This window comes from Homalodisca vitripennis, chromosome 1 (genome assembly GCF_021130785.1).
Source record: "Homalodisca vitripennis isolate AUS2020 chromosome 1, UT_GWSS_2.1, whole genome shotgun sequence".
NCBI lineage: Eukaryota > Metazoa > Arthropoda > Insecta > Hemiptera > Cicadellidae > Homalodisca > Homalodisca vitripennis.
The window spans coordinates 73,892,932-74,037,110 of NC_060207.1; the positions used below are offsets into that span (position 1 = coordinate 73,892,932).

General features: G+C 33.4%; 4 protein-coding genes and 1 non-coding gene across 11 annotated transcripts; 2 read left to right on the plus strand and 3 right to left on the minus strand.

Moving 5' to 3' along the window:
* The first annotated feature begins 422 nt into the window (after window positions 1–422).
* Window positions 423–36,080, plus strand: LOC124364683 (40-kDa huntingtin-associated protein). Of its 3 annotated transcripts, none has more exons than XM_046820360.1 (7): window positions 423–723; window positions 15,398–15,444; window positions 19,189–19,307; window positions 20,230–20,449; window positions 21,875–21,974; window positions 30,556–30,677; window positions 33,066–36,080. In XM_046820360.1, exons 1-7 carry the CDS (start codon window positions 659–661, stop codon window positions 33,242–33,244), a joined length of 852 nt encoding a protein of 283 aa, XP_046676316.1. In that variant the 5' UTR covers window positions 423–658; the 3' UTR covers window positions 33,245–36,080. The 3 variants fall into 3 exon arrangements, with proteins under 3 accessions (XP_046676316.1, XP_046676309.1, XP_046676327.1); XM_046820353.1 differs by having other exon boundaries at window positions 523–723; window positions 19,189–19,391; XM_046820371.1 differs by lacking the exon at window positions 15,398–15,444 and having other exon boundaries at window positions 572–723; window positions 19,189–19,391.
* Window positions 36,081–39,596: 3,516 nt separating this feature from the next.
* LOC124364699 lies at window positions 39,597–68,098 on the minus strand. Of its 4 annotated transcripts, XR_006922642.1 has the most exons (8): window positions 67,956–68,098; window positions 65,402–65,503; window positions 63,993–64,103; window positions 59,356–59,454; window positions 50,544–50,634; window positions 49,080–49,179; window positions 44,029–46,620; window positions 39,597–39,815 (listed from the first exon to the last, which is right to left on the minus strand). XR_006922642.1 is itself a non-coding variant. In XM_046820397.1 (7 exons), the coding sequence occupies exons 2-7, from the start codon at window positions 65,483–65,485 to the stop codon at window positions 39,719–39,721; spliced, it is 582 nt and encodes a 193-aa protein (XP_046676353.1). In that variant the 5' UTR covers window positions 65,486–65,503; window positions 67,956–68,098; the 3' UTR covers window positions 39,597–39,718. The 4 variants fall into 4 exon arrangements, 1 of the variants encoding a protein (XP_046676353.1); XR_006922643.1 differs by lacking the exon at window positions 63,993–64,103; XM_046820397.1 differs by lacking the exon at window positions 44,029–46,620.
* Window positions 68,099–73,068: 4,970 nt separating this feature from the next.
* Window positions 73,069–80,732, plus strand: LOC124364712 (protein LLP homolog). Its single transcript, XM_046820405.1, has 3 exons — window positions 73,069–73,249; window positions 75,331–75,489; window positions 80,464–80,732. The coding sequence occupies exons 2-3, from the start codon at window positions 75,333–75,335 to the stop codon at window positions 80,712–80,714; spliced, it is 408 nt and encodes a 135-aa protein (XP_046676361.1). The 5' UTR covers window positions 73,069–73,249; window positions 75,331–75,332; the 3' UTR covers window positions 80,715–80,732.
* On the minus strand, window positions 74,295–74,366 carry Trnas-gcu. The gene has a single exon. It is a non-coding gene; the product is annotated as a tRNA-Ser (tRNA).
* A 7,002-nt stretch (window positions 80,733–87,734) lies between the features above and the next one.
* On the minus strand, window positions 87,735–138,385 carry LOC124364719 (epidermal growth factor-like protein 8). Of its 2 annotated transcripts, none has more exons than XM_046820416.1 (10): window positions 138,263–138,385; window positions 132,064–132,188; window positions 100,307–100,432; window positions 99,460–99,578; window positions 98,129–98,224; window positions 94,882–95,007; window positions 93,623–93,693; window positions 93,117–93,227; window positions 91,294–91,402; window positions 87,735–87,951 (listed from the first exon to the last, which is right to left on the minus strand). In XM_046820416.1, the coding sequence occupies exons 1-10, from the start codon at window positions 138,368–138,370 to the stop codon at window positions 87,911–87,913; spliced, it is 1,032 nt and encodes a 343-aa protein (XP_046676372.1). In that variant the 5' UTR covers window positions 138,371–138,385; the 3' UTR covers window positions 87,735–87,910. The 2 variants fall into 2 exon arrangements, with proteins under 2 accessions (XP_046676372.1, XP_046676380.1); XM_046820424.1 differs by having other exon boundaries at window positions 132,064–132,186; window positions 138,256–138,363.
* Window positions 138,386–144,179: the final 5,794 nt, after the last annotated feature.

A 144,179-nucleotide genomic window follows, 5' to 3' on the forward strand; every position in this document is an offset into this window, starting at 1 on the left:
GTGTTTACTCACTTTGTATTCTATGTTTAACTAAACTATTAATATTGGAGCAATTACAAGTATAATGATTGCATTGAACTTTTTTTCTCATTATAATATATTTTCTTTAATACTTACAGTACTTTTTTATTAAGATATTGTTTGTAATAATGTAATATTAATATTATTTTTTCAACCACATTTGTATTTATATTTTATGTTTTGTTTAACCCATCATATGTAACTAATAAATAAAACATAAAAAATTTCATATAATTTTTGCATATAGTTTTAAATTACTCTCAACTTAAATAGTTCCGTTTTCATTTCTATCGGCAGTCCCACGACTGCTACTGTTTTTTTTTTATATAATTAAACGAAAGTGCCAAATACGTTTTTTAATAGAATTTAGTAGAAAATTAGCAGTTACGAATTAAAATTTCTAATGTGCAGAAATAATTCTTTGGTATTGGCACATTACGATATTTGACAGTAATTGCACACATTAATATTATTGCTGACCAAACCGCAGTCTTCGATTTACAGCAGACAGACCCAACAGTAGACTTTTACTCTGGTTGGCTTTTGGCTAAATAAAGGGTCAGGTGTTCTTGTGGCTTACGTAGTGTCGTCTGTCGACGAGTATCGACTGTTCCGTAGGCATTAGTGAATCAATGAAATGGTTGATTCTAGTGTGAATGACTTTTTGTCACAATATAAATCGATCTCAAATAAACTAAAAAAGTAAGTAAATGGATATCCTTAGTTGTTATAACCTGAGAATTCGTTCTGTACTACTTGGGAACCCTTCTGGTTACTTTTAGGTTATGTTTATTTTGGGGTTATCTTTATTTAATTACATATTTATTCCAAAAGTGGTGTTATGTTTGGAATCTAGAAGTTTAGATGTAACAATTGAAACATCATGATTATAAAATTTTCTTGCAATTGCATTGTTTATTATCATAATGGTTAATTCTGAAATACTAGGCTAGGACAAATTTTTTGTTCACTAATAATAAAAGATTATAGCAAGTGTTAACAAGTCACATTTAATATAAAGGTTCCTTCTGTTTTATATATTTATGGACACCATAACATTTGAAGTTGTAATTTTTATGGAGGACACTAAACACTTCATTTGACATTTCGTGAATTGGTCCAATTTTCAAAATCCGGGTTGGGTACAACTATTCAGATCCGGTTTTTATATTCATATCAACCGATAATATTTTTAATCAGACTTCATTAGCATCAACTGATGTTCATTTATTAATTTGAACAAATTTACTAAATCATCTGTAGCAATTGTAAACACAATTTCAAACTGTCGATAATATTTGGTCTAAGGTGATTTGGGCAGAGTTCGATAAGCGGACCAGGTTTTTATTTCGCTTATTGCAATCATTGATACTTCATATAACGTAGGGTAGGGTACTATAAGCGGACCCAGTTTTTTATATCGAAGAATGTAATCATCGATACCTAATATTCGCATCTCAAATCCTAGACTATCAATCGATATAAAAGTATCTATAGTCCTCAATAACAATCATATATTTTTAATTAAAATATAAATTTAATATTTACAGTGATCAAACAAATTATTATAACCAAAATTAGGAAAACTGAAGCCGACCATACTTGCTCCTCTCTCAGTTACAGTTGTTTCTTTCCCACAAATTTCACATAATGGGTTGTTCGGTACGAGTCCCACATGTTGAAGTCAAGAAAAAAATGTCTTATCATCTTTGAAAGCAATGTCGTGTAGTTTTATAAAATTGACTGCCATTTTTAATAATCAAATGTTAATTAATCAGTATCAATTGATTATATCAATGGTTATGATTAAGTAATATCGTTTGCCAATTTCGATATAAAAAACCGGGTCCGCTTATCGTACCCTACCCTATAACGTATAACAGAACTATCATTCAATATCAACGTATCTAAAATACTAAATTAAAGTCACAAGTTTCAAATTAATAGAAATAGTAGTTTAAACAATTACATAATGCCGTAAATACTAAAGGAACCATAACCATTAAGACTTAAGGAAATGATAAAATTAAGACAGGTGGAAGGAAATATTTTGTTTAAATAATAAAGAAAATGTAACCAAACAAACATCTTGAAATCGAGAAAGACACAGTAAATCATCTTTAAATGTTATTTTGTTTAATTTTCTAAAGTGAACTATCTTTTTTTATTTGAAAGAAGTTAATAATAGATAAAAATTGTGTTTAAAATATGAAAACGTGTATACAGTTGGTACAGATGCTTTTATTTATTGTTCAGATTAATTACTAGTGGTTGATTACATCAGTGTGTATAATAATTAAATATCATTTGATAATTTCAGTATAAAAACTGAGTCCACTTATCGTGCTCTATCCGGTGATTTTTTTCTTAATGTACGACAACTAACCCTTGTAATGTTAATTGACAAAATGTTGTCTATCAAACAATCTCTCACATAATCATATATTATAATATAATCTGGAAACATGTCGATTTGATTCATGCACCATTGGATTCGGGAAGAAAAATGTTACTTAAAACGAAAGTAGTAATTATTCCCTCTTTGTTATTATGGTTGTAACGTAGCAAGTTTATTATTTCCAACGTAAAATAAAACGTCGTCTGTTTTTTGTGAACCCTTTCTTGAAGGAAACAGGAATTATCCGGAAATTTTCCATCGTTCAGTGAAACAAAAAAATCAGTAACACTACGTTTCGAGATTTGCAATCTGATCTCTTCTTCAGGTAAATCTAACACATAATTTAAAACTAGGTAAAAAAAAATCATACCAGAGCTTTGTGACACGCCTAAGTCAGGAATCACAACCACCATGTTGTGTGTCAAGTTCACTAACTCTAAAACATGTACTTAATAAAAAACTAAACACAACACTAATTATTAAAACTGAACTACAGAATACAGATCCCAATACGTCAGCATTTGTCGACCAAACACCTACGACTGACCAGAGCCCAATAGTATTTCACCAAAACTAATTTATTATCTAGTATTAAATTTTTTAATTTTAAATCTATTATTATAGAGCAAAAGTACACAAAGTTTACAAATTTAGCAAATGATAATGATCCTATAGATTTTTCAACAAAGCATGTCTGCAGACGAACTTGTGCTCACTCAGCTAGCTGGGAATGAACATCTCAAAGTCAAAGTCAAGTCAAAGCAAACTTTATTCGTGAACATAGAGTACAGAATATGTGTCAATAGATAAAAGTAATTATAAATTAGGTTGACAAATCTCTCCAATTTGAAAATTCTTCAACGGAGTAGAATGTCTTGTCGGCCAGCCAGGTGGTGAGACGTGTTCTGAATGGGAATAGTCTCTTGTCTTCTTTGAGATGTCTTGGCAGTAGATTGAAAAATTTTGCTCCTGCATAGGAAGGTTTTTTGGCAAACATTGCAAGTCTGTGAGATTGAAGGTTGAAATTTACTGCGTTTCTGGTGTTGTGGGTATGGATGTCAATGAATCTTTCAGCATTACTTGTGAGAATGTGATTGATGGACTGAAAGATAAACAAGGCAGTAACAGTTTGGATACCAAGGTCTTTAAAGGCACTTCTACAAGTGTCTCTTGGTCCCAAGCTTGCTAGCACTCTCACAGCCTTTTTCTGCATTATTAGGACTCTATTCAGATTTCCTGCAGTTGATCCACCCCAAACAAGCAGTCCATATCTTATGTGGGATTCAAATAGTGAGAAATAAGCAACTTTAGCTGTTGCGAGGTCTGTGACAGCTCTAACTCTTTTGAGCACATACAGGGCAGTACTCAATTTGTTGCAGACCAAATCAACATGAGGTGTCCAAGATAGAGCACTGTCTACAATAATTCCCAAGTACTTAGTTTCTTCCTCCACCTCTAACATCGGGAGTCCAGCATTTTCATTTTGTGCTCTACTAAACAGTACTTGCTTTGTTTTTCCTTCGTTTAGTGCCAAGTTGTTAACATGACAGTATTGTTTGGCTACATTTAAAGCAATGAAGGCCTTACAGTCTAAATTATCAGGTTGCTTTTCTGCCAACATCAAAGCAGTATCATCTGCATACATTGTAGAAGAGGCATACTCACTGAGATGATTGGGTAAGTCATTAGTGAACAGTATATAGAGTACTGGTCCAAGGACGGATCCTTGAGGAACCCCTCTACTGATAGGAAGTTGATCAGATCTTGCATGGTAAGTTGTGTTGTTCACTGTATATTTGATCTCAACCAATTGAGTTCTATTCTTCAAGTAGCTTGAAAACCACCTTTCTTCTGTATTGTGAATTCCCAATGTTTTAAGCTTTTTAATGAGCAAGTTATGTCCCAGACTGTCAAATGCTTTAGAAAAATCTAAGAACAAAGCTGTGGTCAAGTTTCCTTCTTCCAACTGGTCTATTACACCTTCAACAAAACTTATGATGGCTGTAGTGGTGGATCTTCCAGGTAGGAAGCCGTGTTGGTGTTCAGATAAGAGATTGTTAGAAGAGAGGTGTCTCATCAATCTTGTTAAAACAATTTTTTCAATTATTTTAGAAATCGTAGGAATAAGAGATATCGGTCTATAATCACTTGCAACTTTGCATGTCTTTTGTTTATTTATCGGGATAACCTTAGCTACTTTAAGATCGTCTGGAAAAATGCCTTGTAAGAGAGACTTGTTAATTATGTTTGTCAATGGAAGCCTGATTTCTTCGACTATATATTTCAATACAGTGGTCGGTTAATACCAATTTGTTATCTTTTACACATTACGTCTCCTCGGGTTTGGATTTGATGACTCAGACGGATGCTGTCTTCCTTGACCTGGCCAAGGCCTTTGATAGAGTAGATCATTTAATTTTGTTAAAGAAAATGCACTATTATGGGGTCTCTGATAGTCTAATACGCTTTTTTGTTTCTTACTTAATTAATAGAAATCAATATGTGTTGTATAAAGGTCATGTATCGTCATCTTTTAAGGTTCAGTCAGGGATACCACAAGGGTCAAATTTAGGCCCATGTTTGTTCACTATTATGATTAATGATTTGTGTAATTGTGTGACTTTTTCCAAACCGTTATTATTTGCTGATGATTTAAAATTACTAAAAATAATATCAAATCAATCTGATGCCAATGAACTACAAGGGGATTTGGATAATGTTTATCAGTGGGGAGTGGATAATAAAATGGAATTTAATATTTCTAAATGCCATGTTATGACATTCAGTAGGTCAAAAAATTGTATTAATAAAGATTATTATTTAAATGGGAAATTGATTTCAAGGGTTGATTCAATAAAGGATTTGGGTGTTTACATTGATTGCAATTTGTCTTTTAGCGAACATGTTTTTAGATGTATTTCTTCTGCAAATCGAATGATGGGGTTTATAATTCGGCAAGGAATAAATTTTACTAATATTAGAACATTGATTGCATTATATAGGGCCTTGGTCAGGTCCAGGTTGGAGGCGGCTTGTATTATATGGAATCCCATTCATGTTATACACAAAGATGCCATAGAAAGGGTTCAAAAAAGATTTTTACGCTACCTCTATTATAAATGTTTTAATATTTATACATATTTGATTCCTTATGAAGAGCTGATGAGTCTGTTTGGGTTTGAGAGTCTGAGCCTGAGGAGGGATGTGATGGAGCAGATGTTTTTGAGGGGCCTGGTTCAGGGACGGGTGGACAGCGCTGAGGGTCTGGGGGTTATAAGTTTTTAGGGTCCCTAGCTTTAACAGTAGAGGCAGGCTACTGTTTGAACTGCCACACGTGCGGACGGTGGCGCACGCGTCCTCGCCTCTGCTCCGGATGGTGAGATCACATAATATGATGCTTTCAGGTGGAGGTGATATAGATATATTTTTCGAAACGGATTCTACTTTTAAAAACAAGTGTCTAATGCTTCTTAAACTGAGATCTTAATAATTATGTATAACATTGTTATTTATTAATTTATTTATGAAATTGTTAAATTTTTAGAATAGATATATTACACAACATATTGTTTTGCTTTTTTTTTCTGCATGTTGAAATGTACAACTTAAAATATGTTGCTTGTTTGTTGATTATTAACTAAAGTACAATTGATTCATTTGTGAATTCCAAATGCATGTTATACTCACATATTGTTGTTGTTTATATATTGTTATTGTTATTTTTTTTCTGGCCATTTATTTATTGTTGTTATTTACTTATTGTTGTTATTTATTTGTTGTTGTATTTATATATTATTTGAGTGAGTTATGTCTATTTACATAAAGGATATATATGCGTGTGTATTCCTTAAAATTAAGGTGTAGGTATAATTATTATTAAGTAGTAGTTTCAATTATTATTGCTTTTAAAATTTATTGCTTGTTGCATGTGGTTGGGGACTTTAACCCACAATATATTGTATTGTAATAAGAGAACTGCCCCAATGTAATTGGGTTGTTACCTGTTTTGGAGCATGTAAAATAAAAATAAATAAATAAATAAATAATAAATAAATATATCGTCAATTCCAGCTGAGGGTTTTGATTTCAGTGAAAGAATTGTTTTTTCAACCTTGGTTAGATTTGTCATTTCGAACTTAAAATCAGAAACATTGTTGATTATGTCCATTTGGTTGTCAGTGAGGTCAAGATTTTGACCGGCTTCTTTCAGTGTTTTCTCCGCTACAGTTGTGAAATAAGTATTTAGGTGTTCTGCTATTTGGAGTGGATTCTGAGTTTTCTTTCCGTCAACTTCCAGTTCAATTGCTGATTCCGTGCATTTTTTTTGTCGTTCACTGTTTATGGTGTCCCAGATCGCTTTAGGCTTGTTATCAGCATTGTTAATAAAGTCGGCAGTTGCTTGTCTTCTACAAAATTTCAATCTCAAATCATATGCTTTTTTCCTTTCTGCTGTTAATCTTTTTGCCTCAACCCCAGGTCTTAATTTTTCTTGCTCAAGAGCCTCAAGAAAGTCTTTTTGAAGTCTGTTAGCAACAGGGTCTGACATGCTTCTAAAGTTATGCCTTTTTTTTGATCTAGATTTTTTGTAAGGGCAGGCTGTGTTCATTGCTGAGGTGAGGATGCCACTAAGTTTTTTGTATGCTGTGCATTTTCTGTATTTATGATTTCATCCCATTCCTGATCGCGGAGAATTTCTTTTAGGTGGTCCAAATTTTTCTTGTTTAAGTGCCTTCTTTCTGAATTTACAATGGGCAGAGGAGCTGAACACTTGTAGATTGAGCTTAGCTGTGCTTTATGATCAGAAATCCCAGTAGTGAATGTAGAGACATTGATTTCTTGAGGAGTGATATTACTACATACACAGTCTATGGATGAAGATGTAGTATTTGTCTCTCTGGTAGGTGGGAGTTGTAAACGGTGAATATTGTATGCTGCCAAAGTATTAGTTAGCTTTGCGTTGTCCCTATCTTGTTTTAGACAATCGTAGGGTCTCTAAAACACTTTAGACTTGTGTGAGGTCTCTAACAAAGAGATAAACTAAAAGCTTCACTAGCCAATCACAAGGCCTTTTTTTGCACAAAAAATATGATTATAATCAGTGAAGCTTCGGAGACGAACTTTATGGCAACAAACAATAAAAAAATGTGATTACGTCATTATATTAACTATATTTAGTTGGCTGGATTTTTCTGTGTAGGTATTGATCGACTATATATAGGGCGGTATTTTTTCATGTAATTATCTAGCAGAAATGTATAGTTGACTGGTCTTATAAGGGTTAAGATATATTACAAAGTAAATGTTTTTAATAACATTTGAAGAGATTAGTTTTTGGTGTACAGGAAATGAATTGAAAATAGTCATCCTCTGTCCCCATCTACTATTTGAATTACACAATATTACATGCTTACAAATATGTTGGTAGGTATTATAGATGGATAAACATGTAAATTTAATCTTATCTTATTTGGAATGCTTACATGGGACACATAATAAAATAATAGTTGTAGAAGAGTTTAAATTAGCTCTCTGCACTTTTACAATACATTTATTTCTTTGATTATATGTAAATAATTGTTTCTCTCTGTCAATAATGGTGAAAAAAGTGTGGATCAAGCCTATTTCACATTATGCGTTTTGTATTGCCTGTTTAATTTGTGTTAATAGTGCTTGAATCCTGTAGGTTTCCTTGAGATCCAGATTTGCTGAGCAAATTAATTTTAGATACTAAATCCACACATTTTTCCTACTTCAAACCATCCAGATCAATACAAAATATGAACTAATTGTAAACTTTACTAGAAAGCTGTAGGTGAATAGAAAATATGAATTACAGATTTGCAGTGGTTAATATTATATATTACACTGTATTACATTATTAATGGATTTATAGCAAAAACAATATGTTCTTAAATTAAGAGGAATGTTGCTTAATTTACATATGGATGAGACTAGCTACACTAGACCTCAGCTCTTGCACTAATTATACTGATTATATTTCTAGAGTGCAATTTAATTTAAGACTACAACTCTGATGTTATAAAAAGTAAAATTATAGACAATTGTAATGACATGTATTGACAAAAAAATTAAACTAAAATATGACAATTTTAGCTTGTTGAATTCAGGTTGTATGGTGAATGTATTTAAACACCACTCATTATAATGATCATAGTGAGGACAGTCTTGAAATAATATTATTCAAATTAATAACATATTTATTTTTCATTTAAATAAATAGAAATCTTCTGAAGCTGATTTTTCCGGTCTTGTAATCAGAAGAATAGTTAACTTCTGATAACTATAATATAAATATAATTAGTTTTATTTAGAAAATGTAAAATATTTTCAATAAAATAGATAGTAAAGTATATAGTTTATTATGTTCAGAAGAAATAATATTTCACACCACTGTGTTACTGTACTTCACATCATGTGTTGGAATTTCTGATTGAATGTTATAACTTCTGTTTGAAAATGAATGAAATGTCTTACCATGTTGTTCTTGTATTTGTATCCTTATTAATATAATAAAAATACAAAGAGAAGCATTTTTATTGGTGTTCAATAATTACTTAAGTTAAGTTTCTGAAAGTAAAACAAAGTTTATAATTAGAAAAATGCATAATTCAGACAGTGTACATCAAATTACGTGCTGCGGGGAAATCGGGTTCTGTGCCTATTGGAAGTGGAGAGAACATCAGAATAATCAAACCATTTCTACAGTTCACAGCGCCTTACTCAGTTATGTTTGAAATTGATCGATAAAACATGGTATAACTGGGGTAGATTAACTTCTCTATTAAGTACTAGGAGACTGAGTGAAGCTCTGTAACTAAGTTTTAGTAACGCTAATTAAGAATACTATTGTGTAACAAAACAGTTATTCAACAAATAACTTATTGAGGGCAAATTATAAAAAAAACAGGTATTTTTGTATTTTGTAGGTACAGTTAATAAAATAAAACAAAATAGATGATAACTGAGATATATTATTATATCAAGACTTACTCATCCCTGATTGATTAAATTTGGCAGGCTACGCTTTTGGAATACAATATTGTTGATGTATTCTGTGGCTCTGTTTTCTTCTCGTGTTGTGATTATGCCCTGGGTTTATGCCTAGGGTGTGAAGTCCCTGGGTGAACTGGCAAAAGTTATGAATTGTTTCCAAAATATATAGCGACAATAAGGGAAGGAAAAACCAACCATTAAATGCCTGTCTGCATGATTGATCCCTCTTTAATCCTCAAATTATTCTTGTGGTACTTTTTAAAATTTTTAAGCACGTCCTCATTGGAGCCTGACCAGATTTTCCTCAAATGACGATGATGTATCTCAATCTTGTTTCTATAAAGGATGTGTAACACAATAAAAGGGTTTTGTACTGTGATAATCGTCTTATTAGAAAAGCAAGAATGAAATTTTCCCAAAAACTCTACTAACATGGTCAGCATTTTAAGTTTTAGTCAATTATAATTCCAAATTATTAAGTATGTGTTTTAGTTTTGAGAGATTGTTCATGATTTTAATAGAAATAGACCTTTTTTGTAAAAAATGGTATGTAGTATGATTTTTCAATATTCATTTTAAGGTTTAAATTTTGAAATTGGTAAAATTGAGATAGTGCAACATATGTCATCACCTCCAGGGTGTCATATGATAAACTACCAAAACTTAAAGCAATATTGTCCACATAAAGAGTTAAATGACACTTCTCTACACTGCCCCCATAAGAATAAAAACCCTAACTCCAAGAAAACTGTTCAGGAAATGAGGATTACTAATTTTTTTTACCTGCATTAACATTTTTGCACTTTAAAAAAAAAGGTTTATGCTAAAATGTTATTGATATAGACCTACAAAATATTTATGTTGATGTGAAATTTCATTGATTAATTTTTTTTAATAGAAAAAGTGGAGTTAGGGCTTTTTATGTCACAGTTTGTTTGGCCTGAAGCGCACCCTTGAAAAGCCCTAACTCCTTCTGGTGGGAGTTAGGGCTTTTCATCGTCAAAATGGACTTGTTTAGTTGTGACACCTAATTGGCATAATCATATTTTTTAAATGTTCCTTAGTGTTAAAACTGCAGTTTAAGAAAAACAAACCAACATGTAATGTTATTTTATTAGATTTTACTCAAATTAAAACATATTGAACAAGTACAAACAAAATATTTTATCAAGTAAAAGTTTATTTTTAAATTTAAAAGCTTGTAAAATGCCCTTGTAAAAAAACCAATATATTCCTTTAATCAAGGATCAATTTTAATTTGTAAGCTTATTACTAGAAATAAGAAACCTATCTTGTTATATTTGTTTGACATTCATAAATTTAAAACAGTAAAGTTAACAAGTACATACAAATATTTCAATAATTTACAAACTTGTAAAAATAAGTTACTTAAAATGAGAAAAGTGTTAAATTGTAGGCTGCCTACTACTAGAAAAAACTAAATATACATTGTGTGTTTTAGACATGACTTAAATAAAAAATAATTAGAAGTAATCTATGCACAAACAAAGTTTGTTCTGGCACAAAGTCATTAGAATAGTTTTAACTTGTAGACCTATTACACAGTTAAGAGATGCTGATGATAAATAAGTCCCCACTTACCTTAACTTTAAAACAGTAATAATAATAAGATTAGCTGAAAAACCAAAAACACTTCTGCCATTTATAGAATTGATCACTATCTACTTTAACTTTTGGCATTAACTTTTGGAAATTAGTTTTTACTCATCACAGTCAATCAAGTCTCGTTCTCCTGACTCTGGAAGACTTGTCCAAAACCCCCGACGGTTTGGATGGCATAAGGGGACACAGTTTTCAACAATGTTTTTCTTTTTGGTTTTATTGAAACCCCGAACTTTATTTATTTTTTTTCTGGCATAGGAAACTTCTTGATATACTTGGATTGAATGAAGTTCAAACTCTTTTGATGGAAATTCTTCATATTTCGTAGAGTACAAAAGCGTAGTTTTACCTCTGTCAGCAGTTACTTTCACAACATCTTTGATATGGTACATTTTCTCGACACTTAAGCTTTTGTTTAGAAGAACAGTCTTTTCATTCATACAAGTCACTTTCACCAAGTTTCTTTGATGTCTACCTTTCCTAAATTAGCTTTTTCACACACATTTAACAAAAGTCCTGGAAATCATAGAACCTTTCTACTGTGTTTCATGTTCCATTTTTTGCAAATCAACAATTACAAACTTAAAAAATAAATTACCTGAAGTGCAGTAGAAAAAAAATCAGGCTATCTGACACAATATAATTTAAAACCACTGTAACCTAATAAACTAATTATAACCAAAACACACGTTTCATGACACATTAACTTGATAGGTTGTTGTTGTTACTAAGTGAGAACAGCTGCAACAACAAAAACTCTAGCCTAGTCATGCTGTTATGTTTGATGAAAGAAGGCCCTAATTCCAGGAAATCTCCTACTTAGTCTTATGAGAGAAGGCCCCAAGTTCCTTGATGCTCTTGGGTGGGACTATTGAACCATAAGTCTAAAGGCCCTAATTGCAACTGCCTATGCACTTAGGGTGTTTTAAACATTTAATTGTTACATAGGGCCATCTTATGTCAAAAAACCACGGCATTTCGGAGTTAGGGCCAATATAAATTGTAGTAATAGTAACCATGGAGTTGAATTTAGGGCCTTTTTATGTCATAAAAAGACGTATTTTATCCCAGGAAATCGAAAACAACAAAAAAAGTCAATTTAAAAAATTTTGGAGTTAGGGCCTTTTAACTTATGGGGGCAGTACAGGTATCTAAATTTTTTATGTATATATTATAGAGAGCAGGTCTCAGTACGGATCCCTGAGGGACTCCTGATAAAACAGACAGGCACCCAGACCTCACCTCTCTAATCCCGACACACCAATTTTTACCGGCTAATTGTACCCGTTTTAGTGGCAGACCTCGAACTCCTATATTCTCAAGTGCAGAATGGAGTTTTAGATGACTAATATTGTCAAAGGACTTAAGATCTGTGAAACCCCCACAGTTTTTTTGCCAGCACCCATATTGTAAGCCACAGCTGTTACTACTGATGCAATGACATCCACTGTTAACTTGCTTTTAGTAAAACCACATTTTCTGTTTGATCAAATATTTTAAGCTTTAAAAAAAATTATCTTAAAAAAGATATTGCTGAAAGGGGACATATAGAAATAGGCAAAAATTTTAAACATTGTTTTTATAATTTTTTGGTATTGGCTACAAAGCGATTTTTAATTTTGTATGTCATAAAATGCTTTTAGGTAATGTTAGCAACACCATCAAAGTCTTGTTCTCAGTTTTTCAGTGAAACAACAGCCTGCAACACCTCCATGTCATCTGTAGGACTCAGAACCATGCTGCGAAATTGTATGTGTCTAGTAAGAGGGCAATAGTTAGGCCCAGACCCATGCCGCTGGGTGTAATGGTCTGCCAGTGGCAACTACTTCAAAACAAACATGTTTAGGGTAGCTGAGGTCACACCGCAGTCACACGAGTTGGCGATTTGTCTAATTGTCTCATATTGTAACCAGCAAACAGATCACTGGTTTCTAGTGACTCTTCTCAAGCCAACATTCACATTACCCAATATATATATATATATATATATATATATATATTTCTTTTTTTCTTTTTTTGGGTTCATCATACAGGTAGGGGTCAGGAAGTTGCTCAAAACTACTTAAAAATATATTAAATTTCAAATTTAGAAAATTATACAATCCAGCTATTTTTATCCCAGTACTTCCATGACTAAAAATAATTCATTGCATCAGAGGAACATTGAGCTGAGTGTAGAAAGCCATTTGAAAACGGTTATGCAATAGTTGGAAATGAACTGCGTTAATAATGTGTCCTGAGTAATTAGCAATCCAATAAAAACCAATATCCAATCCAATATCCAAACGTGAAGTGTCTATTATAAGTTTCAACCAGTTCTAACATAAATAAATGATTATCGTTAGTCCACAGTGTAACTTGAGTCCTTTGGTTATTTCATCCAACATATACGATAATTATTAACATGAATTTATTATCTTAATAAATAACACTCTGTATAATTAATAACAACAAAATGTATTAGTTATTTGTAAACATGGACGTGGACTAGCATTGACAACAGACAGTACCAACCCTGCGTCCTCAACATTTTTAGTGCCCCATCATGTTAATCTAACAGATCTTGACAGTAGGATAACCTTTCTCCAATGGTTGCACCTTTTTCCTTGACCAAATTGTTAAGCATTGTGTCGATCCCTTTATACACCTGGGCCTTCAACTTCTCTTGTTTGATGTTGATTATCGGTGATGTTCGGTCTTATTCCACACCAATAAAAATATAAACTAAGTACAGTTGGAATAGGCAGCCTCCAAAGTGGAGCGCATCAAATTTGAAGTCAAAATTCTGTATTCATCTAATATATTGTACAGTTGAATAGTGTCAACATAGCCTTACTCTAAGTTGATCTAATTTGTCTTAAAATTATATACATTTTATCACTAGTACTCATTTACACTGCTGTTTATTTACAGTCAACTGTGTATTTCAGTAAATTCAGATTCTTTCCATGATTTCTCACAATGTGATGTAGTCCAGATAGGTCTGAAATGTGATATCAGCTGCTACTTTGTTAGCTGTGGAACGTTGCAGAGGGTAGGGTCAAAACCAATGTTTGGTGTGAATATCAGATTGATAAAAGTTGGCAACTGTATTCCTAGAGCAGCTGAAGTCATTCTCTTTATTGACTTCACACATCATTATAAATGGCTGGGATGTTCAGCAAAATATTGAAGGTAGAGGGATGTTAACTTATTTAATTCAAACACATAAACCAATATTTAAAACTTTTATTTTTGTGAGGCCTTTCGATAGCAAGGCTATCTTCATCAGACACATCACAAATGTGTTTGATTGATGTCTATTTCTTTTGTATTAATTTATTTTTTGGAGTTGATTTTGCGTCATGTTTCAGAGTTCTTTCAGCAGGTATATTGATTAAACTCCTGGGGGACACAACAAATTTATATATCGTTTTTCAAAGATCTATCTGACACACAAACACTGTGAGACAAACACCATGTGATATGTCAATTGATTGTTTATATTTACATATGCAGCTAAATAATTAAAACTATAGAGGGTCTGAAATTCATTAATGTTGGTCATAAAATTGGGTTAAACCTGATATATGTTGAATTTTCTCATTTTGTCAGCAATACCAATCGATTTCTCAAAAAACCCTCGGGAAACACAAAAAAATAAAAGTTGTAGGTGTTATTTCATAGATCGATTGGGCATACAAACATTGCTTATTTTATAAATTTATTTATTAGACCAAAAGCAATGCATTTTTGTTCAAAGTGATATGGAATGATATAAATAAACTTAAACTAAGTAAATGTAAACAAGTACAAGACAAGCAACCGAGTTTTGTATAATAAGATAAATATGTAGTAGATCTGTGAGGATAAATAAGTAATAAAAAGTCAAACACTAATTTTTATTCAATTTTGTCGTCATGTAAACTGCCAATATAGAAAGATTAATATATTGGTTTTGCCCATCTTTTAACCAAATTAGTTTTACATTGTTCAAATGTAAACAGTTCAAGATATACACACACACACACACACACACACACACGCACGCACGCACACACACACACACACACACACGACATTAAACTTTTCATTATGGTTTCTTCTCTTTTTTTATTCATTGACTGAAATTCATAAACCTTAAAATGTGGTCAAACCAGAGATATCTAGAATTTTTCACTGTTGGGACCAATACCAATCGTTTTCTCATGGTAAAAAACTTTCAAAGAAATTTTATTTCAAAACTTTAATGGTTTTGGTTCAAAGAATCAAACTGTTTTCTTTCAAAATGTAATTGACAAGTTTTGAACATGTCATAAGTACAATAGTTTGACTAAACCAGTCCTTGTTATGTTTTCGTAGGAGGTTTCTTCGAAAACCAAATGTTGCTGAGCCAAGCGATCAGTTTGGTAAGTTTGACAACTTTTCCATTGTCAGTGCTTTTTCAATATTTCTCTTTACTAAGAACTGATTTTAAATACGTGTAATAGTTTACTTAATAATCAATTCAAAAAATGTTAATTAAAACATTTACTTAATATCTAATATAACAAATCTGTGTTTTGAAATCAAACATGTACCTGGTACATGGTATAATCCTTGATCTGGTACATGGTATAATCCTTGATCTGCTCTCTATAATCTCTTAATAGGAAAGTGAAATCAAGTGATAATCAAAGATAATACAGAAGAAGAGTTTTATTCATATTGCAAAAGGTCTGTATTGCACAAATGTTTACAGGTTTACAAACAGTGTAAATAAGACCAATGTAAAAGTGTTTCATCAATGCTTAGCCAAATGCCATGGAGTGGAATTTACCATTATCAAACTCAATGTTGCCTATATAGAAATGAAGTGTCATGCAAGATTTTTAATCTATAGGTCAGGGTTCTTCTCTAGAAATATCCATTAGAACTTATAGACAGACAAATGAAATTTTTCCTACCCCTCGATTAGGGTAGTCACCCAGAACTTGACAGTTTTAAAGACATGAATATTAATCAAAAGCCTATATCTTCATTGTTTTGAGATAATGGGTTCAAATTGGGAAAAAAGATCTCTTGGCTTTTAAAGTTTATGAATATATATTTACATTTAGAATGTTTCTACTATAAATTTACAACAATTAATTAATTTCATTATGTTACATTAAACCCAGTACATGACATGAAAATCCAGTAGTTGACAGCAATGATAACCAATAATTGACAGCATCAAAAACTTAACTCCAAGCTTTTACACTTACTGATTAAACTTGTAAGTTTGGTACAGTTACTCAAAGGATTCATCTTTGCTAATATCACTCAGGACTAAAGGGCCATCATCTCTACACAAGTCATGTTTGGTCAAATATGGCATATGAAATCAAGTTCATCCTCATCACTATCACTTTCTTCTAGGCCAAAAGTCTCTAAATGGGTCTTTGGAATACATTTATAGTAAACAGTTTTTTTTACATGTATCGTACTTAATCCATCTCCTGCGTAACTTAATTATTAATTTTGATGAGTATCTCTTGTGACATGCTGCACAGGCCCAATCTTCATCCTCATCAAATACCAATTGTTTTTATGCTTTCTTACTAGCTTAATTTTTTTTTATTCTTTTGCCTTTTTCTTCTCGGCCTTTTCTTTGTCTATTTTTATCTTTTCTTCTTTTCTCTTTAGCTCATATTTCAACCATGGACCACTTGATACAACTGCAGGTAGTTTCACAGCTTGTTTTCTCAACTGTTTCTTTTTAGACTTTTCTGGGGTTCCTGGCCGGAATAAATTCTTTTTAAAGGTGAAGGTACATTTTTACCATTAGTTCCTGGTGAAAGCACTTTAGCTAATTTTTCTTGTGAAGTTACAGTCCTCATTTCTACGCAGTTTGAAGAACATGCAGGTTTAACGATGACTGAAGAATCTGGAAATCCAAAAAAAGAGTTGTCAATGGGATGATGTAGATTGTTGAAAACGCTGTTGCTCCTGGGCAGAGATAGGTTGCACCTCATCTGGGTCATTACTTCCTGATCCCATTTCTATTAATTCACTTCTATGTTCACTGCTAACTACAGCTGAAGGATCACCACTGACCAAAGAATATTTGGCCTTCTTGAGCAAAGGAGCAAAATTAAATTTGTTGAGGTGTTCACCATCTTTTGACATGCGCCATTCATGTGTAACCGTGGCCCAACCTTGCTTTTCAAGCCTGAATACTGCTACATCTAGTGGCTGAATTATATGTGAGCATTTAGGGGGTTACGATATTAATACAGTCGCATTTTGTGAGCATAAAAAATGGTAGTTAAGATGAGATTTATATGCATCTAAGAAAACAATGATTGGAAAAGTAATGTTGTCTTTGAGCCACTTGAAAAAATATTCACAAAGTATTAAAAAAATACTTCTTTATCTATCCAGTCAGACTTGGATCTTGCCACTTTGTATTCATCTGGAGCATTGAGCTTTAGAGCTTATGGAAGGTGCTGTCCTGAAAATACGATCAAAGGGGGAGGTACTTCTCCTGAAGCACTTGCATTGCTTAGAACAGTTAAATTTCGCTTGTCACTTCCAGAGTTAATTTCATACATATTTTTCTGCCCCCTCATCCCAAGCACTTTTTCACCCTTAGGACACAAAAAAGGGGTTTCATCCATATTGAAAACTTAAACTTAACTTGAACTTAAAATATTATTTATTTCCCGGATATCCATTTGGAAACAAATAACATAATTTTAGGTCCTTTGAAATCTGTTTAACAAATATTACAAGGATTTTGTTATTGGAAACCTCTTTGCAGCAAGCCGTGGGTGCTAGTTTTTAATCATTTCTTCACCATCCACACCCAATTTAGGAGCATGTTCCTTCTTACATTCCACAGGCAGTTTACTTTTGGACTTATAAATAAGTGTTGTTCTTGGTATGCCATATTTTTTTCTTATAGAAAAAGCATTTTCTCCTTTCTTCATATCCTCAAGTGCTTTTAGGAGTACCTCATGAGGATTTGCCAATTCAGCTCTCTTCTTTGGTTTTTTCTTAGGTGGCATCTGAAACAAAATCATTTGATAAAGTTAGGTAAGAAAAGTTATAGCAGTTACTAACAAAATTGGAATAGTCTATAAGCTACTTGGTTGCTTGATAGAACAAATGTTTTATATCTAAAATAGGTTAGTTCTTTTATATAAAAGGAGTAAATTATTTACGATTTATATAGCAAAGTAAAATAAAATCCAATCCAGAAGTGTAAACAATCAGGCTTATTTTATTTTTTACTTTTACCAATAATGAAATTGGACAAAAATTCAATAAAAGGTATAGTTTTTAATTGAAATTTTGTATTAGGTCAAGTACGTACTAGTTTATGCAAATTCCAATAGCTCACAGAAAGTGTCATGTACTAGGCAGAAACAAATTGCCATGTTCCAGTAGTTGACACTGCAACTAAATTCTTGTTTTTGAGGTTAAGTTTGAGTTTTTTTTACATAAGACTGTTGTAAATTTGGAATTCCACTGATGTATTACTTTAACCTATCAATTACAATACACATTTATAAACAAAAAACGATCACTTACCTCTTATTTTTTTGTTATATCTTGATAGAAAACTAGACAAGTAAACTTTGTAACTGTTCCCTCTAAAACCTAAAGAATTTCAATAAAGAATTAATAAGGATGATGTGAAGAAGAAGGTAAAAATGATAGTTGCCAAATCAGCTTATTTCACAAAAAACCTTATACCTGTCAAAAACATACTGAACTGTCATGTACTAGGGTAGTGTCACAAGTACTGGGTGACTTACTATAGGCTTTGTTAACTCGCTCAGCCAATGTATTAGTTTTTAATTCAAAAAGCAATATTTTGTTATTTTTATGTAGTTATGGGTAATACAAAAATACAAATATATACTGTAATTTGTTTGTTTGTAAAAAATAAAATAAATATTTAAAATAGAAAAGATTAAATAAGTTTGTTGTAAACTAAAAAAATTAAAACTTAAATTTAAAATTTGTTTTAACATTTATTTTATATTTGGCTGTAACAATTAACAGCAATAAAAACAAGTCAGTGTTGTCTTTTCCACTTGTGTGAAGGATTGAATATCTTTTTTTGGAGTAGCAGAAATGCATTAGGCAGTAGTTGCTTGATCTATGCTTATGTTGTGGCACAGGAGCTCTGGGAGTACAGTGTGAGCGGGATGAGATGCCTCAATATGCAGGCTTGTGCTACTTGGCTGTGTCGAGGTGCGAGGCTGCCCTTAACAACCCGACAGGCGAGGCCTGGGCACAGGTGAGGGCTGGCAGACAGTTCCTGCAGGCCCACTCCCAGCAGGAGGTCGGGGGTTTGGTCTCTCCAGGAGGGGAGCTTTTGGAGGTTATGTTTCAGATCAAAAGCTTTAATTTTAGTCTCATTTTGAATTGATTATAACTTATAACAAAATGTTTTCCAAAGCAAGTTATTGGTATTATAAAATGGAACAACATTAGTTCTGCAAGTCTGAATGTGTGTGTAAATATATGTTTCTGTTAATACAAGACACATCTTGACAATATAATGATATACAAAGACATTTATATGTTGCACAGTACTTATCTCAATATTTTATTTTCTTTGTAACTGAAGAGATGGAGCATTAATTTTTCTCTTAGTTATTGTTGCCTGACTGTTTTTACTTACCTTTGTTGTGGCCGTTCAAGTTTCTTTGAAGAGGTACTCGTACACACACTTAACTGTTTGGCTTATATATTGAAGCAGATTTTAGCGTAGACAATAAATCATATTCCTTGTTCAAATATATTTTGGAAATAATTCTAAGAATTAATAATTCTAAAATTAAGAATTAAAAAGTTGTATAAAGTTACTCTGAGCATATGTTAGCACATTCAAATTCAAATAATCTTTATTTGTATTTGTACATTGAGGTACATTAAATAGTGTCACAATTTCAACACACTAGACAAAAATTTAAAACATACATTGATATCTAGGTAAGTCATAAATCCGAGTTTTCAATCTACAGAATCATCCAAAAGTCAGTGGCCTCTCCTGTCATTTCTAGATGGTTTGACTAATAGAAATTAAAATTTGGGGTCAAGAAACATGTACATGGTATCAGTTTTACAAATTACCCTCTTTCCCTAGAAGACAACAGGGAAGGAAACAAAGTGATTTTATGTGGTTAATTGTTTAATATAATTTAAAATACGTGCAGGCAGCAATTAGTAGCCTGGGACGAGCAGGGTTGCTGTGGCCCTCAGAGCCAGAGAGGTTCCTTGCAGCAGGGCTGGCATTGGAGACTGGCACTGTGTTGCGAACGGACCGCCCACACCAGTCCGCCGCTAGTCTGGTGACTGCTGTCAACCTACTAACTGACCATCCACCCCTACAGTTGCATGCTCTACTAGACCTAGCTAGTTGCCGTATCCGAATGGGTAAAGATTGGCTTTATTCACAACCCCTTCCATTTAATTTAAAATACAAATTATTCTTTGTCTAATTAATTCAACAGATTATGTACATTAATGGATGAATTTATTTATGATTTTTAAGAAAATCTTAACACATTGACTGCGGCAGAAGCTATAGGATACTATCTCCAATCTCCTAAAATTGGTACATGATCTGTATTGCAGTGAAGGTGTCCATAAAACTTATAACTTTTGTACTTAGGCCCATGTCAAAATAACATAAGTATTTCCATTTACACTGTATCAAAACATTGCTTATACAATACAGTTCTTAACCTGTTCAGTCCCGGGTTGTTGCAGTACAAGTACCTCTGCTGACCCAGGTTTTTCCTTGCACTTGATTATTATTGTGCGTTATAGTCATTATTTGCTCCTGGAATATCATATGCCTATAACATTTATTTAGATTATTATTTATTTTATTTTATTAATGTTTCTGCATTTATATATAAATAATTGTATGTATATTGGTTCATCGAGATAGCCTAGATCATAGTTGAGTCTGTATCACGAAATAGCTTGTTAAAAATAAAAATCATAACATCTGTCACAACTGAAAATATCCACTTCACTTTCTTTGTCACTAATAAATAACTCATTAAAATTTTGACGCAATAATTCATTGATATCTTTATTGAATAACTCACGCTTACACAAAGCCATATTTGTGTTTAAAAACAATAGCTGCTAAGAATTGTAGTGCAAAACGAAATAGACCTCAAGAGAAAGCCAGTATTCTGCTGTGAATCCCAGTATATTGAACGTCATTTAATGTGGCGAGTTGTGCCCAACGAAATGCGAAATTAAAAGGCTGGCAAGCGGCCGCAACCCTGCGCCGACGGGCCACGACTGTACACTTGTCTCGGCCGCAACTGTGCAGCAGCGGGAACCAACAGGTTAAATATCTTCACCTCGTTGTGAAGACTCACCTTCAATCAATTGATGTTGAACCATTACTGCCAATAATATGCACCCATCTGTTCAGGTGAGTTGAAAGGAGCAAATCTTTCTCATGGCTAAAGCTTAATCAAACAACAACTAATATGAACGATCATAATCAACATGGCGTCTTTTTCACAGGGTGCCAGATTTTCAATAATTCACCACTAATTTTTGTTGTTGATGTTATTTTCTTTCTTGATTGTTTCTCTTACTATCCTTGGAAAATAATACTTTTATTTTATTGAATTCTATTATGTGTGTGTTTTTTTTTAGAAATTTTGTAAGGTGAAATGATTAAAAAAATCATCATACAAAAAAAATTAATATAAAAAATTAATATAAAATGTTCACAACTAATGGTTACTCAACTTCAACCACTCCATCACTTGGTAACCAAAGTGATAAGTAAGGAGAGTTGAATATTGTAACGTCATGTTTGTGTTTCAGGCGATCTAGATGGAGCACTTTCAGTTCTCAGTCAGACAGTGTCTGTTGTTGAGATGATAGCAGATCCACCTTTTGGTATCTATGCAGATATTTTACTGAGGTATGAAATAGTGTACTAGTCCGGTCAATTTAGCCAAAAAATAGGGGTAACTTTGCATTAATTCCCAGAAAGCTGAAAATTTGCATAGATGTTAGGGACACCATTGTTATGAAATTGTGAAAAGTCCCCATCGATCCCATATCTGCAAAATTTTTTATTCAAGGTCAAATTTCACAAATTAGGTTTTTTGAATTTTTCAGCGAAACGGTTAGTTTTATGAAAAAATATTTCAAATGAAAATTTTAGATCATGCAATTATCTAAAAAAAAATTATTCTTATACTTTTTTTTCATAACAATAACCGTTTTTTATAAAAAACAATTACAACATTTCTTACGCTGTATTGTCTATAATAAGCACGACTAAGCTGCCTATGATATCATTGGGCGTGTAATATAAATAAAACTATAAGTCTGCATGACTAATACATTCAAATTTACCGATAATTCTGTGAATATGATATTAAAAAAACGGAGACCCTAATTTCAAGGGACCATGTGCCCTTTGAACAATATCTGCCTGTCATTCCATTGTTCGAGTGGCCGTTCCGTCCACCTGCTTTTCTGAGGTCGCACCTAAATCACCGTTAGTCTTAAAAATTCCTTCGTAGTGAAAACACGTAGTTATTTCAAATATTCTCTGCTAAAGTTTGTGCTGTATTCACTTTTTGTTGAAAATATGTCGCAATAGTGTTTTATTTGCACTAAACTTTTATCTTCAAGTGAATGTGTTATTATTGATCGCGGCATGAAGACGTTACTTAACCCTATGCACTCGAAAGCAATATTTATAGTTTGTCCTCGGTGCTCGAATGGCCAGCTGTACTGCCCACTGACATTTCCGCCTCAGCTTGGTTTTAATTTAGTATGCTATGTCCTGGCTGCTCGAATGGCCACCTGTACTGGCCAGTACAGAATACGACTATTGCTCGTATGGCCAGTACTACTGGACACTACGTAAACACTTTATTATTATTATTTTAATTTATACTTATATGTCCGGCGAGTGCTGTAACCTATCGAAGAACTCTTAAACTAAATTTGACATCTGCTGACAATGGTTTCCCGCCAATTCCATTTCTGCGTAGAAGATTCAGACAACTGATGTTTCGAAGGTCAGTCACCCTCGCCCATTACTACTTGTTGTGTGTTCATTTGACTTGTGTTTCGTACTGTTTGATGTTATTTAGCTGTGGATTTTTATTAATGTGTAAATATTTGTAAATAATAGTTGAATATCTTTATAACACATCTTTCATAATAAAATGGCAGCTGTGCAATTGATTATTTTGTAAATATTTGTAAATAGTTAGTGTTTACATTTGGAACAGTTCTTTTGTAGTAGGCTTTGTGATCAATACAATTTGTTAAGTTTATTATTTTGTAAATATTGTATATTTTTAGTACATTTTTTTAATAAATGAACAATGGATGACTGTTTACGTTCTGATGAAGTTAGAAATATATTGGCCGATGAAAGTGACATTGATGAAGACAGTGGTTCTGAACACAATAGTGATTTGGATTCCAATTTCAATGAACAATTTGAAGATGAACTCCGTGAAGAATTGGGTGAAGACGCCGATTATAGTATAATGGAACAAAACATAAATGATGAAGATGATATTCAAAATATAACAAATGAACACAATGTGGGAGAGGACAGTGGTGAGTTGTCAGTACGTGGTACAGATAGCAGTGAAGACGAAGTGAGTCCAGACGGATGGCAAAAATGGAAAACAGGTAATGCTAAATTTAGAAGGTTTAACTGGGCAGGTAACAGTGGCTATAAACCTCCACTAACACACACACCAAAGACTCCCCTAGATTTTTTTCAGCTGTTTTTTAATGATACTTTGTTATCAGAAATCGTCAATGAGACTAACCGTTACGCTGGTGAAAAAATTCAGATGAAAACACCACTCCAAAAAAGGTCAATGTGGCGGTCCTGGCATGACATGTCATTATCAGAATTAAAAGCTTTCTTGGGTGTAGTTCTTAACATGGGGATGAACGAGAAACCAGAACTGGACGATTATTTTTCTACTGAATGGGTAGATTACCAGCCGTTCTTTAAGGACGTATTCAGCAAAGAGAGATTCCTACAATTATTTTGGAATCTTCATGTCAGTCCACCCCCCTCTGGACCTGTACGAGGTAGGCTAACACGCTCAGGTAAGATACGAAATGTGGTGGCATACATGGATCAGAATTTTAGAGAATTCTATGTACCAGAGAATAAAGTGAGTGTTGATGAAAGCACCGTCGGATACAAAGGTAGAGTTGTTTTTAAGGTGTACAATAAGGACAAACCAATAAAATGGGGTATTAAAATATTTGTTCTTTCCGAATCAAGCACAGGCTATATATGTGCAATGGAGCCATATTTTGGCAAATGTACCACTGATAGAATGCCACGGCAAGACTTGGGCGTTACCAGCCGTATAGTTATCCATCTGGTTGACAAACTAAAACAGACTTATGGGAACATAGAAGGACTTCATGTCTTTACTGATAGGTATTACACGAACCTAGATCTTGCTCAAGTACTTTTTGAAATGAAAATTCATATCACAGGAACTGTTATGATGAACCGAAAAGGCCTACCAGCGCAAATAAGGAGTCAACAGAAGAACAAAGCAGGCAAAATCAAACTAAAAAAAGGTGACATTATTTGTTATAGAAAAGAAGACAAGTTTGCAGTGCTCCTGTGGCAAGACACAAAGTTGGTAGCTATGTTGAGTACCCTGTATGATAACTCAACCCAAACTGTTCACCGCACAAAGAAAAACGGACAAGAAGAAGACGTTGAAAAACCGACTGTGGTTTGTAAATATAACCAATCAATGGGCGGGGTAGATCTCGCAGATCAATACATCTCTAGTTATTGTTTTACAAGAAAATCCATTAAGTGGTGGAGGAAGGTTTTCTTCTGGCTTCTTGAAACGGCAGTTGTAAATGCTTTTATACTTTACAATCTGAACCAAGGACAAAATAAGATACGGCAAAGAAAATTCAGAAAAATTTTGATTAAACAATTAGTGGGAGATGTAAGAAATTCAAGGAAAAGAGGAAGGCCTTCCACTTCAGATGAAGAAGAAAGACTAAACGGAAAATTGCACATCCCCTATCCACTTGATGGTGGCAAGACTAAGGACTGCATAGTTTGTAGTGATAGGAGACCTGGCAAGGACAGAAAACGCAGCAAATTTTACTGCAAAACATGTCCTAACAACCCAGGACTTCACATGGGATTATGTTTTGAAAAATTCCACTCCGCCAAAAAGTTCAAAGACTAAAAATGTTGGAAAACGTTTTATGACTGTGTCATATGTAAATATCAAATTGTAATTTCAGCAATTTATTTTAATTATTAAATTTAAAAATGTATGTATAAAAATAACATTAACAAACAGTTTGTTTATCTTAGAATAAGTTAGTTTCATTAAAGTTGTTCTTTAACTATCTATAAATGGTGTTTACGTCATTTTTAAATACCTATTCTCCTAATACAAAGGTCATTTAAAAAGAATTACGAGCTGGCTGGGAAAGTATACAAACATGGCGACTAGCTGGGAGTGGAACTAGCGCGGCCAGTACTACTGGCCATTCGAGCAGCGAGGACAAGCAATGACGAAACTAATAACGGGCTGTCTGAAGACGTTGCATGGCCAGTACTACTGACCATTCGAGCGCAAGGGGTTAACGCGAGTATTCAAGGGGGGAATCAACTTACTGATGAAGAATCTAAATTCAGCGACAAATCATGTGCAGTATCGCAAACAATACAATAGAAAGAGTACAATTGCAACAGCAAAACGGCAACATGAGGAATAAGCTAGTACCTCTCAAAAAGTCCTCCTCATACTAGAGCACATGTAAGTGAGTCATTTCTTTTTATTGTTGTTTATTTTGCGGTGACGAGTTGAGTGAGGAATACAAAAAGAAACAAGCACAGAAATCTCGTCGTAATATTTGTAACGTTAGAACTCTTTCATTTAAAGACTCAGTTATGAACGCAGCTCAGTCTTGTTCTGATGACACCGCAAAAACTATTGTTGCTCGCATCGGGTTTGAACACGATTTAGTTACTGCTGAAGCTAAGTACCATAATGATTGCTTTGTATCAGTTTTAAAGCCGACCACTGAAGGCTAAGTCGGCCGTCCTCAAGATGAAGCATTGTATCTCGCCATGGGGGAAATATTTTCATATATTGAAAGTAGTGATGACTGCCAGTTTACGTTAGAAGAATTAGAAAATATTTGTAAAAACGTAAGTTTTGATAACAGAAAAATTAAATTACGATTGAAGTTAAATTATAGTAATAGGGTCATTATTACTCAGAAACTAGGACAATTAATATTGTATGTTTTCTTGTTAATTATCATGATATTATCAATCAAGCTTAGAGTGAAAAAACCTAAAGGCCAAAAAGAGCAATTGAAGGTCCTATCAACTGCGGCAGCAATTATTCGGGAAGATTATCAATCGGTTCAATCTTATACAGTTTTTACATGCTCTTACTGGCTGTGATACAACGTCAGCAATGTTTTGAAGGGGTAAAACCACAATTTTTTATTTGTTTGAAAAAGAAAATTTTATTACTTGTGCACAAGCTTTCCAAGATATCAACTCTTCACCAGAAACTCGCTTTCTTCTGTCTGTATATGGAGCTCCAAAAAATTACTTCGATAGACAAATTATGTTATTTATCTTTTGCAAAACAAACACGTAATAAAAAACGTGTGCAATTAGCTTGCCTTCCTCCAACCGCAGCTTCCGCTGACCAACAGTTTTATCGTGTATATTACTAGGTTCAGGTGTGGCTTGGTAATCAACTAGACCCAGAACAATGGGGTTGTAAGCATGTCAATAATGCATTGCAACCAACCCACACGCTTCTTCCACCTGCACCAGAAAATCTCCTTAATTATGTTTCTTGCAACTGCAAAGTAACTTAAGACGCGGCTGCAAAAAAGTAGAATTATTTTGTTCACTAGCATGCACCACTTGTCAAGGCCAATCTTGTTCAAATGTTGAATCTCCAACAGAAGAGAGAGAGAAGAAGATGAAGGGGAAGAAGAGGAAATAATTGGTGAAGATGATGATGAATAAAATATGTTTACAATCAAGTATAACGGGACTTTTCACTCGAGCTGTACCTGATCGACAACGACCACACTAACAAGAGTGCAACTACTGAAAAGAAGAATAACCAAACATTCATTTAATTTTACTTCAATAGACTGTGGAATAGGCCTACTGGGGAAACCACATTAAAAAAGACACGCTAGGTACACTACCTCATAGGTGGCATGGAAACGTGTACATATTATAGACGATACAGCGTAAGAAAATGTTGTATTGTTTTTCCTCAAAAATGGTTAGTGTTATGAAAAAAAAGCATAAGGAGGGTTTTTGTAGATAATTGCATGATCTACAATTTATGTTTGAAATACTTTTTCACAAAACTAACCATTTTGCTGAAAAAATAAAAAAAACCCTATTGTTGTGAAATTTGACCTTGAATAAAAACTTTTGCAGACATGGGATCGATGGGGACTTTTCACAATTTCATAACAATGGTTTCCCTAACATCTATGCAAATTTTCAGCTTTCTGGGAATTTTGGCAAGGGTCAATGTCTAAATTGACTGGACTATACATAAAATATTACAATTTGTAGTTATAGAATGATACAGACATGAACCCACAACAATTATGATTTATCCTATTCTTAAACACGAGATTTCATAATTAATTTTAAAAAAGCCAAATAAAAGTGATATTATTTAAACAGATCGATTTACTATAGCTTAGTTAATTCCTGTTTCTGGAAACCAGTTCTTGATTTATTTATTCCAAATCTCATTGAGAAATTGTTGATTCTGTAGTATTTGAATAAATATGTTTGTAAGAGAGGCAATAAAGTTTTGACATCATCAGTTGTTATCTTCTAACAGTTAGTGTAGTCTGTATTAGTTATCCAATAAACACTTTTATTGAGTATCTCAACCTTTAACCTATTGGCCTACTCTCATGATTGTTACTTGTGCAATGGTAGCGTTGATCGGAGCTGAATTCTTGTTTTGACTCGAAACAAGAACAAAACAATTCTTGTTTTGGTTTTATTTTATGTACTATGTTTTTAAGTAGTAATTAATTGTCTTTACTTCTCTTGATACTTGCACTGTGTAAAGTCTAACATTAAGAATAACAATAAATCTATTGCCATTCATCTTATATAGATATTTTGGGATAAACTGACCAAAATGACATTTAATCTTTTTACATGTTTGCTGAGGTAAAGGCCCCCATTATGTACTCAATATGTGGCAAAATTCAGACTTACAATTTTCTTCATTTTGTACTATTTTGATTTATTATGCTGTAAAATCACCATATTAGATATCATTACATAGTTACATGTAATTAATCAAAGATACTGTCTGGATAATAACCAACATGTTTGGCAAAGGCAATGTTTTTTAAAAGTAAATATAAAATCATAATAACTTACTAGTATTGATGAGTGATATCCAAAAAAGGCCAGAAATTCTCCAGGTGATCTTAAATTTCACACAGCTGTTTCGAAATAACGTAACTGCTCAGATGTTGTGATCTGTTTTATTGTTTTCTTGTGTGTCCTTTCTTGTTTTCAATACTGAACTTGAACCCTTAGTGCGCCGCCGCTCCCGCGCACCGTCGTTCGCTAGACCGCCCGACGTTTGAGCACCGCACGGATCCAATACCGCCACGGCAAAATCACCCGTTTTTGCATGGTCACATATTAAATTACATAACTTTCGTAAATTTTGAGCTAGCCTTTTAGTTTTGGTTTTGTTTTTGAGGGGAAGAGATGTAATTTCAGTTGATGTAATAAATTACAGTTTTATTATTTTTTTTACATTTGTTTAGTAGTATGTATGCCTGTCGTAATTAAAAAAAAAAAATCTTAAGTTTGAGGTCCAAAAACACACTGAATAAGTAAGCAGAGCAATACAATTCAAAGTTGATATAAATATATTTTATATATATTATGTTTAAACTATAAGGACAAAGGCGTAAAGTTCACAGAGCCACTATAGTGGCCCGCGGCGCTCAAGGTACTGCATACTGTGAGCCACTACAGTGGCCCATGGCGGTCAAGGTACCGTACATCTCGAGCCACTATAGTGGCTCACGGCGGTCAAAGGGGTTAATGCAAAGTAAACAACAATTAGATTAATTATTAATTTAATGAAATTAGTGTTTTAGTTTGTTGCTACTGATTTTTAAATATATTTTATTATATCTTGAATTAAAACTTGCATCTGTATTTTAAGATTTATAAAATAATTCTATGCTTTCTTCACATAAAATATATCATCAAGTTAAGACACTATGTACTGAAAAAGTTTCCTTATTTTATTTAAAAAATATCTTTATTTTCTTATTTATAATTAAAAACTTTTACCTTTCAATTGAATAAGAGGAGAAAGTCTTATGATTGTTTAAAATGTCGAATTTTGGTTTCAGTAAAAAATATTTGGTTATAGTATAGTCTCATAAAAGTAGTGTTTGTTGACAATGTTCTTTTGATGTTTGTATGCACCGCTTTTAATTAAATGGCTAAAATAAAATTAGAGATTTTAACTAAAAGTAGCATGCAGGTGTAACTAGTAATAAGTGAAAGTTTTTATTTTCTTATAATGTTAATATAGTAAAAAATTATTATTTAATCTAGAAAACTAAAACCGCTCCAATGTTTTTGATGGAATCATTTGTTATTGATAGCCATTTAGATGCTTAGAAAAATAACACACATAAAGTTATATTTTGTATAGTTCTATTTAAAAATTATAAAATATATTTTGGGTAAAATTTAATTGACACTATAATAGAGACTAGTCTTTTACAGATTGCCTGTATAAAATTTTAGCGTGTTAGTCTAATTTGCAATTATCTCTAAGCCATTCATTGTTACAGAAAATATTATAGTTTTGTTATAGAAAGCCAAATTAATAAAAATAATTTGCTGAATTTTATTAGATCTTCATCTCTAAAAGCCAAGTAAATGCTTAAAAACTACATGAACCACTTACATGTAAAATCTTATTTAGATTAGGTTTTATTTTAATTGAGACCCAACGTTTGAACAAGACCTTCCAGGGCTAGCGCCCTGGGGGTTTAAAAAGGAAGGAGTGTTGTGCTCTAAATATTGGCCCTGTTATTTTTCAAGTTATGTTAAACTAGTGAGTAAAGTTGTGAGATAACTTACACAACTGCTACCACAAAATGTGAACATAGATAAGCAATTTTGGTGGCAAGAACTATCGCTAGAGTTTCGTAAGTACTTGCAACAGTTGCATTGCTGGTTATTTGGAATTCAATACAAAATCACTACACATAACAGTGATACCTCGGCAATGTTTAGTATTTAAATTTTAATGTCCAACACTGCTCTGTAATTCTCACGGACAATAATTGTGAGTATAGAGATCTGTTTAGACTTGATAGTTTTTTTAGTCTGACACTGCTCTACTATCGGGTATGGAACTTGCTTAATTTCTTGCCAGTGTAAGATGTTGCGTTGTTGCCAGTTGTGAAGTAAGTCGAGTGCTACTACTGTTGCTGTTGAGGCCTCCACCACAGCTGTTACCTGCTCACCTGACAGCTGTCCTGGAGAGGTATAGTTGGCTGGGAGACACAACAGAATGCCCTGGTAAGTTTATAGTTCAGATACTTATGGAATCCACATTTCAAGGTTGTTCACATTGTTTGCAATTTGTCTTATATAATCATACAATTAAATGTATTTCCTCCATTAATCATATATTGGCATTTATAATTAGTTAAGAAATAAAATATCAAAATATTACAACATTGATCAGATTGTATATAACGGTCAGGAGATTGTGTGTATTGTTTGGAATCCAATTTATGCCATTTGTATAAAGATGCTATTGAAAGAGTTCACAAAAGATTTTTTAAGGTATCTTTATTTTAGGTGTTTTAATATTTATATGCGCTTAATCACTTAAGAGTTATTAAATCTGTTTGGGTTTTAGAGTCTAGTGTGAGGAGGACTGTGGTTGAGCAGATGTTTTGCAATGGCTTAGTGCAGGGACAGGTGGATGACTGTGTCAGCTTGGAGGCTCTTTGTTTTATTGTTCCATGCTTTAACAGTAAGAGCGAACTTCTGTTAGATCTGCTCGCTTCCGGACGGTGGCACATGTGTCCTTGTCTGTTCTCTGGATGATGAGATCCCATAACCTGATGCTTTTAAGTGAAAGTAAATCAGACGTATTTTCGGCATCAGTTGACATTTTAAAAAGAGATAAAATATTGAGTTTTAGCAGTTGGTTTCTTTTTGTGTGTAAGCATATATAATATTATAAATGGGAAAGTAACTTTGTTTGGTTTGCTTTCACGTATAAACTATTCAAGCAATTATACATGGACATTTTTAGTGTCCCTGTTATAAATATAGGCCTACTATTATTTCAAAAATCTCCCTAGGCTACGCCCCACTGGTCTATAAAGTAGTGAAAAATCCCATCTTGGTGTCAAAAGTTGTGAAATATTAATTGAAAGAGCCTATCAAATGTAATCAACTGTTCTGTGTAAACATTGTTTTATGCAACACAACCATATGTCTAATTAATATATCACCTATTATCAATTTGTTTACAATTATAGTATGAAAGCATAGTGTAAGGTTGATAACAACAACACTGAGCACAGAGTAAGAAAATATAATGATAAAATAAATTTAGAGTTTTAGTAAACATATACTTTTAACAGTACATTTTTAGCAAATATTAAGTATTGGCTGTAAAAAACAAAGTTACTACCTAACTTTTACTATACATTTAAAGACTATTAAAAACCCATCTAAGTTATCTTTTGACAGAAGTAGACTTTTCAGACCTGTGTATGTACATATATTTTCGTAATTGGGAAACAAGGCAAACCCAACTATGGAATGAGAAATACCAAGATCAGAGTAAATTAAAATATAAACATAAATATACAATTTTTAGCATATTTTCTTGATCGTGGTTACATGGCAAACTCAACATTTTCTGGACATTTGCCATCATTAAGTGAAACAAAAAATCAGTAACACTACGTTTCGAGATCTGCAATCTGATCTCTTCCTCAGGTAAATAACTAACCTAACACATAATTACAAACTATGTTAAAATAAACAAATCATACCACAGCGTTGTAACATGCCTATGTCAAGAATGACAACCACCATGTTGTGTGTCAACTTCACTAAGTCTAAAACATTCACTTAATAGAAATACTAAACACCGCACTAATTATTAAAACTGAACTACAGAAATCAGGTCACAATACATTTGCATTCGTTGACCAACCACGTCGTCTGACCAGAGGCCAAATGAACTAAAAAGAAAACCAAAAGTATTAAACAGATTAGATATTTGTAGTAAACCAATGCGGAGTCACAGTATGGTTTTAAGAAGTTCATCTATCATGAACCAATAATAAAAAAAGGGCCCATTCCTGTCCCCCTTCCTTTCTATTGCCGCCATCTTGTTTCCTGCCGTGAAGGTCGCCATTTACTATGGCCTCTGACATAGTAAATGACAGACATAGGCTCATTTTTGACACAGGTCGTGCCAGGCTCTGGTATGATTTTTGTTTATTTTAACCTAGTTTGTAATTATGTGTTAGGTTAGTTATTTACCTGAAGAAGAGATCAGATTGCAGATCTCGAAACGTAGTGTTACTGATTTTTTGTTTCACTTAACAATGGCAAATGTCTGGAAAAATCCTAATTCCTTCACAATCCTTCCATCGTCAAAAATAAACTTCAAACAAAGAATCAACATTGACGTCGGAAATAAACATATTATTTTCCTGCTCACCTGTTATTAAGAGAAACACTGTGATTCCCATTACTAAGCATTATTACTCTTTATGCAGGAAACCTATAAAATGGAATATGTTGTGGTGTAATGACACATCAAAACTATTCTTAACAACAGATGATATTGTTTATATTGTTACTCCATGAAAGATATTGATTTTGAAACATTGTTAAGGGACAAAATATAACATAACTACTTTATACTAACAGTGGCGTGGATGTGTGAGGACCTGTACATGACGCTGCAGTCACTGGTGATGGCCTGCCAGTCACAGGACAGTCACAGCCTCATCAGTGTTGAAGGAGAACTGTGGAAACACCTTGACAGTCTGCAGCGGACACTACTGCGATGTCTGGTGGACACTGTCACATCGGCCTCTGACAATTAACATCACAGAGGGCAGCACTCAAGAAAAGTTGGTTACTATATTTTATTACTTATAATGACAGGGTGTTGTTTTTGATGTGTATTAACAAAGTTAGAAATGTGAGAAAATTTGAATGACTGTCTCTTATTGTGAGGTATGTTAAATATTAACTCAATGTAATTTTTTCTCAAAGGACAGAGTCAGCAAAAAATGAAAAATACAGATGCCTTGATGATATATTTTGAAAATCTGAGTGTAGTACTAAAAAATGAAGCATAGAAAAACCATGCACTGTACAAACAGTATTCATGATAGATCACCGGAGGTTAAAGTGACCTGTGTTGGTCTTACTTCTTTTGCTGCCTATTTTATGGTCTTAAAGAAGGAAAACACTGAACACTGAGGATTATTACTTATTAAATAGCCAGTAGAAAATTAACTTTAGTTAAGTAACATAAAGAAATTTAAATAAATGAGGATGAGAATAGAGGTAGTAGTAACTTGCCAAAGAACACAAGGGACTAAAATTATACCATTTGTTGCATATTCATGTTCGTATTCAATCTTTTCTCTTTTGAATAGTATTATTTTAAAAATTGGAGATAGTTCAGTGTGCAAAAATTAGTTTTTTCTATTAGTTTTTAATCTTTAAGAAAGTTTTTGAATACAATAATATCGCATTGACAAGAATTTTTACACAACAAACATGGATTATTAGTCGGATGAGTCACTATCTTGATTCATTTGAATTATATTTTACTCCTTTCATGAATTTTGTTAAGCTGGACTTGTGTTGACATATAATTTGTGATGTAAACCATGACTACAGAAAGTGTCAGCAAAGAAGTCCAATGAAGGAGGAGCCTGTCAGTGGCGTGTTCTTCAACTAGCCAATAAGATCATGCGGTGTTGCCAAGTTATTCCCTTGCTTTGAGGCATGGTCAATACCAACTAGAATACGAGATCTGAGTGTCTGAGTATAGTAGATTATAAGCATAGAGTATAAAAGAAAATATAAGTGGTTAAACAATATTCTTACATTAAATTTGGCAGTTCGACAGAAGTTGTTAAAAATAGTGTGTGGTTGTCACGTTTAACAGCTGTTCAATGTCTTTAATAAATACTTTAAAACAGTCCCTAATAAATGAAAACACAATATAACAACCATGTAGTATTGACATTGAAAAACAGATAGTTTCTGAGTACATATGTGTGCATGACAAAGAGGAATTAATATGTAAGTAGCTTTAGCAAATTGTATTCATACAAGTCACATCTAACCATGATGATGAAGACAAAATACTCTGTAACTATTATGAAAAGTCAATGCATAGAGAATGTCCCTGGACATTTTTAATTACTCAATATCCCTTTATTTACTGTACTAGACACAAAATCATGTTATAAACTATTTTTAAGGATAGGCATAATGATTAACAAGGAGCATAATGTACGGAAGACAATAATGAAAATAGTCACAAGTTTATGTGACTTTTTTAAAGTAAAAATAGAAAGCTCAATAACTCTTGAGATAGTAATCTGATCAATTCCTAAATAGGTCAAGATCTGTTAATGCGCACAACTCGTAACATTTTTTTCAATACAGCTGTTTAACACTAAAACAATTTTATACATTACTCTGCATTATTGATGACTACTGTGAATGAGGTTTACAGTGTTATCATGAAATGTCAAATGTCTTTTCGCTATAAAGAAAACAAACCTGGAACTGGCCAGCCTGGCTTTTGAACTTTACGTGATATGCACTATTTTGAGGGATATTTGTTATGTAATTATTAAATAATTAATAATTGCATGCATTTTATGAGTATAATTTGATTATTTTTATTATTGCAGTTTTACGAAATGGCCTAATTTGGTGATATTATATAAAATCTTAATGACTATGAAACTGCAACTTAGGGAATTGTCAAACTTCACTAAACTTTGAGTGGCATCCACGATCTCAAGCTCACAGACTGTTGTCATAATTAATTATCATGTAATTTTGTCTGGTTCATACCAGATGGGCAGATAGCTAACACAATAAAAATATATCAAGATTTGATTTGAGTTAGTAATGCTTTAATACCGTGTAAACTGGAAAACTTACTTGATGCTCATTAGCGTAATGTATTTTATTGAATTTATTATTACCTGAAGTTTATTATTATTGAACAAGATCAAATTATAACAGTTGCAACACTGCATTGGGCTCAAGTGGTGCAACAAAATACTGCTTTAGTTTAGCCGAGACTTTATATTCAGATTGGTATTTTTATTTATTTATTTTTTAAAAATCTAATTTAAGCCTCAGCGACAGCTATGCCAGCTTTGAAGTGCACTGGTTTTTTTTTTTTTATTACATGATTGGACCTCCCCGGGATTTTAACCCATGATCTCTCGGTTAGAGAGACAAGACTATAACCATTAGTCTACGGAGGAGAACTAAAAGATAGGTATTGGTCCAAATATTTATTTTAACATATTTTGACAGTAGCCATCAGCTGTTTGATGTGGCAACCATATGCTACTTTGTGATTGGCTATCTCTCAAAAAGACTTCTTTTGTGGCACTTGATATAAGAGATTCATTTTGCATCTCATGTTCATGTTGTTGGTTTGAAATTAATTTCAACTAAAGGTGTTTGTATAATTTTTAGTAAAATAAATTCTTTTCAGTATTAACAATTTAAAAAGAGTGAGTTACAATATTTTGTTATTTTATCCATTATTGTTTCAATGTTTCTTTTTTAGTTTATTTTTTACAATATTATTATTAAAGTATCCTGTTATACTGTATCGTAGTGTTTCATAAGTTTTGTTTTACTCATAACAAATAAATATTTATTTTTTTATGGAGTTATTTTTTTATTCCTTTTATAAATTGTGTGAAAATGTATTATTATATTAAGTTCTAGATAAATGTAAAGCAGTGTATGTGTTGTTTTAATTATTTTTAATAAACTGATCAATATTGCAAGTACAGTAGAACCTCTCATATCCGACCATGACAACCGAGCCATGGTCAGATATCAGGAGGAGTAAAAAACGCCGTTCCCAGGTAGAAAAAAAACTACATATATGCAGTGTGCTACAATAAGTGAACTACTTTATTGTACTTGTAAATACCAGCATTCCTATGTTGCTGAATACATTTAAAACATTTACAGTTTTTAAATTAAATGAAAACGTGAATAAAATCTAAGCGTTTGTACAGTACCATTATTTAAAGAATTCAGTAATGGATTTTTATTTCAATTTTGTCAGTCTTGACATTGCGGAAATATCTTTCCATATACATCAATCGGGGTTACATTTGGATGTTGCTAGATGTATTTCAGCACAACATCGGTGGCTCTTTAGCAACAGAATGGCTCACTACGTTGTCATTTGTAGTTTCCTCTTCATCCCAGTCAATTTCTTCTTCCTCAGCTTCGTTCTGCACAATAGCAATGATTTGGTTGTCACTGAGATTTTCACTGGCTGTAAATTCTGAAACATCACCTTCAACAAGACACTCTTCTACATCTGTCATCTGGAGATTGTGCTGAAACATCTGTAGATTTTGTAATGTTTCTGTTTTGTCTGTCTCAACATCTGCTTCTGTCGAAGTTGGCTCATGGTCATTCTCAGGTTCTTCTTGTTTCAGTGATGGCCAAATCTTTTTCCAAGCCTTCTGAAGGGTTCTTTTATATTTAAACTTTTCATTGCATCAAAAAGGTTATGACACCCTGAGCCATAGGCTGTATTTTAAAGGTGTAATGTGGAGCGGTAAAAATGAAGCCTTGATGTTTCCTTTTTTTAGTTCAGATTCAGAGGGAAGACTGGGAGTGTTATCTAAGAGCAAAACAGCACGAGCAGGTAAGTCCTTAGAGTTTAAATGTTGCTTACCGAGGGGACAAATTCATCAAAAAACCACCCCTTAAACAAATGACTCTCCATCCAAGTAGATGATTGATTACAATAGAAAACTGCCAAAGTGTTGCCATGTTTAGCTTTTTAAACGCTCTTGACTTCTTAGATTTCCCTATGATGAACATCATTTTGTGGCTTCCTACAAGTTGTACTTGTGAGTCTGTCTTTAGAAAGCTTTGTTCTTAAGATAGTAAGAGTGGTTTTTGGAAGCATTTTGTAATTTAGGCCCATTTCATCTACATTGTAGACTTGTTCAGATACAAGTACCGCAATATTAAAAAGTAGAGGGATAAGCTGTCTTCTTGTCTCATTCCTGACTTAACTTCAAAGGTTGTAGACAAATTGTCAAGAACTTTCAACTTGACAATTATTATTTTTGCAATGTAAATTTGATTAAAATAACATGTACTCATTTTCAGGTGGAATGTGCCGATACCTATGTTTGACAAAAATAAGAAACTTTATGTAGCACTTCAGAAGTGTAAAAAAGCCCTGCTTGCTGCAACTTCATATTTTCAAAATTTTCCTGGACCTCTTGTCAAGTCTTCCATATGCATAGACCAATGGGAGACAAAGTTTTGTTATTTCTAGGTCTGAAAATTGAGCACTGCATATTATATAAGCATATGTACATATAAAATGATTTCTATAGCAGTGCGTGCTCAAAGGTAATATTCAAGTTTGAAAATTTTTTTAGAGAATTAGTGCAGGATATATTAACCCTAGAGCTGGCATGAAATGAATTTTCGTCGCCAAAGGCCCGTCCGATTTGGCAACGACGAATATTCGTCACCAAAGTAGACATGTACAGTTATTGAAATTGTAGGCAATTAAGGTCATATAAATGATTTTTATTTTATATATTCTGGAAAAGCAATAACTATAGTACCGATTTACTGTTCTTACTTCGATTATTGTCTTCTTTGTTTACAGTAAAACGGTCGTTCTGTATGGACAGCTGACGTGAACGTAGTACGGGTCAACCACATTGTTGTGAAACTGTAAACAAGTGCCGGGTTTTGTGTTTGAGTTTACGAATCCAATAGTATTTGGTGTTGTTATTATTGTTTTTTTAGCTTTCTTAGGTTATAGTTTTAGTTGTTCAGTATGGGCGAAAACTTTAGAGACCAATCAAATGATCTTAGAGAGCTCGCAGGGCGGGATCTAGTGACGCTGAGTGAAAAACGAAACTTTGTATATATTGTACATGTGTAAATAAGGTAAGATTAAAATTTATTATTTTATTTTATATTTGTTTTAACTGTCATACTTATATATAAATATAAGTGCAGTCAAGAGATTATGTTTACCCACGAACAATAATATGTATTTAGAAAGGTACGCATTTTTGAAAATAAGTAAATATGGGTGCTTTTTCATACAAAGCCCTGTAACACATACGTTTTGAGGTAAAAGTTATAATAATTATATATTTTTGGAATCAGGATAAACTTTCGAATAAGTTATAAATTTACGGATTTGATGTAAAGCTTATTGCTAAGCAGTTACACAACGGAATATTAAAAAAAAAATTTCCAAAAAACATTTTTCTTACATTTTGTAAAAAAAATAAAAATATGTTTCCATGGAAACAATAAGATATTGTTATTATAATGCTCTCCATATAGTTGTGAATACATTGACATAATATGTATTCACTATTATTATATTATAATAGTTTATATTTGGACTAACAGTTATGAAATGTGATACATTATAAGAAACGTCTGCGAGGCTGTTAAAATAGAGCCGCCAGTACAGAGTGACACCATTGCCAGCTCTAGGGTTAAAGCTTGTTATATTTCAAACTTTACAATCAAATTACCAATTGAACAATCTTCTGAGAATTTTAAAATTAATATTAATTGATAAAACAAGTTTGGTTGCAACAAGTTCTTGTAATAAGTGTAATAATTGGGGAACAAATTTTTAAAACATTTACCACAAAACAAAAACAGAAAATGGTCTAAAGTTTAAAAACATGCTCAAAGATAATTTACTCAACAATGCACTTTACTCTATTGAGGAACTATCCACCTCTCTGTAATTTTAAATTGTATTTTATGAATTACGGTTGTAAATATTTAATATTATTTTTTAAATTATAAAATATTTATTTCAAATCCAATTATTTTTAGTTTAGTAGTCTATAGAAATTTGATGCTATTCAATGTACATATGTACATAAAATTGAATATAGTCAAAGTATTGTATTCAGATACTCTCTTCTGTTCTTTTAACTTTTAAAATACAATGTAATTTATTTTTAAGTCACTGATTTTTATTATTAAAGAGTTCAGCTTGAACCATTCATCCATTTAATATTTAGTTTCTTGGCTGGTACGTATCCCAAGGAAATGAAGAATCTTCAATGCCTACAAAATTTGCTTTTTGTTCTATAAATTAGTATATAAACTCTTAAACTTACTCTATTAAAACTTATTACATCATTCCAGTATGTTACAGACACTGTATATTAAAATTGAATCCATAGTGGCTTTGTTCGGTTTATGTTATGTTAGGATGAAAACAAAAAGTTTACACTGATGATAAGAAAACTGATTAAATTAAAGACAGGTTATTGCTTAGCATTTACACAGATACTAACTCGACATACATAAAGTTGTTTTTCTCTTTTTGGTCGATCGCGTCTTGCTGATGTCAACGTGGACCTTCTGAAACATTAGCACCAGATTGATTACAAAGTCTTTTCATTTAAGCAAATCCTAATAGAACATCAATTTAAAATAGCCATTTTACTACATTTACTAGCTCTAATTTGAAATTTACTAGAAAAAAATGTATTGGTCACATGTAATATTGAGTTATTAAAGTTTCTACAACACTACAATAAATAAATAATAAAAAGGTGCACCATAAATTAAACTTTTGTTATAATATATTTGAATCAATTTCTTATTTCTTGTACCCATTGCAAATGCATTTTCCATGAATCCTCCTTCTGCCGTTTAAACAATATAAACGTTGTGTTTGTTTTGTTTCAGCTCAATATCAATTATAATAATTGTTATTACTATTCATATTTCTGGTTAAGTCTTCAAATAAAATTATAAATTAACTATACTACTGTAAAGTAGGGATTATTGTATGTACTTTTTTATGAATACTCATATAAATTTTGAAACTATTATGGTATTTTTCATTTTAAATTAGAAAAGAAGTGTTCACGGTTAGAAATAATATTATGGTTAGGATTATATTGAATAATGAAATTAGAATATATAATCAGTTTTGAAGTCAATCAGCAACTCGGCTAAGGCATAGCTGTTCTGTAAAATTTAGTGTGGTATAAATAAATTGTTATTGTAAGCTCTGAAAGGCTATAATTTTGTTTCATCGGTGTACACCACCCTGTGCCTTGGTAAACTTCTCCTGTGCCTTTTACTTGTATAATATATCGAAGTAGTCCCATTCTGATATCACACACTTCACATTGTGCCATTACTCAAAGTATCTTCTGTAGTAAGTTTTTAAACTGTGAAAAAGACACAGCAAAGAAATAGGCTAAAGTGTATGGCACAAATAATTTACTGCATTAGCTACAAAACATAGTGACATAGCCTTAAATAAAATGGCTGGAAACAGTGACATAATAATATAGGTTGATGATCATCTCCTGAAAGTAAAAAAAATATTTAAACTTAATATGTGTGTAAGAAATATGTACTGTTTTGTACAACTGAATGTCAAATAGCCTAAATTAGGTATTTCTGGTAGTATATGTTCCCCAAAAAATGCCAAGCAGTATACAATGAATCATAAACCTCCCCCTGACAAAATTTATCAACAAGTATGCTAGTATAGATGAGCCGCTTTGGAAACGACCTGTGAACCGTGCGGAGGGGGGAGTGAGAGAGAGAGAGAGATATGTGGACATTCATTACCAAACACTCCTCAGTCACCACCTTACCACTCGTAGGGTATGTGTTACATAACAGCTATTTTACAAACCCAATAATAATAAAAACAGCTGTTAACAATACATATTTGTTAAAATACTTCTTAGTTATACTAACACATTAAATAGATGGAATAGACTATTCTTAACATAAATAATAATATTTGTTATTCCATAACAACGAGAATAACGAAACATAGCGTGATACTCCAAAACAGCAACGCAGGGAAGCAAAGTACTCGGTTCCCACTTGTGTCTTGTAAAGGAAATAGATTGAGCAGTGAAAGAGGGGATGGCAGTAGGCGTGGTTGAGCTCCTGCTCCTCCCAACGAACTATACTACTGGAACGCGCACTGCCCATAAGCAGCATGTTGTGTTTTCCGGTCGCACACAGCTGTGCGTTACTGGTGTATCCATGGATTTGCAGGTGCTTAAAGTGGGCAAGAACTCACCAAGTTCTGTACTCCATGCCAATGATGCTGATCTTAGAACACATTAACTTTTTATTGATTTTAAATCTAAGGGTAAATTAAGTAGATCAAGTGATGATGTACGGTATTGAAAATTGTAAAATATTATTATTTACTCTAGTTATCTCAAACAAATGCGACCACTTCTAAATTGACAGGAAGCCACGAGTTACTTTGAATTAAAACTGTGACTAAACTATTTTTTTTAAATAATATCTCATCACATCGAAAAAACAAAAACTTTTGACATTAAAAAAGAAACCAACTTAGAAATAAGGCAAAAATATTGGTCAAAATAATTTTATTTTCTAACACGTAGATTAAGTGTGTCATGTTTGTAAATTTTTTGTAGTTTATTTTGAAATAAAATACTGTCAATAAAAAGTTGTTTTTTTTTCATCTGGGTAATATTTTAATGCCTGTAATATTTGTTTCCGACTTTGTAAGAAAAATAAAAGTCAAAATCTCAGTTATTTTGATATTGCACAAAAATCAGTTTTTTTAACAGAAAATAAAAATCCACGGTAAAAAGCAGCTACTAACATTTGTAATAATAAATAAATTGTAGTATCTAACAATTGTATTAAGTCTACAAGGCGTTTTAAAGTGATATTAGATCATTACTATAATGCCTGCCATATGGGCGGAGTTAGTTCTTGCCCATTTCCAGCGCCTGCAGACTCGGAACGCAGCCCAGGATTTCGGCTCGGTTTCTCCGGCCCAGAGCGCGTTCCATTATTATAATTCGTTGGCTCCTCCCTACCCCTATGCGCAAGAACTCTTTGTGTAGGTTGCTTTCAAAGCAGCTCATCTACATCTGGAAACCTTAGTAGGAAGGAAATATGGATATAAATTATGTTAACTGAAGGGGTTTGTAGCATACGCCATCTCAATCATTAAATGACTGATTTTTTAATATATCCTAAGTTTACTTTTACTTGTTTATTTATTTGGTACATGTTCTGTCTGTACTCAACAGGTACTTGTATGTATATGGATAAAGCCTTCTAGTTCTGAAGTTTGTCAATGTAGTGGCAAAGGAGAATATTGAGAATTTCAGTTTTCTTTTTAGTAATTTTGAAAGATTGGTTTTTATTGGATTACATTTGAGTACAAATGAACTTTATAATTGGCCAAAAATATTTATTTAACTAGTAATTTTCATAATTAATGTCAGTAACTAAATTATTTAATAGTAATTACTACAGCATTTACATATTAAAAACCTGCAGTTGTTAACTGTTAAAAGTTATTAAAAACTTTGTCTAAACTACTGGAAAATCTGCTGAGCAGGATGAAGTTAATTCTTTGCTTAAAACCCATAGTTGATAAAGAATGATGTGAAAATTTAACAGGATTTCTGACATTTGCCATTGCTACAGCCATTTGCTGATAAAAATTTAATTCGACATCTGAAATCTTCAGGTGTCAAAACCAAAAAAAGGTTATGTGTTATGAAAATTAACACATCAAAAAGTTATGATAATGGACATACCAAAATTAGGCTTATCACCATGGTATGTTGATTTGTTAACCTTTTGTGGGTGCATAACCTCACCACATCTTAGTACGTATCCTGTATTTACTTACAGTGTGTACAAACTGACATAATATGACGATCATTTAGTTTCATTAAGTTAATTAATAACCATGTGGCAATACTAACATTTGATCAATTTTTATAAAACAGTAATAGAATATATATTTTCCTCATACAAACTAATTTGGTGTCAATTGTTAAATAAATTATGTTCAAATTTTTTTAGCTTTTCATTTTTTTGTTGCCATTGAGTAGAAAATTACTATTTGTTATTTCTAAATTATATTATATACCTGCTTCAAAGAAAAGATGAAAACTATTATTATTATTACTTTTTATTCTACTCTTTGTGCCCTCGGAAAGAATGTCAAATATGAGAATATTTGGGCAATAAATATGTATTGTGTAAAATTCTGAAAATTAGCTTTGAAATGGTCTGAAACAAGGTTAGTGCTACATAAACAGGCAGAGTGTTACACAAACCTACACTAATAAATAATAATTTTTAGTTAATGTATTATGTTTCCAAATAGTTAAATTAAAACTGGTAAAACATCATGATTGGCGGTTTTTTTAGTGGTGTCTTTAAATGAGATGTTGCACCTTACTTTGAGGTTACTTTCTAAATATACCTTACATTTTGTGTAACTGATAATGAGAGTTGGTTTTAATATAAAATAATTTCTTGAGACATGGTAAGAGGTAGCCTTGTGTGTAGTTTTAATTTGTTTCGAAAGTTGTGGTCCCAATGCAAGGGCTGATACGGTTTAAGGTTTAGACAAACTATACTAGAGGTAATTCGATATCCGTTAGAAAATATAACTTCAAGAACTTAAATAGTAAAAGTGATTGAGAAGTGCGATTGAATGATTACTCTTAAAGACATGTATAAGTATATTACTTAATTTGTTACTAACAAAATTATATAGAGTTTGGCAACAAGTGTTTGTATAAATTACCTATGTTTTAATGAAGAAATACTGGATGTTTGTTCCATGTAAATAATTGAGGATAATATTTATAATTTGTACAAAATGTTTTATAGAATTTGTAACAATCCAATCTTAGTTTGACTTTTAGATTTTTTGTAAAAGTGCTAATGACTAAACATCAAATTTGAATTGATTTATTTCTTCAGTTTTGAATTCTAATGTAAGTTCCCACTGTAAGTCAGCCACACGCTGTGTGCAAAACACTCATTGTCAATACATCTGAACTGAGCTAACGTGTCACACCAGATATAGTTCTCAACATTGTCTGAACCAAACGAAGTGGACTCCATTAAAACTGTACTGTTTGACGTGCGTTGGAAGTCAAGTTGGATTTCAGAGTTTTCTGAATAGTTGTCAATCTCGTTTCCATCTAGCATGTCCTCATTTGGGACCCCATCTACAATTTCAGTGGAAGTCAGTATTATCTCCTTAGTAAATGTAAGAAAGTTTGTTTGATTACATTCAGTGTTATAAACACCAGTATGCTCAGAATCCTGACCTTGAACTGTTGGCTCGTCAGGCCACTCTTGTCTCCTGTTTACTAAATCCTTTGATAAACCCATTAACATTGTTTTCATACAATTGTTGATCTCATCATCTGGGAAATAACTGGGTATATTAATACACATGGTTTCATCAAAACTCTTCAAATCCAAATTACTGCTTAATGTATCTTGGTTTTCTTGGTGTTTTTCAGAGCCATGTATAAAACCTTTTTCAGATTCAAGTGTCAATCCTGTTTTAGATCTAAGTTTGAACTCTTCCACAGATTTAACTGTTGACTCTTTGTCAGAGTCAAATACAAATTCTTTTCCAGTGGTAAGTGTCGGATCTTTTTCATAGTTAAATATTGACCCTTTTTTAGAATCAAATACTAGCACTTTTTTAGAATCAAGTGTCAATATGTTTTCAGATTCTAGTGTGACACCTTTTTCAAAGTCAAGTGTTTCTTTTCCTGAGTTAAGTGGAAACACTTTAGCAATCTTTTCTGAGCAAATGGTTGTAATAATTTTTGGAAAATGCTCATCTATACTAATTCCATTTCCTATATCACTTGATGAAACAGTTGTACTTTCACTCAGAACTTTACTGGTATTGTCTAGAATCTCTGTGGCATTTCCATTTAATACATCTATTGATAGCTTTGTTTCGGTTTTAGTATATTCCTGGGACCCTACTTCTTGATTGTCATTTAAACAATTTTCCTTCATGTAATCTGATAATTCACTGTCAGATTCTTCCTGTATGGTTTCCAAGTTTGGCTCATAATAAGCCAAGTAATTTATTAATTCTGGCTGATAATCGTAATTTATTTCAGAGCAGTCCATAAAATGTTTTCCCAGGCCAGTATGTTCCTTCAATGTTACTTTTTCAATAATATTTTTAATCTCATGTTCTGAAAAATAACCTGGCAGTCTTTTGTAACCTAGGTACAGCTGGTTTACGTAATTGAAAGCTGAATCCATACTTGACAATTGGTTGTCTCCATGAGCAAGTGGTGTATACTCGCTTGACTCATGAACAGTTCTATTTTTTAATAAATTTGTTGAGCAAATACTAGAGTTTGTATATAAACTGTGGCTCTTCAGCTGTGTAGTACAGGCATTAGGTTCTACTGGAATAATTGTGTTGGTTACATTCTTGGTAATTGCCTTGTATTTTTGTTTCATTTGAGTCATACAGCTATGCAGATTTCTTGCTCTTCTTCTTGAAATTGACTGAGCATTTTTCTGTTTATACTTCACAGACAAACAAATAACAAACTTTAAAATTATGTTCTTTTTGTTAATTTTGATAGGAACTTTAAAAACATGGCTTTTTAGATTTTGTGAATTTTTGTCATGAAACAAATACAAACAATGAGCTTTGGGTACCAAAGTTTTAATTACTTTACTAAATTCATCTTCAATGTGCACAGTATTGGTCCTTTTGTTTTTTATTACTATTTTAGTTGAAGTGTTATTGTCACTACTTTTGAACAATTCTTTAACAATTATTTTATATTCACAATTTTTATCACATACAGTCTTATTATTTTTTAAATTTGTATTACCAGATGAAACTTTTTCAACATTACATTTTTTGTCTTCATGTTCAAAATTTGTTTGTAGATAGTTGTGTCGGGTTCTATTCTTAGTTTGTAACTTTCTGTCTTGATTTTCTTGTTCCAAATTATAGTTAATTTTGCTCCAAGGTTTGGATTTGTTTATATTGTAAGGAGGAGGTTTTAGGGATACGTGAATACCTTTATGATAATTTCTCTCTAAAGATGAAGTCTTCACAAAAGGATTGGTTGGAAACATTATTGTGCTAAATTGTTTTCTCACCACACTTAAATCCTTATTGACATATGTTCCTTTTTTCTTTTTCTCAACGTACACATTACAATAAGCAGCATTGGTAGTAGATACAATAGAAGAGCATGCTTTGCAATCTGAACAATTGTGTTGTTTGAGTGGTCTGTCTATTTCTATATTCACTGAAGTAGTATTACACTGTGTTCTTGTTTTTTTATTTCTGTCACAATTAATTTGTTCTCCACCTGTACATGCCTGGCACCTGCCAACATACCAACAAATTCTTTTATAAATAATGTTTGGTTAATGTTTGACAAAGAAACTAAATATACAAGATTTTAAAAATGTTTGCTTGTATTTTGATTGGTTATATTTGAGGTGCAAGACATGAGAAAGGATATTATATTTTTGAGTAATATAGAAGTTTTCAGATATCAATTAGCGTTTTTTTCAAACCTCTATATTGTGCAGCTTCTGTATTCAAAAAGTGGTTATACTTCATTAGTTAGATGTACTCTCAGTCTGTAATTGCAGTGTTACCTTTGAACTATTCTGAATGTGTATATTGTTTGTAACTTCCTTACAGGTCATATTATTTCTATGACTTATATATTTTATTTAATGTGATAAAGTTTTGGTGACCCATTTTTACATAATATGTTGTCGTAATTGGGAAAATCCATATTTTAAAGTTCTTCCCACTTCTTATTAGTGCAGATGAAGCACTGAATTCTGAAAGACACTATACAAGAGATTTTCAGCCATTTGTGAACCAATTATAAGTTACTTTTCCAACCCAAATTCAAATGGACACTTATGTTTGTTTAAATGCATTCTCAAAATCAACCCAGCTTCAAGGAAAGTATATATACGCACATGTGTATATACATGAGACAAGCATGTATTGGTGAACTATTTTTCGATAACATTATTTAGTGGTCACATTAATCATCACAAGATAATTGACAACAAACTTTGTTACTCCTTGAATCAAATTGTTGGGCTGCTGATGAATCTTTGGAAGAAGTTGGGCCATCAGCAGTTATTCATGTGTATAAGTGTCATTTTATTTTAAGGATAATAGGCAGCAGTTGAATAACTGAAATTTTGGAGTATAGGAACTTCCATGTATTGGAGTATAGGAATAATAAAGATAATGTAATTATATTTATTATTGAGTAGCATCTCAGCTTTTTTCCAGTGATCTGGAAACCTGTTTCAGGCATGGAATTGTTACATATTTCAACTAATCATCTGACCAATACTTGCTTTCAGGCTAGAGCATTAAGTTTTTTCTATTATCTAGAATATTTTGTTATCTACTAGAAAGAAATTTTATGGTATGTGGGGTGGGTGTTTTGAAGGAAATATCCATCCTGTAAAAAAAAGATGTTTTTTCTTCAGGACTTCAGGAAAAAATCACTTTTATTTTGAGCAAGCAACGATTTGTAATCACAGCATTGCTTGAAGATTTTCTCTCTCTCTCTCTCTCTCTCTTTATTACATGCATGTTCTTGATAAACAAATCATTATAGGTGACTTGATCATTGTATGCTTCATTTCTGTGATGGCTGCAGCTGTCAAAGAAAGTTCTCTAGAGATGTTTCCAAATTACATTGCATGGGCGTACAGGTCATAATATGTCATATGACGAGGACATATCCTCATTTACTGCAGTTGTGCCCAGTCTGAATGGGTTGAGAAATTAATTTCTTGAAATACTCTTTTTTCATGACAGTGGATAACCACTATTTAGAAATTATGTATGGAAGAAGTGCTAGATCAGAGCAATTCACGGTTCAAAGGATAGTTTTGAACACCCTTGAGCCTAAATTGCCTTCTCTTGAAATTCATGGTTGGAACCATGTTCCCTTGAAATGCCACATTGGGTTTAGGTTAAATTATTTAATATCTTCTAATCGACTACCTCCTAACAAGAGTAGACATGACTATAAAAAAGTAAAATTTAGACTGTAAGTGAATTTGCTACTATTTGTTACCCTTTGGAGAATGCAGTTCACGTGATTAAAAAATTGCCACATAATTGTTAGATAATGAGGTCCAGCATGTGATAAGCTTGTTACCAAAGTTGGACTTTGTATAGCCGCTGAGTAAATAATTTAATCTCCAACCGTAAACAATTATTTGCTATTGTTATCAATTGAGGCTGGTGGAAAACAGTACTATGGGTAATGTGGGATTAGTGGAATCTGAAAGCTAACACAGTAACATGTGTTTTCTTGTTAATACTGTGTTTAAACACTACTTAAATAATTAAATTTTTGCAATATACCTTGTATGTGTGCCATATCATCATTTTACAAATGCCTTTCAAAAAGTGTAACTTTAACCATATAAATTATTAATTTGCCTATTCTATAAACCTGCTGAAATAATGTTCGTAATTCAAAGTGAATTAATTTTGATTCAGTATTATAAAGGAGAGAAAACTGCTTTCCTTGTGTATCTTCCTGTAACCACCATAATATTTACAGATGCAGTATCCAAAATTCCCTGCAATCTAAAGTACTATTTAATTTTGCAAAAAGAACATAAAAACAATATTTAGAACCAAAAATATCTGACTTAGAAATATATTCGTTCAAAATGTCCTCAATAAACCCTCTATGAATCCACGAAACTAATAAGCATTCAGTTATTAATTGATTTTGTATCAACCACACAAGTCAGTAAGAGAACAAATTCAGCATAGAAACTTACGTTCTTGTCTGTAACAGCTTGAACTGCACTGGTTTCAACTCTCCTTTACTTTCCAGTTTCTTTTCTAAGTCCTCTACATGGTTTCTTGATGGCACAGAGACTGTAATACAAATCTTGGTAATACTATATAATCAGGTGCTATCAAAATATGAGATCATGATACTTACTCATATAAAACAAAACAGCATGATCTGTTTTGCTTGTGTTACAAGTTATTAAAATTTGCAATTGGTATAAGTTAGACAAAGTTCTTTACAATTTTTTTGCTGGACTCAGAACTGAACCAAGTTTAGAAGAAAAGTGAACTCAAAATAATATAAGCAAGAATTTTATCTCCAACAGTTGCCACAGGATTTACAATCATACAGAGTGCATGATTCTATTTGAAGCCTCTTGTTATTGAAGATGCTCTGGCATTTCAATATTCTTGATTAGCATGTAGATGTAGGCAGGTGAGATGAATGTGAACAATGTGTTACTCGGCTGCATATAACTAAATAAATATTAAATATTGTATACATTTTTCACATGTAGTGCTTTTGACTTTTTAAACTACAGTATTGCATCAGAGTTTTTGTAAATAAACTCGTTTTAAATTTGAAGCTATCAAAAATATTTTAAAAGACCTTTGAAGCAGATGCTGAGATTGTTACATGAATAAAGGATTGCAACAAAAGCTGTAAAAATGGTCACTCTTCATTATATACCGAATAAGCTCAGGAAGCCTCAGTAAATCAAAATGATGAATTTAGTGATCAACTTCCAGTAACAAAATCCATGAACTAGTAAAATAGGTAAACATCAGTATTGTTTCAGTTTATTAAATAATTTTGATCAAAGATTTACCATCAAGATAAATTTGGATATTTCAGTATGCCTAGGAAACACATACACTCATGAGCATGCATACATACCCACAAAATTGGATTAAACATATTATTTTTATTCGAAAATACACTATTTTGATTAAAGACCTTCCTTTGAAATGGAACACTAATTACGATACCTAATAACACACACACATAACAAATCAATAAATGGATCTATTTTCACAAATCTCTAAATTGGGTATGGTTGTTATGAGTTCATGCATAGTTATTGTTAATAAAATAAATATTAAGTTTTTATTTTGGATGTATAATAGCCGTATTTCTGGAGAAATAAATTATATTCTCTCTAAAAAAATGGCAATCTTTCAAAAAAGAAGCTTATAATCAATTTTTGAAGCTTGTTTAAGTAGTTCCTATGTTTGTGATCATTTAAAAAGATAAGATAATCATGAATAAAGAGATTTCCCATATTGATTTATAAAATGTCAAAAGAATATTATAATTGTCTAAGATCTTTAACCACAATTTTGACACCATTCTTGTTTAGCCTTGCTTGAATTCATCTTACATTAATAATATTTTTTTATTTAAACTTTGATAAGCTAGTTAGAAATTATTATTGCTAAATAATTACCTGGAATATCGACTTTTGGCAAGAAATTTTGTGAACTCAAACACTGCAAGTCTTGCAAGAAAGTAGGCAACTGAACACGTTTGATGGTGTCCTAAAAAATGAGAGTAAATAAAATTAATGTTCTACTTTAATATGATTATCATCTGTATCATTCATGAATTTCAACATGGCTCTTTATTGCATACACTTTGTAATTTAGCTCCTGTAATTTACTTAACAGATGAAACTCCTATAAACTAAACTAGTTAGAAATTAAAGTTCAAATAAGCAATACAAGATATTATCATTGTACAAATTTTTGTGTTGGTAGTTTAAACATAATATATTTTAAAGATTAGTTAGAAGCATCAAATAAAAAATCCAAATGTAACTTTTATTTTTATAAAGTAATTTGTTTGTATTTTTTATGTAGCTTATTCTGTAAATTACATTTTCTAGTTTAAATTGCCTTTTTGAAATGTATCCTTCATGGTCAGTTAGAGCTTTCCAACCGCCAAATTTTCTACTTGTGATATGTAGAGGGATCTATAGCTTGGCTTCATAATGGCTTAGCATTGAAGAAAAAGCTTAATTAGACAAATTTAAACCCTTCCCATAAGGGTGAGTTACATAAATTTATATTAGAAGTTTGGTTCAGTCCTTTGTTGTCAGTGGGATCAATTTAAATAAATGCTAGTAATTTTACTTGATTCCTGAATTTCTATGAATTTAACTACACACATTCTGAAATACTGTTGGTAATTAATTTTATGGCATGAAATAAAATTGATGATATTTTAGTTGTAAGAATAGATTTAGGTGTTATGCAATAGTTAATTATTTCCAACCTGAAAGAAACTCTTAATCGCTTTAGTGGCGCTGTGACATGGTATACGAGCTCAAGCTTTGTGTGGTGGTACTTAGAAGCTCAATTTGGTCAGTGGTTATTTGGAGCCTTAAGTTTAATTTTTTAATTAAAATCCAGTTTATTTTCATTAGAAATTTGTTTGCAAATATCATAGGATTAAAAAAAAATAAAATTAGACATCAATTTAACTTTGGAATTATTTATCACGTGATTGGTTCATGTAGCTTGCTTGTGTTAAGCTTAGGAATTTCATTATGGCTTATGGAGCCAATTCAGCCATTTCCACAGCTGACAGTCACTGTCTTAAAAAAACGATTAGGGAAATTGAATATAGTGTTCAGTTAATATTATAATCTATAGTTCACATTTTAAAATGCTACATGGTAGATAGGAAAATAAATGCACTCTATTAAGTAGGTGATGAGTATATACATAATCATGAAGAGTATATACATAATCATGAAGAGGCTGTTTTGTTCTATACAGTTTCTGGGTAATACAATCTGTTTACCTATTTCTATAAGTTTTGGTCCTCGCTTTCTGAAAATCCTGTATATTTATTACAAAATATTAAAAAGTTAATGTTAAACTCCCTCATTGTACAATTGAGCCAGCAGGATACTCTCTCAAACTCAAATACAGAAATGTGTATGGGATTAAAGATATAGAACAAAATTCACTTCCTCCTGTAAATGTTTAATAGCCACACAACCTTAGTATTAATGATCATTAATGTACATGTAGATATTTTTAACGCTTTATATACAAATTTTAAATAATTATCCACTAAAGAAATTTGTATTGTTTGTCAATTTTAATTAAACTAGATTACAGAGAATGATCTATTAATTAATGTAACAAAGAAAATACATATTTTTAAAGATCTAAAATTTAGATTCTGAGTGAATGAATATTGAGTTAAAAAAAACTGTGAACAAATGCCAGGTAGCATATATGATCTTGAAGGGTTGGAGAGATGGAGAGAATATAGTTAGGGTTTGTTATTAATATAGTAATAATAATAGTAATACAGTTAGAAATAATTTATACAAACTTTGGATTGAGCTCAGTATTTTATATTTCAAGCAGTTTTTCTTCAGCTTATAGGTTAGACAGGTGTTACCAAACATTTAGATGATTTCTGGGCCATAATAGGTGTGAATGTCCTCCTTCCCGGAAGCCAGCTTATCTGTGTGTCCTTGCAATTCCTGGTCTGTCTGCTGTTTGCTTGTATTCTATTTCATTCTGCCCTTCTTCATTAAGGAAGTACTTCAATTCCCTACATAAACTGGTCCGTGGTGTTGTGCACAAATGTGTTATAAATATTTAAAAAACTCATGAGAATCTTGTGCCTTTTGTGCCATAAAAAATAGGTCTGGGGCTTAATAATTATTTTTGCGTCTGATATATTTTCACCCAACAGTTTTTAAGCAACTTGTAAACTTGATTTGAAACATATTCTTGTAACTTACTTATGACACCTTTTAAAATTCCTAATTCTACCTTAAGGATAGGCCTAATCTAAACAGTTTCGGACATGTTGGATAATTACTAACCCTGTGTTCATGACCGAAGAGAAAGTTTTTGAAATCGTAATCATTACTGATGATACGTTACATTCAGCATGAATTGTATATAAACTTACATACATATATGTTTACACACAATTTATGCTAAATGTAATGTATCATCAGTAATAATTATATATATATATATATATATATATATATATATATATATATATATATATATATATATATATATATATATATATATTGTTGTAAGATGTTTTGTTACCTTGTCCAGCTCTAGCAGAGTAGTAGCTGTGTCTCTATAACTATGTAATACCTCTGTAATTAAATTTAATTATTATATCATCAAATATCATTTGCTTAAACCGCATTTACTACATCCTTGTATATAGTACTGTCATAGTAGGCTGACGATAAAATTTGGAAAATTATATCAATTCCATCTGTGTTAGTGGTAACATAAAACGCATTATTCATTTTTACAGGCTGAAGAATAGTAAAGATTCCATTTTTATAACACCTAGAGGAACATACATTTTCATTGTTCAAATCAAGGTGAAGCCATAAGCTGTTCATTTCTAGACATGATTCTTTTTTTGATATTATTGATCCTAATCCTCTCCAATTTTTGAATTTATGAAAATGAAGCTTCATGCAAAATTTCAAGTCTGTAGGTAAGTTTATTCTGTTGAAAATGTATACATCCATTCCCATTGCCATATAGAGGTAATTGTTTTAAAGAATCTCCATCTCAATTCTGGTTAAAATCATTGGGTCCTTAAATCACCCAGAATTGTTGTGAAGAAATGTTGAGTTGGCCCTGAAACTCTGTGGTTCAACATTTGGACCATGTCAATTTTGGTTTTAGTCTTAGGGATTTACTGTGTTTGAAATAAAATATAGGCTTATGATATCATATATAAATATCATTATTTCAATGTTTATATTTCCACGAATTTTATGTTACAGTGGTATTTATACAACAAAAATTGTTGCTATATATGGAGTAATGTTGTTTTTGTTCTTTAGGCTGTGAATTAATTGTTAGACTTCCGCAAAAATGTTCCGTATTCTAAAATTATTGGTTTATTAAAACATTAGGATAACAGTACCAAGCAATATAGTAAACAACTTCATTTCATCAAAGGGCGCGATGTTAGACTTCAAAAGGGCCGGCTCAGATTAATCTGGAGCCCTATTCAAATACTCTATTGACGCACCCCACCACCAACTCGATCGTGCACTCCATACCAGAACAAAAACACAACTTTTCCATAGTATAACGAGGCTTTAATTACTCATACAACAGGTTATTTCATGTAAGTGTATTTTATTCTGAATATAAATTCAATAAATAAAACAAAATACTGCTATTTTGCAACTCTGTAGAAGAAACTTTATAAAAAAAATGTACATAATAAAAATATCTATCGTTTAATTTTTCATAGTTTTATTGTCGTGAAAGATGACATGAGTTCACTTAAGTGTAGCAAATTATATATTTTTTGTAATGCCAAGCTTTTAAGAGAGTGCGCTAGTTTGTTGCCGGCCACACATCTGAGACTTTGGTTTTAACATGGGCATAAGGGTTAAAAGTGCTATACATATTGACTCAAACCCATAAATTTTGAACCTCTAAAATTTGTACTAAAAATAGAGTTCCTTATGGGAAACATGTACTTAATATAAGTTATAAATAACTAGTATTAACATATCAATGTAATTTTCTCAATCCATTACCATTGAAACACTAGAGCCTGTTTCTGGAGAAAGATTTATGGAATTGAAACAAGTGCATATTTCCCATCTAATTTTAGCCCCATGTCAGAAACTGAGTCTCAGATAAGCGGATAGCAGCTTAATAGCGTGCCCTTTAATGTACGAGATGCTCGTAAATCAAGCTACATTATATATGTACACGTTATAAAAAACTACACAGTGCCGATAGAAAACTCCCAAAACTAGTCTGATGAGTGAGTGATCTATTAACTTGAGTAAATGATTGGGTTATCGCAGCGACGCGGCTATATGAACCTTCAAGGCCACACCACAGTATTACCAAAGCCACCCCCCGCACAAGGCCAGCTCTGTTGCTATCTTCACTGTTACATAGAGGGGGTAGCTACAAAACCTTCTTTCATGATGTAGTTAACTTATGCGTAACTACCAAAAGTTTATGCTGACACTCCACGTAATGTTTGATCTGATTAAAGTCTAGTTTTAAAGTAACACGAGCCTGTTTTATTAACTTTTGGCTCGGTTTCTATAAGTTTTCTTAATTTTGCCGCCCTCAAAGTTGCCGTCCTCGGTGGCCGCCTAGTTTGCCTAATTGCACGATTGAATCACCGTCTATACAGGTCCACCGTTTCACTATCTGCGTCATAGTGGGTAACGATATAAGTTAGAGTAAATGTAAATAATGCACACAAACTTAAAAGTTTTTAAATGTCACAGAATACTTCTTGGTTGTAACTAATACAATTATAATAACCTAAAATACTTAAAAACGATATTTATATTGCCAAATATCTTGCTGTGGGGAACTATCTTCAGTCATCAGATTTTAAATCGGAACAATATTTTGACTGAGGGTAGTTTTCCATGGTTTGTCCGAAGGAAATCAAGAATTTCATTGTGTAAGCATTATATTTTCTGCGGTGTAAATTGGTAAAGTTAGATTTTGGTTATGACGCTGGACGTGTAAGCCGAGTTACTAACATTTTTACTGTGTATTTTGATGTAAATCAATTTTAAGAAAAACCATCAGGCTTAATGAGAACAGAATACAATCATATTACTTTGTTGTCTGTGACTGTATGTTGCAGTCGATAGTTGTCACTATTCTCGCTAGGCATCACCGTGTATAAAGCTACAGAGAAGGTGTAAAAAACCACTTAACACTATTAGTAATTATAACAGAGTTTGTCACAGGGACAACAATTCAAGTTTACATTTTTGAACTTGGAAGGAAGCTGAGGAAAATACCACTAAACGAATAATCGTGGACTTACGAGAAATTAACACTCTAGTAGCGTTTAATTGTGTGTAATAGTTTAATTCTTCTTGCAACACCAAACATGTTTACTTAGGTATTCCATGACTGATAAAAAATAATTCATTGCTTGTGGTCTTATAAGAATTAAAAACAAAACAATCATTATATACTTTTTACTTAAAACTGTATTCAAAAACAGTACCACAAATTACACTATCCTACTTATAATTAACAGCCTAACAAATCATTAATCCGTTTTCAGATTAACCTCGTATAAGATTACCATTTCCCTTTTCTCACATCACATTAACAATCCGCATTATTTCTTCAGCGGCTTCTATTTTAAAGTTGGAAAAATACTATCAATTTAGTTTTTGCAGTAACAATTGCACCCATTACCTTTATATGATTTATATAGTTTTCTTTAATATTTATTGTAAATATATTTTATGTCTATCTGAAAAGTGTACCAGATTCAAGAAAAATAAATCAGAACATTATACATTGATCATTAAGTCACGCACATCAAAAGGAACAGTTCTACAAATAGGAGTTTTGTTGAATTAATTATGTTGACTACCGCAAGATATCATCACATGTACAACCAAAAACAAATCTAGACACCTTTGAAATGGACAGCAGTCACATTAAGTCTGTAGTATTGTTGAGTTTACTGCTTTGTAAACACGACGTTTTTTCAAGAGCAGCCAGTTTTTATTGCTGAACGGTATTTACAAAGCCGAATATATGCGCACGTTGTTAACGAATTTCGTAAGAAATATCCATACGCTGCAGTGCCTCATAATTAAAAAACAACGAGACTAATCGCTCGTTTTCGTGAATGTGGATTAGTTGCAGACAGGAAGAGAACCAGAAGGCCGACCATTATTTTGACGGATGCTAAACTGGATTAGGGTAAAAATGTGATGCTCCGCTCGCCATCAAAAAGTTTAAGGATACTATCAACACAATTTAAGATTTCACACGGTAGTGCTCATAAAGCGATGAAAAATTTAAAATTTCGTGCGTAGCAACTGTAGTTTCGTGCGTACTTTCGTGTTGAGGAACTGAAAGAGCCGGATAGAGAAAAGCGCCTACAGTACTGTAGATGGTTTCGATCATTCGTCTATACCAATGGAGTTGTACAGAATTACAGTGTTTTCTTCACTAATGAGACTGAGGCTTGATTTCATCTCAGTGGTTATGTCAATAGCCAAACACAAGAATTTGATCGACCAAAATCCTCGTATCTTCCACAAACTCCCTTGCATTGTCAGAAAATTGGGGAGTGGTGTGCCGTATCACGTCGTCCAATAGTGGGCCCTAATTTGTACGAAGGTATTGTAAATAGTATTGTATACCAAGGCATCATTACACAGTTTATTTCGATGCTTGAAAACAATGAACGTGATTGTTGGTTGCAGTAGGGCAATGACACGTCACACGTTTCTTACACACGCACAATGCGATTCTTACGTGGGTTTTTTGTCGAACTTATCATATTTAAAGAGTTATGGCCCCCAATACCCCTGGTTTGACGTCTCCAGATTTTTTACTGTGGGATACCCTAAAGAAAAAGTTTATATAAACCGGCCACACACACTGGATGAATTTAAGATGGACATAACAATTTAAATCAACAACCTCGCTATATAAGTGCTGAAAAGTGTCATCAAACATGACAAAAACAGTTCATGAATGCATTAATGAACTTAGTTAGTTAGATACTTATGTAGTTTAAAATTGAATCACAAAACTTACTTACTCCACCAGTACTTATTTATTTATTTATTTATTTATTTATTTATTTTCCAACGGCAGCAGCCAATTTACAAATACAAACATAGATAGTAGATACTGTTTGTGATTCAATTTTTATTAATATTATTACAGTTTATACCAATTTAATGGATGTAGATTGGTTTAGTTACATCAATTATTTATAAGAATATGTTTTATTCAGTAAAGTGGAATAAATCGGAATATATTAAAATATATTAAGTTTATATTAACCGATGTAGTTTGCTCTTTACCGACACACAATTAATTATATACAAGTTACCTCATACATGCATTTTATTAAATTAATATATTTGCGTCAAATGTATTCAAAATCATAATGTTAGAAAACGCTTATTAATACAGTGCAATAGGACCGAATAACGCCGGCGCTCGCCCTTGACCGCGTAGGGGGACTTCACTGGACTAAACGGTCAGTGAAGTAATCGACCCGTTTCACTTAGAATTCAAAGTTTTATTTGATCAGGTAGTTGGCCAACGACCCAGTGGACCAATCGAACCTCTATAATTTCTAAAACGGATCGTTGGCCCAAAGAACAGTGGTGCAATCGAACCTGGATTTTAAAAGTTTACTTCTTATGGAAATGTATTCGTTGGCCCAACAAACCATACAAGCTAATAGTACTTGTAAGTAAATTTTGAGCCCGTTGGACTAACGACTCTTCAGTGTACATTTACTTTTTAAATTGCAAATATGGTTCGTTGGGCCAACGACCCGTTTATGTTATGTTTTTAAACAAATCGGTCCGATTACATCACCGATAGTTGGGCCAACAACCCTCTTTTTAAGACTAAACTAATGTCTGGGTTGTTGAGCCAACGATCAGTGGAGTAATCGAACCAGACCCACAGAGGTACTATGTTATACTTTGTTTAGACTCTAACAGCGAATGTTTTGATTAGATCTTTATAATAGTAAAGTGGTTTAAATGCCATATAATCAGTCTTCTGTTATTCTTTAGTCCTTCTTAGTGGATTAACACGGTTTCCAACCTTTCTGTTTGTTCATCGTTACCCCTTGGGCAATTTTATATTTCCTTCATTGGATTTTATAAAAATTTTTAATTGTTGATAATGTGTGTGTGTGTGTGTGTGTGTGTGTGTGTGTGTGTGTGTGTGTGTGTGTGTGTGTGTGTGTGTGTGTGTGTGTGTGTGTGTGTGTGTGCGTGCGTGCGTGCGTGCGTGCGTGCGTGCGTGCGTGTGTGTGTGTGTGTGTGTGTGTGTGTGTGTGTGTGTGTGTGTGTGTGTGTGTGTGTGTGTGTGTGTGTGTGATGAATATGGAAAAGTAAATAAACAACATTTTACATGAGTAACACATAAGCCCATGGGATTTACACCGAAAACGGACAGATTACGTAGTCACCATCCAATTCTGTACAGGAATGTCTCCGTGTCTCCACACGTGACTGATACATGCTATGTAATTTATTTTACTAATATATTATCATTCCGTTTTGAAGGTTTACCACAAAATGAATAACCCTATATTTATTTTTGTAATTATAAGGCATGAATTTAAAAACATCATCTAAAAGGATTATTTTTTAAAAGTTAGGAAATCAAGTCAAGCTTTGAGGACTAAATTTTAATTCACAAACTTTATTTGCCCAATATATTGAAGTGATACGAGTAACTTACCGTTATTTGTTGAAGCTTCTCAAGTTCTTCCTCACAAGTCTGAAGGAAGGATGCAGCGACGATGCTTCGATGGTGGCGGTTGCTGGTTACAAGAAGAGCCTGTTACCAACAATGTTAGCAAGGTTTACGTACATATTTCCTGAACTATTTTGCTTCAAGAGGTTGAAAAATCATAAATGGCTGACTGACTACAGTCAATAGTGAAGTGTCTATGGGGTAATACTCCAACAAATTATTATTATTTTGCACATTTAACTTATTTTGGAGCACTAGTAAGTAATGAACGAATCTGCCGCGATCACGGCCCAAAGAGGCTGCCCCCAGGGGGGAGTTTTGTCTCCTCTCCTGTGGGTGATGGTAGTGGATGATCTCCTAAGCAAAGCAGAGAAGAGGGGAATTAGGCTACTATGTTATGCGGACGACCTAGTGCTTATGATTAAAGGAAAAAACAAAGGCATGCTGGAACGCCTAATACAAACAGAACTTAACTTCATAAGTAACTGGTGTCATGGGGAAGGTATACGGATCAACCCATCAAAAACAAATATGATTACCTTTACCAGGAAAAGAAAACTCCAGCTATCACAACCTGTTCTGGAGGGAATCAGCATTAACCAAACAAAGGAAGTGAAGTACCTGGGTTTAATCCTGGATGGAAAGCTCACTTGGAACTCCCATATTAGAAACAGGATATCCAAAGCAATAATGGCCCTTGGGGCCTGTAAGAGACTTTTTGGATTTAAATGGGGACTTAAACCCAAAATGATATATTGGATTTACGAAACCATAATAAAACCAATGGTCACATATGCTGCCTTAGTGTGGTGGCCGAAAGTAGAACAAACAACAGCACTGCTGCAAAAAGGCTACAGAGTCTTCAAAGGTTAGCTTGCTTAAGCATCACGGGAGCGATGAGCTCCTGCCCAACACTAGCAATTGAAGCAGTCCTGGGTTACACTCCTCTTGGCCAGGAGGTGATGAGAACAGCCGCTATAAGCGCAATGAAGCTTCTAGGAACAAAGGTAATAAATTCTACCTCCTTAGAAGGCCACATGAAAATATTGCAAACATTTCCTGAGGCTGAAATGCTAACTAAAGTATCAGATGCTATGGTTAAGAAATACTCCTTTGAAAAACCATATACGGCCTCTATCGGAAATAAGGAGAAATGGATTAAAAAGGAGGCCTACCCTACAAAAGGAGTCCTGAAGTTTTTCACTGATGGTTCACTCCTAGACTCTAGGGCAGGATACGGAATACATGGACCTGGAGTTGACATGGCTGTGCCCCTAGGAAGACATGCCACGGGTTTTCAGGCGGAGGTCATGGCAATAGACTCATGTTCCAGAAGACTCATACAATTGAGGACAAAAGGATTATCATACCTAATACTTTCTGATAGTCAGGCTGCACTGAAGGTACTTGATACCTGTTCGTTTGATTCGAAAGCGGTCTGGGAATGCAGGAATGCTCTAGCAGAGCTGACAATGAATAACAGAGTAACACTCGGTTGGGTGCCGGGTCATGAAGATATTCATGGGAATGAAAAAGCGGACATCCTTGCCAAAAAGGGAGCAGAATCCACATTGGTGGGGCCTGAGCCAGGTTGTGGGATAGCCTTCTCCAACATTAAAGCTCTGGTCAAAGATTGGGAATAGAGGACAAGAAACAACAATTGGAGTAGTGCCTCAGGATTAACACTATCCAAATTGTTTATCTCTCCTTACGCTAAAGGGTGGACAGCTCTCCTAGACCAGAATAAGGAGGATATAAGACTGATATTAGGAATGTTGACAGGACATGGCCCTCTGAGGAAGCACCTTATGAAGGTAGGCCTTAGTCAGAGTAACGAATGTAGACTCTGTGGAGAGGAGGAGGAGTCAGCGGAGCACATTTGGTTAGATTGTCCTGCCATAGTAGAGACTCGAAAAAGACACCTGGGAGCATATCTCCTCAGCCCCAAGAACATTAGAGAACAGGAGCCCTTAAATCTGATTGGTTTTTGCAAAAGCCTCGATCTTTGAGGGCACAAAATTAAAGTAAAGGGGGCGCAAAGGTCCTTTTAGGACTAAGCGCGGGGACAAACCGTCCTTTTCCCTCAGGAAGGAAATAAAGTAATGAACATAATATGTTTATCAAGAAACTACAACTTTTTAGAAGAAGCATACACAAATAACTGACACTAACACTGTCAAACTAGTATTCAGTAACCACTTCAAGAGTAAGCACTTTTTCATATAATAACTTCAGTAAACATTTAGTTTTTATATTCAACAAGATTATCTAAAGAAAAAATAAATCTGTTTAATGAATCAATATATTAATACAAATATTTTTGACATAATCTAGTGACGACACCACTATAGCCAACTAACAAGCGTAAGTGACGTATTAGGTCAAATCATAGCGAATTACACCAGCTCTACACAGTATGCATACAGACAGAGAGAGTAGGTTGCAGGCGGAAGAATTGAGTGACCCAATACTTGCAGACAGTACAACCAAAGCATCTGATCACGCACTACTCTGCCTCGGTCACCTTAACTTTTCCTGAAAGTAATTTTTTTTTTAACTGCAAACTTAAATCTTCATTTAAACAACAGTTTGCTTAATACATCTGACTTCAACCGCCTATCTTGTTTAGGCTGTTTAAGTACTACTTGACAAAGAAATTGATTATCCCTTAAAATCAAACAAAATATTATTTAATTCATACCGGCACTTGGAAAATTTTTGACATAAAGAAACAGATAAACTTTTAAACGCTGATTTATTTTAATTAGGAACTTGGCAACTTGAAGATTTCTTACATTAAGTAACAGCTAAACCTTTAAAACCCGTTTTTATTTTATTTTTCGTCCTCAGAATTTATTTTACATAAATATGTATAAGGTCGTTAATAGCACCCCCAAATACCCATATGGTGCTTTTAGTGTTGGGGTAAATGTATAGTAAACGCTATTAAATGTATAGATCCATGTCACCTCTACCACGCAGGTTGTGCTAAAATTATAGGCGAACACCTAAAGAAATTGTCAAAGGTTGAGATTAACACATGGACCAGCAGAAAGTGTTCTGACTCTCTCCAAACCACCCACGATATCTGTCTTCCAAGACAGTGCTAACCAGTCACTTGTCCTAGCAATCATAACCCCAGTCTAGGAAACAAAACTTTCAAAAACTCAGTTATAGCTCTGGAAAAGTCTTATTGAAAGTGATCTTTTACAAGACTTAGTGAGAACGATAAGCTCACAATGGCTGCTAAAACTTTCAGCATTGTTGGAAGAAAAACGATAGCTAAAGAACTAATATCTATTTTAGAAAGCAAGTTGACAATTACTTAGTGCAAGCTAGCTAGTAGTGATGTTAAGATTTAAAAACTGACTGAAGAAGAAGATAAATACAATATAATTGACTCCTTGACCCAAGAGTTAGCAGATTTACATAGTCAAATTCATAAAGAAAAGCAAAAGAACTTAAAAATCCAAAAGAAACTGGAAGTAAGGTAGAAGTTGGAACTCAAACTACAGAGCGTCTTGCATCACCAGAGATAAAGCTTAAAACCCTACCAAATACTGCATTGGAGTTGGCCCAGATGAAATTCAGACAAGATCATTTGGAAACCACAATAACATGCCTTAATGGCCAGCTTTACTACCGTCCCACTATTTAAAAAGACCTGTTTTTCACGAACAAAGCAAAGTGTAATAACTCCAACACAGACAACTTCTAGTTATCTAAAATTCATGTATCTAAACAGAATCTCACTTCATAGTATGAGGAAAAATCAATAAATACAAGTTAACCATGAGTACCTCACTTCAAACTGCAAACATTTACTGCCAGCCAAATAAAAATATCCAATTCCTTGTAATAAATTACAAGACAGACATTAAGACTGCCCAAAATATATTTTTAAGTTTGTAACTTTTACATCGTGTATTTTTATGGAAATTGAAAATAAACAGATTTCAACTTTGATTTTAAAGTAGTGGTGGGTTTTATGCAATTTAAATAATGCAAATAAATATTAGAACAATGCGAAAAAGACTGATTCCAACCTTTGCACACAATACCGATACTTGGCCACCTTCACACTTTCATTTTTTTAAAGAGAGAGGCCGACCTTCATTTTTCACTCTATTCTGCCTATCCACAGAGTCCATTGGCCTAAGCGAGGATCTTTTCAAAAAGAATAAGAAGGAATACTCGGTGCAGTACAAGATTGATAGTACTGACAAAAAGTTGAATCCTCACAGGCAGAATCTGAACCTGTGCTATCTCAGATCTAAAGTTAAATGCTTTGGACCACTGGCTCTCCCAACAAACTTCATTTACCATTAGTGAATCAATGACACAAACGGCTTATGGCAATCTTTCTGCCTTTCATTAGTTTTTACCCTGCTTCTCTGAGGCATTGTACAACCAGCATCAGACAATCATACCCACCGTGTTACATACAGCATCATGGTGTTTGATACAAGTACATTGACTTCAACAGCAACTTTTAATCACAAGAGTGGGGATCTCTGTCATATGGGCACCAGCTCAACACTATATTCAAATGCATACTTCTTCAAGGGTCACCAAAAGTGATCCTTTAAAATTTATACTATTTAAAACTCAGATTGTTTTACCTTTTTGCAGAGGTGGATTTCCTCATTTTTTACTTTGGCTAGCTTTGTTTTTGTATTTTTAAGTTTTCTGGCATTTTCCCTGAATCTTCCTTCAATTTTCATCTTTACCCACTGTAATAAAAAAGTAGCTTAGATAACATAAAACTTAAATTCATTCTTCTTGGATACAGTAGAGGATATAAAATTTTTTTTTTTTTTTACTTAGGACAAAAAGTTAGGAAAGTCATTGCACTTATTTCTAAAACGACATTTGCGCTGCTTCTTAAGTGAAAGGATATTCGAGATGGGGGCAAGGATTACCCTATGAGATCTCATGAGCAGGGATAATGGTCACTATTTCAGGCGTTTCACCTTTTAAGAAAGGGATATAGCCTCTTCCAATCAAAGCTGCCAGAGGAAGCCTCCCGATGATGACTCCTGTATGTTTGTACTTTAAAAAGTATCTAACGTTAATACACACTCCATAGTCAATCTTAAAAATAAACTATTTACCTTCCAGCCCTTTTTACCCCATTATCTCGACATTTGCGGTTAGTGATGTACTTTTTCTAATCTGTCTTCAAAGTATTCATGGTTTAGCATCTAATAATAAAATCTGTAAATCCCCTTTTGTCAAGAAAAATGCCCTCATCCTCTGACGATTTCATTGTGAGTGAAACTGGAAAAGTTTAATTGCTTGTAATTGTGTATAGTGTGACCACACACACCTAGTTAGCCAAAGTGCACTTACACTTTACTTGCCCCAACGTGTTTCCAATGTGAACGCGGTCTAACACATTATTTGTTTTTGTGTGCCCAGTATAGATTCTACTGGCAGGTATAAACCACACAAACGTGAACCTCCCTGGAAGAACCATGTTGGGTAGTTCCTGCTTATATTTAAGTCCCCCACTCTCAAATTAAACTGGAAACATTAAATTTACCATATTTTACCACATGATGTCCTATATGTTGTTACGATTTAATTGTTTTTACTTGGTACTTGAATATGACAGATTTTCATGCAATGCTTTATAACGCAATTCGTGTCTGTTACATTCAACAATCCAAGATAACACTCAGTATGATAAAAAAGTAACATGAGGGCCCAACACAATTAGAAGAATATAAGTAATAATAAATCTTAAAATAGTTTAACAACATTTCAGATTTAAATATAGTTTTTTGAATGCTTTACAGTATGCACCACAATATTATATCCGTAAACATGAGTTTCTAATATTAAAAAAATGCCAGTTAAACAAATTAGGAAATAGCTGAGAATAAAAAGACCATGTGAAGAGAGTTAACAATTTAGTTTCTTGCGTTAGTGCTGCACAATAAAGATGACTAAAATTATGTTCTAGGACTCAAAATATTTTATAATAAAAAATTCATATTATTAAGGAATACGTAAAAAATATACTTACACAAGTGACACAAATGAAAGCAACACTGAATATAATTATAATAGTCTGTGTTAACGTTTTCTCCAAATCTAAAGTTAAAATCATGTTGATATTTATAACAACCTGAAAGGTATAATAAATGTATTTAGTAAATAACATAAAATAAGTAAAACATTAAAAATAATGTTAACACTGTTCTTATTTGCAATTATCACTACTGGTACTATTCTACTTTATTAGATGATAAATTCCCACATATAATGTGAAGGGATGGAAATAGTGATACTAGCATAATTTTATTAGGTGTGCTCGCTCAATAATTCCTGAAAATCCAAAATCATAGATGGAATTTTTTATCAACTGTTGGGCGAGTCATTAATTAGCAGATGGACTCTTTTCTTGGCAGTATATATAGTGAGAGTGTGACAATACCGGAATTTAGTCACTGTCACGATGTAGGGTCTAAATGGATACATGCCAAGTAAAAGATTAACCGGTTATTGTTAACTAGCTAGTTTAACTCTTTTCTTGGCAGCATCATAGACCAATACTACAGTAGGGGCCACTGTATATTTGAGTAAGTAATAACTATATAGTACTAATATTAACGAATTTTGTCATAAACAATAAACAAGTCTTTCATATTATGAATTATGAATAGTATTCTTTTTTTTTTCTTTTGGTAGAACGATTTTTACGAAACTCATAAACAGGCTTTTGTATATGGGAGGAGCAAACTGTTTGGGCCTCCAAGAAATTTAAATCTGCCACTGAATGTTTGTGTTGTTTCTGTCATTCCCTTTTAGTTTATATTACGGGTAAGTTTTTAATTCCATGATCTTAGTAAAAGTCTAATGCAATGTAATAATTTCTTTCAACCCATTTATTTGAACATGTAAATAAGCTACAGAGATGCACTTTTTAAAATTCATTAAAGAAAGTTCCAATATTTATTTCAAGTTACGTATTTTAAGTCCTCTGCACCATCGCGGCTTGCTGTTACAGCTTTGAACAAGTTAGATAATGTGACTCAGCCCTCGTTGGCTGCTCCGATGGCACATTCCAAATAGGCTCCTCCCTCAACTGTACTTTCTGGTGGTTCTTAGAAGATGACTACTGATTTACACGAGAAAGGTGTGTCGACTAGGTGTCAGCTAAGTTGCCGTAGTTTTGACAACCCGCATTAGATTGCTCTGCGCTGTATCGTACCCTCACCCCCATTTCATCCTCGTTTCTCACTTCCTCATCCCTTACATAAACCTCTCTCGCACTACCTTGCTGTTCTCGGACCTTCTTAACTCCACACTTATTTACAGCATACATCCGCTGGAGTGAACTTTACTCGCAATGTTCTCGCTAGCCTCACATTTCAACATATGATTACCAGTCCGATTCTATTATTATTATCTAGCGGTACATTGTGAGTGTGTGACAATACCGGGAGTAATAACCGTCAGGATGATTTATGTAAATATATACCGTACATGCTAGTAAAGGGTTAATATCCAGCAAGAAGACTTACAGTTTGTTATGGTTTATACAAGTGATAAACATCCTTCTTGCAAAATGTTTTAACAATACCATAGTAAATGGAAGCTACGGAAATATTTCTGAATGAATTAGGATTTATCCAAAATATCATCTTAGAAGATGATACAAACCAAGAATACCTACACAGTAATCTGTCTTTCTGATATACTAATGTATAGGAAACAGAGTCAAAATATATGTTTACACAAACATTGGATTTATATTATTTATGCCTATTCTAGATACTGAATATTCAAATTTAATTTTAAAACGAAAGTCATAGATTCTACACATTTAGCAAGTAAGGAAAACAATAAAATAATCTTCCGTGACCTAAATTATACAAATAATATCCAGATTATGCGATCTTCATCTGAATGCTGTATGTATGGTATGTGTTAATTAAAATTCTGTGATAAATTAAGTTTGTTCTAAAAAACGTATGGAATATTAAATGGGTAAAACATACGGAAGAACAATTTCTCAATAATGTACTCATTTCTTTTACATTGTATTGTACCTTCATTTTTTACTGATAGCCAAATATTTTTGCATAGCCACACCTCCTTAATTTTCGACTCGGTTTCGAAAGACTTAATTAATTATAAAAAATATGAATTAACATTTACATTTTACTGTGTCAGAGGTAAATTGGCATTTATTTTTTTTATACAAAAATATAACTTTATCTGTTCTGAATTTAAAAACAAGGTAGTCTTATATAAATTTTGGAACTTTTTAAATTACAAAATTTGATTTTAACAATTTCACTGCTGATCAAAATATTTGAGTATAAACCCAATATTGATAGGGTAAAATACGTTATTTAAAAATATCCTGTTACCGACTAACAGGTTATATGTTAAGAAGCCGTGGAAAATATGAGTGTGTCAACCTCATTTGATGCCCAACACTTTCAACCTCACACACCAGTAGGTAACATGATGCCTAAATGCGTTACTTTCAGTTGATGTGTAAAATTGCACATATAAATATCAACTGTTCACAAATTTAGCATAAAAATGAAAATCTTAAGTGTACTTACGGTCACAATAAATTTAAAATATTCATATAAATCATTTTTAGAAATATATATAACCTTTAAATTTTAATCACATAAATTTATTTTTCCTTATTGTTGTAAATCTACTGTGTATTGATACAAAAATTTTATTCTGTTTACCACAACTTAATGATAATCAGGTGGAAAAATAAAAGATTCTATATTTTCAATTATTTTAGAACTATGAAGCATATGATAGCTGCTTGGCATGTTTGGAATGAATTTGAAGTTTTAAGCCATGTGAAATGTCTGAGTATATATAGGAAAGGCTTATGAATTTGCTGTTTATTTGATGTTTTAAATCAGAAGATCATATTTGTCTGATCTATTATTTAGTAAGAAGTAGTTTAACATTTTTATAATATGATTTCCTTTAAAATAAATATGTTTCTATCAACATTAGTATGATGTATATAACTTAACTAGCTTAATTAAGGTCCTTTCTCTGGTGAAGGTGATAGTGTTTTGTTTTTGATGGATTCATCCTCAAATCTTACTCACGACTCCAGTTGCTAATAAATTTAAGGGATTCTTAAGTGGGCGTCCTAAGAATCTACCTGGCCATAAGCACTAGGTCATCATGATAACATTGTGGTTTTATAATTATTTCTTCTGCTTTAGACAGGAGGTCATTCACCATTAAGGCTCATAAAGGAAGGGCAGAACTCCTTAGTGGACTCGAGGGAACTCTTTTTGGCTCACAGTTGTTTCAGTTTACACTTCAGTCTTTGCTCTTAATTAACGTCTTTTTAAGAGGGCCACAATCCACTTAACGGCATCTGAAGAAACTTTAATCTGTCCAATGCTGTCTCCGTAGAATCATAAGCTGATCTGTTGAAAGCTCGATGTTTATAAAGACGCTGAGGTGAGTTGTTACCGAAATCGTCGAAATGTCACCTTACAGAACAGAACACTTTAAATTTTGAGAAATGAAATGTTTTAAGTTAAAAACATAGTGCCTGTTGCCGTAAATTTGACTTAGCACAAACACATGATAAATAAGACAACAATTTTCCCTAAAAAAGACTAAAATCTCAAGTATGACAAAATATATTGGATATTGTGAGCCATGAGATGTTTGAAGATCAAACTTAGCTAAAAAAAATACGATATTTAGTTGTGTTAACACAACCACAGAATGAAGGATCAGAGTTACACCATTAAAATAAATAAGAGGTTGTGGATCCTTGCTAAACATAAACTTCTAAATTACGAGACACATAGTACATGATGAAGAGATCTTAAGCTTACCCATAAATTTGATTTTCATTTGACTCGTTTACCTTTCACGTCTTCCACCATTTTTCTCTCTCGCATCAGAAACGTTTAATTTATTACTATCTCTTTCCGTCTTTTGCGCTACTTTTTCTTCTTTATATTGTATACACTCAAAGAACACGCTGTATGCACTACCTCACAACGAAGTATTTAATAATTGCTGCTCATTAAGAGAAATTTGTAAGGAACCAGAAGATTCTTCATAAAAATCAATTGGATAATTTGTAGAATACTCTTACCAATAGTTATTAATCACTAAATCCAAATTACCTTTTGGTCTAAATAAGAGATGGAATGTTTAAAATGTTCTAAATTAATTCGTGCATGTACAGGTTAATCCGGGTAGTGTTACCGGCACTTTCTGAGCTTATTGTGCTAAAAATAATGAAAAGTTTATAAAAATAGGTCCGAAAATTCTTTGTTACTGAGTAACGGCCAACGAAAGATTTCACCCACAATTTAGTACCGGAGGTCAAATAATCATTTCCTGGTATTTTGGGAAGAGGGATTTAGAGACGAATTCAGTTTTTTCGAATGCTTTTTGAAATTTATTATAAATTGAATAAAGTTTGTTCCATAACTGTATCTCTCTTATTGTTTAAGATGTTAGTACATCTATTTTGTGTAAAACACAAAAAAAGCATTCGAAAAACTACGTTTTATGTTTCAAGTATAATTAATTTGTTGAATAGGCAATAAAAACATAAATTTTCACAGAGGAACTTGTAGAAAATGTAATACTAAATAAAATTATGTACATTAAGGCAATTACAATAAAATAATAGTTTTAAAAAACAAATATCACTACCAACACTTTACCGTTCAAGAAATACACAATTTGCAGTGGAATAAACGTTCAGTTAATTCAGCAATTTAATAAAAAACTTATTACTTAATTTTACAAACAAAAAACATGTTTTTATTACCTGTTTAAGAAATTAATTGTATGTTAAACATAAAAAATGTTTTTCGAATGCTCTTTTATGTGTTTTAAATAGTACATCTTAAACAATAAGAGAGATACAGTTACGGAATAAACCTTATTCAATTTATAATTTCAAAAACCATTCAAAAAAACTGCACTCGCCTCTAAATCCCTCTTTTCAAACTCCCAGCAAATGATTATTTAACCTTGGGTACTGAATTGTGGGTGAAATCTTTAGTTGTCCGTTACTCAGTAACAAAGCATTTCTGGACCTACGTTTATCCGAATTTGTTCATTATTTTCAATAGTACAATAAGTTCAGAAAGTGCCGGTAACGCTACCCGAATCATTCTCTCTATACATTACTCGGCAAGTGAGAGATCTGGGTTCGAGTCCCGGCGGAGCAAGTACAGTTCAAGGACTTTACCTGCGCGCGTGGCCTTGAGTGTGTGATGATAGGCGGGAGGGGTGGCGGGTTAGCATTATGCACTGCGTCCCAAAAACATTTCTTATAACCCATCGACGACAGTCCCCTTTCTCTGAATCGCACTGCCGCAATAAACTCATCTCACTCGCTAAAAGTCAGTCTGTTTTGTGACGGTGCGGAGTGTGGTGATTGCTGAAGCTTTGCTTTTACTGATAATGTCTGATGAGTTAAAGTCGAAATTCAAAGGTTGAATAATTCCCGGAATTGTGAATAATATTTATACATTTATTAAGGAAGAGACGACCATCAAACCGTTAATATTCCGTTGTTGAAGGTTCGTCAAAGAACTGCTCCAGCAACTGGTGTATCAGAGCAAGTTGTTACTCAAATAAACGGTGAGTTTATAAATTGAAGGTTAGTAACCAGTGCAAGGCAAGTTTTACTACACAAAAAAGCCGATGACGTAAAACAGTTACTTATTTAGATGACTCGATAAGTGTGTAGTGAGAAGAACATTTCATATTGTAAAGCATCGGATATCGACTGCAAAACTATTGAGTGAGGCGTAAGGGAAAAAATAAACTTTCAGGGCTGTGAGAAAAATTTGAGGATATTGGAGAACCTGAGGTTTATTTGGCGATAGACAGCAAACAAGAGGAAATTATTAATTGAAAAACTAGAAATCCGAGATAAAAGGATAACATATTTCAGAGCAGTAAGACAAAGACACTACAGGGAGCAAGGACGGCCAATAATTTATTTAGAATGAGTCTTATATACCATCGTCCCATGTATCTAACCAAACTTGGTCTGACGGCTCAAATAGAGGGTTGCTCGTTCAGATGTACAAGGGCGGAAAGAGATCGTACCTAATGCTTTTACCTGTTGGAAGTAAGCAACCAAAGTGTGGACTACCACGGCAACGTGAGTGGGGATATATTTATGAAGTGGATAAAGGAAAAATTGTTTCAAAATTTAGAAAAAAAATACCACGAATCGGCGATAACGCGCCCTACCACAAGAAACACAATGATACGGCTCCTATTAAGTTAGTTTGTGTCGAAGTCAAAGGTTATGTAGCTAAAAAGAATACATCATATTTATGTCTCAAGCTAAAGATATCTGAGAAGATAACTATCAAGCATGGGCGCAGAAAAGTGGTCAGTAAACTGCAAGTACGTGGAGAAAATCGAAAGGGACTTTGCAGCCGTAGAACCCCAGATTGATAATATTATAGATATAATCCTTTATTGCATCAGTTGGAGATGATTCGGATACAGACAGCAGTGACAGTGGCCCAGAAAAGGAGGACCATTTGTGTGGGAATGAAGAATTCCAATGAAAAGCAATCATTGTATGTTACACTTGTTATTATAAAATTGTATTTATTCCAGTATTTTAATTAACTAAATATTATTGAATTCACTAAAAATTAAATAGTTAGAGAATTCAAATAATAGTAATAATAGGAAATATACTTGCTTAAAAAATTAGAAGTCTATAGTCTCGTTTAACGTGTTTTTCAAAATAACTCATTTGATACTAATCGGCAAATCAAAATCGTGAGTTTAAACGATTATTGCACCTTCATCTTAGAGGCTAGCACCTGAACGCAACCCGCCACACAGGTAGCGTTTATTTGTTGAAAGGGTAGTATTTGGTTTCTGCGCGCGCAGCTAAATTCCTTCTTCTGTACTTTGTGATTAAGTATTTATTGAAATTAAATTAGGCTATAATTGCCATTTATACAAATTCCATGAATGTAAATCAAAGTCTTTTGACAGGTAGTTGGTCTTCCGATCATGTGTTTATTTGGTTATTTAAACACATATGTGATAGAAACGGCCAAATACAAAATAATTGAATCGTAAAAAGTATGGGTTCTGTGGTATGGTGGTAGCGCACTCACCCGACAAGTGAGAGATCCGGTTCGAGTCCCGGCGGAGCAAGTACGTTTTGTGATTCAGTGTTTATAACCTTATAACCTAATTCTTATTCGAAATGTTAAGAGTTGTTGAAGTCGTCTTTAGTCAAATACATTTATTAATAATATGAAGTTTCAATATTAAAGCCACTTCCCAAAATTTGTTATAGTAAACCAAAGATTTTAAAATGACAATATACATTGGAATTCAAATTTAGAGTTAAAAAAAGATTAGATATAAAAGTTGTATTTTTAGTTTTAGGCCTTCTTTGTATACGTGCTCTATAATATACTTAAAAAAACTACAATTAGACTAAATATACAATCGAAAAGAAATATTTTTCCTGTATTATAAGAAGTCTTTATTCATTTATTATATATATGAATTATAAGTATATACTATACATATTATACCATATATATTATATATACTATGTATTATACAATATATAACTAGGATATACATACCACTTGATTGCCTGCCATATTTCAAACAATTTCCTGTATCCTATGTACATTCTTGAGTAAGAAAAAGATATGAATCTGTCTTTACTCTTTAGTCTTTGCTTATTGTCGCACGTTGTTGATGTGTGTAGGTTAATTTCTTTTAGGTTAAGTTGGTTGTTTCATGTTTGTTGAGATTGCATATTATAGAATAATAAATATAGTGTAGACTGAGATACATATTTCTAATCAAAGTGTTGTCTTGTGACGTGATTAAAGTAAGTAATTAGTAATTTTCTTTTCTTTTTGTATATTTATACATTATATAATAAAAACCTAGAACTGGTGGCACTATGTAGGTGGGTGGGGGGCTCTATTTCAATTTATGGGTAGAGTATGATAAGTGGAACTGGTTTTTTTATATCGAAGAATGTAACCATCGTAGACTATCAATCGATATGAAAGTATCTATAGTCCTCAATAACAATCGTAATTAAAATATGAATTTAATATTTACAGTGGCCAAACAAATTATTATTATAACCAAAATTAGGAAAACTGAAGACGACCATATTTGCTCCTCTCACAGTTACAGATGTTTTTCTGCCACAAATTGCACATTATAGGTTTTTCGGTACGAGTCCAACATGTTGAAGCCACAAAAAACATGTCTTATTATCTTTCAAAGCACCGATGTGAAACTGGCAATAGCAATGTCGTGTAGACTGCCATTCTAATAATCATATGTTACTTATGTAAAATTGAAATATTACCTTACATGTATTATTTAAAAGTGTTTACAGCTGTTGTATAGGCTAGATTATTTAAGTTAATTGTTCAAAATAATCAGTATCGATTGATTATATAGATGGTTATGATTAAGTAATATCGTTTGCCAATTTCTATATATAAAACCGGGTCCGCTTATCGTACCCTACCCTAATTTATTCATATATATTCAGTGAACATAATAATAATAATAATAACCTCTTGTTTATTTCCATGTAAATATTGTATATGTATGTGTGTGTATATATATAATTTTTATTTAACATTGAATTACAAAAATACTTGCTCCGCCGGGACTCGAACCCTGATCTCTCACTTGCCGGGTGCTACCATTACATCACAAAGCCCTTACTTTTTACGATTCAATTATATTGTATTTGGCCATATCTGTCACATATGCGTTTAAATAACCAAACTAACATATGATTGGAAGACCAAATACCTGTCAAATGACTTTTGTTTAGATTTATTAAATTTGTATAAGTGGCAATACCCTAATACAATTTTTATTAAACATTGAATCACAAAAAGTACTTGCTCCGCCGGGACTCGAACCCGGATCTCTCACTTAGCGGGTGAATGTGCTTACCATTACACCACAGAGCCCTTACTTTTTACAATTCAATTATATTGTATTTGGCCATATCTGTCACATATGCGTTTAAATAACCAAACTAACATATGATCGGATGTCCAAATACCTGTCAAATGACTTGTTTACATTTATTAAATTTGTATAAGTGGCAATAGCCTAATTTAATTTTTATTAAACATTGAATCACAAAAAGAACTTGACAACTTCTCCGACATCTGATCACATAAAAGTATTGATTGGAAATCATCCTGACCATCCGTGCAGGCTTCGTGGCTCCTTTTGGTACCATCCTGCTCTCTGGCAAAAAGAGAAAAACATTCCTTGAAATAGTAGAACCGATTGTCATAATGACATGTAATTTTCTTAGTATGCCAAATAAAATCTGTTGTTTCTAATAATGTAGTTTATTTAGGTCCTCAGTAAGAAAAGCTCTTCCTAAAATAGTGGCCACCGGATAATACCAAAGTACCGAGAAACCAGTGGTTTAGAAATTGATTCAGGGAATACTGTAGTCTTACTTGAACTTTAGTGTCTTTATGAATTCAACTTTAAATCCAAAATAATGGAATAAACTGTTTAAGACCGCTTTTATTTTGTTTCTATGACGTTTATAAAAAAGTTGTATTATCTTGAGAACCTCATAGTTTTATGGTAATTGTGGATGCTATTACAAACAATTGTATTTGACCAGTATTTTTAACTATCTTTAATAATAGTAAATATATGTTTAGATCAGAGATTATAGGCCATAAATTGACCTTTAAAATGTATACATAAATATGTCATTTATACAGGTAAGACGGCTTTAATCTATTCAGTTTTGGGTTGCAGTACACCAACCTCTGCTTATCCGGTTTTTATCCTGACACTTGATTATGTATATTTGTGTATATTGGTTTATCGAAATAGCCTAGATCATAGCTGAAGTCTAGTCGTGAAAAATAAAATAATCACATCTTTCATCAAATGTTACAGACATGGCCAAAAGTTTGAAAAGCAAATGGAAGCGTAAAATGAGGGCGATCAAACGAGAAAGATATGGCAAAAAAGAACTTGATAGGCTGAAAAAAATGCTTGGACTTAATACAACAGATGTGGAGATGAAAGAAGAAAAAATAGAAGACATTGCAATTGGTAAGTTAGATTATAATTGTTGGAAATTTGTAAATCATTGGTAAAAATTTGTTTGTTGTTTGAAATTTATGTTTATTTTACATGTTAATCAAAACATGAGAATTTGTAAAATACTAGAACAAATATTTAATTGTAATTTAATTTTATCTTTGTCTATTTTAAGTTTCAAATCTTTGAGCTAACAGGTACACAGTACCTGCCCCGTCTGGCTCTGCATTGTCTGTCTTAGTTTGCTGCTCGTGACAAGTAATGGAGTGGCACAGACAGGTCATGTTCTGTCTGCCCAGCTCGTCAGGTCGTATGGCTCATGACGGATGGATTGCTCAAAAAGCGATTTTGACAGATGGTATTCTTTCTAGACTTGCACAAAGATTGCTTAACAGCCAAACAGCAATGTTTTGAATAGTGTAGGCTAGATGATTGATTACATCTCAGCATTTCGTTTTTTCTTATATGTTGAAGGAGATGAGTGTTAATTAGTTATGGCTTGTGCATTTTATAACATTTATTAGTTTTATTTAAACCCATCTAAATTATGTTTTTTGTAAGGAAGGATGCCAGTCCAATACATTTTATCATGGGCTTTAAATTGAGAATAAACTGTTGTTTACAAATTAGTTGAGTTGATCAGTGAGGTAAAAGACTTGTGATACTTTTCTTCGTTATGTATAAGATTAGATAAAGGTTGTATTCTCCATATCTTGCTTTTCAAATTGATCTTATGGATCTAAATAATAAAATAAAAATAATGATAATAAAAAGGTACCTAATATGTAACTGCGATGATAAGTAAAACCGAAATTTACGGACAGAACAGGGCACAATCTTTGATCAGCAACATGCCATCCGGCTGGATACAGGTGGACGAAGGTGGAAACAGATGAAGCCAGGCAGGGTGTGGCAGAATCTGTGTGCCAGCTCCTTAATTAATTATATACATTTCTTAGCTTATTTTTGCCCTAATTTTAGTGAAAAGTTTAGTAAGATGTTCAACATTTCAGACTGCATAATTATAAAGTAAAGTATATCAGTTTTGACAATAATGTATAGTCCTTTATTAATGTTAACGTTGTCTTTCTTCAATTGAAATTTAATAATTGGATATACTATGCCAAGTGATATACACTTTTCTTTATAATTACAATTAATTATTGGCTGAAAAATTGTTATATTGGTCTTATAGGCATGTCTAGGATGACCTAATGCATATCAAGTTTAGGTGCAGGAGCATTTTGTGAACATTTGATTAAAATATGTAATAAAATAAATTAAATGGGTTATCTATAACCTCAGATAAATCAGAAGTTCATCACCATGGGTTGAAAGTTCATTATTTTATTTTTGTAGGTAGGTTAACCCTTTAAGGACCAACCGTCTGGTTTATCGCCGGCAGTGAACTATGCGAAAAAGACCAACCGTCTGGTTTATCGCCGGCAGTGAACTATGCGAAAAGGACCAACCGTCTGGTTTATCGCCGGCGGACTTTTCATATTTTTTAAGAGATATTTTAGTATTCTATATAAATAATAAATATACTATTTTTCTATTCCCTGTATGTTTCTTACTATGATATCAAATTTTAAACGTCTTTGGAATCATACTCATCAGAAACTCATAATTTCATACACAGTTTTGCATTTCATGAAACTCCCGGTCCAAAACACTGTAATTTGGACCCTCAGACATCACAACCTATTGATTACTTTCATTTGTTTTTTACTGCAACCTTGTTAAGATTATTTACCAATGAAACTAATAGGTATGCAGCACAAACCTTGTCTAGAAGATGTGACTCTATATCGTCTACAAGTAAGTTAAGAAAATGGGTTCCGGTGACTGTGCCAGAAATAAAAGGATTCATTGCAGTTATTTTGAACATGGGGTTGATACTGAAACCTACAATAAAACCATACTGGTCACAGAGTAGTTCTCAGGCAACTCCTTGGTTCAATAAAATGTTTAGTCGCTCAAGATTTGAATCCCTACTTTCATTTTTCCACTTAGTGGATAATTCTAAACTTCCAAAATATAACGAAGAAGGAGGAATATAACGAGGAGGTTGATCCATGTCAGAAGTTTCAACCACTTGAAGACCATTGCAACAACTTATTCAAACATTACTATACACCCCATCAACAAGTATCAGTAGATGAAACATTAATTGGCACAAAAAATCAATCTCAACTTCAGCAATACCTACCAAACAAGCACCACCACCGTTGGGGTATCAAGATGTGGGTATTGTGCGACTCTGTTAGCAAGTATTGCATGAGCTTTTTTTGTTACAAAGGTGCAAAATCTCAACAAGATAGAACTGAAATAAAAGAAAAGGGTCTGGCCTACACTGTTGTTTCAAAGTTACTATCTGCCTGTAACATGTTTGGTAAAGGTTACCATGTGTTTACAGATAACTTTTTTAGTAGCATACCATTAGTTCAAATGTTGTATGAAAAGCTCACATTCCTAACAGGCACGTTAAGGCGGAACAGAAAGGGTTTGCCAGCTGAAGTACTAGGGAAATTAGAGCCTGGACAAAAAGTTTATTGCAAAAATGGCAATACAGTCATCATGGCGTACCGGCACAAAAAGAGCCAAAAAAAACCCAGTTTTGATCATTTCTTCTGGACCTGAAGTAAAAAATGTTGAAATTACCAAAACAAGGCGAGGAAGACAAACAACTGAAAAAAACCTGCTATTGTTCACAATTATAACTGCTATATGGGCGGCATTGATCATTTTGACATGATGTTGTACGGTTATATTGATGAACGCAGAACCGTAAAATATTGGAAAAAGGTAACATTTAATCTTTTTGGTAGAATGGTCCTAAATGCTTACATCCTATATAAAGACACCACTACTAAGAATGGCATGAAACCCATATCCAGATATCAATTCATTGTTAAAATTATAGAAGGTTTGGAAAAAGAGAGGATGGATTACCGTGAACTTGACTTGCCTGAAGATGGTGGAGGTAACCGAGCATCAAGGGGCTTAGAAAAATTGCCTGACAAAAAGGAAAAAACTTGCTGGGTTTGTACAAAAAGGCAAGGACTACAACAAAAGTAGAAAGAAGACCAGAACTGTATGTTCTAATTGCAAGGAGGACTGCCACTCTCTTTGTCTTGTGAAACATAAGTGTAAATAGGACTAGGCTAAGGAATTCTAATCGTTTTGTAAATAGTGTAAAGTGTATAAAAACAGTGTTTTTGATCTGAAGAACAGCCTCATTTTCATATGGGTAAGTTGACTGATATGAATAATATCCTTAGTAGCCTATAAGGTTTTGTATGTTGGGCTAATGCTGAAAAGTGTGTTTTAACCAGTGTTACAGAAAAATTTAATTCATTCACAAACTTTTTATTTTTTATTCCAGGGCTTTCAAATTTTGTACACTTATAGAGAATTATATGTAGAACGAATAAATACCATTTCCCACAAATAATTTATTCTTATTTTTGGTAGTTATTGAAGATCAAACCCAATTTTTTAAATTTTTTTTTCTTTTTTTTTTAAACAGATAAATTAAATTGTTTTTTGCTATATAATGACTTAAATTTATTTTTTCACAATGAACAGTTTAATTATAAACATTTTAAGCCTAAAACCAAATCTGTACAGTAATTAGTTATGAAGATATGATTTTTCTTTCAAATCGCACATTTTTAATATGCACAGTTCTTGGAGCATGGCCAGAAAAACGAAACATTTTTCTTTGCACATGTCAAATTTTGGTCTGGTCCTAAAAGGGTTAACTATTAAACACAGATTTTTTCATAAGCTTCTAATTTTACAATTTAGGTTGATATAATACTGGACAAAGTGTAATAGTAACAGCGAATAAAATGTAAACACCTTTAAGAATTATAATATTTCTAAGTGGTGAAATCAACAATCTATAGGTTTTTACTTTTATTTTATCTTTGTTTGTACTACCACTATCGGTATTCATTAATAACACAAGTTACTAATATACTACTAGTGCCAACAACAAAAGCGATGAGAACTACGTTAACACTGTTGGCGTTTGCGGCCACTGCTCGCTGTTTCTCTCGCCCGAAGCATGAGAAGTGAGGTCTGTATTATAATTATCAACCATCACAGGCCACAGACGGACTTCATCATTCTGAAAATTATAAAGCTTAAGTCTTGTGTTTTACTATGTTGTGTCAGCCATTATTGTTCAAATAAAAAATAAATTAAAACAAAGCTGAACTATTATACATTGTTCACTACGAGTATACTTTAAGTTTAACGCAAGTTAAAATATACTTTGAATATTTTTATCTATGAGGGGAGGGGTTTACAACCTCCAAAACCTCCCTAGATACGCCTATGCTTATAGGTAACCATGATGGTAACAAGAAAATATCAGAAGAAATAAATTTGTAAACAAACTGCATACTATCATATGTGATTTGAACATGTGACATTTTTATTCATAGAGTAAAACGAAAAATACTAAGGTGGAAAGTCAAAGTTAAAAGTCCGTTCAACAAGATTTGATATCAGCGCATACTTGCACTGTAGAACTCTCTATAGCTAACTGGAGCTTTTAATATTTTAACATTGCTATGAAACGTAACTTAATGAAGAAAAATGTAATTGTATCATGTGGGATATATATTTATCCGTAGCCTTAAAATTTTGCATGAAACTTCAGTTCTACGTAGACAAGACATCACTAAGATGCTTTAAACACAATCTCTAAGCACGGGGAAGCAACCGGGTTTTGTACACTTAACGTAGCTGAGCTGTGGTGGGAAGCTCAACTGGATCTAAACTCAACATTCACATTGAATCAACCATAAAAAAATTCTTGTGACATCTTACGATGGCATAGGTTGGAAATCTTGTTATCCTCTAAGAATTTAAGTACATCCATGTTAGAATACTTAGCTTACGATATGAATGAAATCTTGCACGTATATTATGATTTCTCAATCAATTTAATCAATTCTTCTTACTTTACAGTTCGAGATGCAAATGAACTAAAAAACGAATCCATCATCAATGTAGAAAGTGAAGAAGAAGAAGAAGAAACAAAAGATGAAAATAAAGAAGAGTGTGAACCCATGGATGATGGCAGAAGAGTTTACAACAAGAAGACGCTGAAAGACCAACATGGCAACTACCCAGTTTGGTTGAGTTCTCGTAAAATTAAGAAAATAGTAAAAAAAAATAATTTGTCTAAAAGAGTACAAAAGAAAAGAGGGAAAAAATAAAAGTTACGTTTTTAAATACTTTGTTCATTTTATTTATGGCTTCCATTGTTATTTTCTTTATCACAGTTAAAGAGTAGACGTGCAAATAAAAAAGTGTAAGAGCCCTTTTATGGCTTCCATTGTTATTTTCTTTATCACAGTTAAAGAGTAGACGTGCAAATAAAAAAGTGTAAGAGCCCTTTTATTTATGCAATTGAGTCATACTTCATGATCTGACAAAAATTAGTGTGTATCCTTATACAAACTTCCTTGGTTTTATATTTGTTCTTCATAATTCAAAGAAACAAATGAGGCTTTTTAAAAGACCTGTCATGTAAAGTGTGTTGTATCACTCTAGAAAACAGAATGACAAGAAATGTTGTTTATCAAGAATAAATAAATGAATGGAGTTTATGTGTCTATGCGGTCTTATGTTGGGAGATATGACAAGTCACCTGATCAGCAGTGATGGGTAGGTAGCACATGTTGAGCACACAAGCGTTGTATCGTCTGTTACTGTGTATTCTCGTAACTATGAACTTCAATACTCAAGTACATATGAATAAAATATATGAGACCTTCTTTATGGAATACTTCTATTAACAAATTATAAAAACAGAGAAAAAAAACCTAAATCTGAATGGTTAGAGAATTGTCAAGTTTTTTGCTCGTAGTTTGATGAAGTGTCTTAAAACAAAACAGAAATCCGTAAATTAATACTATTATGTAAAAATCAAAGGTGTCTGTCTTGTTACTCAAGCACATAAAAACTACTGGACCGATTTTACTGAAATTTTACGTGAACATTCTTAGGGTCTCTGGTTAACATATAGGTTTATTTTTATTATGAAAATTCCTCCAGGCTATGCCTCACTGGTCTGGATACCTCCATTATCCATTATATGTCTTAAAACTATTATGCAACTCTTATGTATTGTTAACATCTTCACTGTGACGTGATTCGTGTGCAGATTTTGGGACAGCCAAAGTAGTAGTTATGTGCTTCCACCAGAGTCAGTGTGTTAATCAACAGATAGTAAATGTGCTTTTAATCATTTAAAGTCAAGAATAATAAGTATAATAATTTATGTACATTTAAACATTGTAACTAATATGATGTCCCTTACCTAACTGGCAATTGTATCCAAACATGATACAACTTGTTAATTACGGACAGTTAGGTTTGATAAGTTAGATATAATAGTCTAGATAGGCATAAGTTGTAATTTTGATATAATGATAGTAGATAACATAAAAAATTTAAATTTTTACTTGCTTTATATGGTTTGATACCAATTGTCTATCGTAAACTTATAATAACCCTGAAACAAAGCTCATTTACACGAAAAATACTTTTAATTCACTTTTTAATATATTCATAGTACTTATTGCATCTACCAAATTTGAATAAATATTAAATTTATCGACTACCACTCGAATTTGAAAAATCTCTGATTCTATTGAAACACTTTTACTGTTTTGTAATTTTCTTAGGAGAAATTATCATTTAAATACAGAAGAAATGACTGGAAAACGGATAGAAGAACTATTCATTGTTTATAACTTTAAATTACAATATTCTCAATATATTAATAGTAATTTTTGGTTTTGGTATGCAGAAAAAATAGCTACAATAAAAATTAACATTACTTTTGTAGTTAAACATCAAAATACCAGTGATATTTGATTTTGCAAAATTCAATGTAATTTCAAACATATAAACAATTTGTCACCTAAATATGGGAAGAATTACTTCCATGTACAGAAATAGCTGATGAATTAAGGACTGAGAATTGTAATTTTCAAAGTATAAACATTAAATGAACCACTTCCATTACATGGGTGAATTGTATATTCAAACCATATATATATATATATATATATATATATATATATATAAAAACCGATATATATTTCTTGTGTGCGTGTGCATGTCACTGAACTCCTCCTTAACGATGGATCGATTTGAATATAATTTTGTGTGTGTGTCCTCAGGTGGATTCGAGAATGGTTTAGATTTACAATTCGGTCCAATTTAAATTGCATATTTAATTAACTTTTTATTTATACATTTTTGTTGATTTTGAAATGTTTTACAATGGATCCGGCAGACTGCGCTACGACATGTAATACAGGGTGGAGCGCGGTAATTTGCTTTTTTGCACTGCAGGCTGTGGCGGCACTGTTGGTCGAAGAGAGGGGAGAGTGGGCGTGGCTTATAGTGGCTGACGGGAGATTTGTATTCCTCCGCGTTCCAGTTGCCATCATGCAGTGGACACAAAAGGAGAGGTCGTTTTGTGTTAAAGCGTATTTTTCAAATGCTCACTCGATCATTGCAGTGCAGCGTGCTTTTCGTTTACGATTCGCTGTTCCCCCACGCGGACGTGTTCCTGGTCGGCAATCAATTGTAAATTGGGTAACTGCGTTCAGAACAGCAGGGAATGTGTCATATGTACGAAGGGGACCTCAGAGAAGGATTACAACACCGGAAAACATCGATAGAGTTAGAGCAGCAGTACTGCAATCTCCAAAACGCTCTGCTCGGAAGCAATCACTTGCTCTTGGCATTTCAAGACGTTCTCTCCACCGGATTCTTCATGATGAACTGAGATTTCACCCGTATAAAATGTGCGTGGTCCATCAATTGTCAGCACGGGACTATTTGACACGGCGTACTTCTTGTGAAGACATGCTTGCAACTATACCGTGTGACGCAATTGTGTTCTTTTCTGATGAGGCACATTTTCACCTCAGTGGGTGTGTCAACAAGCAAAACATGCACTACTGGAGTGAAACAAACCCCAGAGAAGTCCACCATAGACCTCTGCATTCGGACCGCGTCACTGTGTGGTGCGCCATATCACGAGTAGGCATCATTGGCCCTTACTTTTTTCAGGATAACCGTCGTGTCATAACTGTGAACTCCGAACGGTCCTTGACTATGATACAGGATTTTTTTCAGCCGGCTCTTGAGGCAATGCAATTAGAGGATACATGGTTCCAACAGGATGGTGCCAGTGCACACACAGCGAAGGTTACCATGAATTGTTTGAGGCAAATGTTTCCTGGACGGCTTATCTCTTTGAGGGGTGATATGAACTGGGCGGCACGCTCACCAGACTTAGCCCCATGCGATTTTTTCCTTTGGGGTTACCTGAAGTCGAAGGTGTATATCAACCGTCCCAACACCTTGGAAGACCTAAGGAACAATATTGAGGCTGAAATTGGCAGAATACCAGTCGACATGCTTGTTAGAGTTAATGAAAACTTCAGAAAACGTATGCAGCAGTGTGTGGTTGCCGAAGGTCGACATTTGCCAGATACATTATTTAAAACCATGTAATTTAACAATTCCCTTACTGTTCAATATAATTAAAATAAAAAATAATTTTTTCTAATGTTCATAATTTTTTTATTTCATTTCCAAATCAGCAAATTACCGTGCTCCACCCTGTACAATGTGAACTGATACTTAACAACTGTTAACACTTTCAGCTGAAGTTCATCAAACAGGCAGAAACATCTGTTTACATTTAAATTTGAGAAAATTTTAAATTATTGTAAAGTGCTTGATCAGTAGTGTAATGCAGATTGCAAAGACTATTATATAATTTTAAATTTAATTTTAAATCTAATTTTAATACTATTATTATCTAATTCTAAATTTAAATTGCACCAATGATTAATAAACCACCTAATTCAATGGGAATATTATTTAAACGCTGTTATACAAAGTATCATATTGTAAAAAGCTGAGAATGTTTACACATAAGTTTATCGAATCTTGTTAGCTCCCTTGATATTGTTTATGGCATTTTTACTGTAGTTAAAGAAAAGCAAATGTTAGCATACTCTTCCCCTTATACCAGAAGCATATGCCCTTATACATATTTCTTGATCAATGAAAACATCAAAATCAATTCAGCACCAGATATTAATCTAAGTTGGATTCCAAAACCAACACATGTAATCATTTTTTTTTTATTAATGAAACAGCATAATTCAATAAATTGTGGAACCGTAAATAAATTAGACCAGGAGTGAATTTAAACGACTGAAAGACTCATATAGACCGCAGAGACGTTTTAGTTGTATGATATACTGTCATCTTTGGGATAAAAATGTAACTGTAACACTGAAATGTCTTAGACCGGAGGTAGATTACAAGTTCTGGTAGTAGATACTTTTTGAGACCTTAAAAATCAACATTATGTATATATTTTATAGATCAAGTAATAAATTAGACCGGAAGTGAATTTAATCGGACGGACCTGACTCTTTTTGACCGCAGTAACGTTTAAGTAGTATATATATTTTCTTCATCGGAACAAAGGGCCAAACTATAACTGTCACTAGAAAAATGTTTGATGGAAAGTAAATTAAAAGAGCCAAAAGAAGATGCTTTATGACCAAAGTTGGTTTCCATTGGTATATATTTTCTTGATCGGAGCACAAGGCAAACTCTACAATGGTATTGGAAATAAGAAAGTGAATTTAATTAAGGAGACGAAACTTGATTTTTTATAACCAAATTAGTTTATCGAGACTTATCTATGTAAAGGAAGTGTCCTGAAATATTTATCAACAAAGGAATGACTTATCTCTACCACATCAGGGCTGGTGATCAAGTTGTGAAAATTTGCATAAGAAATGCATTGCAGCAAATACATTTTATTTATTAAAAGAACCTGTCAAAAATAATTAACTGTTCTAAGTAAATAGTTCAATTGTTACTCAAATCGTCGGAGCAATTTAATAAATTATCACGGAATGTTGGAGGGAAATTCAAATAAAAACTTTTACTATATGGCTTCAGGGTCCAGAAACACTGTTTAAAAAAAACTTAAATTTAATTTTAAATGGATCAGGAGATTGGAATAGCTTTGAGTGACTATCAATTATCTCAGGAGCGTTTGAAATGTCATAGAAACATCATACATAAATATAGTGTCCTGTTTGCAACAGGAAATTATGTGCGGAGCAGCGGGTAACTGCTAGTTGAACTATAAAACAATAACAATATTTTTTTATCTAAAATAAAATATGTCTTAAAACAATCTGTTGAATCCTTAAAAAAGAATTTTTAAAATCGCAGGCGTTGTCAGTAAACTCAATATTAACTCAAATTTATTACTTTAAAATGTTAATAAGAAAATATAATTCGGTAAAAAAAACATGCACAGTATTTAATGTACTTTTGAATCATTTTGAATATATATCTTAAAATTAATACAGCTCTTGTTATGGTATACTAATGTAAAGGGCGTTTCATAAAAATATACATATTACAAAGTGTTGTTTTGTCCAAGCGATAGCCCATTTTATTTTTGTATTAAACATCTATAATCTGAACTTGAGAGGTTCATAAATATGTGTGTAAATCATCTTTGTATGTCTTAAAGTTTAATAAATATATGCATTCTAAATAGGTAGGCTATATTGTTTTTTTACATGTGGCATGTACGAAATCATATTTATGTCATACTTTACCATTTTATAAACTTTTCACTTTATGTTGTGATAAATTATATCACCCAAATAAATCAACTTGTACATTTGTTTAGATCTTGTTTTCAACATTTTAATATACTACTGTAATTAAAAAAAAACTTAAATATCACTATGTTATCTTTAGTCACAAACGAAATAAGTATGTGGATAAAATTAAAAAAAAAAAAACTAACAATCCATATTTTTTAAAATTATTTGATTGATTTAAATTGTCCACTGTTGTTGTCATGATATACAATGAATTGAATTGGGTAACCATAACACACTTAATTTTACCATTCTATAGTTTGTGTGCGGATGTTATATATCATTCTGAAATTTTGTTGATAATGAAAGTTATGTCATAACATCTACTATGTAGTATTGTGTTTGTATGTTATAATAAAAAAATGAACGATCTTATTACCTGAATGAATAAGATGTCAGTAAATATTCTATTTTTACAAAAGTCAGTGAGGACAAAGTAAAATCTGCTATGAATAAGATATCATCTAAAGCAGTTAACAGTGACAACATATCTATTGACACAATCAAAGCAGTAAGTCCATATGCTATAGGAGCTTTGTCATTTGGTAAATGAAACTTAAGAATATCCACACAAAATGAGTATAGTGTACCCACTACCTAAAATACAAGATCTGACTAGTGCTGATGTACTTTGGCCCATATCAATCTTATCCGCTATTTTTAAAATGATAGAGTGGCTGTTCAGCAGATAATGAATTACATGAAGAATTTTGCCAAAACTTGAATTAGAGTTCAGGTGAAATCGTAGCACATGTACTGCTCAGGTTAATATATTTGGTGATTTGTTTAATGCAAGGGACAAACAAACCTTTTATCTCTTGTGTAGCACAATATAATTTAAATGCACGTTTAAACCCTGAGTGATGAATATTATGAGTATGTGCTGGTTGCTTTGGTGACAACACACACTAATTATCTAAATGAGAGGGTAATAATCGGGTGTTTTAAACAGCGGAATAGTAAAAGTGCAAAACCGATCACCTGATGTGGTAAATAAAATGGGAGCATTACCTCACTTGGTAGATTGTAGCTGTAAACTAGTAACATTAAATTTTTATGCTAAATATGTCAGTTCAAAATAAGATTAGATAAATAGTTTTATTAAGAGCCGGCTGTAACAGCTATCTTGATTTTAAGAACAATGTTAGAACTCAAACTTGTACTCCTTTATTTTTAATTATAGAATTATGGGAGATGTATAATAAAGAAATTAAAATTAACTAAAACACATCACAAAGTGTTTTAGCTTTATAGTTGTTTAATCTTTTTATTGGTTACTGAGAAACATCCTGTTTTGTTGTACTCATTATTAATATATTGTAAAAGTATAAGATATATTAGAGAAACTAGAAAGCGTTTGGGTATCAATGGTATCTTTAAAACTAAACGTCTCCCATAACTCTTAAAAACATATAAGAGTGTAAAAGTGTTCAAAATGTTAAATTGTTCTCATAAAGTAATACTCAAGATTGTTAAATTTAAATAAATATAAAGAGAAATAAATAACTAGTACAAAAATTTTATTTAAAATAAATTACATCACAATTATTTTTTCTCAACTATTCCTACTCTAGTCAACACAAACATGTTTTTCTATTCTTCTTGGTAAACATGTCAAATGCACAAGACAAGATGGCAGTGTATGGCACCAGGAGATCACGTAGGAGGCAGTGGCAGACCTAAGGGAAGATTCTTGAGATTGTGTGATCCTTACATCTACCTGCAACAACACGTCTTCTGTAACTGTCTTTCCATTTGATAATGTCTATTTTCAAGCCAGGAGTAAACTAAACATTTCTGACCCATGTTAATTTTACATATTTTGTTTGTTTTGGCGCGAAGAATAAATTCCCAAAATTTTGCCGTAGAGTTCATAAAACACAACGTATATGTATGCAATGCAAACATTAGGGTGTGGCTTCCTCACAGACATCTTAATATTTACAAAACTAAGTTTTAAAAAAAAGGTAAGGGTACGTCACACCACATATTGTGTAAAAGGATTCGCAGAGGTTGTATACCAAATTTTGATTTTGTAGCTCATTTTATTCTGCTAGTTCAGGTGTTACCACATCATATGTTAAAATGTCATATAATCGTACTCAGTGTCTTTACAAATTTATTTATTCTGTGATTTTCTTATTTTCATCATGGTTACACATATGACCAATACAGAAAACTTTGCTAAAGCTTACCCCAATACCACTGAGTGAAATGCACCAAACTCGATGTTGCCTTTATAGAAATAGAAGCTTCAAGCCTATAATTCTGTTTGTTCTGGAGATATTGTGAGAACAGACAGAAATGGAATTTTTCCAGCCCCTTGGTTGATTTCACTTTTGCTTAGCCAAATTTATTATGAAATCTACAGCTATATAGCAGTCATATTAATAAAATTCATGCCTCTTCTTGCTCACCAACAGTAGCAAGTATGGGTCAATTAATTACAATTATGAGTAGTTTAAAATCAATATTTATCTGGTTGAAATTAAATAAGTGCAAGTTAAGGTAGTGTAATAAATTTTGGGTTTGGAAAATATTTGTTGTATTAAATCCATAGCCTTTTAAAACTTCCATAAATAAACCCAAAATTGATTTGCACCGCCTTAATCTGTCTACTAAGAATAATTAATACCAATTCAGATGAGTGAACAAAGTATTTTTTTTCTAAGTAATTATTTATTGGTATCAGCTTTAGACAAACAACTACTAATTTTTCATGATCTTGGTTTTGCAAAACTTTGTTTAATTAGAATTCAGTCTGTAGACTTGAACTTTTCTGAAAATAACAAAGATTCTTAAATCCCCACTTTAATTTTTACCATTTATTTGGGGTAAAAATTTTTTTATTGCAAGTGGACTTCAAACAGCCTTCAAAGGTTCAGGTTACTAGACTTTTAGCAACTTTTAATAGGTGCATGTTGTTATCAAGATCAACTCTCTGGGATTGAGATCAACAATAGCAAAAATTTATTTCTAGAACCTTAAAAATATTTTTAAAAACACAGAAAAGATAAAACACTGGTCACAATTTAATCCAATGGTCAGACCTAGGAATTAAAATTGGTTGGGTATGACACATTGCTAGTGAATTCTATCGACTGGTCCTAGTACGAAGGGTATTAGAAAAATAAGGTTCCCATGATTTTTAAAAATATCCAGCTCTATATTTCTACTTAGTGTTATACATCAATTTAAAACTTAAAAGTTAAGTTATTTTTCCACATAATCACCGTTTCTGTCCAAACACATTTGTAGACGATGCTCCAACTTTTCTATCCCCATGTTGTAGAATTCTGCCGCCAATCCTTTGAGGAATCGAGTAACCTCTTCCTTGACTTCATCATCGGTACTGAAGCGTTGGCCACCCAAGTGTTCCTTTAATTTTGGGAATAAGTGATAATCACTTGGGGCTAGGTCTGGGCTGTAGGGGGGATGGGGCACAATAGTCCAGCCAAAATTTGTCAGCAGTTCTTGAGTTTGACGTGAGACATGAGGTTGAGCGTTGTCATGGAGAAGCCTCACACAACTGGACAATCTTCCTCTCTGGCAGTTCTGGATCGCGCTGGAAATCTCAGGAATAAGCAAAGCAAGTTCATATTCTCCGATCTTCAAGCAATATTGTCTCAACTTTTTCAACAACTCCATCTGAAACTGAAGGCCGTCCACTTCGGTTTTCATCGTGAATTTCCATGCAGCCTTCACTGAATTCTCAACACCATTTCCGAACTTGTTGAACAGATATGCAGTTTTCCCCATAAACTTTGATTAACTGATGATGAATTTCAATAGGTGAAATATATTTTACATTTAAAAAACGTATCACAGCACGAATTTTACATCTGGCGGTAACAACGATAGAGAGCTCCATCTTCGAAGGCAGCTCGGCCGGCACTGTTGGACGTAGCGAGGCGCGAGTGGTATGGATAGAGAGAGGGACAGCTGATGAGTAAGACAGTGTTGCCAGATTTCTCCCAACATATCGCATTCTGTCTTGGCAGCATAGTGAACCTTATTTTTCTAATACCCCTTGTAGTCCAGGAACAGAAAGCCAATTAACATTGTATAAGCTCAAAAACTGATTTTCCTTGAAATCAATAGAGAAAATTCCCATGAAAGGAAATTGGTTGGCAGTTGCGTTAGTTTTGGTGGAGTTGAAGTGGAATGGTATCATGTGTTAAAATATCAAATGATATTTGTTCTCAGATCATATATATTTTTTAGCTTGACCAATCTCTAAAAAAAAACATTTAAGTCAGCATCAGCTAATCGCATACAGGACCTTAAAGTGGTGACCTTCAATTTCTTTATATTGTTTGATAGTTATATAACTGATATTTGTGTGTCAGACGATTGGTTTTTAGTGCATCAAGTGACCTTTACCAAAACTAGTGTAACTGACAATCAGGTTCTTTCTTTAAAAAAATTCCTCTATAAATTTCAAGAAAACCCTATCACCAATGTTATTTATTCAGGATATCACATCAATTCAGGAGCAAGCACAAGGTCCTTTTAGGACTGAGTGCAATAAGGTAGTCTTCCTAAGTAAACAGCAACAAGGCATACAATTTGAGCAACATTCAACAAACTGAAAGTCGCCATTTCCAGTCTCTTCATCTAATTAGCTGACTGATGCCAACTACTCGTACTATTTAAGTCCTTTCCTTTGTTTTTGATGACGGAAGGATTGTGAAGGGAAAATCCGGTTTACTGTTTACAGTTTGAATGGTGTAAGGCTAAAAAAGATACAGGAAAAATGTATTATTTAGTAACTATTTTTAACCCAGTTTCTTCTACCAATATTTAACTATCCTCCCATTTTGACTTCCTTAAAAACTAGTGATATTAAGGATCGAATTGGGAAAGTCTGTTGATTTCACGTAAAACTAGGTTTTGTTCTTATACAATGTAAATTGGCTCTAGGCTCCTGGCTTATGGAAATTCTGCACTACCTTTCTAAACTGAAAATTAAACTACAGTACATAATGGATAGATGGGTGATGGGTAGAGATCATTTATTTCTATCTATCTCACATGCCAATCTAGTTAGCACAGCACTCACAGAGACACTGGTCCATCCGCCTCTCCAGGTTGTCCAGTCTACCACACAACGGTTGCAGCTTCTCCAGTTCCAGCTCCAGTCTGGTCCATTTCTCTTGTTGGTACCGGTTCTAAACAGTTAAGTTCAGATTAACTTTTTTTGATAAGAAATGATCTCTAAATTTTTTACAAAATGAATTATGTTGTAGTCAATATATGACATACAGAATGTCTGGGTATGCTTGACATACTCTTGAACAACTAATATTACTTTAGCAGTATGATGGTTAATTAATGTCCAGTGAAGAGTTATTTTACACTGTTAGTAATATAAATATGTAAATGAGCATGTAAAAGTTTGAACACTCAAAAGGAGAGAAGAATGATAAGGGCTTTCTAATACCTGCAATACACACATCCTTATCCTACTCTCACACATGAAATGCTTATACTGGCAGCCTACGTAGCTCTGGTGTTATTCTAACTAATGAGATATTGAAAGCAAATTACTAAAATTCAACAACTAACTTGTGGTCAGAACAAGGTGGATACACTGTAAACTTGTAGTATTATATAACTAGAGTCAACATTCCTAGCGATTACACACCTGACTACATTTTGTTTGTATGTGAGGATCAAGTAATAACAACATATTATGGTCACAGTGATTGGATTTCTGTAATAGATGTGATCCCTCTCCTATATTTTATATTTGTTGGAAATCTTTTTTATAAGGCTCTTACTTACTTCCCATGTCTTATCAATATTGCTTCTGGCCAATGACCAGTAAAGGCTCAAAAAATCAAGCAAGGCTCAAAATCGAGACTCGAGCGCCAAGCATGGCTCTGTCTTGAGAAAAATGAGATCTTAATTGAAAAAGGCCAAATGCAAGAATTTGTATGTCACACAATCATAGCCAATTTAAAATATCATATACCATAAAACTGTCTGAAGTCGGTATTAGAAAATCAACATTACTAGATGTTTGTGATATCAGTAAATTGGTTAGTTATTCCAATATAAGAATAAAAAAACATGTATCTCTTACAAAAACTATTTGTAAAGCATTCAAAAAGAATCCTTGTTGTTATAAATTGGGCAATCAACATAACAAGATCTTCAAGATTTCAAAACAATACTGTTTATGCAAATGAGAGAAGATTAGCTGGGAATCTCTGACAACATAAGACAGTATGCACTATACTTTAAATGATATTGCTTCCAAACATAAAAATGACGGATTATGATTACAATGACAATGAAAATAAATAACACTGTTCTGCTAAGGTTCAGGAGTATGTGGTTGATTTTATTCAATACTACAGCACAATAGGTGGCTGATTGCATAGGTCTGCCATTCTGGTGATCGGTAGAGAGATCTTTATACCATCAGATGGATGTCATAGTTCAGTACGGATATTATGTCATTGCTATAAAAAACAGAGGGCTCAAGTTGAAACCTTGAAATGCTTTGAAGCCTTTATAAAAACAGCAACAATTTTTCAGGAGCTGAAACTCTCATGAAGCTTTAATAGCATAGAGAAAAAAATGGTAAACTCAAATAAATAAAACTACATACAACTTTTTTAATACCTTGGATATAGCATTTCTAACAAAATTTGGTATATGGTTAGACAGAGTTCAGGAACGCTTTATTCTAATCAGTGTGACTGCTGCAGGTGAAGGGAACATGTCTAGTCAACAATCCCTTTAACTTGAAGGTCTCTGACCTTATCTAATCCCTACTGAGTATTGAGTAATCATCCCTTCATTGTGTGTTTAGTGAATAAGGAGAATTGGACTTAATTTATTATAACAAATATGCTACATAAAGTTTTCACCAACCATAGTCTCAAATCTTTTGTGGAGTGTATCGAGTGAAGCCTGCAACTCATCATTGGATGGGTTTTCTGACAGTTCTGTTTGAAGCTCGTACTTGGATGATTTTTTAAATCTCTGAAAATAATACATTTACTGATTTAACTACTGTTAACACAATACAATTGAAAACTAAATTAATAAAAGATATTACTGTATTCTAAATTACAAAAAGAGGATACAGTTCTTTAGATTTAGTTCAACAGATTTCAAGAAAACTCAACTGGTGCTGTCTGAAGCACTGCTTTTGCGCTTATTGCAGTTGTAAGAAGGTATACTTAACGTGAATGTATAAACAAAATAACTATTTCCAAATTGTGTAATAAAAGTGTAGAAATAAAAATCTTGTATGTATCTAAATATTTCCTCTCTTTTTTAGTGTTTTGAAAGAAATTGATGTTAAGCACATTACCATTTCAATTTTCTTTTCATAAGTTTATAAACAAGTACACCCTTATTAAACTTTGACTTACCTTTTCTAACCTTGAGAGTTTTCTTGCAAGAATTTCCACATCAAACTTTCCATCCAGTGTTTTATTTCTTCCTAAAACAAAGAAATAAAGAAAATAACTATACAAACACAAAAAGATTTATGACACAGAAAGCTGGTATTTTGACCTAAAATTTTGAAAACTCTCTGCTATAATCTCTGTTTTAATCCTAACAAAGCAGGCAGAACTATTCTTTCATGTTTAGAGATCTAACTGTAAACTATCTATGTACAATGGAGAGTTTACCACTTTCAAAGAGAATGAAATTTGGTTTATCTTTACACAAAGCTTCTTAAAAACCTTTACCCACACCTATTCACACCTGTTATTTCATTTTTTAATATTTATCGAAAACTGATAGTTTAACTTACTTATTTGTATAACTTCGTTTGCTAGTGGACATTGAGCTTGATACTTAATCTAAACATCTCACCCTTAAACACTTATTGTGGCTGTTTTAGTACTTTTAAGCATCTTTTGCATTACATCGACTTTTATTCGAATTTCAAAATTAAAAACAATTTAAAATAAAAATATAATCAATATTTTTAACATCTTCACTATGGGTCTATACTGAGTGATCTTGACTACTCGTTTATATAGCTGCCACAATAAACTTGTTAATAATGGAGATAAAGTTTATTTATCAAAATCATTTTGAAAACTAATTGTGTCTGACATTAATGTTTCTAGGCGTTATAAGAGGCAACTCAAAGGATTCCTCTCCTTTAGAGGGTTATTTGGTTTGGCTCAATTATTCTATTGTTAATTCATTGGTGAATATTAGAATTGCATGACATTTAGCATAAATGTTACATTATATGTGAACTTTACATCTCCAAAATGAATAACGCCTGCTATTGTGTGATAGTTCAAAAATTTGTTTAAGAGTTATTTGTTGGGGATAAGAAGTTGAAAGATAATACTAATTTGAAGATCTTTAATAATATTAAAAATGTTGAGATGGTGTCAACTGGTAATGTCCTAATTATAGGAAATGTTACATCTGTTTAATGTAGGATTTGCATAGTTTGGTATTTTTGTATGTTAGAAGTATGTTTACGTCATCAAGTGTGATATTTTATACTTAAATGTTTTATTACATTAGCGACAAATGTGTATTTAAAAGATATATAAAGTAGAATGTTACCACAAATGTTCAAACTCCATGCTGACCCAAATTTGGACTTGAATTTAATTTTGCATCAACATTGTATTTAAGTTGTGTGATGCAATTTTACCTTTCCTGTAGCAGGAGTGCAGGTCTGGGGCCAACCTGTAGCCTGTTCTACAGCTACACTTGTAGCTACCTGCAGTGTTGCTGCAAATATGGGGGCATGGGCTCTTATGTAAGCATTCATCTATGTCTGAAACATGATAATCAAATTTCATATAGTTAAACATTAGTCGTTTGCCGATGCGTAGAATTCGGAATTCATATTGGGGTCTAATAAGTAAAGGTGTTTTGGAAACATTTTTCATCCTGTAGTTTTTCTAAGAAAGCTTTTAAAATTTAATTTCAAGTATCACTAATTATAAATATGTCCTAATTGCAAATGTAAAGTTTATTTTGATAGCTTTGCTTTATTAGTTTGTAATACTATTATCTAACATTGTCAATAAGTGGTAGTTTCCTTAGAGTTTATTGCGTCTATTTATACTTCATTAATATATACTGTATATGTATATAAATGTTCAATTTTAAATTTTTGTGAACCAGTTTAAATGGGTTTATATGTGTATGCATGTACATACATAGACATATAAAACCATTTTAACCGGTTCACAAAAATCTAAAATGGAATACATTGCGGATCACAGGAGAAGTATCTTGTCAACCAGTAGATGAGTTTAGCTTCGGATCAATCTGAGATGGAAGTGATCTGCTTTTAATTTTATCTCCTAATAGTTTCTAATAGTCTTGTGCGTGTCATTATTAGTCTTCCAAATGTATTAACAATAATCTTTCTTAATCTTTCAATAATCTTTCTTGTTTTTGTGTTGAGAAAACAATTTCTCAAACACGTTCACAAATATTCTATATTCTATAAATTAGAGAGTGTTAGTGAGTGTAATCTAATATGAAATAGTTCATGAAATATTTTTTTAATGAGCGTCACCGCTGGGCCCAGCCTAGATATTAAAACACTAGTTTCACATTTTTGTCTTAGATATTAAAAAAAAAAAAAAAAAAAAAAAAAAAAAAAAAAAAAAAAAAAAAAAACACTTGATTTGTGTCACTTTATGTTATGCAAGGCATTTATTATTATATTAAATCATGACCATAATAATACTCGTAGCTTTTAAGAGTTAAAAGACCCTTTAACATGTTCACATATCGGGTATTCGTAAAGCGCATCTTGAGCCTGATGTGGTACACGTGGCTATGCATTTGCTTATTGCGTTATGGTGGTTTGTTAATTGTGATCCCGCGCTTAAATAAATACCTTAGACTAACTTATATCCTGTCAGGTGCACGTTTGCTTACTTTTTAAGGTAAATTTATTTTTAGGTACTCTTTGGGGTACATGGATAATCATTGATAAAACAGTGAAATAATTTTTTGTGTGCAAAATTATGAAGTCTAAATACATTTCTTGTTAATCTTAGACGTTTAACGTAAAAAGAGATTACAGTTTATTGCCATTATTATTTAAAGATTTGACGGCAAGTAAAAAAGTCCGAAAATAAGCTGTTGTGGTGAATGTTTTAAACCAAGATAACACCACATAATGAAAACCCTGTACTAAAGCTAATGCGTCAAAAGATTGAGTTTTTAAATGAGGTACCACATGACATATAATTCCACTAAAATGTTTACATGTGGAACTAAATTTAGTTTTTAAGATCTGTATTCACTTTACACGTTTTATAAAGTAGTTATGAGAGGATTTTTATTTTTTATAAACGAATAATCTTAAACTAATATTTTTAAACTATATTTATAATGTGGTTTTAAAATGTATACAAGACAACATAACACTGAAATATACAAAAGTGTTAATACAATTAAAATAAAAAGGAAACACCCAAAAACAAATGATACAGTTAAATAAAATATTTTTGTACTAATTTATAGTATGACTCTCCAGGTTTTCTTGTTCACTCTATGTCAAAACATTATTTATATAATAACAATTTTGAGATATTTTGGCTTTTTGGTATAAAGCAATCTTCAATTAACATATGTTAAATCGTACATGTCTATATAGATTTTTTGTTTCAAAATTCCAAATCGAATTGATTCATACATATTTAAAATCTTATTATACTTTTAATTTAATATTAAAGGATTAATAATTTTATGGAAACCTGTCTATTGCAATTGCTTCCAAGGCAGAGTTCCCAAAAAAGTGTTGCACATCCTTGCTGGGCATGACACACAAATCCCAAAACTAACCTGAAATTGAAAATGTATAAATATATACATATGTATATAGATAGGGTTATGTAATCTAATATATGTTTGTGAAAACAATAACTGTCGCAATGACTAATTGGTTGAGTTTAAGCTTGGTGTGGAAATGCAGTTGAACTTACTCATGCTTAAGTTAACTTTGCTAGCCAGCGTTATTACAAGAATAGTTTCAATTGGCGGATGTTTACATTTGCGCAAAAATTGTATCACTACTATTAAACAATATAGAAAAAAGTAAAAACTGTCTTAAAATTTTTTAACAATTAGAACAAGTTTTATTTTTGCACTTTTTTTATATTGGTTTCAAGTTTGAAAGTGAATATTTACGGAATATTTATATTACGGAAATTATCCAATGAGCAACATTATAAAGCACTATTTGTTTTTTTGGGGGGGGGGGGGGGGGGGGGGGGGGGGGGGAGGGGGGGGTCTGTTGGCTGATTCTTACATGTGCAGTTTCTTGCTTATCTGTCAAATCGTTATGTACTAATTATTTGAAAAACAACTTTAGTGACTTTTCAAAAGTCATGCAAGATTATTTGTACTGTTAAGTATCCAATTCCTAGAAAAACTTTAATCATTAAATGAGTGCAGTGTTTGTCCCCTTGGATCATAGCACACACTCGATCAGTGTTTTCTTGAGTAATAGTGAAATGCAGTTTTTTTTAATGTTCATCGTCTTGAACCAAATTACGGCTGCCTCAAAATTTCAAATACCACTTAAAATAATAGTACGGTATGTTGCTTCAGATCATAGGCAATTTTAAGATGTTTGATGCACTCCTGTGAGACAAACTGACTTTAAAATCATAAAATAGGTATCAGCCCAAAAATGCTCCTCCAAGACTTCACGAAGTTGATTTTTCTGAACATACTACACTGGTGAACCCAAGTTGCTATCAGTTACAAACTGGCACTTGGGTAATCAGACAAGACTATTGCAGTAAGCATCATCTGCCAGTACCTCAAAATTTTCATAGTAACACTAAACATTATGATATAATGCAAACTAAATCTATTATCGAGTCCTGAATACGTAAAAGAACAACAAAACTGAAATGTGTACGAACCATTCTCACACCACTGGCCAGTGAAGCCAGGTAGACAGGTGCACAGATCAGGATGGGAGCAAGTTCCAGAGTTGAGACAAGGCTTGCTGCAAACCGCTGAAACATGACAACAAACTAACTATGAAGTCTTTAAAGAATAACTTTTCTTTGATTGGAAATAATTTTAAAAAGTAAGTTTAATTATTGACGATTATACAGGTTGTAAATAATATTTTAAACTATGCCATGACATTCCAAGAACAGGAAAAATTAATTAATATATCAATAGGATTGCATTTCCTTTTTAGAAATGGATTTTTTTATCACAAGGTGAGGTTTTAATATTGGGAAGTGTTCTCCACTCTCATACACATTTTGGATAAAGTGCAACATAAAAATAACAAAAATAAACTCACTAGCCTCTTAAAAGATCCTCTAAAAATATTTTTGTTTTACTCTTGTTAACATGGCTGTAGAAAGATAGCTTTATTTTTACCATGTATAGTCAGATGAAAGAACAATACACAATTTGACTGGAACGATCACACATAACCTTCCTAAAATAGACATGAAGAAACATTTTAATCAGCATCAACTCTGGCCTGAAAAAGTTTATGAAGAGAATAGAATGTAATATTTGAGTTACCTACATTTCACAAATGATTTTAAAAATCACTGGAAACGTGGAAAAAATTGAATAAATATTTAAATTACTACAGAAAAAAACTGATACTACATTGTTGTGTTAGTGATAGTACGTCAGAGAATGGAAAAATTAAATATAAATTAAATGGAATGAAAATTTGAATGAAAGTATTTCAATGAAATATACAATTATGTAAAATTTATAGACTATCCTCCAGAAGACAACTGAACTTCTGTCATTATTTAGTATATGATGGTAACTTACTAGTTTATATTTTATATAGTTATGATATAGTAACTTGTATTACTATAAGTAGTTTTACAATATTATAATAGCAAGGAAAATGATTCTGACCAAAAAATTATATTTATGAATCTGTCACAAGTAGTCATATAAAGTCATTTTAATATCACGATCCAAAGTATACATCCTGTTGTTGCAGAGCTTATAGTAATTGTCTCTTAAGAGTATACATTCTGGCCATAAAATTGTAATACAAATATATTATTTCTTGAACAGAATATTTTTTGTTATTTAGTTTTTAGATTTAAATAGATGCAATGTATAAATAAAATTTATATTGAAGTTATTAATAAAAGCATATACCCTTTCAGAGGATTGTATTGATCTTGAGAGAGGGGACGGCTCCCTGTGATACTTTCCTTAATGTGCTGCTTATTTATGTTACCTACAAAATGTTACTTACGAGTGTTGCAGCCCAGGCTAGACTTTGGCTGTTGGGACCAGCCAGGACAGCAATGGTATGACGGCTCCCTCCGAATTCTACTCTCCGAGACATCTCGATAAGCTGTTTCATAGACTACCCTGTCACAAAGTACAAGTGCTAGTGGTGATAAGGCAAACATGGAGGGATGGTGTTATGGGAGCATAGTAGTACCCACTGAGTTAGAAAATATTACCAAACACTTTTACATGTGAAATTGGACATGAGTTCTTTCAGTGTAACAGGAGCCTTTTTAAATAGCATAAGGGGTCAGATTGGAAGAAAGGGCCATCTTTAGGCCCACTTCTGAATAATGAAAGATTTAATTGGTAGTGTGTCAGTCCAAACCTACATTTATCACTGAGGTTAGTAAATAGATCGTCACTGATGATACTAGGCTTGGTCCATGTTTCACTGAGGCTTCTGTGTTTTCTCTTATCTGCCGGGTCAGTCTAGAGGCTCAAACACATTACTCTCTAGAGAAAAATGTTAGTTATATTGTTACATAATTTAAGTTTAACATTTATGTAGGTTGTTAACACTAATACCTTATATTAGAAGAAAAAAATGTAGATATAAAACTTGTGTTACTACTAAAGTAACAAATTTCAAATGTAAGATGAGGGAAACAATATTATGTAACAACAGTTTTATACATTCATAAATGAGGAACATCAGTATTAAATCTTGAGCAAAGACTAGAACCACTTGAAAAATATTTGTTTTCTAGTGAAAAATGGATTTAAAAAAATAAAAACTTATTAAGATTGACAATTCTCTCTTGCTTATAAAGATTGGCAATAAAGATTATTTGTATTTGTTTCCATACCTGACTCCACGGCAGATTTTGTTATGGCACCTGTGGGCATAGCTCTGGTATGTGGGCTTGCGGTAAGCCTCAAATCTCTTGACTGATGGCTGGCTCACCTGTTTGTCCATGGTGCAGACGTGTCTCCTGGGAACATCAAGGAATGTTTACGTTAGAGCTGTTCCAAGAGCTTGAGATTGTAGAACACACGTACAAAATAACAACTTTGTGTAGGAGATGTTAAATAATCTTTCCTCCTCCCTGTGCTTAAGAGATCAAACATCTAAAATGTCTCTAGAATTGGTAATTACATAACATTGATTTGTTTTGAATGAATTCTAAAATAACCGACTCGTTCGCGAAGATGATGAAATCCATAAGAGAGATGTTAAAGATCTTGATTTGATATGATATGAAATAAAATCAACAACATTTAAGGAAATAAATTTCTGATATCCTATTATTATAAAGTTATGAATGGGCTGTTCCATTCTCAAAAGGTGCTGTGAGTTATTGTTAATAGGAGAAGTGGAATATTTTGTCATGTACTCGTATTAAGAGGTTCTTCCATCTCTAACCCCCATTTTTTGGTGTGCAGATATAATTTTTAACAGTAACCCTATCGTGTGGTAACTTGTTTTAAATGTCTTGCTGAAAGAAGAATAATGATGAAAAGTATAGGTCTCCAAAAGATAACTCAAAAAGTATGTATAGTTGAAGTTAAGAATTTTACCTTTGTTCAACAAGAACCCATGTTGGATAGAGAAGTCAGAAATATTGATCTTCTTGGTGTTGTAGGTTAGCCTATATCTAATCAAGAACACTCAATTAGTCATCCCTTTTTATTTCATTCTCACTCCAGATATCAGATATTATCTAACAATACATTTCTTGGAGGAATTAGAGCCCTGCAATTAATTTGGAAAATTGTATATTTTAAAAAGTAGTACTCTCTTTATGTGTTCCAAGTAACTTTGTATTAGAGTAAATATCACTTCACCATGAGATAACGTATTCAACCAACTATCCTTAAGAATCCATCTTGCAATGTTTTGGCCTCATTGTGAAGAACCATATTAAGTAAACAAAATAGACAGAAAATGACAAAACCACAAGTGAGTTGAAGGGGGGATGGTGCTGTGTCTTGATTGGTTGAAAAATAACAAATCAACGGTCAATCCGGCTTCTTCATCATAGACTACCAGCCTTTTGATGATACGATGCTATCTTCTTTATTGAAGATTTTTCTTTCTTTATTATTTCTAGGTATTCTCTTACTATCCTTGGGTAAGAATAATCTAGTATGAAATATTTGGGGCTCAAAACTCAGCTGTAACTGAAAAAGATATAAAACCAAATATGGAATAGAGTTCAGCAAAATAACACGTACTTGCAGAAATAATGGTGTGAACTGGAATACTTAGATAATACTCATGAGACTAGGTGCTTACATTTAAGAACTAAGAAGAAATAATTTCTTTAATTAATAATAACATCGGGCCTCTCCGGTTTACAGATAATTATCATATATGTATAATTAATACAGAAAATGTAATTTCATGCATGAAAAATAATCGTATGGGTCCAAATAAGTCAAGCAATTAAAATTTTGTGGCACAAGGTAATTAAATTAAAATGAAGGGAATTACATAGATTGTTTACATTAATCAAATTTATTTTTCTGAGTATAATAACGCAATAAATAATCAAAATATGTCCTCTAACAGTTATAACATCCCCTCAAATGCATAGAAATAAATTTAGTTTGCAGGTCACAAGATCTTTGAAAGCTAGGGTAAATAGCATATTGTCACACACTTTCATTTAAATCAGCATAATCATGTAATTGTAATAGATAATCAAAACATATCCTCTAAAATAATAACAAAAATCTATGGACCCATATGGGACAAAAAACAAAAAAAAAATAGTAAGATACTACCTGTTCAATGACTAGAGTAGTCGTTGAGTCATTATAAATGATTCTGGGCTATCTACAATAAATTATAATAAAGAGTTGGGTTTATTTATTTTCTGTGCTATTGCCTATGATTATAAATAATATGTATTAAAGACAATAATAAAATGTATTAAAGACAATACAAATTAAAAAAATGGTAGATACTAAATTTAGGATTAAGAAAATGTTATTCTTTATGTGCCAAGATTGTTGCTAGCAAGAGTTGGTTTAAAGGCTAGAGGAAGTAAGCCTTACTGCTTGATAAAAGATCCTCTGTCACACGATGTTGCAATCTAGGAAGTTGAAAATGAAAGCAGATGACTTTGTACGCCTCAGTTGGTCTCCAGTGAGACCAAGGTTAATGACACCTTAGTATTTGAGATTGTAAAGGAGTACACACATTGGGGACCCATATACACAATGTTTTCTATTGCGTCCTATGTCTGAGGATAAAGAGTGTGTTCTTGAAACCAATTCTGAAAGAGATATTACATAAGTATTAAACAATAATAACATTTTACTGCATTTAAATAAAATATAAACATTATCTGAATAATTTGTTTTGATAGCTGGAAATTTTGATCACTTTTAAATTATCTAGAAAAATTGAAATATTGGAAATTATTTGATGATAGAGAAAATTTTAATTTCATCATGCATGGTTGCCAGGATTATTTAAAAGTAAAGTTGATTTGAAAGGTATATTTGAGGTTTTCATTGCAGAACTTAAGTAAGTTAATTAATTCATGCTTGTATTTTTAAAGAAATAAAATTATATTCAATAATGAAAATGGAATTTTTGTCATGTCCCATAGAGTTAGCTTAAATCTCTCCGTATGTATATAAACAATTTATTAATTTTCCAAGAGCAGCAACACTATGATTGAGTGATTATTGAATTTATATGTATATATATTTCTTTATTATTAGTATAAATTTATTATTATATACGTAATTGTTATTTATAGTTAATTTTCACCAAGTACTCTTTTTATTTATTTATTTTTAAAATTGATATCAACATATTTAAATCTCCTTGGGTTATGCTGACCGCTGTAGCTTATTAAAATAAACTTTAGACTTTGTAATGTTAGTGACATATTTTTAGTGATACTTGGAGTTCGATATTTATTTTGCATTTATCAATAAACAAACGTCTAAAATGTGAACTTTTAAATTTTAACTGGTTGTTAAATATGTGCTAATAACAAAATATTTCATTGAATATACATAGATAATAAGTATTGATTCTCAACATGTAAGAGCCAAAATCTGTACAATTCTGCTAAGCATAACAGTTTAATCGATAATTAATTATCCTCTAAAAGAATAACCACCACTCATATATACTATATTACTACTAATCATTACTATAGGGTGAAAACAAATAAATGGACATGGGGTTTTCCCGGGTATTTGTTTTTTAGTGTATTGGTATTTATTAAAGGCTACGAAAGTGCGTGTGAAACCGTGAGTAACTGCTAATTAAGAATAAATAATACATTTATATTATGTGTGTGTTAACATTTTGTTATAATTTTGAACGGTTTCTGAATGAAAATACCTACATGGTTAAATAATATTTGGGATGTGATTGATCCTCTATACCCCACCCCCCCATCCCCCTTAGATACGCCCCCTGAATAGCTCTGTTAACGAATGGGCGATAAACACTGGGGTTTTCATGATATAAAACAAAAACTCATAATTCTTCCGACTTTGAAACCCTGTATAAGCCTACTCTAAAATTATTTCGTGCTAATATATTAACTTATAGTATGTAGTATACTGATACAACGGATGGATATACAATGGATATACACATATAACGAGTATACCGAGGACGAGTGTTAAGGTTGAGTATTACACTTTTACACAACACACATTCATCTCAATTATCTTCAAAGAATTTATAGATATTGTATGAAAGTGGGAAAATTCTATGTGACCGACATTTGCCCGTCACGTCGATAAGACAGAACGATCCCGACGAGCAATGGCGACAGCGATAGCGCGGCCTGCCAGCGTTCACGTTGCGGGGACAAGTTGTCTTGTAACTCACAGTAATTGCAAACTTGGCGAACAATATGTCCACAACTTGCCAACTAACTTTTCTCCAGTCTCGTACAGACAACAAATCTCTGCCAACATAACTTCCTTTTATTCTTGTCCTACTATTTGTTCTCTTAACACATTTAGTCATTCTGTTACGTGGCTCCATATCATTACAGTACGTACTCCTAGGTGTGGGTACGTTACTGTACACGTGGAACAAGTCATCGCCAAACACACATTACTCTATTAAGCCATTTAAGCGTTGTGTTGTGGGAAGTATTAATTCCTTTAAAGGTTTAATTAAAATCAAACAAATGTTTATTTTATAATTTTATTCTATTTCGTAGTAGGAGTCTAAAAACATGCCTTCTATTATACAGGGAGCAATCAACATTTTTACCTTTAGCCGTTTTGTTGGGCCAGGTTACAACGTTGCGTAAATTTCCTACTATTCATGTAATTTCTCGTATATATAAAATGAAAATAACTTAAACTATTATTGGTAGGCCTGCATGGTATATAAATAAACTGTGGAATAAAAATGCACGATTTTGACCTACATTGGCGTATTGAAAAGTTTTCGGTGGAAAATGGGTGTCCTTCACTTAAAACTTTCAAATATATATCTCTTCACTGGAAAGGATATGTAAGTAAGCATTTTGATGAAAACCCGATATATTGATCAATATTGGTTAAGGATATTTCAATTTCACACATCGAAATATCATTAAAAAATAGATAACATTAGTCTACTATATAAACAAATAACTTGATTTCAATTTCATTCTAGGTAATATAAAAGGGCGTTTGTCTTGTATTTAGTTTTTATTAATCGGAACACCGAGCCCGTGTCATGTATTTCTGGAAGTTTAAAGAAGGTCAAGTTAAGAATTCCGTCTTAAGCAGTGATAAAATGAATAAAGATTGATGGTGCAATCGGTTTTTGGTTGGACTAATATTGATATATACAACGCTGGTTTCTACTTTCTTATCTCGTTATCAATAGAAAAAAAATATTGCAATAAACATTTGGTAACACCATCTTAAGACATCTTCTTTGGGACAAAATGTTTATTCTTTCCCTTTTTGTGTGTCACAAAAGCAGGGTTACTACTGGAAAAAATATAGTTGGGCGGTATTTTTCTCTCTTGAAAAGTTTCCAATAAAAATGACGAGTTTACAAAAATAAGAGTTTATTAAATTATTTAGAAATATTCGCAAAAAGTGTTTATGCTAACATTAAAATAAGTGGGAGTACCTAATTAATAAGTTGCTAATTTTTATTTTGATATTAGTGCAGCTGATGTTTGTAGCGTCGACACACGTCACAATGATGCAAGGCGCTTGTTTACCTACACCGAGAGATAAGTGGCGCAATCTGCAACCCATCTAACACCAACTCTGTACATGTTAATGTCTCATGTGGGCGCTCTCTTCAATTACATATTTCCATGTTCAGATTTTAATAATATGAAACTCGCTCTACAAGTATAAGTGGCGACTGATGTAGTCTTATTATGTAATCGGAAATGTTATAAATGGGCTTGGCCTATGAAACTTACTCCGCTTCAGATAAAACATACATTTATGTTTGTCGTCATGTAAAAATTATATAGGATTTGTAAGTAAACACAAGCCAGTTTTATTGAAAATGCTTGATATGGCTGATATGGTTAAGATAAATGACACAAAACGATACATTTTAAAATATACTAGGTAATTATAAACAACTTGTATTCTCTCACTTTTTTCAGTATCTCTTAAACTTTCAAGAAGGCGGCCATTAAAACTTTGGTAAAAATTGATTATGTATAAGTTATTATGCATTATTGCGCAAAAAAGTGTTTTCGAATTTTCAGGTAATTTACAGTAATGATTGTTCTAACGTATTTTTGTGATATCTCGTATGGTATGATACAACATACGGGAATAATTAATTGTGAACACGAGAAGTGCCGTAGTTCTTAATAGATTCTAACTAAAGTTGGTACAGAAGTAATATTTGTATATAGCTCGGTGGAGTATGATAGCCAGCCTTAGGAATAAAGCGTTCAATGTTGCATTCATTTGCACTTTGGAAAATGTTTTGTCTTCGGTATTTCATCATTTACATCAAAATTGTCACCTTTCTAAACAATGTCAAGCGATTTCAAGCAACATTTATTCTTACTTATTTGTTACTCTTAAGATTGTAAGGTGGTGGCCGTTTAAAGTTATAGAACCATACAATTAAAACCTTATAATTGAATATGTTTAAACATAATTTCGAATTAATAAATAATAATTAAATTAAGTCCACGTTTTAACCAAAAAATGCATATGCATACAAATGTTTACCTTGTAAGGTTTAAAAGTTATAAGGTTTCTAAATGTTTGAAAGTGCTTAGATTATATTAACATGAAAATACAGATTTATTGCTCATCGTTTTTTCACACTAAACATCTAAACTAATAATGCATCTTCAATTTGGCATTTAGCGATGCCGGCCACTTGAGAAACCTACCTTTCTTCTGAGCCGGAAGGGACACTTTAAATTTCAATGTAAACAACAGAATTAACCAAAAGTTGCTGTAATAATACTCGATGTAACATAGATTGTCCACGTTGCCATCGACATAACCGTAATTAGATTGGAGGAACACACAAGGATAAATAAGGAGAAAGGAATGAAAAGAAAGAAGTGGTAAACAAAAACCTTTCTCTTCTTTGATCAACCTCTCCTTTTCTTGAGAGGAATAATTTGGTAAATAGTACGTGGCTGGACTCATAACTGTTACATACGTTTTCTGGTTCATAGCGCATAGAAACATTGCTTGCACAATTCAATCTGTAAAATATTTCGGCCTCTATGGAGACCCATATTTCGTTAAAAGATGTTATACCAAACCGTCACGATCTTCCCATGCGGAATGTACAGAAAAAGTAGATGATGATTCATGAAGATAAGTTTATCCAAAATACTCGTATGTAGCCAAACAAAATTTGCAAAATATAACTAAAAGTAAATCAAATTTTTGTTTCACCTCTTTTTCTTAATTTTGTTCCTTAAAATAATATTTTACGTAACCTGTATTTCTAATATTTATGTACCGGTACAGTTCAACTCAGAGTATATTTCCAAAACTCCATTTCAAGATATAATGACAAACATACAAAATTTGCAGACGGACAAAATTCCAAAGTTAACAGTACAAGGCACCTAAAGCAAAAACAAAAAATAAGATTGTATACACAAGTTGTTGATGTCTTATAAACTCCTTGTCTTCTGATCAACAAATACATTGTATGGTTAGTGTTGGATCAACTCCAACGAATGTAAACACACCTTCGGCCTCTATATTCGTCCGAGAGGGCCATTCGCTTGTTCGTTTAGGACACATTTGCTTATAAATGAGACACCAAATAAAAGAGAAAAGTATGCAGAGTTAGACAGACAACGACAGGCAAGGTCTGCCACATTCCTGGCCGAGAGTTAAGCCTTATGTGTTACCGGTCCAGTACTTCTCTTCGGAGAGGTCGATAGCATTTTTGATCAGAGGGAGAGTTTTTGGAGAGAGAAACATAAATGGAATCAAAATATAGCACCAACGGTTTCCCTTTACATACATTATACTTCTGCGGTTCCTCGATAAGGACATGACGGAAACCTTCCTAAAATATTGTCGTTTCCGTCCGTCTGTGCGATAACTCTTGATAGAAAGGTTCTAGAGACTTGGGCACATTGGTTCTTTTGCTTCAAGGAAAAACCGTGATTGATTTTGGGGTCAAAAGGTTGAATAGCAGTCCGCCTGAGCGATATAATTTGGTAGGTTATGTTGACTCCTTCGATACTCCATAGTATGAGTTTATGGGAAAGTGTATTTGTAACAAAGGTCTAGGAATTGTATTTAGACTGTGCAGTACACTATAACTTTACTGAGTTAGATTTTTAGTGCGTCAGGCTCGGCACTAGTTCAAGACCATATAAACCCTCAGTGAAGGTGTAAAACAAAAGAACCCTGTTGAGATAAAAGGGGGCAATTTTTCTTTTCGCTTCTACTACGAAATAAATTATGCTAAATTTATAGCTACATCCAATCTTACATTCTCTGGTATTATCTAGAGTTATTAACAGCATCTTTCATCAATATTTAGGTGTTCCATTCAAATAATAATAAACTACCTAAGCACATGCTTACAGAGCGAAATAATACAATACTGAATTTTTTGTTAAAATTGTTGTATACACTTATTCGATATTAACATGAAATAAAGATACAGAGTTAAGAACTGAATGTTACATAATTATGATACATTAGAGATCATGGCATGTTAAAATATAAATGAACCCCGTCTGTTTATTGTTGGTTTGATAATATATCATACAGTTTTCACCACAATTGGAATGGAATTGTTCACGTTTAAACTAATTTCACGTTCGTTCCTAATTCGGTGTACAAAATCTTATTCAGTCTGATTATAATAAAGACAAAGAGGGAATTTAAACATTAACAAAAATAGCATTAAATGTTAATAAAACAAAAAATTCCCATATCTTTTATTTTTAGGACGAGGCCTTTCGAAACCAAAGGTTTCATCAGGTTTCTAGTAAATTTTGTATAGGCTTGTTACATTTGAGAAAATACAGCTAGTTTCTATAATTATAAGAGATATAAGTTGGCAGCAGAATATCGTCATAATTTAACAGTTGATATTTAAAATCAAAATGTTCGTATGATTAAGAATGTAATTGTTTCAGTATATTCCTGTTATAATAAGAAGCGAATTTTAACATACCATGCGTGATTTTAATGCAGAATGATGAAAATCAAATAATGTGAAAATAATAGAAAAGTAATAATTGTGTAGCCTTTTAAAGAATCTAGAAGACTGGATAACTTGTTGCCGGTCTATAAAAGTTGGCGGCTTGGAAATAGGGGAGTTCGTGCAAGAGAGAACTCTCAAAATTGAGATAGCTCCGAGCACTACGTGCAAAGCATTCGTAATGCCTCTTAGCGCAGGCACACCGACCTCACTATTACCGCGCAAACATCCGATCAGCAGCCAGGTACATTGGAATATAGTTTCGTAACTAATTTGTGTAATAACACATGTACCTGCTTTTCTACATTCCGATCTTCCCCTCGTATCAATAAATCCTGCAACATGATAAGATTTGTGTTATTTAAGACCGGCTGATGTATGGACATTACTGCTGGTTTGGCTCTCAAGGTTGTCATGAGACCTGCAGTTTTAGCAGCCCGCATGGAGGCAAGTCTTGGAGTCAATGTTGTGTGTTTCTACTGAGTATATTTTTTTGTATATCATTGGCTTTAGCTCCTCAAGCATATTTTCTATCAAAGTGCATTTTGTACGATTCATTGACAGATATGCACCATCCTCGAACTCGATCTAGCCTATGTAAAAACGAAGCCTACTTTCTCAACTTCAAGTCTATTACACCATTTATTCTAGCGATATCCTGCAGACAGACAGACAGAAGACATGACGCTGCCTTTAAGTAGTTGGCTTCGCTAACGTGCAGCCAATAATTATTTCAGTAGTTTCAGAAACTTATGAATTAAAGTTTATGATCATCAATACAACAGCGCATTTTGAAACAGTTTTACGTTCCAGTTCAATGTCTGTAGAAATGTATAAATACGTCACATATAACCTGTAAAGTTTACGTGTAACTAAAGCTATTATACACAATAGGGCAGAAAAGTAGAAATATAGTCAGTAGTCCAGATCCAAGAAAGGATTATCCTAGATCCTCAACCACTTGAGTGGCATACAGTGTATTCAGTGACATGATTCGAAATCGGAAATTACCTAAGTTAGTGAGTAGGCTATAAAAATGGCAGCTGTAATAAATAACCATAAAAACATGAACTATAATGTGTAAATATCCGACTGACCACTTTACTACATGCGTGATGTTACACAAGCTTTAGACGTATTAATCTAGACTCAGCGTCGGGGCTATAACTGGACACACTGGGCATATGCCTAGGGCGTCAAATTTTAGGAGACGCAAACGTTTGGGTTGAAGAAAAATTATACAAGTTATTAAATGATGAAGAAGGACATGGTAAAATGATATTCAAAGTATAATCAATGTGAATTAAAAAAATGGAGTTATATTGAATGCTTTTCAATATGCAACATATTGGTGTGCATATTCAAATACTTTTATAGAACAACTCATGAAGACAACACACAGAAAAGGATGATTGTTCATAAAGTGTTGACCAAGGTATTTGATCAAATATGTTTGTTACTGTTTCAATTCCCTCTTCGTTTATATTATAATCAGACTGAATAAGCCTTGTTCACCGAATCAGGAACGAACAAAAATCAGTGTAAACGTAAACAAGTCTATTATAACTGTGACGAAAATCATAACTAGCACTATAAGCTATATAGTTCTTCTTTACTCTTAACTTAACTTATACATACAGTATATTGACGGTGTTATATCACTTTAAAATGTATGTGGAAGAGAAAGATTTCGAAGGAATATTTTATTTATAGGATTAAATTACAAAAAATTATCTGAAAATTATATTTACAATCTTGAAGTATGCATCAGGATTTTTCTTAAATTGCCCGTCACCAAATGAACCGCAGAAATATGGTTTTCTGTTTTGACCCGTGTCAAGAATGCGAAGAGATCAACTCTTTCTTTAAAACAAACTAACATCTGTAATGTTGTGTTATAGTACAGTTTTGCTGACATTATAAACAAGTTTGCAAAATTAAAAGCCAGAAAGAAAGCTTTGATGTAAATTTTTCAATATTAGAGATCATTGCCCTTACTCTGTAAATAAATATCAAATGTTTTGTAAGAAAAATCAACCAGCCTTTGTTGTTATTTCTTGTGGCACACGTGCAAAATTAGTAAGTCTAGTGCCTGTAGCAGGGATCTTTTCCGTTGTACGTATATCCTACCACTTTTAAATTCTATCAATACCTAACCTGGTCTTGATTGATAATAACAGCTAGGCCGGGTTAGGTTGGGATGGGTTATGCCATTAGCTCAGATCACTGGTATACGTAGTCAATAACGAAAAATCTAAAAGCTTATCGTAATAAATGAAAATCACAATATTATCGACCAAGTGGGAAAAAGGCTGAAAGTTGACAATTTTGCCCAGGGTGCCAAATACCTTAGCTCGGTGCCTGCCTAGATTATCGGGTGTTCCAAAAGTCTTCCCTATACTTAACTTTTGAATGGCTGAGAATATTCAAAATCTTCTTTGGGGTAATGAAATAAACACGGTTTTACGGTTTTACGCACCGCATTATTCTAAAATTAATGGTCTTGATGACATGATACTGGCCACTTTACTAAACATTTGTACCGTTTAAACAAAGGAAAATTATAACTTCAGTTTGAAACTATGTTGGATGGATTGAACTTAGAAAACTTTTATTTCACAATTTTCTGATTTGATTAGGTTGTTACACGAAGGGGTTAAAATATTTTACTTACCCATGATAAATATAATATATAAATATAATTTTTGGAAAGTGTAAAATATTTAAGAGAGATTCTGTTATGTGAAATCTTATTTTAAAGGTCTTGATGAATAAGAATAATAGTGAAGGTTACTTGTCTCTAAATTAATTTAATTTTAAAGTTATATTTGTAAATTTAATGAAATGGGGCAAATTTGGGCAGTTATTAGAAATCTGGTTTCTTGGTATCATACTCTTGTCTCAAGAGATTTAATTTAACATTAGAGATAAGGAAGGCTATGCATTGAGTTGTTATACAAAATATGTGAGTTGCTCTCCACACAATGGAAATAGAAGGAAATATTTAAAATTCATTAAGAATTCTTATATTATTTTAAGATTTTTGGAAATGTTCAACCTCATAAAAGGTAACATGAAGGGGTTATTGGAAAGCCCGGTACACGCAGAAGGGGTTTCATGTCACTATTGATTTAATAAAAATTTGAGAAGAGAAATCAATTTTGAAATCCTCAAGTTTCACATAGAATTGTGGGACACGCGCGCCTTGAGGTGCACTGGTAAACACAAACGCCGCTGTGTAATAATCTACTCCGTCATTGTGTAAATTGCCTCTGCCCATTACCGCGCTTGTCCAGTTAACGCTCATGAGATGCACTTCTCCCTGCAGTTTGCCGCAGGCAGCTTGTATAATGGGGATTACCTGCGAGAAATGAGACTTTGGGTATTTTCTGGTAAGGAGTGCAACTCATTACAAATGCTTTGTTCCAACAATTGAAAGCGAAATGTTGAACAATGAACAATGCGCAGTTATTTATGACACTTAACGTAGGGTAAACGGACTGTAGGTCCACGTCATAGAACTGCCGGAAGCATTTCTTACCTACTTCTTAAGGGGTGGACAGTGGGTCTACGGTCCCGGCCTGGGACCCACTGTCCGACTCACGGGTTTCTTTTGACGAGGGGTTGACAAGGGATCGTCGTACTCACACTGCAGCACTTGAATGGATGTTTTGAGATCTAAACTCTATATCTGCTAAATAGTTTTCAGTACACTACATAAGACAGCTGCAAAAAGAGTGAAACAAAATTATATACATAAAATAAAGTCAGGTTAGTTACGCCATTTCTAACTTAAGAATGTCTGTCTGTAACGATTATAGTGGTCTTTGCTTTATTGGATACGTTTTCGCTCCGACTAGGAGAACAACGAAAAATATCGTAAGAATGCACAGAAAAATCAGGTAAAGAGAACAAGACATTTATATAATAGTATAAGAGCCTGTTAACTTTAGTCAATTGTTCTGTGTAAACATTGTTTTATAGTAGCACAATCATAAATTACCTTACATTTAGTCGTGAAAGCATAGAGTAAGATTGATAATAACAACACTTCTTATTTCAAACTTTTTTGCGACCACTGTTGAGCATAAGTAAGACAAATATTTAGATAAGAAGTTTTATTAAAAGTCTACTTTTAACTGTACACTTTAGTAAATATTGAGTATGCATGATGAATACTGTATGCAGACATCAAAGGAATGTACTATATAACTTTTATATATTTATAAAACGCATAGTTTATTTGAGTTTTGACAGAAGTAGGCTTCTCAGAAGTTTGTATGTACCTTGTTCGAGAAAACAAAGCAATATTAACTAGGGCTTTTTTACTAACTAAACACCAAATTTTAAAACTTTTAACGGTTAACGGTTTATTTTAAAGGGGAATAAAACTAATAGGGGTTAAGAATAAATTTCAGAATTTGGAGCGTTCGAAGTCCGTATAACTGCTAGTAATTAAATATGTTATCTCCTGGCGTTCCGGGATCACTATTTGAAATAACGTTAAATTTTTTCGCAGCGGGATATAGCGATGAATAGCAATTGAAACCAGTCAAATTTTTTAGCCGTTCATCGAATTCCTGTTTGAGTGATATTTACAACGTATCGTTAGCGGCATAAGGTCACTATTATGTAAGTTAGTATGTCTGTGTAGGCAGATGTTTTGTTTACTGTTTGGATTATGTGCCAAGAGCCACTATTTAAGGTAATAAAATATTTCTTCGTATCTATTTAACTTAATTTGGTACAACTTTAAAAATGATATATTAGATATGAACTAAATGGTTATTTTAACTATTAACAATGTTAATAAAACAATAAACCATCCATTTCAATTAACGTGTACTACGAGTAACGTGTCTACTGGTATATACAGTATTATACAAACGATGATCCAATATAAGGAATAACTAATACAAACTTACTGTAGATGTTTATGATTCATTAGGAGAATGTCAAATTAATCAGATAGTAATATAACGCTGTATGGAATTCGTTAAGATATAATCCCTATTAGTAATCCACTTCATATGTGATAGCTCGAGTAAACTGTTGTTAATATTTACTGCTTTATTAGTACGCTGTGCGAATGTAGTGGAAGCATCATTGAGCAGAATAAAAAATAAGTACAGGTAGAAAAACTAATGCACTGCCAGGTCAGTTTTGAAAAGTAGGACAGTTAGTCCACAGGTGTCGGCGTGGACTAACTGTCCTACCCTGCAGAAAAGTGACGTCAGCCACCCTCGTCAAACTAGGCGTGGACCTACAGTCCTACAATCTTAACGTAGACTAATTATTAGGCCGTGGTATCATAGATATATAACAGTCTTCAATCATTACAAATGAAATGCAGCCGTTCGCTCGTACAACAATCAGAACTGACATTTACGATTGCATTGTATTTATTCTTTATTAGAATTTGTAATGCATTATAATCTTTTTTTCAAAAATAATTCTCAGGATTAAAATTTGTATAAAACCTATTAACTATTATGAAATGTTATATTTATAATAAATCTGTTATATTAACATAATATCTGCAGATTATCTCAAGACATGTAACAATAATCCTGCAGTACGTCTTAAACGTTGTTCTTTGTCTATATAATTTAAATAATAGATCAAAGAGTCATCTGGCACATAATGTATTTGAAGCCAGAGACAGAGCGCGTATTACACTCGAAGGAAACAGCTAAACTTTTATAATTTCTTCTAAAAGAGCTCTGGGAAATGAAGAACAATTACATTGTTAGGTATAATATTATAGGAATTATAATTAAGGTTTGATGGTTGTCCAGTTAGGTATATAAAGTTGATAACTTAATATGGTTATCAAACCCAAAACCAAAGATTTTGAAATTAAATTACATTTAATAAATATAAGTGAAAGACAAAAGAACAAAACAAAAAGACGTAATTTTTGTTTGGTGTATTTTTATATACGTGGCCTATGACCAAATATGATGTTTAATTTTCAGTGGTTCATTTTCTCCTCTCATCAACCCTTCACGGGGGTAATTCTATGGCACGGTTTGGATGCGGTTTTGGCAAGATCTTTTGTACAGATATTTGTTACATTATAGGTTTAAAATATTATATACATTGTTTAAACAAATGTCTATGATTTTTCGAAAAGTACTTTGACCTATTTTTCTGATACGACTGACCACGTTAGTCGTAGAAACTTTTAAAAGTGGGAATTTAGTAGCTGTTGCCTTATCTATGTTGGGCAATATTTGAGTGTATAATCGTTTAGGTCATGTCCCATCGGAAGAATGAGAAGCCAGGTCTGAACCAGTTAAAGCAGGCAGGGTGTGGCACACCTTTATGTCTAGGCTGCCAAGAACCTTTGACTCTTAGGGAACAAACCCCACCAACTCCAACAGTCTTCCCCCGCAGTAGACTAGACCTATCGAATTACCCTTGCGCCCCAGAATTTCGACATTTGTGGTTAGTGACATGCCGCTCCTGGACATCCATAAGGTTGCCCAAATTTTAGTGACACATCGGCTTTTGCTGTACGCACTGTGGGTTCAACTGGAAAGTATAAACCAGCCAGAAGTGAACCCTCCTGGGGAAGTGAGTACAGTTAGTTAGTAATCGATGACCGATTAGTCCACGTGTTGGAAATGAATTTATTTTAGGTAGGGATGAATAATGTGCTGTGTCATGCGCTGGAAATAAAAAAACAGAAAACACGAACTATATTGGATACAAGAAAGTTGCAAGTTTCCTTCGCGCAAGTTTTCAAAGTTTCCAGATCCCAAACTTTGCCCCGAGTCGTCAACTTGTCATCTTGAAACTTCCGATCAAGGCTGCAAAGTGCTTATTTAGGCAGTAAGGAACAAGACATTGTATTTTCTTAAAGGCAATTTGTAATGTAAGCGTATTGTCGTTATTGATAATGGAATTCACTTGAATGTCTGTTTATACAACAGCGAAATGACAGTCTATCAAGATAGTGTGTAACAATTATGTCTTTATTATCTGTCATGATGTATAATCTGTTTGAGATTTACATTAATAAAATTAGTTGAATCTGCATATCATCAATTAATTGGAAATTTGATTTTATCGGAGTAATAATCGGGCATTCGAAAAAACGTTTTCAAAAGTGTCTTCTAACTACTTCCTTCAACGAATATGTTTTTGTGGGTATAGGTTATGTGGAAGTGTGATCGCTACACATTAACATTTTATAAATAATTGATTGGCTCCACCTTTATAAAAAAATGGTGTCTTTTTAATTAATTTTTGTCAAAAGATTTATAAGAGTATACTTTTGTTTTGGAATATTATGAAGATATTTGTATATTTTATTGTTTTGAAGATCAGATTTTTTAACTATTTAATAAAAGAGTTCTGGTTTCTTTAAAAAAACTCATGTATTCACTGTATAATCTTGTTGTTCTTACCTAAGAATGAGAATGATTTATTTATCAATTAATTTTGACATGAGTCTATACATAAAGTAGTCAATGTTCAATTGACAGGTACAAGTTTTCTCACATTCTGTCATGTAATAAAACATAATCCATTCACAATATAATGTTACATTTTTATTTGTTTTACATGACCACCATAGATAACGGACCGTCAGAGTAATTGTTGTTCAACTGTAGTTATTCGCGGAGCCTAGAAAATAATTCAGGTCAACTGTGTAGAATACTAGGTGAATGAGTGTGAATTATGTTTTATTAAACGATTAGCCGCTAATAGTTTTGGAACTAGGAGAGCGGACAATATAAATAAAATTGTGTTTGAATACATATTGTATTATTCGAGTAGCTATTCTACTCTAAAATGTATTCGAATACTCCTTCATTAAGTTTGAGACTCACGTCAGCGTCATGTCGGTCTCGCTTAAGAGAATCGTGATCAATGTTTTACAAATAGAAAACAGGAGCTGCACCAAGTAGGGTGTTCTTTTCTCAAAGTGCATTCGAGCACAATACAACAACAACGACTACAACAACTGGTTTACAAGTTAACCACGCTCTGCTACCAATATCTGCAACTTCGTATCGTCACGACCGAAAGTGGGCATTTTCCAGAGGACTATTTTATTTACCGTGGATCCGCCACTGGATTTCCCCTATCCAAACCCAACCAGCTTTGATGAGGAAATAATAAACTAATAATTTTGATGTGGTTCCGAAAGTTCCCTAACTATAACACTTAAGCCTAGACGATCTACATACACTTCTATCCGGCCTACTCTATACGATAGACGCACGACTCCAACACAACCTCCGCTCTCCGCTAGCTATCCTAGGCAGGAATGATCCTACCAGAACCGGTTCAGTAGAATTTCAGATAGTAGTAGGCTCCCATTGTTAAAGCTATGAACTGAAGGTCGGCGCAGCGTGCTATGGTGTTCGTAGCTATTGATAGATTACGCGCCAACTTCAAATCTATAGTGGCACTCGTCGCAAGTGTATCTAGATCGTCTTGGGTTAAGTGTTAGTTAGGGAACTTTCGGAACCATATCTAAATTTTTAGTTTATCTTTCCCTCATCAAAGCTGGTTAAGTTTGGATAGGGGAAATGTAGTGGTGGATCCGCGGTGAATACTTAGTCCTCTGGAAAGGTGCCCTCTTCCGGTCGCGACGACACGAGGTTGCCTACTTCTGTACTACATATAGACAGTATGTCTCCGTTGATGTCCATGTTGCGAAAATCAAGATTCTATGTCGTCAAGATCGTTTCATACACGATATTTGAATGTGAGATCTAGATTCAAGGAGCGGAAGTTGTTATCCTCTTTAAATCTTGTCTATAATTTTGAGTTCCATATTTCAATCTCATATAGAAACAGCTTCAGGAGCAGCCATATGAACTGTTTACTGTGAGACTAGACCACCACCAGGTTATTGGCTGTGAGGTACCAAATATTTTATTCACTTATCCCAATTATGAGTCAGGTAAATTATAGTACATTTTGTGAGTACCAGTTATCCTGTCTGCCACCTTATCCATACTTTTTTTACAGGCCTCTTCGTTTATGTACGGTAGCTGAAAATGTATTTAGGAAAAGTTGCGTGCTACTTGGGAACTAACGCACCCATACCAGTGAGGGATTCTCGATTAGATTCCTCCTCGCGACAACAAACAGCTGTTGGTGGGTCCGTGGGAGGTCGCCTACCGAGATTATAAACTAGCGGGAGCCGATGTGGTAACTACTGTCATACACAGTGGACGGCGCGCCGGCCAGCTAGCTGCAGCTGCAGTGTGTGGGTCCGTGGGAGGTCGCCTACCGAGACTATAAACTAGCGGGAGCCGATGTGGTAACTACTGTCATACACAGTGGACGGCAAGCCGGCCAGCTAGCTGCAGCTGCAGTGTGTGGGTCCGTGGGAGGTCACCTACCGAGACTATAAACTAGCGGGAGCCGATGTGGTAACTACTGTCATACACAGTGGACGGCGCGGCGGCCAGCTAGCTGCAGCTGCAGTGTGTGGGCCCGTGGGAGGTCACCTACCGAGACTATAAACTAGCGGGAGCCGATGTGGTAACTACTGTCATACACAATGGACGGCGCGGCGGCCAGCTAGCTGCAGCTGCAGTGTGTGGGTCCGTGGGAGGTCGCCTACCGAGACTATAAACTAGCGGGAGCCGATGTGGTAACTACTGTCATACACAGTGGACGGCGCGGCGGCCAGCTAGCTGCAGCTGCAGTGTGTGGGTCCGTGGGAGGTCGCCTACCGAGACTATAAACTAGCGGGAGCCGATGTGGTAACTACTGTCATACACAGTGGACGGCGCGGCGGCCAGCTAGCTGCAGCTGCAGTGTGTGGGTCCGTGGGAGGTCGCCTACAGAGACTATAAACTAGCGGGAGCCGATGTGGTAACTACTGTCATACACAGTGGACGGCGCGGCGGCCAGCTAGCTGCAGCTGCAGTGTGTGGGTCCGTGGGAGGTCGCCTACAGAGACTATAAACTAGCGGGAGCCGATGTGGTAACTACTGTCATACACAGTGGACGGCGCGGCAGCCAGCTAGCTGCAGCTGCAGTGTGTGGGTCCGTGGGAGGTCACCTACCGAGACTATAAACTAGCGGGAGCCGATGTGGTAACTACTGTCATACACAGTGGACGGCGCGGCGGCCAGCTAGCTGCAGCTGCAGTGTGTGGGTCCGTGGGAGGTCACCTACAGAGACTATAAACTAGCGCGAGCCGATGTGGTAACTACTGTCATACACAGTGGACGGCGCGGCGGCCAGCTAGCTGCAGCTGCAGTGTGTGGGTCCGTGGGAGGTCGCCTACCGAGACTATAAACTAGCGGGAACCGATGTGGTAACTACTGTCATACACAGTGGACGGCAAGCCGGCCAGCTAGCTGCAGCTGCAGTGTGTGGGCCCGTGGGAGGTCACCTACCGAGACTATAAACTAGCGGGAGCCGATGTGGTAACTACTGTCATACACAATGGACGGCGCGGCGGCCAGCTAGCTGCAGCTGCAGTGTGTGGGTCCGTGGGAGGTCGCCTACCGAGACTATAAACTAGCGGGAGCCGATGTGGTAACTACTGTCATACACAGTGGACGGCGCGGCGGCCAGCTAGCTGCAGCTGCAGTGGTGGGTCCGTGGGAGGTCGCCTACCGAGACTATAAACTAGCGGGAGCCGATGTGGTAACTACTGTCATACACAGTGGACGGCGCGGCGGCCAGCTAGCTGCAGCTGCAGTGTGTGGGTCCGTGGGAGGTCGCCTACAGAGACTATAAACTAGCGGGAGCCGATGTGGTAACTACTGTCATACACAGTGGACGGCGCGGCGGCCAGCTAGCTGCAGCTGCAGTGTGTGGGTCCGTGGGAGGTCACCTACAGAGACTATAAACTAGCGCGAGCCGATGTGGTAACTACTGTCATACACAGTGGACGGCGCGGCGGCCAGCTAGCTGCAGCTGCAGTGTGACTGTGAGGGTCCACCTCGGGCCGGCCATCTGCTATCTTAATTAGACACCTCTCTCGCTAAGTGGCACTTTCGCGAATCTGGGTACGGCAATTTATACTCTTCTATTTTTATAATGTCATTTGAATATTTAATATCCTGTTGACAAATTAACGCACATCATTTACTGAATGCTAGTACATAAGCGATGACAAGGCAACCAAATAGTTGTTATGGTGTATACCTTTTATTGATTTCATACTATGATTAATTATTCTGGATTTTCACAAACAAGGTATATAATATTACATTTGTGACATAAAAAATAACTATGTTTATTAGTTTTATATTACTTACCAATCACTTTGGATAGAATATTAGTATATTACCCTTGGACTACGGTTTAAATCCCAGTTCGAACCGTTGCGTTTTAAATGCCTTCTATGAAGAAACCTAATGAACATTTCCATGCTAAAATTTATATTATTAAAAAATGGTACTGTGCGATTAGAATAATACATGAATTTTAATAAATAACACATGAAAGAGCGTATGACCATAATGAAGACAGTGAGTAGCCTTATATCTTTTATGTAGGTACTTAATTCCAATGAAAAATATCGATTCAGTTTTGACAAATTTATCAAGTTGTGTAGTAACGTTTATTTCCAATTGTCTAAATTATAAACGTCATATACTGTCTAAAACAACATGGTATGAACTTAACGATCAAGGCCATTTGACATGCTAAACAACAAAATTATAAAATTGCTAATAAACAGACTCACACCACATGTGAGGACATTGGCTACCAATTCTCTTAACTAACACGTCTTAACGCACGTGCGCATATGATGATTTTCAGATCGTCAACTTTTGGACTATATTTCAAAACGCTATACAAAATTGAATTCATATAAAGCGCCCAATATATTTATTAATTAACAATGATTACGCTACATAAAATAAATAAAATCATAATAAAATTGTAGAGTATTTAATCAACTACAATAATATAATTACATCATAATGTGTATATTAAATGTATAATGTAAATGTGGAATTTGACTTACAAGCAGGCTCTCCATGATTGCAGCCACATTTGCAGCAGATAATGACGGAAATATTACTTCATTCAGCTATATCTCTTAGGGGGAGGGAGGAAGTTATTGCAGAGCTCCTCCACAATGAAGTAACAAGAGATTCGGAGGTACAGATTTAGTGTCCCATTTCTATAGAAAATTTTTAACTAGGTGCTCCTCCTGCTTTATTACTGTAGATCCCCTAGACTTTAACCACATACAGCCCACTGATTAAGTTCAGAGTTCACAATTAATCGAAATCCATTAGTGAAACAGAAATCGTTACTGTAAGTGTATACAACGGAAACATTAGTGAGCATTAATTTATCTTTTGATACATTAACGTAGTGCAGGTTTGTAAACATTTCTAAGTATAAATATCTGAAGAAATAATATTAACAAAGCCAAATATAAAAACATATAACATATAAACTCTTTTTAGAATTTATGGGTACAAAATTACCGTTGATGTAACGCACATCTAGTACATATGTTCACTGTTTTACAAAATTCGAGAACTTAAATTAACCCTATATTTCTTGTTAAACTATTTTGATTGTGGTTCTTACATCCCAAGTTGTAATAAGAAGCCAGCTGGTTAAAAGAAATTTAATTATATTTCAGTCAAACTAAGTCATATAATTAACATAACAGTTTGTTACAAATACTAATTAGTATGTATAGCTGTAGCATACTATTCTCTAATAAAAGAAATTCGTTGTTTTTCTCTATTATTGTCAGAGTGTCGGCTGGACAGTTTCAATTAACAAATTGAATTGCCTTTTAGCAAAATAACACTTTGATGTCTTCATTGGCTAAGATAGAAGTTCTACTGCCGTGATCGAGAAGTTGCTAAATGTCAAGTTGACTTACACTCTAGCGCCCTTGTTGTCCGGGGTTCGTTGGCGTGATTTACAAGTTTCATGATTACAGGAGTTCAAGGCGCCTCTTCTTGGTGCCTTGTTTTTAGGTGTCCTCATTGAGTGTCAGATTTCAGATGCTGCACTAAGCGGAAGGATAAATGGAGCTGAACTCAATATTCGCATTGAATCAACACTTCCCACTATAGCTAAGTTATGTGCAGAGAAGTCGTGTAGTGATTGAGATGTCTGAAGATGTCACATTGACTGACAAGTTTCAAGATGTCAAGAGTTGACATCTCTTCTAGTCATCTTACATATGGTGTTCAATGGCTAAGAATACATTTTTACTGTTATGCTCTAAGATTTACATGTTACTTTAACTTTTATTTTAGTGTTCTTGTTGTTCAGACTTTGTCTTAAATTTTGATGTCCTTATTGGCTATAAGAGAGAGGTTATACTGCCGTGATCGAGAAGTCAACTTACACTTTAGTGTCTGTTGCACGATGGTTTGTTGTTGTGATTTACAAGTTACGAGATGCCAAGTGTTGACGATTTGAGTAGACACGTATTTTGGAATCTTCATTGGCTAAGAGATAAGTTGTGATGAGAGCCAGAAGTCTAAAAAATCGACTTAAACTTTAGTGCATTTGTGTTCGCGATTTTGTGTTGTAACTTAAAAGTTTCTAGATGAATGTTCAAACATGTGAATTATGAAATAATATAGGTTCAACGTTTCATGAAGGTTAGCTGATATCTAATATATCTAGTATAGTTGAGAAAAATTGAAAACTTTCTAAGTCATTTATAATACCTTTGGTGATACTACGTTTCTTTGTATTGCGAGGTTTTAGACCACAGGAGGCACAATCTGTTGAGTAAACACAATTACCACAAATCTTATTGTATTTGAGCATATTATCAAAAAGCCATATTAAATGGAAAATGTCAATATGGCGAAAAGAAAATAAAGTGTACATTTTTGGCTCTCAATTATTTCTTAATATTTGATTGCGCAATTGAACTTATAGCCCTTTGTTTTGAAAACATATTTTTATAGCATTAATATTTAAATATATTAAAAATATTTAATTATTAAATTGTCACAACTGTTTTTAAATTTATCCAACTTAATAAATGTACCAGTTGTGGTTGCCCTAAATTACCCAAGACGTATTATAAAAAAACCAACGTACAAAGACGACCAAATTGTTTGCCAATAGATCGAGAAAAGGCGATGTTCAAAAAGGTTGCCAACACTATTTTTGGTACAGAGTAGTCCATAACAGCGTAGGTATACTTCGAGTAGTATAAACTGTCCCACAACAACGTAGTGTGGGAATCACTCAACACTTCCTATTACCCGAGTTAATGACAAAGCCGTTTCCTCTGTGCGAACCATGTCGGGATAAGTGTAGAATATTAGCCCGTGAGCCTCAGTCCAACCAGTATCAGCTGAGGCGTCGCCACCGCTCGCCGCCAGGATCACAACGCTTAATGCGAGTGTCCTGACTGCGTCCTGGGAATTACGTTGCAGGACGTCCAGTTATACACATTTTATTGATTACGTGCCGACTGCAACAAATTGCAGAAAATGGCAAGTCGTCAGGGCATTAAATGGCCATGAGAGGTTCTGGGCAGAGTCAATTTAAAACAATGAACGAGGTAGAAGATTATACAGCGGCGCGTCTACGAGTATTTACATAGTTAGTGCCACAGGCGCGTGTCCTCTACACATGTGTTCGATATTCTGGATGTAAGCGCCGATCTTCACTATGCAGTTCTTATCATGAGAGCTTTTTCTTGTCTACATTATACTTGCAAGTATGTAAGTATTTTGTATTTTTGGAAGTGAGGTTTGAAATGAATTTTAATCAGGGTTAATTTTTATGTGTTTCGGCTGGTTTAAACCGAATGTCTCATGCACACAATAGAAATTAAACTCCCATCGTTAAAACTTTTGCACTCCCTTATTTTATCCCTCTTAAGGATTGTATAAAGACAGGTCATTAAATAAAATATAGGGACTTCTTGATTTGTCCCGTCCTTGAAATAAGTTTTGTAGCTCAGACCTTTTGACTTCACAGGGCACAGTGGTTGATCTGCCAATACGTTTTCAACGCAACTATGTAGTTGCTTTTACATTTGTAAGTTTTAAAATCTTAAATTAACTGAATATGTTGTATATGTTATTAATTTTAATAATAAAACTATTTTTAGTAAATTTGCAATTTTAACTAAAGACATGATTCACATAGAGCATATTCTTTTAAAAGTTTCTGTAATATTAAATAAATAAAAAAAGGAGAAAAACTGCTATAATTTCAAAGTAATGGCTTTCCATGTAGCTGATTTAATTACTACGCATATCTTTTTCATACGAATTATAATTCTTCAAATAAGGAGCTCTGATGAGATGATTTCCAAATTAATATACTTCTGGTAACCGGCGTCATCGCACACATAGGCATCGCGCCTCTTATTGTTATCATAGGTAAACTAGTCACAAGCATACCCAATGGTCACTGAATAAGCATATCATAATCTCAAGAACCATTCCGAATCATTGAATGCCAGGGGAGACCTCCATAGCCCTGGGAGGACAACCATTTCTATAAGCAGTTGTGATTAGGTGACAGGAGGTGGTTGTAAAAGTGAAAGGTACTTTTGTAACTTATTAGAATGCATACACAAATCTACTGAATAACTTGAATGCCTTTTTGGATTCCCTCCATCTGTTGTGAAAAATGCGCTGTTCATTTGACTGATACCAATTTTCGTTTCATTAATTCTCATTGTTAAGCAGTTAATACATGTTCAGAAAAGAACTCTAACTAACTTAATATTACTGATTTCAATTGAAAAAATAAGCCTAATTAAGAATTTGGAAAGAATTAAATAGTGTTAGACTTTTAAATATTTAAGTATTTACGAATGTTTTAGAAAGTCGTAACATTGTAAGTATTTCCGTTCGCGTTCGATCTAAATTTCAGTTTAAAATTACATTCAAAGTTTTCAAGAACTGTAGTTCAAATACAATTTTTAATTTATTTCCTTAAAAAAATCAAACAAAAACTTTTTTACTTAAATCAATTCCCAAACTGCAATTTTATGAATAAATGAAAATCTCTCAAACCTTATATCGGATTTTTCTAGATCATGAAGTTATCGAGGTTTTGAAAATTCGTTGTGAATTTGTAAGAAATCTAGAAATTAGAATAAAGATATATAGTAATAGTCAAATTTAACTTGCAACAAAATTATAAACTGTTAAATAAAAACGTCTGTGTTAATAGCGTTAAAATAACTAATACAATTCTTGGCAAAAACATTAAGAATTTTAGACTTTATTTTCAATATGCTCATAAAAGCTCAATATGCATGGTTTAGATTATTAATTTGAAAAGCTTTTCATAACTAAGAACAAAAATAATATTTTAGGTTTTACAAAAAATCGATGAAGAACCGTACAATCACTTTAAGTTAAAGTTTATGAACTCATGTTATTTATGAACTTATTTAATCAAATTGTAAATAATAAAAATCAAAAAAGTTTACTTTGTTTATTAAAAATAATGTAATCAATTACATGTATACGTTATTTACATAACAGTAAAGGTAATAGGATCTTTATTTAAAGCTTTAGCGGCTTCATTAAAAACGGCTGTTTGTTAATATTAAAATGTAAAGTTTAAAATCCATGTCCGACCTTCCATTACGTACGCAAATAATATTTTACAAAGTGTGGTTTTTATGTCTTATATATTAGAGAACTGTATTTTATACACACCAAGTAACCGTGTCGTATATTATTGAATAAAGAATTGTTCCCAAATATATATATATATATATATATATATATATATATATATATATATATATATATATATATATATATGATTGGGAATACAAAATCAGTACCCTTTCTCCCAAATGCACAGTTCTTCCTTGTATAACCAAACTACCAGTTTCCACAATAGCTGCACAGTTTTTATTGGTGTTTATTATATTAGGTTCTTTGTTACGGATATATTCAGGAAATTATACAAGATTATTGTAATACATAACTATTGTATAAATAGTCTTTTCGGCTCAGTCGGAGGAAGAGGTAGATTTTGTGACAGCTGAAGTATTATTATTTATTCTAAGGGGATTTAAATCTACTTAATATCTCAGAACCCGTTAGAGATTGAAAATATGTTTATAACAAAACCTTTAGGAGATATTTTAAGCATTACAGAGCAGTTTTAGTTCTTTTCTGTTTGCTCATAAACAGCAGAGTTGTGAATTTTAAAAAAGCTTAAATGGTCACCATAATGAAAAGAACTGGCGTACAAAGCTGGCCAACAAACTTAGTCAACTTTTTGTACCAAATTTGAACTTGCTGGTGAACCAGCTGGTGATAGAAACGTTATTAGGAGATTTACATATTATAACCATTCGAGATAACAAAAAATTGCCTATTATAAAGCTTTTAGTAGATCTTATAAACATTCCAGGACACTTAATTTTTTCCTCTAAATTCATAAATAACGGAGTTGTGAATGTTTTAATAGTCAAACGGCCGCCTTACTGAAACGAAATTGCGTACCGAGCTGGCCAACGAACTTATCTGAGATATTTGTAAGATTAGCTTTTGTACTAAGTTTGAATGTGTTTGGACAGTTAACACATACGAATACAGTCGTGGAAAATATTTATAAAATGTTCAATGGTTGGTGAAATTATCCAGAAATTTCCTTTAAGTGCTACGTAGATGACGATTGCAATAAGTTGATTTTGTAAACAAAATCTCCAGAATAGGCTATATTAATACACCCCAGTTGATGAGAAACGAAGTAATCTTAATGTAAAAATTGGAACTGCTACAATGTGCACCCTTGTAATTGAGCAAGGACAATCAAAACAAGGAAGTCTCACCGAGATTAATAACTAAGGCCAGTCAACAGAATTCGCTAGTGACGCTATGTGCCGTTAGTGTTAGTTCATAGACCTGACACTGACCGCACTGTGAACAGTGTTCCATTGACAATTTGTGTCCACCTGCTCTGTGGTATTGAATCTGGCCAACCATCAACGCTAAAAATTAAAATTAAAAAAAAAAATTGTAAAAAGTTTCTAAATTGTCACTAAAATAAAAAAAATTAAGAAATGAATCGTTAATACTAGAATGATTTAATTTTTTTCATGGATCCTTTCCTGTTCTATGAAATTCTAATTTGGGTAACGTATGATGCTCATATAAATAATTGGTGGGTATAAAATAAAGAGTATGATTTTTTTACCGATACCAAAGTAGGCTACGCAGCGTCTGTAGGTTAACGTAAAAATATTAAAGACTTCTTTAATATTGTTTTATATAAACATTATTAGCTCCGTAACGTTTCGTTGTAGCTCTTGGGAGTGACTTTCAAAACCCCATAATTTTGTGTCTGTAATGATTCGTAGATATAACGATTGTACGCAGATTTTATTTTGTTTCTAGGTTACCTGAAAAGAAGTAATATACTTTTGGGAGTTGAAAGAAAGTAATCAATTACGCAAATCCATTTATTGTTTAATCCTTTTATTAATTCAAAGTCTTTTCAATACAATTTTCATCTGTTTATCAGGAAGTGATACACGCTTTTTCCATTAAGTCTGGGAACACATTTACAAGACCCTCTCTCTTGGTATGATAAGTAGACACATCGATATTGCTCTGTCGTCACTGGAATATAGATGAAGGCATTTGCATACGAATATTTATAAAGCGCTTTAGGTTTGAAATCTTCAGACTGTTTTGGTTGCGCATTAAGACCTCATATTTTATAACTTTGAATTGATTTTATAAAGAAGTCTTAACGAAACACATTTGACAAAGTATAGAGGGTAGTATTATTAAACTACTACAAATAGTCCTTATACACAGGGACATGAGGTGTTTAGTGTTCTGAATTATTGGCATAATCCAAACAAGATTTTCCGAAATAGGTCTCTGGCACCTAAGGCCTTTGTTCTGACCTCTAGCAGCTTCTGGTCTCTGGCAGCTAAGGCCTCTGTTCTGACCTCTAGCAGCTTCCGGTCTCTGGAAGCTAAGGCCTCTGTTCTGACCTCTAGCAGCTTCCGGTCTCTGGAAGCTAAGGTCTCTGTTCTGACCTCTAGCAGCTTCCGGTCTCTGGCAGCTAAGGCCTCTGTTCTGACCTCTAGCAGCTTCCGGTCTCTGGCAGCTAAGGCCTCTGTTCTGACCTCTAGCAGATTCCGGTCTCTGGAAGCTAAGGCCTTGCATAAGTCCTGACCTCTGTCAGTTCCCGGTCTCTGGAAGCTAAGGCCCTAATCGTTATAACATGGACGATCCAGAGGATACATTATGAGCCAATGTTACTCTTATGCACACATTTTTATTGTTTATCAAAACGTTGTCTCTGAGTCTTCTCTGTGTTCTATTTTTATCTATTGCAAGCAGAACTGTTGACATGAGACTATTAACTATTTAAAAAGAAAACAACTGATTTACAGTTGAAGAATTGATTGCACTATTTTCAACAGATGGCCCAGCTGTCTCTGTCCCCACCGTGAGAAACTCATTATGTCTATATTATATATTGTTTGAAAATTTGCACTACGTGACAAATTATTTTGGCACAGGTTTAGTTTAATTGAAAGTATAATTTAACCTAAATGAGTTAAACGAGAATCCTGAAATCTGCTATCAGTCGGATGCACTACGAAGGAAGCTTACAAGTGGTTGTCTTGTTTCCATAACTGGGTTGGCTACGTGACCTGTGAACCTGATATTCTGGCATTGCGTCTGAGTTGGCATCTAGATAGGGCAAAGTCGCGTCGGTCGCACTGGCTGGATTCGGTTTGTATTTCTAATATGAGTCTAAACAAGAAATTTGTATAAACTAAAATAGCGTTGTTATTTTTGTGCTTTTTAATAAATGTAACATCATACATATGGGAATAAGTGCTATAACTACTTTTCTATTATTACCAAAGACTAAGAAAGGCATAACTAAAAATACGAAAAAAGTTAAACTATTATAACTTATCGGAAATAACCAATATATATAATAAATAAGGTAATAAATGAAAAACTAGTCGCGTGTTTGGATCCAAAGTTTTTCAATAATGTAAACACAGTTTTGGTTTGGAAGGAAGACTGAAGGAAAACACTAACAGAGTTTCTAAATTGGAGAGCTATATATTATGTATTTACGTATATTAGATGTTCACATTCCCTCGACGTGTAAAACATTCCAATGTTTTAGTGTAAACATTCAAAATAATAGCTTAACATCTTTTAGACGTGAATATTGATGATAAATTACGTAGATATTGTCAACTGTTCAGTTGTTAAATCAACAACTCTTCACTGTACTTCGTGAATATACAACGTCCTATTGATGTATATTATTGATCAATTTAAACAAACAACATTTAAGTAGTCGCATAACTTCAAGAGAAAGTCCAAATTTAAACAAAGAATTCAAAAGGATACTTATTGAGTTCTGAGATATACTTTCTGCAATTCTTCTCCATGAGGTTGAGAAAAAGTGATGCCGTATTTTACCTTTCTTCTGCTTTCTTAAAATTCTTCTTCAGCCCATCTGTTGGTTCCAATATCAATTTCCAGTACCAACATTGGCCAGCCTCAGTGCGGTTATGAAATAGAGACTATCTTTTAGGAGGAGAGATAAGGTTTTAACTTGTATTTAGGAGAATTGTCAATCAAATGACTATTTTGAATTTTACATGTTTTAAATTTTAAATCAGTTTTGCACAATGTTAATCCTTTACATAGCAATTGTCCAGTTTGGTACACAAACTTGACTGTGTGTACACTGTTATATGGCAAGTTGGCATAAATAAAATTCTCTGAACTGCACGTTTATTCTGTCTGCCGTTACATCCGGGAAGGGGGCACGCAGGCCAACCTTATCACGGTGACCTGTGGACGTCAAAGAAAACAAAGAAACTTATGGGTCTAGATAAGATCGGGGATGGTTCGATTACTCCACTGATCGTTGGCCCAACGACCCTCATGGAAGAAATGTAATTTGTACAGAGTATCGTTGACCCAACGACCAATTTTACAAACATATAGAGTTTCACAAGTTTTAAAATCAGATGTCTTAAAATGGTACCTGAAACCATCGTTGGGTTGGTATTACTAGAGTGTTTCCTAATCTAATGGCTTTAAAACTTCAACAGCAAATAGATTTATTTCTTTAAACTACAAAAATAAATTTTAATTATTATGATATACTAATAATGTAAAAAGCAATATTTTGGTAAAGCTATTTGAAACAACTTTAACTAATATTAAAACGATACACTCTTCCTCGCCTTCTTCCGACATGAAGAGTTGGTCCACTGCGGGCTCGATAGCTGGAACCCTAGCAGACGCAGATCGTTCCTCAGATAAGGCTAATGTGATCACGCGCCGGCTATCACGCCTGCCACATCGACATGAAGAGTTGGTCCACTGCGGGCGGGATAGCTGGAACCCTAGCAGACGCAGATCGTTCGTCAGATAAGGCTAATGTGATCACGCGCCGGCTATCACGCTTGCCACATCGACATGAAGAGTTGGTCCACTGCGGGCTGGATAGCTGGAACCCTAGCAGACGCAGATCGTTCCTCAGATAAGGCTAATGTGATCATGCGCCGGCTATCACGCCTGCCACATCGACATGAAGAGTTGGTCCATTGCGGGCGGGATAGCTGGAACCCTAGCAGACGCAGATCGTTCCTCAGATAAGGCTAATGTGATCACGCGCCGGCTATCACGCCTGCCACATCGACATGAAGAGTTGGTCCATTGCGGGCGGGATAGCTGGAACCCTAGCAGACGCAGATCGTTCCTCAGATAAGGCTAATGTGATCACGCGCCGGCTATCACGCCTGCCACATCGACATGAAGAGTTGGTCCACTGCGGGCTGGATAGCTGGAACCCTAGCAGACGCAGATCGTTCCTCAGATAAGGCTAATGTGATCACGCGCCGGCTATCACGCCTGCCACATCGACATGAAGAGTTGGTCCACTGCGGGCTGGATAGCTGGAACCCTAGCAGACGCAGATCGTTCCTCAGATAAGACTAATGTGATCACGCGCCGGCTATCACGCCTGCCACATCGACATGTCCCCTCCCTCCCACTGTTGTTTATCTTAATCTTGCTGAAGGTAAAAAAAACATTGCCTCGATACAGCGGTACCGGTTCAGAGTCCGCTCTACACGACCTTGAACCAAATTACAGTTACTTAGAGCCTAGTGTTCAGAATCAATAATAACTGTTTGGAATAACATTTCATTAAAACAATATTGCAAAGTATAAGGATAACTAGATGTGCTTATGTGTTCAAGCTGAATTTTGTTCACAGGGGATATCTTTCATTCCAACAAGTGGTTTGTCCCCTTTAACAAGTGGTATAGCCCACGTTATATACTAAAATCTCACCTGTATAAGTGGTAGTATAACTGTATGAGTTAATATTTAGGAATATAATTATCAGTTTTTCGAAGGAATATTTAGTGAATATTACTTGTTAATATCATCAAATTATTAATAATCCTTCAAGTTATCCATCTTTTGGGATAGAGAGGATGTTCTCTTTAAAAATATATCGACAAGACGCTATTTCCGATAGCTTAAAAATGTATTAAATATCTCATATAATAGATAAACACGATTTTTAGATTTCAGTAAATTTCTTACATTCCATATATTCCAATATTGGTACTATGGAAGGATATTTCAAAATGTTATAAAATTGGCAAGAATAAATAAAAGGTAAATATAAGAAAATGACTGTTAATTACCCACTTTGGTTGCAGCGTTCGCTACAGGCTGTAATCCCTCCCTAAGATTATTCGTTCTCTTGTTTCACTTTGCGTCAAGCACAACTCATGATGTTACGAAACTACAGTTCCATGTCACTCATTCTAAAAATTTAAATGCGACCTAAATTTCAAGGTTACAGTGAAAACTATGTTGGGCTTGGACGAAGATTTCGTAATGTTGATATGTCAATAACTGAACCTATGATATAAAACTACATGCAAAAACATAATTTAATGTTGTCCTTTCTTTTAAATGGTTTAACTGTATCAAGAAATACGCAGGATCTATAGAAACTCACCCCGGGTGCAGTTTAGTGTATGGTTCCATGTGATAGAGAGTTGAGGATGATACTTCGCCTGATGCTAATCCCAGCACAGAAGTCGCAACGTAGATCACTGTGCCAAACTTTACCGCAGCCATCCTAAAATCACAAATATGGACTGAAGTAGATAAATAATTAATAAAAATCCCTTTATTTGCAAGAGCTTCTCAGTAATATATTGTCTCCCAGAACAACTCAAGTCAATTGATGGTCTAACCAAAAATTAGGTAAAAGAAAAAAAATTAATACAACAAAACACAATTACAACATTAAAGGCTCATTAATTCTATTTATTAAAATATACCATACCCACTTATCTTAACAGCTTAATCTAATGTTACATAAATGTTATAATAAAATCCGTAAAACTGTATTAAGAGTAGCCATCTTTTAAATTACCTAAGTTTAAATCACAATTAGCCATATGTACAGTTTTTTTAGCTTAATGGGAAGGTTGTTGTAAAATTTCGGGCCGAATAATGAAATGCTTCTTCCGATTTCACGTTTTATTTTACTATAATTTAGGTGCTGTGTTGCGAAACTTCCTCCCGACACAACAATTTCTCACTCAGGTAATAGGGTTCCCTGTGTGACAGGACCTTGTGAATCATACATCATTTTAACATCCTATATACGGCTTCCAGTTTTCACAATTAGAGCTGTATATGCATAATTTTTAAGTTATGAAAGTCGGGGATACACTATAACAACGGATGTCTGCAAACAGTAGTTTGTAGCCTACTGAGAGTTTATCAACGGTTGCCACGGCGGGGCAAAATGTTTAGAAGGAATTACAGGAAAAAACTGTGGTTGATGGCCTTGAAGTGTTTCTGCTCTAATTAGCAATCGTCTGTTAGCTTTTCATCTGATGTCTCCAAAAATCATGTCCATTAAAATAGCCCGCATCCTTAACGGGTTTGGAAGGTTATTAAAGCTAACAGTTCAAATCTGTCTTTCTAATGGAGGATAATGGTTTGCTTATTTGTAATAAGTTGAACACTTTGCAGCTTGAATAATCAAACTGAGCAGAATCCTATACATTACACTAAACTGTTCTCGACAGAAGCTCTACAACTGAGTAAATTAAAAGATTCACTTAACAGTTTTGTAAATAAAATTGGTCTTTTCTGGATAAACAACTATGTATTCCAATTTACCGATATAACGGGGTATTGGAGGGTAGAACATAATCAAAGAGTTGCTGCAAAGAAGGAAAGAACCCCCTTGTTCTTTTGACCTCAAACAATAGGGTTCTTCTTTCGACCAAGAGGAAACTGTGTACCAAGTTTCAAGTCCCAATGACCTTAAGATTTATTGCACCTACAGACACACGGACTGACTGCTTTTTTTCACCTTTTGACCTAAAAATCCAAATGGTTTTTCCTTAGACCGAGAGGAACCTGTGTACCAAGTTTCAAATTTCTAGTAACTTTCTATTAAGAAATATTGCATAAACGGCCAGACGAATGAACAGCATAATTTTAAGAAGGCCCTGTTGTGTCCTTATTAAAGAGTATTTTTTTTGGTAAACGTATTATTTTGTAGAACATGAGTGTTATAATTAGTAATAACACAGTTTCAATGTAAAATGATACGTGCAAAAAAAAGCATATGGAGGTTTAAAAGTTGTTTTTTACAAAACATACTCTGCTTTATACACATATGCACACCGCATCTGTTATTCAATAGATGCCAACATTTCATCCATAATGCAATGGCTCTATTCAGGTCGAGTTGACCTTCCGCTAGGAAAGCAAACAACGGACATTTTAAGCCCAACAGGATTGACCAATGCCTGGAGTGGGTGAAAGGCGATGTCCGTCTGAAAAGTGAAGAGATCTACAGCGTACCTTGTTGATATTAATTTTATAACATCAACGAAAAATCATTGAAGTAATCAAAGTACTCCCGCGAACATCGATACAGTAACCGATAAATTCAAGGATCGATGTTTTATTAATTAATTGCTTGAATCTGAAAAACGGTCCTGTTGCTTAACCCACGACTTGTATACTGCTATCGGAGTACACAATAACTACAATGTCAATGTAACTGACCTATCGAAGTGGTCATTAATTGTATATTATTTAGATAAACTTGGTAATTAATGTTAAATATAACATATTTTTTTAATTAATATTATATGGTATGGAGCCAAATACAAATCAAATCAAATCAATTGTATGTATCTATACAATATGTACACACGTATAATTTACATAAAAGGTAAAATTGTTCTTCAAAACTAATTTAATGCTTTTGATATCTTACAGTTGTGTGGGAGGGATTTTGAGATATTAATGACTGAATAAAATGCAATACGTTAATCAAAACCTCAATTCTTAATAAGTTTTACAAGTTTTAAAATTCTTAATTACTTTTTAACACCTTACATGGCATAAGTAGATTTTACTCAAGGGAAATAAATTCACCCAAAAATATAGTATAACATTTTTAACACCAGGCAGCCTGAGATAAAGAAACCCATTGACCACTTTTGGTCACATTGGTAGGTTAAATTTAAGCCAATCACGATACACTTCAACTCATCTGTATAAGCTGGTGTGTAATATTGACAGTTTTGTTTAAAATCCGTTAACTAAAATGGCTTCCCATAGCAAGGCCTAAATATTTAATTTAATTGTGTTTACATTTAATTTTAGCAGTAGATGTACAGTAAGAAATGTTAAATATACTACAAATATTAAATGGCATAAACACAACATTAATAATATAGTTTTGATTGTTATGTGGTTATATGTATAGAAAATAAAACAATTTTATGTTCTATTCTTCAAATTAAATAACTTTTTAAAATTTGAGTATGACAAATTGTTATAAAATGATAAACAAACCCGCAACAACTGTAACACTGTGGTTCGCGGTATTTAAAGCTGACGCTAGTTCCTTATCGCAAACACCCTCTCAAGACTGTTTATCGCCTGCTTCCACGCACACTCGAAAGTTGAATTAAGAGAATGTTTTATGACCCGACTTCTCTCAAATTGAGTAAAGTTCCTTTCCTTCAGACCGCTACTAACTTTCCAGGTCAGTCACGCTTTCCTCTGTACAACCTAAAAGGAAACAGATTAGAGTCAACTTCGAACAGTGTTTTCTAATCGGTAGCTTAGTGGTGAACACGCTAGTTAAATAGTTGAGCCGCCCTTGATGGTCGGTTTGTTATCTTACGTATTAACAAGTCCGTGGTCGAATCTCGATTCAGGCATTGATTCTTATTACACCTTAATGTTTTGTACGCTGTTTAAAACTGATCAGACCTCGTAGTAAGAAGATGTGTTTCAGACTTAAAAGAACCTAAACTTATTCATCTCGTAAAATATTGTTTAACTTGTAATTTGATTTTAGACTTTTATTACATTTCTGAAAGTTATTGTGTTCTAAAGTTTAGTATTCAGTATTAAGTAATTTATAGCACATTGAAGTGTATTCGTGTGTTATTGATCATGTGGTAAATGTTATATTTTTTAGAATTGTTAAAGTACAATAATATGTTGCTTAGTTTAACTATTTTAGTTTCACTAGCTACTGTAGTGTACAGTTTAATTATCTACATGTAAAACAATTGCATGATTAACATTAACCTTAGTTAAGTTTATATTACAATTTTACACCAAGCTATAACATGACATACATATATGGTAATAAAGTTGGGAAAACTCTGAGACTGTGCATAAAAAGACATAAGTCAAACACTAAAACATGGGGAACATAAAGGTCTTGCATTAAAATTCGATCTTCTTATGTCATGAAAATGAAATATGAAATGTTATTAATTACCTTTAGTATTTAAACATTACAACTAAAGCTCATTAAAGAAAAGTGAAACATAGTTGGTCGTAATATAAGTTTTGAAATTACTATACTGCATTTTCCGCTGCAGAGAAAAGACTGTGCTACTGGTTTCAGCAGCATCTCTTGAAACAGAACCAGCCTCACTTAGAGTAAACCAGTCACTACTTTTAAATACAGTCGTATTTGCATGATTAGAACATTTTACATTCTAAATTGTAGAGAAATACATTTTCTTCTGACCTCTTGAAACCTCTTTTCATGTAACGAAGTTTGCTTATTTTAGGTCTCTTGATCTTCGAAGTATCAATTTCCACTATAAGAGGCCCCCATCGCGTCGTTCTGTACTCATAATCTTAAGAGTCAGTGGTACAAATTCATCATCTCTTCGCCAGGCCTCACAATCTTCTCCTCACTAACTATACATACCCATTTTGGATCTTTTTTCAAGGAATGAGTTCTTAATAACAACAATAATATTCACTTTACATTTAATGTACAGTTCACAAAGTCTCTAAGGTTTCTAAACTGGCGAATTAAACAATTAAGAACTTATCAACAAAGTAATTAAAGAGATGTATAAGATGGAAAATTGGTTTGTCAATTAGCTAAAACGAATTAATTAAATTCAAGGAACGCCTTTTCAGTTAAGCCTCTTATATTTATTGCGAGGAATCACGCCTACTTGTTTATCTGTTACCAAAACTGGTTTGCTAATGTGTGATAGCCCACTCCGGTAAGGTTTATCACCGATTAGCTTCTTGCGGATTAGGAGACTATGATATGTTATATTTGGCAGTGAATCACATACAGAATTTATTAGACAGTTGAGGATCCTGTTTTTACTCGAGATTAACTTTAAATGATGGAATTCCATCGGCGTTATAATGTTAACCAGTCAATAATTTGGTATAAAAGTAAGTATTACTCATCATTACCCAGCAGGGATCACTTCTGACTGGTTTATACCTTCCAGTTGAACCTATCACTAGGCACAGCAAAAAGCCATGTGTCACTTAAATCTGGGCAACCTTATGGATGTTCAGGAGCGAACATCACTAACCGCAAATTAGAGATTCTGAGGAGCAAAGGTAATTCGATAGGTCTAATCTACTGCGGGAGATGACGTTGGAGTTGGTGGGGTTCGTTCCCTAAGTAACAGAGGTTCTTGCTAGTCTCAACAAGGGTGTGCCACCTCCTGCCTGCTTTGACTGGAGAGGCTGGTTCAGAACTGGCCTTTCCTTCTTCCGGTGGAACATGACTTTGAGATTAGTGTCCTAATTCTTCCTTTTGGATCTCGATAGGAGGCGGCCCCTACCTCCTAACCTAACCCATCCGGAATATCCGGTCACTTCGGAAGCAGCGCTAAGGTTCTTATAGGACTGAGTGCAATTTATAAGCTTCTAATCCTAAGAGAACAAACAAGAGTATTACTAATCAGCATTTAAAGGACACTGATGTTTTAGATTTAGAGAAATGAAATATAATGTTACCAGTAATATGATAATAATAAACTAAAGAATATGTATTATAAAACAACAGAAACACATTTTACAAAGAACTCAGACAGGTTAATTTGGATGATGAAATTAGCATGATGGCCTTAAATGTACCTTATTAATATGTTTAATGGATTTCCTTCCACGTAGGAGTTGACGATGAAGATCGACAATAACATTACTGCTTCTATTTTATCTTCTAAATATTCACTATAATTATTATTTTAAACCCTTATTACGATTAAGGAACACTCAGATAGCTTTTATTTGCTTAATCTAAATGCATACATGTTTAAATAACTTCAAATAAATTAGGGTTATTACTTTATAAGGTAAATAAAAAACGTAAGGCCAACAGTAGGCAAATGAAGAATATGTCTAAATTTGATGAGCAAGGTCTTGTGAACTTGGATTTATTCTTTCTTAATTATTATTAATTAATAGCTCAGAGACAAATCAAATGGAATGTTGCTTTTTAAACATTATTTCATAAGTATTCCGATATTTTCACGTTGTCTTAGAGTTTAATAAATAGATCAACTTTAACTGTAAAACAAATCAACTTAAGTTATCACATATGGTAATATTTTAGCCCACACGTAAAAGATAATGATAATAAAGATAATAAATAATTTAAATAATAATAAATTATCTTTGCGGCCTTAACTTTTACCATAAAAAGAAATGAATTCTTTTTCAACAATGGCAAATAACCAGAGTCATAATAATCCCTTTGTTGTGGCGATAGATTTGAGAGTAACAAGATATTAAAAAAACAAGAGTTTCCTTTAAAGTTGTGATGTTGGATTATAATATATTAATTTTTAATTATAATAGATTTGGACTGGAGAAGTGTTACCTTCGCGTGTACGGGCCAGGTGAAGCCAGACTGACCGGTTCCACAGTCGATGCACCACTGGCTCGAGCCTGCCGGTACACAACATCGGCACGTCACCGGTACCGTCTGAGTGCATCACCGGCTGGAGGATATTTATAGTCCAGACGTCTCTCTGTCTGGGGCGATTGCGACCGGCCTTGGCTTTGAGACACGTAGACTACACCAATTCTTTACTCTTGCGAATGTTTTGTTCGAGGCCCGAGTTTTTTAGGCCTCGCGTCCCGAACGCGGTCTGGTGTAACTTCGCAGAGAGGCGGTCTGCTCTCCTACAGTCCAGAGTTCGAGAGCCAATCTCCATTGTATAAGCAAACAACCCGGTCTTCCTTGCAGTCGCTAAAGGATGTTCTTCTACGAAAGAAATTTGTGGTCAGCAGCGCTAGTATTGGTGCAGGGGGACATTGGAGGATATCAAAATAGTTAAAAATGTGAAACGATAATTTATTGCAAATCAAATTTTTTAGTTTGCCACACTTATAATCGATCGTCAGACATATAAAATGTGAAGGAAACAGGATTTTTCCAGACACTTCCCTTTGTTCAGAGATTGTATTATATCACTGAACGATGGCAAATATCCGAAACATCCTGTTTCCTTCACAATTCTTCCATTGTCAAAAACAAACTAGATAAAGAGGCCATTTGCTGCAGCAAAATAGTCGATTACCTGACTCTGACTGAACATTTACAGACGTGTCAGGCTAAGAATCATACGATTTGAGAAAAATTATCGTTTGATATTCTTTCCCTACCGATAATTCTCCATTTTAACCTCCACTAAAACTAGTACGGTACTCTTATGAGGAATTATACTCTATATATTTGTAAGAAACCCGTATTGTGTACTTATAAAATTCAAATTGGCTCTCGGATGTCCGACTGCTGTGAAACGACCTCGGGTTTTAAGCAGTAAAAACTTCAAACATTTTTACGCCCGTATTTATGGCCGTGATAATTAATTCGTCTTTAGATGTGACCCCAAGCGCTTTACCGTTTTGTATTGTAAAGCGATACTCCTGAAGTGTATAGTTTGTTACTATACAAAATGGAGTGTGTTTTTTTCTGAAGCCAATAGCAACGGTAAAAATCTAAAAAAGCGTTCGTAATTAGATTTGCATTACTACTTCAGTAGTCGAGTGTAATAGAAAAACGATTTTGGGGACTGTTAATGCAATTTAATCCTGAAATAAAATATTAAACCAACAATTCTTTGTTCAAGTTACGGAGCAGCGTGTCCCTTTCTTCGACTTTGCTGATTTGTGGTTAATTTCGATATATTATCATGCCGTTGAATGAAGGTAACTAATAAACAAATAAGCGATTACTTTAAATCTATTAACAGGTCAAAGGTCAAAAAATCTCAGACTACAGCCCTGGTTGCAGTAGACTGCGTGTCGCCGCTCCCAGGGCTGATAAATGACTCAAACTGAAAGACCTCTCATCTATAAATATCAGAAACACGTGTGTAGACTGCGCCAACCTATTTGTGCACTTGGTTATTATTATACACTGAAATAAATACATACCTATTTAAAAATATATCATTACACTGATAGTCTTAATAGTAAAAGATTTTACAACAATATTTTAAATACTAGGCTATAATACATTATAAAAAGAGTTTTAGTAATTTGCAGAAGTAGTAATTTAAACTGTACAAATTTGAATTAGATTCCATAAGCCACTTTAAAATAATGTTAAACTGTTATGTAATACCGTTAATATAATATGTATGTGATAGTAATATTTATTATATTATATATATATATATATATATATAAATATATATTATATAACACATAATGTTTATACGAAATACAAGCAAATGTCAGAGCAGTGATCAAAATGGTTAAATGAACTAGCAGCCTGTATGTTTTCTCCAATTATAATAAGTGATACTGTCATTTAAGAATTGTATGAAGAAGATTTAAGAAACGTGAAAGGAACTATACATTTAGATATAAAAAATCCTCTGACCACAGGTAACACTTAACAATCAACTCAAACACATTGTGTTTTTACTTACATACCTCTATGAGAATACATATGCCGAGTACTTTATGATCCAATAACTATTGAAATTACTCATGCTCATACTGGTGCTCTATACTAGAAGATATATTGGATGGAACCACTGGATTTACGAGTCGGTATGATAAATGGGGGAGCTAAAAGTCGATAGTCTGGTTAAGAATAAAATGGAGACTAGTTGAGGCAGAAAATTGCCTCCAAGTACTCCAGTTACCCTATCTGCTTTACGAGATAGGATAGTCAGTCCTGCTACAATTTATAGTGTAAAGTTCTTTTTTACCAGATTAAAAAATAATCAGTACTGGAATATCCCCAAAAATTTACATAAGTATGTTATTTATTGGTAAAGATAAGCTACTACATTGATATTATTATCTGCTCATGAAATGTTTTAAATTCAAATTTTAGTTATTATTATTTGATAATCTATCTAGAATATATAATTTTACAATCTATATCTACAAAAATTGAATTGACTAATGTCTGATGCAACAAACAGGAAATTGCTCCGTTTTAACAAGACGATGTTATTTCTAAAAGAAGTTGTTTGAAGCTGACTTCAATTCCATTTAGACTTAATCAAAATTGTGATATTTGTTTTAAAATGTTCTATGTATGGTTGAGTAAACGTTTGTTGACAGTAATACTTGATAACGCAACACTATGGACAATATTACATTCGTTTTCTCATCGTACACGAACATTGGGGGGAATCGTATCTTCTAAGAGGATAGGATTCTAAACACGTTTAGGCCTTGCATCTCGACTGCCAGAGAAATCTCAGAGACAGCCTGGACAAAAGTTGCTGCAGTTGCTGGAGCTGCAAGGTGTCTAAAGCCCCCCACACACCTTCGAACATTTCACCCAACCTGACCTGGCGTCGTACCCAACGCCCAACCTGTCAAGTTAGACGTTTACCCCCACACTGTCGAACGTGCGATCGAGCAGGTTGGGTGTCTTGTCAGTTGTATTATGGATTTCGAGACAAGTGTAGCTGTTTGTGCTGGCGCTTTTTGTCTGAAACGACAAAAGAAGAAAAAAGATCGACGCTTGTGGTCTAAAAAATGGTTTTTGGACCGGAGTAAGTAAGTTTAGCCATATGTCGCTTCTTGCTGAACTTGCCATTAGTGAGCCTCAAGACTTCAAAAATTATCTAAGGATGAGCGAGGAAAGCTTTGAATATCTATTCGGAAGACTGTGTGAGCACATAGAAAAAGAAGATAGCCTTTTGAGAACCTCAATTCCTGCAAAAGAACGTCTTGCAGCCACTCTCCAGTTTCTAGCCAGTGGTAGGAGCTACGAGAATCTGAAGTTTAATGACCTAGCGCTCAATCCTAAGTAAAAATAAGGAAAGTAATAAACAGTAAATTGGTAACAATTAAACTGACACTTACTTTGGTTATTTCGTCCTGCGTTTCCGCTTCCACGTCGTCGTCCACTCCTTCTTCATCTTCTTCAAGGGACGCAATACTTCTGGATCTTTTGCCGATCGAAGATACACCTTTCCTGACTACCTCTTGGTCTGTTATGAAAAGCAGTAAATGAAAATACCAAAGAGATGGTTCATACACATCATCCTGACCACTTCCGGTAATCTTTGATTTTTCAAACCTTTTTCAGCTCTCTTCGGAACGATGCCCTCAAGGTTTCGATTTTGGATTTGACAAATTTCTCGTCGCAATCCGAATTAACTTCCTTGCATTTTTCAACGAGAACGGAATATCCTTCTTTTCTGATATTTTTGTTGGAATAATTTTTACTTTTTATGTCCCATAAAGCTCGTTGCTCCCTATAAAGTTCAATAAACTCACACCAAAATGGTTTATTATCGTTAAACGACATTATGAAACTGGCCTCGCTCCGAAAAAACAAATAACAAATCTAGTACTACGCCACTGCACTAGGGAAACTGAGGTCTAGCCAGTCGAGCCGCTCGACAGTTCCCCCACACACAGCCCAACATGACAGGCGCGCGGTTGGAGTTGGGTGGTGCTGTCGTACCCAGCATCCAACCCAACAAAACCATCGCGCATGTTGGGTTGGAGCCCACACACTCTCGAATATGTTCGACAAGACGTTGGGTTCCCAACTGCTCGACCAACATGTTCGATAGTGTGTGGGGGGCTTTGAAGTTAGATCATCCATCACACCTGTGGATATCGATAAATTAAGAGGATTTAACGATTTTAAAGTGATTTGTGTCATCTTCTAATAGAATATACCACTCATCCTTTGGTGTATGTGGGAGACAAAGGTATAATTTGTCATATTAACTATTATGTTACCAGAGTAAAATTTCGGGCCTTTGCCATCGTTATATGTTATAAAAGGTACGAATCTTCGTTTCGAGGATTGAAATTCTCCCTCTTCTTCAGTTGTAAACTCCTCGAAGCGTATATTTGTAATTTATATAAAATATGAAGATGGCAAAAGTCCAAAATCATATTATCCTTTCAAATCGTCTATCGTCTATAACAAACTTTAAACACAGAATTTATCTGAGTGTTACTCCGTAAAATCGATTTTTATATTGAGGTATATTTTGTACGACTAAATAAATTTAAATACTTACCGTACTTTACTATGTTATTAATTGTTTAAAAGAAGTTGACTTATATATGGAAATATAATTTTCATGAATCTATTAATTACGAATGACAGTAGACGGGCCTATGTGCAGTTATAGATGACTTAACTATCACAGCATGCGATGTTTACAGATTTTCTGTTTGGATGGGAGTGCATTTATGGCTATGATGAAAAATTGTCTTGGTTTTTGGACCATTACAATCTTACTGTATCTGTAAATATTATTCCACCTTTATTCTTCATGGAGTTTTGTGAGATTGTCTTGGTTTTTGGACCATTACAATCTTACTGTATCTGTAAATATTATTTATTCCACCTTTATTCTCCATGGAGTTTTGCGAGATATCTAGTTTTAAATTTATATAATATTGTATACATTAAAATAACTTTCGAGTTTTGTAAAATTTGTACAGTTTTATCATATCGAAAGTTTGAGTTAACATTTTGGCTTTTTATGAAATACATTTCAGGAAAGTAAAAATATGGGGACGCCTGTACAGTAACCTATATACACTGCTAGTTACAAGTATGGATACACTATGATTAGTTTTTGATGGATAAAGATGGGGGATGGAACTCGGGACACCTTTCTAGAAAATAGAACTTTTTAGTCAGTGTTAAACTTTGCACTTTTCCCCAAAATGGGGTTTGTTGGGGGTAGGGGTGGGGCTCAAAATTTTTTAAATGTAGACCCATTTAGTGACACCTAATTTGAAAGGTCTTGATAAAAGAAGAACTAGGGCTTCCTATCCCAATCCAGTACAAAATGCCAGCTCACTGAAATTAATATTTGTACAACAGTCTCCGTAGAATTGTTACTTGTGTGTATGAATCTTTCATAATACATAGAACCTTTTCTCAAGGTAGAAAATAGCCCCTTCGTTTAGTGTATTCTAGAATTTACAGGAAACAATAAGAAATAACGTGAGACCATTTAACAACATATTTAATTATTTTCCCGAACTTGATTAGTCTTATTACTTTTCTCAAATTCAATGTTAATGTGTACTTTTCAACGTTTAGACAAGTGCTGTACTGTATTTAGTCGTAATTTACAGACTTATAAACACATCTATACATTGGTACCCTGGTACTAAGGTACTATCAATAAACGCGCAGTAATTCTAGTCAATGTAGACATAGGCAGTCAGCTATATTTAGTAATTGCACAGTAAAACGATTCTATACATAAGTAGTAAGGTACTACCCCGAAATATTCTGTACATTCAATTTGTATATCGGTAGTAATCTTCTATCTAGAAATGGGC

Coding starts and splice junctions, on each gene's coding strand:
- LOC124364683 (XM_046820353.1), top strand. CDS start 659: ATGGTTGATTCTAGTGTGAATGACTTTTTGTCACAATATAAATCGATC. Junction 724..15,397: donor ATCTCAAATAAACTAAAAAA/GTAAGTAAATGG, acceptor ATGTTTTCGTAG/GAGGTTTCTTCGAAAACCAA. Junction 21,975..30,555: donor TATGCAGATATTTTACTGAG/GTATGAAATAGT, acceptor CGTTGTTGCCAG/TTGTGAAGTAAGTCGAGTGC.
- LOC124364719 (XM_046820416.1), bottom strand. CDS start 138,370: ATGCACTCAGACGGTACCGGTGACGTGCCGATGTTGTGTACCGGCAGG. Junction 93,694..94,881: donor GCACTCCTGCTACAGGAAAG/GTAAAATTGCAT, acceptor TCTTTGTTTTAG/GAAGAAATAAAACACTGGAT. Junction 91,403..93,116: donor ACAAAAGATTTGAGACTATG/GTTGGTGAAAAC, acceptor TTAACTGTTTAG/AACCGGTACCAACAAGAGAA.
- LOC124364699 (XM_046820397.1), bottom strand. CDS start 65,485: ATGATTTTAACTTTAGATTTGGAGAAAACGTTAACACAGACTATTATA. Junction 59,455..63,992: donor AAATCCACCTCTGCAAAAAG/GTAAAACAATCT, acceptor TGTTGGTAACAG/GCTCTTCTTGTAACCAGCAA. Junction 50,635..59,355: donor AGAAGCTTCAACAAATAACG/GTAAGTTACTCG, acceptor CTCATTTTTTAG/GACACCATCAAACGTGTTCA.
- LOC124364712 (XM_046820405.1), top strand. CDS start 75,333: ATGGCCAAAAGTTTGAAAAGCAAATGGAAGCGTAAAATGAGGGCGATC. Junction 75,490..80,463: donor AATAGAAGACATTGCAATTG/GTAAGTTAGATT, acceptor CTTACTTTACAG/TTCGAGATGCAAATGAACTA.